This window comes from Cyprinodon tularosa, unplaced genomic scaffold, assembly GCF_016077235.1.
Source record: "Cyprinodon tularosa strain WSP-4 unplaced genomic scaffold, ASM1607723v1 ctg510, whole genome shotgun sequence".
Taxonomy (NCBI): Eukaryota; Metazoa; Chordata; class Actinopteri; order Cyprinodontiformes; family Cyprinodontidae; genus Cyprinodon; species Cyprinodon tularosa.
Window position 1 is genome coordinate 2,939 of NW_024039242.1, and position 118,396 is coordinate 121,334.

The window sequence follows — 118,396 nt, forward strand, 5'->3', positions numbered from 1 at the left end:
ACAAATTCAGGACATTTCTCTATACTATGGTATATATGCGCCAAGTTTGCGTGTATAACAGTTATTGTATTTGAGGATATGCATCTCTCTTTTGAGAAACCCTTCAGAATAAAAGATTAAACCATGAATCAATGCCAAAGATGAATGTTGTAATTTTTTAACAATTACCTCCCTATTAAAAGGAGTTTGAAAACTTCAGAAGAATAGCAGAAAAGCCAGGGGACAGAGAGGTTAATATATGGAAAGCTTTTTCTGCATGACTGGGCAATTTAGTCCAAGGGTCCACAGCTCGGTGGGAAGCTTCTGTCCAACGACATCTCTGAAGATGATCATAGGTATTGGACTAATGAGCTTTACAGGGGCATGGGTCTATGGAGATGAGGGGGGTCAGGTGTGACAAGCCTGGCTTTCTAGGCTTCCTTAGCAGAGCGGCCCCATAGGGGAAGAAAACACAATTGTTATCACTTTGTAGTCTGAAGATTTTAGCTGACAGTGTACCGTAAGTGTGACACATCATGGTCACTCTAATGACCTGCAGTCTACGTGTGCCTTAAGCAGATTCAGGCAGATTATGTCAGATGCAATTCAGACAGGCAGGGCTGGCTGGTTGTCATGGTCAGTGTGAACAAGACGGAGAGATTAACAATGGGCGCATGGCTGATACCCCCCAGTGGTGTTACCCCATCGAGGTCAAAGCCAAGATCCTAAAGTGTTAAATAAATGACCCCACACTTTGTAACAATTGGCTGGAATGTGCTCAACACTGGAAAACAGAAAAGAGAGATCACAAACACAGAAAAGGAAGACAAAAATGTCTGAAAATGAAAGAGCTTAGGTAATGGTTGCATGAATTCACAGTTGCCTTTGTTCTACCATAAATTGGGATCTATTCTAAGTTTTGCTGTATATAATTAACCTCTCCGAACCCACCCGATCGCCGGCAAATTGTTTTTAAAGCATTTACAACTAAAAACTCAGGATACATGAAAATGAAAACGGCAACATTTTTACCAATATATTCATCATTGGAAAGCTTAGATTCTCCACAATTCAACCACCAAGTTCATTTTATGGACACAGCGAGCACCAAAGCACAATTAACACAGATATAGCAGCATGTAAAAATGTAAACATGACTAAGCAGCCACAACAAAATACATTTGAAGGCGTCCAGAAGCCGTTTCAAAAATCCAGCCTTCAATTGTTTATACTCCATTCGTCCATAAGGGTCCAAAGATTAAAAGTAAATTTAAAAGTAATCTAAAATATTCATAGGAAAAAAATTCAATGATGAAGAAATTGCCTCATAACTTCCGTTTTTTGACATCAGAAAAGTTAGCTAATTAAGCTAATGCTTAGCATGTGTCAAAAGCTCGAAACCTTGGATCCAATATTAAAAACAGACAGAATTGGGAAGAGTTCAAAAAGTCTTTATTGAGCACTTAGCGTGCGGCTGCCCGCCAGCTGGAGCGGATAAACTAGAACCTCTGTGGGCACAGAAACTCAGGTCAGTGACAGAATAAAGGGCTGATTGCTACTAAAGCAATAGTCACTGACCTGGTTCAGAGTTCAGTCAGATACCAGAGGAAGGAGATGAATCCAGGAGGGCGACGTCCTCCGCTTGCGGTGGGTACCACCCATGGAGCCCTGGGTGATGAGTAAAAAAGAAGTCAGCCGACGCCGAGGAGCAACAGTGTCTAGACGGGAATATCCAAAGCCAAAGTCGTAGCCGAACCAAGTTCACGGACCCGAACATCAGTCAGTAGATGAGGTACAGAAGGCGAATCCAAGCCGAGGTCAGTAGCACAGTCCAAGTTCGATAAGCCAGCAGAATCCAGGAATCAGTCTAGAACAGAGCAGATAAAGAGAGCAGACAGGTGCAAAGCAAAACTCGGGATCCAAGGCGCAGAAACAGGTCGGAATCAGAATAAAGATCAGAACACTAGAGTTACTCACACAGAAACGCTTGAATAATCTGGTACTGGTAGCAGGAAAACACACAGCATATATAGGAGCTGGAAACAGGTGGATCAGATAAGCAGCAATGAAAAACCAGGCAGAGCTAAACAGGTGAGTGGAATGAGAAATCAAGCCAGCCACCAGTATCTTTGTATGACTCGATTTGAGTCAGGCACAGCTGATGAGGTCTCACAAGCTCTCCTTGCCTATCAGCCAATGACGCACCGAGTAGAGTGATATTATGCCTCATAGAGTCCTGCCGTTATTGGTTAAGACCAAGTGGGCTGTTTGGCTCTTTAGCCAATGAGATAAGGTTTCAAACAAGCCAAGACATGGATGGGTTGCATAAAGGCTGATTTATACTTCGAAACTAGGTCATCTGGGTAGGTGTCGCAGTGAACAAAAAGACGTCCCCGCCCCAACCGCAGACACTCTGCTGCACCTCTCCCAAGTTGTAGGTGACCGCAGACAGTACCGCAGATAGGAGGTCTGTGATTGGTCAAATCTACATCGCTTGGCGGCTTGTTTTGTTTTTTATGACCGCAATTGCGGAAAACAACTCGTGAAGTTGGACCAGATGAAAGAGCGAGGTGCGCGAGTACACTGGGACCCTTTTTCCACTTGTATCCCTGCTATATTTCACCCTCATGTGCCTCCGTGTCGGACAAACTTGCCCCCACTTCCTCAACGCCTCGGCCATATCTAGACTCACAGCTAGTTCATGATTGTCCTTCTTGCGTAGTGGTGTGGAATATAACGTAGCACAGACCATGCTTCAAAATTGAGCATAAATAAAAAATGTCTGCATCAAGCTCACTGCGAGACACTGCTGGGGGTAGTATAACCAGCCCTTAAAGCAGTGCCATGTTACCGGATTGCGTAAAAGTGAAGTACACTGCTGAGTGCGCACAGTTCGAAGCAGATTACTAACAACGCTGCAATATTTTTGAAATTTGGATGCTGATATTGTTGTATTACAATGCTTAAGGCTGGAAAAAAACATATGGGTCGGAAAAGGCAGTGGGGCTTATTTAAGCTTGAAATGCAGCAGTTTCACTATTTTTTATAGACTTTTGTCCTACTTCAGGTTTATAAATGTTACATTTTGTTATATACATTGATTCTGAAAAAAAGTGTAAAAATACTTGCTACATAAATGTTTTGTGGCCATCAAAATGCTTCCACGTTATTCTATGGGTCGAATAGCTGAGAAAAAGCATTTGGCACCATTTTGCACATTTGGAGAGGTCTGGAGATGCTGATGACGCCAAAAGTTCAAAGCCCCACAGCTCTGGAACTGTTGTAGCTAGAGTAGGGCTGGACGATATAAAAAAAAAATGCAAATTGATCGATATCGATAATTATTGAAAAGATTTGAAACCATATTTTATGTGTAGCTCTGCCTGGACATTTTATGATATTGCTAAATGATTTAATTTTAATAAAGAACACAAACACAGACTTCCAATTAAATCTTTATTTAACCAACTTTTTTAACCATAACAGAATTGTTTTAAAGAAAAATAACTCAAGAGACCTGAGTTATGTTATTAAATACTGACAAAGAATAAACTAAAGTGACCAGAAAAGTGACCAAAATAAATATAATAAATAAATAAATAGAATACCCTATTTGGGTGGGAATAGTACACCACCAGCTTGTGGTAATTAAAAGATTGTAGGACTAGGCTACCATGTAAACAAACTCCACTCAACAAGAACAAAAACCCAAACAAAAATTAACTCACTCTTTAGTCTAACATTTCTATGGGGTATTTTTTCTCACCCCCGTTCTTCTAGAGGTGCTGCTGGCACCTCGTTATGGTTCAGCTTAGTTTCCTGCTTTGACCTGAGTTATTACTTTGAAGTTGCTGGCCCCTCAGCATTTTTCTCTCAGTTGTTAGAACTACGTGGGAAACTGCCCAGAACTGAAAATATATATATATTTTCTCGAAGATTCCTCGGAGGACGACGCAGATGCGCGCCGGGGCCTACACATCTCGTACTCCTGCGGGTGTGAGCGGCTGAGATGATAAAAAAAAAGTTGGTTGTGTTATCAGACTTCGTTTTCACCGGTTCCCTACAAATTTTACAGATGACTGTGGTTTGTTTTTTGTCCGACTTGCCATAACCGAAATACTGCCAAACTAGTGAACTACAAAGACCCTTCTTTGGAACAATTTCCTCCACCTCTCCTTGCTGCGACATCTTCATATGCTCTGTGTTGTGATTTGAGAGGGCGGCGCTTTGTGATGGCATGCCTGGGTCCGCGATTGCGATTGGTTGGGAGGAAGTAGTGACTAGCCTAAACCTACATGATAGGCTACAATGAGAATGAAGGAAAACTGCGTTTCTTTATCGAACTTTTATTGACACTGTTTTTTTCTATTGCGCCACACGTCTATCGATCGATATATATTGTTATTGAATTATCGCCCAGCCCTAAGCTAGAGGTACGAAATGTTCTGCTTTTGTGTTTGACATGATGTAGAAAAATGTAATACAATTAGACCTGCCTTTTCTCAAGCATGTCTTTGTTATTGCTGTTCAAACATGACCTATCATGACCTATATTTTTAGGAAACTGTTAAACTGTTCAAGTTACCAGAACACAATAACAACAGAACCATTGGCGTAGGTTTGCATAGGGACCATAGGGACATGTCCCTACCAAAATTTTGGACTGGCCTACTTGTCCCTACCAACAATTATATTCAATTAAATTAACTTCAGTTCATTTATATAGCGCCAATTCACAACACAAGTCATCTCAAGGCCCTTTACAGTTCAACCAGATCATACAGTCAAATTGATTCAAAGTTTTCTATGTAAGGAAAACCAGTTGATTGCATTGACTCATTGACTCAAATAAAATCTCGCACACTAAGCATGCGATAGTGGAAAGGAAAAACTCCCTTTTAACAGGAAGAAACCTCCAGCAGAACCAGGCTCAGTGTGAGCGGCCATCTGCCGAGGCCGACTGGGGTTCAAGGAGACAGAACCAGAGATACAAAAAGCAGCTGTAAAAGGCGGCCCCGTCCAGGAAACACACAGCCAGGCAGACGAACACCCAGCCAGCTCCCATGTCAGAGGATGAAGAGAGCACATCCAGCCAGTCAGTCATGGTCAGAGAAACAGGACCACACTGGAAAACAGGCCGATCTCCAGCATCTATAAACAAGGGTGTTGATGGAAGCAGCACAGCTGATATTTCTCTCCAGGATGGCGTCACAGCCAAACAGGAACAGACGAGGCAAAGCTACTATGAGAAAAAGCAGAGAGAGCATAACATTAGAGATTGAACTAAGAGATTCTGCAGAGTAGGAGAATAGAGAGAGAATGAAGACGAATGATGAAATAGGGGTCCCTATGTCCTCCAGAAGTCTAAGCCTATAGCAGCATAACTACAGAGATAGCTCAGGATAACCTGAGCCACTCTAACTATAAGCTTTATCAAAAAGGACTAGTTTCTCAGCATCACCCCTTGACAGGATATTTCAATTGTTTTTTTTTTTTTTGCAATATTCCTCAGATGAAAGAAGAAAATTCTAGAAACCATTTTGATATGGGATTTAAATGACAGGTCCAGATCAAAAACAACACAAAGATTTTTTACTTTATCATCTGAAATCAGTTTAATCCCATCCAAATGAAGTGACTGGCTAATCAGCTTATTTTTCAAAGACTCTGGTCCAAAGAATATAACTTCTGTTTTGTCTGCATTCAGAAGGAGAAAGTTAAGAGTCATCCAGGTGTTTATGTCTTCAAGACATGCCGGTAATTCATGTAATGGGTTAGCTTCATCCGGATTTATAGATAGATATAGCTGAGTATCATCAGCATAACAGTGAAAATTAATCCCATGCTGTCTAATAATTCTACTATGTGAATACCATGTAATTTACAATACAGCATTGTTGCAGCAGTAGAGGACTTCTGTATGGAGAATACTGACATACAAATCTTTTTTTAATCTAAAATGCTAGATGTTTATATATATATTTTTTAATTTTGGTATAATTCCTGCTCTAGGTGGGTCACAGTGTGAGCAAAAGAAATCTTTTAGAGTCTCTATACTTCAGTTAACAATTAATAGATTACTAAATTTGTTGACATTATTTCAGTAATCGATTTATTTGATGAACTGTTTCAGCCCTAAATAAAATACCTGAAATGGGTTAAACAGAGTAACTACAGCCTAGATGTACAAGTTGTAGGGTGAAGTTGATGTTATAAATGCTCAGTGTCAGTTCCTCTTTTAGTTCCAGTGCGCATGTAAAAAAAAAAAATGTATTTGGTTTCCTCTTGAATCTATTATTTTGCTTTGTTTAATGATACAAAGAGAACATTTAAAAAATAAGAGTGGGTTTTACCTCTGTTTACCTCTGCACAATTCTATATCTTGAAAAGGATAAATCAACAGGATAAATCCACATATAACAGACATATTTAGACAATATTTGGTTAAATAGGCACAGTCCTAATTCCACGTTCATTATAGCCGGTGATGCTTCAAACATTGACAAACAGCATCTAGTGTGTGTAGTGCTTATAAAATTTGTATAATTGTTGCAAGAAATGCTGCTTTTCTCTGCAAATGAAATACACCCGATTTTCACGTCAAGCATTAAAAAAACAAGCATGCATATTTTTGCATAGGACCAATGACATCAGACCAATAGTGTCCCTACCAAAGTTGAAATAAAACCTACGCCCTTGAACAGAACTCTTATAAAAGTTTAAAATTTTTATTTAACGTTGTTGAAAACAAACAATGTTTAAACATTTAAACTTCTTTTTAGTTATTAACCAGGCCCTGGCAGAAGCACAGTATCCTGGGCAGGCAATATACAACCACCTGAACATAGGAACAGCATCGACTTCAAATAAAAACTGTCGGGCATGTATCCCTTTCCACTGCTTCCTCTGCAGAGGCTAAGGCAAGTCTGAGCAACTTAATATTGCTTTTTGCAAGATTTAAAGACAGTCAAATGTTCATCATTACAATGAAAAGGATGGTGGAAACCTTAATTGGTTATGAGCATGAAAACTTCCCAATGTTACTAATTTTTGTAACAGGAATGCTCTGGCTGCCATATAAATTCTTCCCCAATGAAAGAGAGGAGAGTGGCAGAACATTTGAACTTGGTAACAGCTAAGGCTACTTCAAACTGAACTGTCCATTATAGTCAAATGGTGGCTAAAGGCTAGCCAGGGTGAATAAATTTAGACTACAGCACAGTTCCCTTCCTCTGCTTATGCGTATTCTGTTGCCTAAATGGATAATGTCTCCATAATCACTGCAGCCACTGGTGGTGAGTGACCGATTATTTATCTGCAAACCAGCTCTCCAAAATACTTACGTTTTCCAAATAAGTATAAAGGGAAAAAAGCTCTACTTTAGGGAATTCGCCCTAAAACCTCGGTGAAACAAAGTGGCATGCATTCAACTGAACACTATGGATATTTACAGAACACTAATGACTGAAAAGAATTAGAAATTTAATGGTTTTAACTTCAGAACATGAGTAAGCGTATGATGCTGCTGCTCTCGAATCTTAAAAGGCCACAAAACAAGCTGAGCTACAATACTGTAATACATTTTACTTCATGTTTAATCCTGAAATTTATTTTATCGCATTGAAATTTTCACATTTTTTTGTTTTTACTTGCGCCTCTATTAGTCAGTTTCTGTTAGAAAATTCATTTTCTCTATGTCTGGCAACTGGGTCAGCCATAGACCAATCAAACACAGATTCATGAATCAGTCTTTCACAAAAGGTTAAATGCAAATTTATACTGCTTTTTTTTACTGAATAAGTGTGTAGACTTTTTAACAAGGGACAAAATATTTCTATGAAATAAGATTGCAAGAACTATAACCAATTTTTCACAGTTATGCTAAAAAGCTTCCAGACAGAAGGAAAAAAACAGGACATTGTGATTAAATTTCATCAGTAGCAGGAGTTTAACTAGTTTACATAAATTTTCTTTCACAGACTTCCACTTTTGGTCTCTGAGCAAGACCCTTAACCCCCGATTGCTCCCTGAGCACCCCACAATGGCACAATGGCAGCCTGTTACTCTCCAAGGGGAAGGGTTAAATGCAGAGGTACATTTCTCTAATTTGAGATCAATAGAGTTAAACTGTTTTTATTACTAATATCATTATTATTATTATTACTATTATTGTTTCTCTCCCTGATTTTTAGATTTTATGAAATCCAGGCAGTATCACACTGGATGGATACAGAACCAAACCTTGTTTGGCTTAACATAAAAAAAGACAGCTGTCCAGTCCATCGCAGGGCAACACAGGCAACAGACCCATATCTGTGTACACTCACACCTTTAAACTTTAGACAGCTATGTTTTAGGACAGCGGGGGAAGCCGGAGCACCCGGAGAGAACCCACGCATGCAAAGGGAGAATACGCAAACATCATGTAGAAAGACACTGAGCCGGAAATCGAACCCAGAACCTTCTCTCTACCAGGTGATATTGCTACAAACTTCTCCACCATGCAGCCCAATCTTTTGTCATTAAAGGAAAAGGGGGAAAAAAGTTTGTTGAGAGGCACACTCTGCCTCGCCATGATCATGCGGCCCTGTGAGGGCAGCTAGGTGGCATGTCCGGTGACTGAAGCAGTCCACTATCTCTTGGAAGTTGTATCTGAGTAAGTGAAAGAGGAACGTTTACAGCAAGCGACATGCCTTTTTTCTAATTCATAGTTGCTCTACCTTTTCTGAAAATCTGAGTTTTCTTTTTTCAGCAAAGAGATAGTCAGCTTCATCGTCCCTGTGGTCTTCGACTCCACGTTTCAAGTGTTGCTGCAACGTGTCCTTGCTCGTGATTTGATGGCCTGCTCCCGCAGTTCCCGGTGATGTTTCTCCACCAGCCTTTCAATTTCCCTGTCCTTTTCGATCAGTTCACTCCTCAAAATGAGGAGTGCTTTGTTTCCACGCGCCACTTCAAGCACGTTACGCTCGGTTAGGGTCATCAGGCATTCATGGAGCTTCTCTTCCCTGCAGGAAGCTTCTTCTAGTTTGTTTACATAGTGTTTCTTGAGGTCCTCCTTTTCTTGGTGATGTTTTTCCATCAAGTTTTCAATTTCCTTTTCCTTTTTGGCCAGTGCATCTTCCAGGAAGAGGTGTGATTTGCTGAGGTGCTCTTTTAGGGTTCTGAGGTGTTCTTCAAGCTTTCCCTCCCTGCGAGCAGCTTCTTCTAGTTTAGTAACGAAACTAGCAACGAAGTGCTCCAAGGCCTTGTCCTTTTTTCGCACTACCTTTAGGAAGATGTGCTCTAGGAACTCTTTTTCCTTTCGCAGGGTGCCAAGCTCATGGCCCTGTTCATCCTTGTTTGCAGTTAGAGTCGCAGTCTTGCCATCTTTTTCTGTTGGCATGCGTTCCATGCTATGTTGCTGCAACTTGTCCTTTGTCTGTCTCATGCTTGTGAGCTTGTCGGTCTGCTTTCGCAGTTCTTGTTTATTGGTTTGTTGGTCAGCAGGCTTTGGTTTGTTGGTCAGCAGGCTTTGGTTCCCTTTCACATTCATCCATATCTGAAGACAAGTCAGTTGATTCGTCATCAAAATCCGGCTTCACATCTGATTTGTCCTCTGATAGACTTTCTTCGGAAACCTCAATCACTGGTGACAGAGCTCGTTTCTCACCCTCTTTGTAATACATCTTATATCCTGACTCTAAAAAGTCTTGTTTATTGGTTTGTTGGTCAGCAGGCTTTGGTTCCCTTTCACATTCATCCATATCTGAAGACAAGTCAGTTGATTCGTCATCAAAATCCGCCTTCTCATCTGATTTGTCCTCTGATAGACTTTCTTCGGAAACCTCAATCACTGGTGACAAAGCTCGTTTCTCACCCTCTTTGTAATACATCTTATAACCTGACTCTAAAAAGTCTTGTTTATTGGTTTGTTGGTCAGCAGTCTCTGTGTTTTCCTCTAAATGGGTTTGTTTGTGTGGAAGGCCATCAAAGCAGTTACCAATTTCATTTTTATCTTTTCTAAAATAGGTTTTAAAATGGTCAAGTTTCTCTTTCACTTCACTGATATTTTTCATGACAGAAGCTAATTCTTTTTCTAACTTTGCTTGCTTATTTTTTTTTAAAATGGCAAACCTCATAGAGGTCTGAAGTTTAAAATTCTTAATCTTTTGTAGTAAACCTTCTTCAAAATTCTCCAACTCTGTGATCAACTCTTCAGCCTCTTTGTAACTAATAGCCACTTTAGTTTGATATGAAGGATCTATTTGTCAAATTTTTAATATGTTCTTCCATTTTTTTGATATTTGTCCTTAACTCTCTCTTCTGCTTTTTTGCAAGCTTGGACTGATTTTGCATTATTGTCGGATCTATTATCTGTTCTATCATACTGTTCAACTGATGCTGAAGTTCGTTGTTTTTCAAGGATAAGGCTTTTACTTTATCGGTATCTGCAGTTATTTTCTCCATGAAAACCTCCTGGGCATCTTTCTCCAGTTGAAGCTTCTTCATCCTTTTTTCATATTTTTTGCTTAACGCCATTTCATCCTTGTGACGATCTCGGCACTGGTGCTGGCTTAATCTCCAACTCCTCACACCTGCTCACTCCACCCTGCCTGCAATTATCTCTAATTGGTCCCACCTCTATATATAGCTCATTTGGATCTGTTCCCAGTGCCAGATCGTCTCAAACCATCTTTTGAGTACCTTCCAGCTTTTCTTCATTTTTGCCTGCCTACCTGTTACCTGACCTGTTTTTGCCTTTTTTCTCTCTGAGCCTGCCAGACCCCTTATCTGATCCTTACTGCCTGCCCTGAATCCAAACCAGTAAACGGACCCTCGAACGGACCTGGACCTCTCTTCTGGATTGCCCCTCTGTACCTTCGCTTGGACCCCGTCTCTGAATCCACAAACGAACTGTCTCTGGAGCTCATCGGTCTCAGCCCTCAGCTAACTATCCGCCGCTCTACGGCCACCGTTTCCACAAGCCCCTTCATCGAACGGACTCCTGCCCCGGACCCAAAGCGGTGCTAATCGCCCACCCTGCGACCCAGTAACAGGGGATTTCCTGACTGAGAGCCGCCTGTACGCCCCCTGCGCCTTCCATTATAAATAAAAACTGTTGCATTCTACTTACCGTTCTGAGCTGTTTCCTGGGTCCAAAATCCTGTACGTTACAATCCTTCATTCGTTTTTCCACATCAGGGTATGAGATTGTTTCAGAGAAAATCTTTTCAAGGTGTTCGTTCATTCCCCAGAGTTCTTCAATGTTTTTCTTATTCTTTTCACGCATTTGGTTTAGTTGAGAGAGATCAGCTTTCTTCCTCCAACAAAACATTTTGAGATTTTTCTTTAATTTAAAGCCAAAAAACCTCTGAGCAAAAAATACCAACCACTCTGATGAGAGGTCCCAGCAGGAATGACTCAGAGATCAAAAGTTCTTGATGACATCATCAGTGAGAATTCCAGACTTTAGGGGCATGGCCATAGATATCCATAATAAAGGCTAGATGTCTTACAGCGGAGTCTCAAACGTCATCACCGGCGGCCATCTTACCTCAGGCAGGCTTTCTGTTGTGCTCTGTGGTACCTAATGTAAGGTGAGTGATCAGCACGAACACAAATACTCTTATCTCACTGAATTCTTGACGGATTTACAAACAGTTTGGTTTCTTACAAACATTATGAACGTGGCTATAATTCTAGATGCTTGAACATGTCGAAATTGCAGATTTTCTTGTCGAAAAATGACCTAATCGTGCAGCATAGTTGTGCATGACGGCTACTTGCGCAAGTTATCAAGGCTGAGACTATTAGTCAATTATATAGGTTTTACTGACACCAATAACGATTGTATGACAATTAATCTTTGGTGTAAATTACAATCTTTGTGGATGTGGTTGTAGTTATTAGTTGGCTAATAACAATAATCTGAGTGTTGTTGTATTTTCATTATTAGCCTAACGTTAGCTGGCTAATAACAAGAAGCTGCAAAGTGAGACCTACCGTTAGTAAGTTAGCAGCTAACGTTACAGTTTAGCTAGCTGCTAACGTTAACCAGCAACTTTACATCAGTGGAAGAGGCAGAATTTAACATGATTTCCAATCGATTTGGTTTGTCAACACATCTTACATTATATTACAGGAATTTGCTGGGTTTATTAAAAGGAAGATGCCAGACTTTTGCTACGACATAATAGTATTACAAGATTGTTGTTGACTCAAAGCTTTTATAAGTTTGTATTAGTTTCATTTGGACAACTTAAAGATGGTGTTGTGCCAAACATTTTCAACTTTCCAGCTCATCTTCAAAGGGCATGTGTATCATTGAAATTTAATCACATATTGATATACCAATCTTATACACCGCGAATTGTTGTTGGTCACTTTTGTTTTTGTTTCTGCAGGTTATATAATGTGTAAGCAGGAGGAGAAGATCTTTCATCCCCGTTTGCTGACATTCCTGCACTAGTACATGACCACAGTTACCTTCCTGTCCGCTTTGATGGCCTTGTGGACAACGGTCTCTTGTACATTATACAGAAGCTCATTAAAACCTTCCTTTTCAAAGGGCATTAGCCAAGCTATGTTTTTTGGGTCATTTTTTAAATCTCTGTCTTCCATGTGTATACCATCACAGTAGTGTAGGTGGGGATTTCAACATATTACATCTATATATACTTGTGAAGGGGACTATTGTACCAATTTTAATAGCAAATAAATGTCACTTTTATAATGGTTTAAAAATAGGAACTTTTGTGTAATTACCCCTGATATGTAATCCGAATAGTCTACATGAAACTTCAAAGTGTTACCTTTAATTTGAAACCTGGATTATGCTTCTACACCAAGAGGTTGCCACACAATAAGCCTTTTCTGTCATTATTCCATATTTTATTATAACAATAATATTCATATTATAAAAGTATGTATGTAAATATAAATAAATTAGGACTGTGAAATAATTAATCACACCCAAATAAAAGTGTTTATTTATATATATATATATATATATATATATATATATATATATATATATATATATATATATATATATACATAATTTTATTTATATATATACATATTTATATGTATATATAAGCCTTTTTTGTCAGTATTTCATATTTTATTATAACAATAATATTCATATTATAAAAGTATGTATGTAAATATAAATAAATTAGGACTGTGAAATAATTAATCACACCCAAATAAAAGTGTTTATTTATATATATATATATACATATTAAAATATATATATAAATAAATATGTATATATACATATTAAAATATATATATAAATAAATATGTATATATACATATTTATATATATATACATAATTTTATTTATATATATATATATACATATTTATATATATATATATATATATATACACATATTTATATATATAGGTATCTATATCTATATAGATATCTATATAGATATCTATAGATATATCTATATATCATGTTGCCATTCAGTACACTGAGTTTTATTAACATATATTGATTTAACATAAATACCTTGTGCATGTGTATATTTATTGCACCTGTATGTTCTATTCAATGTTCTTTTCATATGAAATACCATGGTTATAATTATTCATAAGTGTGCAGTATCATAACTACATGTCTGACTTTTGTTTAACAAACCAAACAGTTAGACAATTGAGGAAGTTATGGTTATTTAAGTACATGCGCCTTTAAAACACAATATTACGAATGAGCGAGCTGCCTGTGGCAAGATGGCCGCCACGTGCGGACGTCGACCCCCATTGGCCAGCAGCGCGGACGAGACATCCAGCCTTTATTATGGATATCTATGGGCATGGCGGTCTAGTAGGGGCGTGGCCGCCTAATAGGGGAGTGGCGGTCTAGTAGGGGCGTGGCCGCCTTGTAGGGGCGTGGCGGTCTAGTAGGGGCGTGGCCGCCTAGTGGGGGCGTGGCCGCCTAGAAGGGGAGTGGCGGTCCAGTAGGGGCGCGGCCGCCTATTAAGGGAGTGGCGGTCTAGTAGGGGCGTGGGCGCCTAGTAGGCGAGTGGCGGCCTAGTGGTTAGGGCATAGGGGTTTGAATCCTGAGGTATATACAGAGTATATAAAAACAAAATCAAATAAAAAAATAAGTAAGTAGAACTCAAACAATTTGATGTAACCGATTGCCTTAATTAATTTAAGTTTAATAACTCAAGTGAATAAGTTGAATACAAAGATCCTATTAGTACATCTTATTAGTTTTTTCTTGTTATATTAACACAGTTGTTAATATTTTATTCCACTGTTTAATTTAGTAAACTGAACTTAAAACCAGTAAGTTTCCTAAACTTGGGTGTATTGTTTCCTAAAACCTATTTATAAAATAGTCATTCTACTTATCAGAACTAAGCCACACAAACTTAACTGGTCAAATTTGATTCATATGACTTCAAAGTAATCCAGCATATTCGTAATAAAAATATTCCATGAGAAAATCGCCCATAACGTCTGGTTCTTGACATCAGAAAAGTTAGCTAGTCATAGCTAACTTTCAGCATCTTGCTAATATTTACTTCATAATACTTATTTCCTTGGTTGTTAGCCCACAATGTTTGGTATGGTTCTTTACATCCTCTTCTTATCTACAAGACACAAGTGTCTGCATATTTTTATGATGCGATTTAAGCCAGATATAGTCTCTGAAAATCTCAAATGAAATAAGGTTTCAAACAAGCCTACATGTGCCTAGGGGATTTAAAGAGGTACAGTGTAAACAGGCATGGGTTAGAGAAAAACAGACAGCTGCGTCTGGAGCCATGTGCACAGCATGGAGCTGGTCCTATTTTTTTTGTTTTAAGTTTGGATGCTGATTTCGCTTGATTACAATGCCTAAGGGTGAAATAAATTTAAATACAGCTCAGGAAATGCACTGGGGCTTGTTTTAGTTTGAGAAGCAGAAGTTTCGCAATCCTTTATAGATTTTTATGTTATTATAGGTGTAAAAATTCTACGTTTTGTTATATACAGTGATTCTGAAAAAAAGTGGAAAAAATATACTTCATAAATGTTTTGTGGCCATCAAAATGCTTCAGTGTTCAAAGCCCCACAGCTCTAGAACATTTGTAGCTATATGTCTGAAATTTTCTGCATTTGTGGTTGACATGATGTAGAAAAAAATAAAAAATAATAAAATAATAAAATTAGACCTGCCTTTTCTCAAGCATGTCTTTATTATTGCTGTTCCAACAAGACCTAACATTTCAGAGAATAAAAAAACAACAACTTTGAGTCATGTCTGAACTGATGCCGCTTGGTTGTTCTACTTGTGTTCTGCTTGCCCAATGTTAATTTATATATTCAGAAACTAGAGGATGTTAGCTTTCAAATAATGTATTGCACATGTAATTTGGGCTTACAGTTCCTAAGTTATTTGCTTTTCCATTTGGGTATGCAAAATAGGTAAGACCCGGCGGCACCGGTGGTTGGTCCCGGGATTATCGGATGACCCAATAAGTGAACCTAAAATCCGGATGGGGGTAGGGGAGCGGCGACACCGCCGCACCAACAATTCTCATTCCTGCTTCGGGCCCGACCCCCCACCCAGCACCCGGACCAGACCACCCCCAGCAAAAGCCCCCCCGGGATCGGGGTCCACATGCCCTGCACAGGCCACCCAACCAGAGCCCCCCACTCCCCTAACTAATTGACCTGATGAACCTGCTCACCTGATCTGAAGTTAGGACTCTGGTGACCCACTTCATATGCTTCAGTTTCAGTATGTTAATTGATAAGATGACCACAGACGTCGGGGGGTACATTGTCATTTAACCACATGATGCTGTGTTTCTTGGGAACTGGGATGTGTGGAAAATTTGAAGCAGTAGGGAAACAATAGGAATGTTCAGAGAAACTGCAAAAAGCTTAAGAGCTCGATCTCAGTGTCTACAGGTTGTGTTTGCCATGATGTCTTTGCAAAGGTTGCTCCAACAGACAAGGGCGCCACCAGGGGGTGGCTATGCCCTGGCCCCCCCCACTGGCCCCCCACTGGCCAGTGTAAATTGTAGTAGCATCGGTTTAGCGTTTCACCCCATTATGCACCCAGCAAAGCAGCCCCTCTCTCTGTCTTTATCGCACACTGTAGTCCTCCTGCTCTCCCCTCCCCTACCCGATATTTGCTTGCACATGCGCAAATGAGCTACCGATACAGATGGTGCTTTAGACTCACAGTGCTCTTGTGCGCTCTGAGAACTACAGCTCAGCCCGTGCCCTCTTTAACGTTGAGAAAGCATATAAAACTGTTTGTGAAAGAAAAGGGGGATATGTGAACTGTAACATTATACTATTAAAGCAGCTTTTAGTATGTTTTTGACAGTTATGTAGCTAACTGGATGAGTTGGTGATTGTGTATGGTTTGTGTCAATTTTCAGACATGAAGAGGAAGTCCACAGACATCTGTTCTTATTTTAAGAAGAGAATTACAGCAGAAGCAGAGAAAGAGAGAAACAGAACCAGTGAGGAGGAGCAGGAGGATGAGGAGGAGAGAGAGGAGGAGCAGGAGAATGAGGAGAAGAGACATGAGGAGCAGGAGGATGATGAGAAGAGAGAGGAGGAGAGAGAAGGAGGATGGAGGAGAGAAACAGATCAAGCAGCATGATGAGGACACAGAGCCAGCATTAGTAAAGAACAGTGAAGAGGAACAGCATCAAACAGCAGCAGACCAGGGACAGTCAGCACCTTTGATGACAGAAGCATGGCAGAACTCAGTGAAAGCAGGTGTTCTACCTGTTCCTGGACCAGCAGTAATTTTTTGTTTTCAGAAAATGAATAAATGTACAACTTCTTTCAAACATAAATAAAAACACACTCAACTCAAAATGTTAACTGGTCTATGTCTGTGCACATTAGATCAGTAGTAACATTAATAATCACACAATAAGCCAAAAAATATGAGTAGGTGTTTACTTTACGATAGTTTTCCACAGGCAGATTTACCAAAACAGTTGAATAAAACCCTGAAATTATGTTTCTCTGTGCCACCCCAAGATTTTAAGAGGCCCCATCTGGCCACCCCTATGAAACATTTCTAGAGGCAACCCTGCTAACAGACTGCCACTCCGGGTCTCTGAGTAAGACCTTTAACCCCACGCTGCTCCCCAAGTGCCCCACGATGGCAGCCCAATGCTTCCCAAGGGGATGGGTTGAATGCAGAGATAAATTTCTCCAATGTGAGATCAATAAAGTTCCATTATTATTATTATTATTAAGTATATTTGTTTTCCATAATGAACAAACCAGCTACATTGCAACAGCAAAAACACATCAAGATGACTGCCAGGCATGGTAGTGGAGAAGTGATGATTTGGCCTTTTATTTTAAATACTGGATAACTGGATAAATACATGGCAGATGCTTACCCCTTCAGGGGTTTGCACTCTGCTAGTGGGGGAAGGGGAGGGAGGGGGAGTGGGAATGATCTGGGCCTGGATGTCTTTTATCGCTTGTGTGGTGAGTGGTTTGAGTGTTAATGTAGGGGAGGATCACATCTCCGGAGGGGGGGGCGGGGGTTGTGATGGGGGGAAGAGGATTTTAGAAGGGCTTCAGGTCTGGGGGAAGAGGATTTTAGAAGGGCTTCAACGCCCAGGTGGCTTCTGGCTCATTCCTGGCGGCCTCTCCGCGGGGCCCGGCCAGCCAGGGCCTTGCTGGGGCTCCTGTCTGGGGGTTGGGCGCCCCTGGGGCCTCAGATCCCTGGGGCCCAGGGCCGGATTCACTTCAGGGTGGCTGGCTGCCGGAGGAGCCCGCGGACTCATCCCCACGGCTCCCCGGGATGCCGGCATTGCGGTGGTTGGGGGACTTCCTCGGGGCTGTCTCTCCTCCTCCCTTGGTGGGAGTCCGATTTCCTGGGCTGGCTCCTCCTTGGTGCCTTCGCTCTTGGGGTCTCTTTGGGCGTCTGGGGCTTTGGGTCTCCCAGCGCTGGACTCAGTGCTCTGGGGGGGGCGCCTCTTCGGCTCTCCACAACCACTACTGAGCATTTTCTCTATGGATAAATTTATATGCACAAGTGCACTCTCGCGGACGGCTGCAGGTGCTTGGTTCCAGGTGCTCAGAGATTGACTTCCATACAGAAGGCCCATATTCATATCTTCATGTAACATATAGTACATGTCAGACTAAATAATTCTACTTTAGCGATAGTTTCAAGGTGTTGCTTTATTGTATATCTCGTATCATGTCTTTCGGTTGTGCTGTTCTTTTTACATCTCGTTGCAGGTGATGAAGCAGACTGAAAATGTTTTGTCATTGTCTCCTTTCTAGCTCCTCTTTCTTTCATCTTTCATCTTTCCTCTTTTTTTTCTTTTCTTCTTCTGTTTTTCCTCTTCTGTTCTATTTGCATTGCAGTGTCCATATAAACTGTAAAACTCTCTACATAATTATAATAAAGCCATTTATATGCATGAAACAAGTGGAGCATTATGGCAATTGCCATACTGCTACACTTGTGAAAGTAAAATCTTTTGGGCTCTTTTTGGCATCAAAACAATTATTCTTATTGCCACATCGCCACACAGGACACTGTTAAAAAAATACTGGATATGGGCACCTAGGAGTCATTTATTCAACCACGAACTGATCTGTATTAACAATTTGTGTAAAGGCTCAGAACAGAGGCAAGAGGCAAGATAGATAGTAGAATAGCTTAAAGTGTTTATTGAAACAAGCAGAATGGATCTGCAGTGGCAGCTGCAGCGGCTAGGGTGTGTGGGGCAGGAATGTGTATCGGAGAGAATCACAGGATATGATAATCTGTCGAAGGATGTTTATGAGCAAGTGAGTCACTAACCTGGTTTGAAAGTTCAGTCCGTGCCCAGCGGCCCAGCGGACGCTGCCAGATCCAGATGTGGAATCCTAGAAGGCTGCAGAGTTGACAGCAGATAAGATCCAAGCTGACGAAGGAAGGCAGGATAACCAACAGGGTGAAATCAAGAGGCAGATCCAGATTCATTCTACAGAATAATCCAATAGAGGTCCAAAGACAGGCCAGACAAACAGATCATACAGGGGCGGGCAGATAGGCTCAAAGTTCCAAATACAGAAATGGATCAGATTCAGGCAATCAGAACCCTATATAAATGCTACAGAACTCTCAGCACCTAAGACTCAAGATAAATCTGGCACAGGTCGCTGGAACCAAGGAGTTTCAATAGAAGCGGGAGCAGGTGGATCAGGTGAGCAGTGGATGAAAACTGGGCAGAGCTAGACAGATGAATGAAATGAGCAAATTAAGCCAGCCATTAGTGCCAAGATCGTGACAATTTGTTCTTAAATAGAATATGTGGCCATCTGTCAAACAGCTGAAAGTTCCTCCACATCAGATAATGGGACAGGGCAATCATCCTACTGTACAAACCTAATAATGCATTGCAATAGCCCCCATCCAGCCTGCTGCCTGACTGAAATAAGCTGTGCATTTAGAAAATACATTTGCTGTAGGTTGTTCTGCAAGTCATTAAGTACGTAGTACTTAGTTCTTCAAACACACATTTTCTATTTCAGTTCAGGAGAGTATAATATTTGATCATTTACCCTTGAGGTGAGATTTAAATCATAGTAGAACTCAAAAAATATCAACTTTATGATTGCAGTGTTGGTTTTCCGTTCTTGGGAAGCTAGATGATTGATTTTAGCCTTGTTTTTGCTTAATTTTCCAGGAGCTCATGTGAACCCTGCTGTCTCAATAGCCATGGTGATTTTGGGGAAACTTCCTTTGAAGAAATTCCCAGTGTATGTGGTGGCACAGTTCCTTGGAGCATTTGTTGGTTCCTGTGCAGTCTTTGGTTTATATTATGGTGAGTTTAATTTAGAATATGTAATAAAACAAAGAGCAAAGAAATATCACACATTATGTCTATTTTTTTTTATAATAAATGGTTTTGCATTACATTTGCTGAACTAAAATTCCCCCTCTTCAGATGCTTTGATGGACTACACTGGTGGAAAACTCGAAGTTACTGGTGAAAATGCAACAGCCAACATTTTTGCATCTTACCCTGCGAAACATCTCTCACTGCTAAATGGGTTTGTAGACCAGGTGAAATTCAAAACACATTTTTTCAAAAGTAACTTCTCGATATAAAGACACAAATAAGCTAAAATGTTTAAGTTATAATAAGCCATTTACCAGAAAGATGCACTTACACAAAAAACTGAAATAAATGACTACAAATACATTTTTTGGACTCCTTCTAAAAAACAAACAAAAAACCATTAGATTGAATAAAAATTTATATTTTTTGAATTATTTTCTAAAATGTATCCGTCTATCCATGGTGTATTGCAATGTTTACATTGGGAGGTGAAGGTCAGATGCATTTGCTGGCTCGTCAAGCACAGTACTACTGTGCGCTGATACTTTTGGCCATGTGTGAGGTCATTCATCTCAGTATCTCAGTACTAAAAGTAGAAATCTTAAACTGGACCTCGAGCTGCTTTGGTTCTAAGCTCCTGCTTATTGAACTTTTTTTCTAGAAAGAAGATTCTGAATTTCCTTTTCTCCTTAGAGCAGTTAAGACATTTGCAGCTGTCTCTGACTAAGGGATGACAGTGAGGGCCTGTTAAACATATTTTAGAAAAATTGCTACTCAGTTAAGGTTGGTCTATATCTACAGCCAAGGAAGGTAACTTAACATGTTAAACAGAAAAAACAGGATTGTCATTGTAATGAATCAATAAACATTACTCATGTTATAATGGTTACTCACCACACAAAAGGCAATGGTAAAAGTGGTAAAAAAAAAAAAAAAAAAACATCTCTTAAGCTCATGGTTGACCAGTTACACATGATTTTCAGTCTGTGATCCTTTTTGCAGTAAATATACATTTAAAAGCTTTTGCACATCTTTACCGGGTTGTTGACAAGGTACGGCTTCTCTCTCCAGTTTAGTTCTTAAACCTCTTTAGGTCATTGTTTTGCCAAACGCAACTGTTTTATACATGTAGGCAAAGTAGAATAAAGGCACAAATCAAAATAACATTAAATTTCCATTATGGCGAAAGCATGACATATATTCTTTCGTTACAACTTTTCATCATAATGATGCACCTATCTTAATCCAGTCTATGTTTTTTTTTCTTGCATCATTCAATCACAACTGTAAACAGCATCACACTTACCAAAATGGTCAACCACACATTTTTTGACCCTCTGAGCAACAATCTGAATCACTCTTATGGTATTTTCCTTAGCATAATGTTTTTTACACTATTTTAGAAGCTTTCTGAGAGGACTCTGAAAATCTTTGTAAACACAGACCCATATCATTTGCAGGTCAAAACTTTAGCAAAATATGCTTTTCTTGTCATTATGACTCATTATTAAACTGTCATAAAACAGGACAGATAGACCCAGTATTCCAGGTGAGACAGCCAATAGGAAAGTTCATAATGATTATTAAACGAAAACAGAAGCACGTTGCTGAAGAACTGCAACCGCAGCGACTGCAGGTGTGGGGCGCAACCCATCACTGATTCTGTAGAGAGAAACACAGGTAAGTGACCACGATCATCTGAACAGAAGATGATAATTAGAGTGAGTCTCTTACCTGGTTTAACAGTACAGTATAGTCCACTCAGAAACAGCAGATCCATGTTCCAGGAATCCATCAGAGTGCAAAGGCAGGTTCAAAGTCCTGTGTGTCGAGCTTCCAGCTCTGACAGAAACGCACATTGGAGGCAAAATCCAGCAGGAGTCTAACAGAGATTCAGGCGGGCAGACCAGACAGGGCCACTGGATGAAAGGGAACGGAATCAGGAAAACAGAATCACTAGGGAAATGCTGATACGCTCTCACCACTGGTTAGAGAAATAACTCGCCTGAGGACACTGGCTTCAGAATAAACTCCTGACAGGAAAAGGGACAATAACCCTGGAACTAACTAAAATTAACAAAACAGACTGACCGGAGAAACAGAAATCAAACAGGGAACAAACAATGATCCACCCTGATAGCTGGACCTGAGCCCAATATAAGGGAAACCTGCAGGTGGATGAGATTAGTGACAATTGGGAGCTGGAGAGGGTTGAGCATTTGAAAGGCATGAGTAATTATGTGAGCTATCAGTGCAGATCACTTTATGAACCCTTATTTTTACAGACATAGAACAAAAAAAGGTATTAGTGTTTTCAATCATGTTCTCGTGCTGCAACAGATGCTTCATTTTTAAAGAAAAAGGTTCCTTAAGATTAGACAGTCAAATCTTTATTTCTATTTTCATATTATTGGTGAATTTTTGTATTATTTAGCAAATTAATCTTGTATTTCTTTTTAGAATCTGCACTTGAGAAATATATTTTTATTACAGGGAATAATGGAAGTCAAGAAACTGTCATAAAAACCATTAAATAAAGCTTTGCTGGTATTTTTACAAACACTAAATCTTTTTTTTATTTGATATAAACTGTCTGCTGAACAGCTTTTAATTTTTTACATGGTTATGTTTAACACTCTAAGCACAGACCAGTACCAGCCAAAATTCCCACAAGTGGGCTGTTATTTACTCACCTGCCATTTGGGGGACTTCTGTTTCTGGTCATTTTGAAAAAAATAAAAAATAAAATAAATATTTCATTTTACTTTTAAACTGTGTTACCATAATATAACTGAAAATCTAGCTTTTGATTACTTTTTAAAGACATAGCCAAGAGGGGTCCTGGATCTCTCAGCATTGACTACATATAAAAGTGGGGACCTCGTCAAAAAAAAGAAAGAAATGCAGAATAATAAAACATAAAAATGCTAAGTAATATTAAAAATCATATGAAAATTGCATGTGTTTACATCTATCCATCAATCTTCTCCCGCTTATTCTGTCAGGGTCACGGTGGGACTGGTGTCTATCTCAGACAGTCTATGGGTGAAAGGTGGGGTAAATCCGAGATGTGACGCAGGGCATCAAAGAGACACACAAATGCTGTCTTCACTTTTGGTGGTTGAGTCTCCTGAAGAACCCGGCCTATCTGCACTGGGTTCTTCGAAGGCTTTGAAAATAAGGAAGCCGGAAGAGTTCAGCTCCAAAATAGAACAGGTCTAGCCTTCTCCAGCAGTCACGGCACTTCAATCAGCGTGAGCTCTCTGATCTAGCAACCGCGACAATTGACTCACAAAGCATGCAAAGAATGGATGCCGAACTTCTTACTGCTGTTCTGTGTGCTAATTACATTTTTAAAGAGTTTCAGTAGCAGTACCATCGTCGCAGATGTCAGATTTGGAGTCCCCTCACTGCACAGATATTGGAATCTAAGCTTAAAAGTCAACCAAACACATTTGCACAGGGACAGATAGAACCGTTTCATATATATATATATATATATATATATATATATATATATATATATATATATATATATATATATATATATATATATATATATATATATATATATATATATATATATATGTAACCAAAGTTAAGCTGTCTTATGCAGTGTGAAACAGGAATAGAGACCCCTTAATAGGCTTAGAGAAACACAGGGCGTAGGTCATCGCAGCAGAGGAGAGGACTCAAAAACATCCTGTCAAAAAGCACATTAAATAGCTAAAACAAGCTTAGAGGGTGGGTTGGCCACAAGGGCCACTGCCCTTGTCAAACACTTCAAAGATATCAATAGATCCAAATATCTTTTCTTTTACTAATGTTCCCTAAATTCTAAGAACATTTTTTTAACGATCCTTTGATTCTGCTTTGAAGGTCATAGCAACTGGTGCTCTGATTTTGTGCATCCTGGCCATCACTGACAGGAAAAACATCGGCGCCCCAAAAGGCATGGAACCACTCTGCATTGGCTTGATCATAATGGCCATCGGAGTTTCTATGGGTCTGAACTGCGGCTATCCCATAAACCCTGCACGAGACCTTGGCCCACGATTCTTCACCGCTGTGGCTGGGTGGGGCACTGATGTGTTCAGGTAAGTATATGTTTTATTTCATTGGAAACTTATAGAAAAATGCTCTTTTTCCTTCCCCATGAAGAGTAGCACTTCCAGCACCAATTCATATGAATTAATATTTTAAACACAATACATGTTTTAAAAATGACTTTGAGACTTGAGTTAACAAGAACAGCTTTCCCACATATAAATATGAAATATTTAAAAAGTTCAATGCCAAAATAGAACCACTGCATGTCTCCCACGCTTAAACCTCAAAGCTGCATGCAGCTACTATTATTTTCCTTTTAAGTTATCAAAATAATCATCTAAGCCTCAAAAATAGACCTCATGATTGTAATTCCATTTGCTGTACACACTGTGATCACATTTTGTACATAAACAGCTTAATTAAGTGATGTTTTCTATTTCAAAAGCTTTGTAACTAAAGATGCACCTACAGATTCCTCCATTAACAACACTCCCTCAGAAGCAGGTGTAAAGATAAGGTTTATGTAGCCTGACATAGTCCTACTCAATTCTAGTCAGAATATGAGTCTGATACTGCTGATACTGTGATTATGGGGCGTGTTTCGAACGAACCAGGAAAAAAAATGCCTCTGCACTCAATTGGATAGACCTACAACCAATAAGAGCAACGGAGTGCGTGACGGATGTTAAGCAACGCATAGTTGTTGTCAACAAAAATAAAAGCGTGCAGTTGCACGCCTAGAATAAGAAGATGAGCCTTGATCGCGTTTCTCTGTTCCTCTTTTAAAATTAATTTGCTGTCGATATCTTCTAGAACAGACCTTATAGCAGAATCTACACACCTCAACTCTCCAGTGGCAGCCATTGTTGTTGTCACCCAAGCGTGCTTTGGTGACGTGGTTGATTACGTTACTGTTGATCATCTGTCCATCATCTGATAAAGGCCGCCCTGACAATTTGATTGGCCCGCCAGATATTGTGCGAGCATACTCGCGCTACTATTAAGCAATGCCAGACCGAACTTCCCGACCTCAAACGTTGTGGGCGGGACTAAGTTCGGAATGGCACCCAGGCTAAGGTTTATGGGCACTAGGACATGAAAAAGAAAATTAATTAATTAATTGTCTATTAATTGTATAATAACTTTAAATTATTTGTATAAATTCAAACCAAGACCACTTTAAAAAAAAAACTGATTATTTTTGCTCTATGAGATGAACTCTTCAAACAGTTTTTTTAAAACATGTTCATTCCAACATTTCTGCAAACAGTGCTTGAACATCTACAATAATGGAATAACCTAAATTGATTCCCTAAGAACAATCAAACCCATAGAGTTGTCTTTTAAAAGATATGTTTTAATTCAGTGCTATTTAATGATAATTAATATTTCAAATCCCAGCAGTTATTAAATATTTTTCTCTATTTGCTGGAATATGCAGCCATTAATACACATTGTGTTTGTCATGTACTATGCCTATAAAAAAAACCAAATATATTCATCTTAAAATAAAGCCATATACAGAAAGCTTTTCTCCTGGTAGTATGTGCTTAGTCCTTTTTGAGAATGAAAAGAATTTTTGCACCAAGCCCCATCGTTGTAGACTGTTGCCATCTGCTGGCATTACATATGCATTCAACAACATGGCAGTTTCTCATCTCCTGCTTCAAGCAAACACAAACATTCACAATTTATTCTCAGCACTACTTGTCTTATCCCACTTGGCCTTGAAGATTTTTTCAGATTTTTGCTTAACTGACCTTAAACTTTTACGAAAAATTACCTAGAAATAAAAAAGTAAAAGCTGGTGATCTCTTTTTTAACTATAGTTTTACTAAACAGAGTCTTTCCAATTCAGAGCCAATATTGTATGATCAATAGAAGGCTGGGATACATTCCTCTGGTTGCTCTTGTCAGGTTGCCTGGTTTGATCGTTGGTAAATACATGCTGTTTGAGCCTTTGCCCTCATTGGCCGTCATCCTTGACCCCCCCGTACCAATCTTTTTAACCCCTGCCCTTGAAAGCGTCTGTGCATGTCACTGCTTAAATGCATTGAGAGTGGTTGTTATGGTTGTCAAACTGAGAACAAAACACTGCTTGGATAATAAAAGTGCCTTTGGCGAGTCCATACCAGTGCAGGCTGGAGGAAAAGGGATGATCAGTTAATAAGAGGATGTGTAAAAACAGTTGCTTTTTTGGTAAGATTCTATATAAATTGAAATCTAACTACTTAATTTAAAAGATATTTTTCCTGAATTGGTCCTTCAACTACCTTAAGATTAACAGATACAATATGTGAATCACTTCCTACCAAAACAATGTATGTTAATGTATAGTATTTTCAGGATGTGCTCATAAAATAGTTGTAACCTAGAGAGCGTCAATCCCCTGAGCTGATCATCTTAGATTTAAGACTATAATCCAGACGTCTCCCTTCTTCAGGTTCCTGACTACCCACAGAGGAGACAAAGTCTGCTCAGCCCAACTGTTTACATTTGTTCATCAATCCTTTTACCTCCATTAAAGGCTCAGGTGATGACACTGATCTGCCGTCCTCAGTAATCTCCGTCGGGCTCAAATAATACGTTTAAAGTGAATCAGAATGAGGACACATGACGGACAGACAGAGCTTCTAAGGGCTACACTGTTATCTGGGATAAGATAATGAGAAGGTGGGGTCAAAAATCTTAATTTATCTTGATACTATAAACCCTTATATTGAGGTATCTTAGACCCATTTCAGTTTAAATGGCATTAACTTCTATCTGAACAACACCTCCTTTGAGGAAGTTTATACTTGATTTTTGCTCAACATTTTTCCAGTGTACCATAGTTTATGCCCTAAAACACAGATACTTATAACCATCTCTCCTCCACAGAAGACTTTGAGGGAGAACTAGGAACACACCAAGCCATTTGCCTATAGTCACCCAAGCTTCATTCCTTCCCCTTTCCCCCCACATGGCAGACAAGATGTAAAATCTGTCAGTGACATTATGTAGCAAGCCAGCACCCGTCTCAATTTTTTTTTTAAATTTTCTCTTAGATATCTTTTTTGAAATCTCTATAGATGCATGTGTTATTAAATAAGAAGAGCAACAGGACCAAATAACATTTCAAACTTAGACCACTGGGGAGTTCTGTTTTCAGAAGATGGCACCCGTGGGCAACACTTTGGCACCCCTTTAAAGTCCCCTTAGCAACTTGAAGGAAAAAGTACCAACAAAAAAATAATATTATTATTTTGATTTAATTTCACAACTATTAAATACTGTAAAAATGGGTATTCTAAATAAAATACTAAAGTTATTCTGAAAATTAATTAAAAACAAGGGCAAAAGAAATGCCGTAAACTTAAATATCTGGTAAAGTTTTAGACATTTATTTTAATATATCCAAATTCAATAAGCACCTTAATAATATTCAAAGATTGTATCAAGGTAATTTGACATACTAACATAATGATATTTACTAAGCCCCTGGTTTGCTTTTTGGAGTGCATGGTGGAAGTGCCTATGCTTCTCAAATAAACATTTTGTTTTTTGTTACACATTTTATATGTTTGTAAAAGCTACATGCATAACTGATCGCTGGATTCCATGCATTTTTATAAAGCAAGTAGTTAAATCCCTTTAACTCAATGAGTTAGAGCAGGAGTCGGCAACCCGTGACTCTAGAGCCAATTGCAACTCTTTAGCGCCCCCCTTGAGGCTCCCTGGAGCTTTTTCATAAATGTATGAAAAATAGATTTTTTTGGTTTGTTTATTTTAATATGGTGTGTGGGAGCTCAAACAGACGGTAGTAAGGTTTCCCAATGCTGTAAACATTTGTATAAAAAATACATTTAAACAATATATGTAAACATTTATTTCAGCGGAAATGTGTGTCATAGATATCAGTGGTCAAAGCCTGCAACACGTGTCAGCGCAGCACAGTGCCAGGCAAAGAAATCCAATAATTTTATCCCAAAGGGATAAAAAGGAAGATACCTGATGAAAACAGGGGATTCAAAGAAGAATGGACCAAATTATTTGCTTTCCTTTACAATGCGGAAGGATTGCCACCATTTTTGCTTTGGCATGAACATTTTTCAAATAATAAAAATAGTCATTTAGAAAGGCATTTCCAGGGAAGGCTAAATTTGCAGCCGATCACAATGTTGTTTGTGAGAGAAAGAATGCGATTGCAGAACTTCTGGATAAATTAGAGGAGAGCAAAGATAGATTTAAGAAGTGGATTGTATGCTGATGAAGGTTCTCAGTCATCCAGGTCATAGTCATTCCGTAAAAATTCAAAAAATATCCACTGGACTTGGTTTTCAAGATTTGACCAGAGGACCAGAATGTCCATATTCTGGATAAAGAAAATAGATGGTTTGAGAGGGGCGTGAAGGAAGCCATCTATGTTAAGAGAGAAAAACCAACTTTAAACAGAGGTGGTGGACTCAGATTCCAGCTTCCAAAAACATACAATTCAATCATAGACATGATCCCTTCCAGATATCACCAAACCCCCCACCCCATCACAGAGGAACGAGGGACCTACCCGCTCCAGCCGGTGAACAATACCTCCTTAACGACCAACCCTTAACAATCATAGACAGGTTTCAGGTATTACAGGAGACAATCCCCCCCCCTTAATGGCAATCCCCCCTTTAACGACCGACCCCTAGAATCATAGACAGGTTCAGATATTACAGGCTAACGATGGAACTAACGACCCATTCATCGGTTACCATTGCATGTTTCCAAGCGATACAAGGCGTTGTCTATATAAGACTCAAACTCACTGCGGATCCAGACATTTGAATTGAGAAAGCTTCCTGGAGAGGTGGCGAAACGTCTTCAAATCTTGAAAACCAAGTCCAGTGGATATTTTTTGAATTTTTACGGAAAGAAGTGGATTGCATCTCCAAACTCCACTACTGCTGCTAGTTTTGTTTCAAGCAGGAAAAAAAACGTCAACAGCTCAGACAGGTAGCCCGTTGATGCAGGCGTGTGAACTTTCTTCCTTTTTTTCCCCAAATCCTAAAAACATAAATCACACCAAGGAACGCTGCATGGTGACGGATGCATGTGTGATTTCGGGGTTAGAGAGCTCTACTCTGATGGATGTCATTTCCTGCTTGGTTCCACATGACTCAATCAACTCCTCCCAACAGAAACACGTCCACCATAGAAAGATTCCTTTATCGTGTTTCTATCATTTTACCAATGCATCAAAATTTAACCCGCGCAATGGGAGCGTTCACTGCCCTTCCCTCTCCTCATGCTACTATGTGACATTTGCTCCAGGACTAACATTTAATCATGGATGCTTATTATATAATGACAGTGAGACCTGGAGGGGCATGGTTGGGAGGAATGGCCGCCCTGATCTGAACTCGAGTGGTGTTCTGTTGTTGGACTTCTGTGCTCGTCATGGATTGTCCATAACGAACACCATGTTCAAGCATAAGGGTGTCCATATGTGCACATGGCACCAGGACACCCTAGGCCGCAGTTCGATGATCGACTTTGTCATCGTTTCATCGGACTTGCGGCCGTATGTCTTGGACACTCGGGTGAAGAGAGGTGCTGAGCTTTCCACTGACCACTACCTGGTGGTGAGTTGGCTCCGGTGGTGGGGGAGGATGCCGGTCAGACCTGGCTGGCCCAAACGTGTTGTGAGGGTCTGCTGGGAACGTCTGGCCGAGTCCCCTGTTAGGCGGAGCTTTAACTCCCATCTCCGGCAGAACTTCGAACACATCCCGGGGGAGGTGGGGGACATTGAGTCCGAGTGGACCATGTTCCGTTCCTCCATTGTTGAGGCGGCTTATCTGAGCTGCGGCCGCAAGGTTGTCGGTGCCTATCGTGGCGGCAACCCTCGAACCCGTTGGTGGACACCTCCGGTGAGGGATGCTGTCAGGTTGAAGAAGAAGGCCTATTGGGCCTTTTTGGCCTGTGGGACTCCGGAATCAGCTGATGGGTACCGGCGGGCGAAGCGGCATGCGGCTCGGATGGTTGCTGAGGCAAAAACTCGGGTGTGGGAGGAGTTTGGAGAGGCCATGGAGAAAGACTTCCGCACGGCTCCGAAGCGATTCTGGTCCGCCATCCGGCGTCTCAGGAGGGGAAAGCGGTGCAGCACCAACACTGTTTATAGTGGGGATGGTGTGCTGCTGACCTCGACTCGGGACGTTGTGGGTCGGTGGGCGGAATACTTCGAAGACCTCCTCAATCCCACCAACATGTCTTCCATTGAGGAAGCTGGGCCTGGGGACTCTTGACTGGGCTCTCCAATCTCTGTGGGCGAGGTCGCCGTGGTGGTTAAAAAGCTCCTCGGTGGCAGGGCCCCGGGGGTGGATGAGATCCGCCCGGAGTTCCTCAAGGTCCTGGATGTTGTAGGGTTGTGTTGGCTGACGCGACTCTTCAACATTGCATGGACATCGGGGGCAGTCCCCCTGGATTGGCAGACTGGGGTGGTGGTCCCCCTATTCAAAAAGGGGGACCGGAGGGTGTGCTCCAATTACAGGGGAGTCACACTCTTAAGCCTCCCCGGCAAGGTCTATTCGGGGGTGCTGGAGCGGAGGGTCCGTCGGATAGTCGAACCTCGGATTCAGGAAGAGCAGTGTGGTTTCCGTCCTGGTCGTGGAACGCTGGACCAGCTCTATATCCTCAGGGTCCTGGAGGGTGCATGGGAGTTCGCCCAACCAGTCTACATGTGCTTTGTGGACTTGGAGAAGGCGTTCGACCGTGTCCCTCGGGGGGCCCTGTGGGGGGTTCTCCGGGAGTACGGGGTGCCGGGCCCTTTGATACGGGCTGTCAGGTCCCTGTATGACCGGTGTCAGAGTCTGGTCCGCATTGCCGGCAGTAAGTCGGGCTCGTTTCCGGTGAGAGTTGGACTCCGCCAGGGCTGCCCTTTGTCACCGATTCTGTTCATTACCTTCATGGACAGAATTTCTAGGCGCAGCCAAGGTGTTGAGGGGATCCGTTTTGGTGGCCTTAGGATTGCGTCTCTGCTTTTCGCAGATGATGTGGTCCTGTTGGCTTCATCAGGTCGTGATCTGCAGCTCTCGCTGGATCGGTTCGCAGCCGAGTGTGAAGCGGCCGGGATGGGGATCAGTGCCTCCAAATCCGAGGCCATAGTCTTGAGCCGGAAAAGGGTAGAGTGCCTTCTCCGGGTCAGGGGGGGTGTCCTGCCCCAAGTGGAGCAGTTTAAGTATCTTGGGATCTTGTTCACGAATGAGGGAAGAAGGGAGCGGGAGATCGGCAGGCGGATTGGTGCAGCGTCTGCCGTGAAGCGGGCGCTGTACCGGTCCGTCATGGTGAAGAGAGAGCTGAGTCAAAAAGCGAAGCTCTCGATTTACCGGTCGATCTACGTTCCTACCCTCATCTATGGTCATGAACTCTGGGTCATGACCGAAAGAACGAGATTGCGGATACAAGCGGCCGAAATGGGTTTCCTCCGTAGGGTGGCTGGGCTCTCCCTTAGAGATAGGGTGAGAAGCTCGGTCATCCGGGAGGGACTCGGAGTAGAGCCGCTGCTCCTCCACGTTGAGAGGAGCCAGTTGAGGTGGCTTGGGCATCTGTTTAGGATGCCTCCTGGACGCCTCCCTGGTGAGGTGTTCCGGGCACGTCCCACCGGGGGGAGGCCCCGGGGAAGACCCAGGACACGCTGGAGAGACTATGTTTCTCGGCTGGCCTGGGAACGCCTTGGGGTTCCTCCTGAAGAGCTGGAAGAAGTGGCTGGGGAGAGGGAAGTCTGGGCCTCCCTTCTTAAGCTGCTGCCCCCGCGACCCGACCCCGGATAAGCGGAGGAAGATGGATGGATGGATGGATGCTTATTATATATTTAGGCCCACATAGTCCTTTTCTATAGTAGGATAATACACATAGAGCCCATATTGCCATGCGAGGTTTATAGAAGACTTGTATATTTTTGCGGCTCCAGAGAGATTTGTTTTATGTTTTTTTTTTTTTTTGGTCCAATATGGCTCTTTGAGCAGTTTGGGTTGCTGACTCCTGAGTTAGAGGGTTGACCTCTCTTGGATTGCCAACAGTATTTGTCAGAGTAATAGCCTGCTTTATACTTTAAAAGTTTTTTGGTATAAGTTGCAAAATGGCAAAGAAACTTTTCACAGGGATAGAGTTTGCAAAATGTTTACCATTTGGAGTATTTTTAGCATAGCATAGATCAGTAAAGAAAGCATATGCTGGTTCATGTGTGGCTGTAATAATCTGTCCTATCATTGTTGTGTGCAGAGCCGGGGGCTGCTGGTGGTGGATCCCTGTAGTAGGACCCATGGTTGGTGGAGCTGTTGGTGCTGGGATTTACTTCCTCCTCATTGATTTGCACCAACCGGAGCCTCAGAAACAGGAAAACAACGTTCGGGACAAATATGAAAGCATTACTCTGACTTAAAGTAAAGAATCTAAGCAAAAATGCATTAAGATTCCAAAAAAAAAAAAAAATTTAAAACAATCCACTGGACTTTGTTTCCAAGTTTGAAGACGTTTCGCTTTCCATCCAAAAAAATTAATTAAGAAAATCTGAAAAGATATACCTTTTCAATAAAGCCATTTGAATGAATTCATATCCCAGTCAGTCCTGATTTTCAATGGATTCTTCAAGTTGCTGCAGTATTTTTGATGACAAACAATCAACACAGGATTCAGTATTAAAATGTGACCATTTATTATGGAAATTTGTTTCTGTGCATTTTTTATTTAATAACTTTCAAGGGTAGGAGAGACTTTACTTTTTTTACTTTGTATTTTTCATGCACATTAAAGGTACTTGTTTGTTGCTTTATTAGGTCTGAAATAGTTCTGCTTTTATTTTAAGTCTGCCGTAAATACAAATAGTAATAACTATTTTTCCAGATATTTTTGGGGGGGTTACTTCTTAAAACTAGGGTACATTTCTCATTTAGGAAAATGTTTGGTGTTCAGTCAAAACTGTTTCACAGTGTTAAGAACAATTACAGCTCAGGACATTTAAGCCTTCGCTGGATTAAAGGATAATTTTGGGCTATTTTTGTTTGTCTACATATGTACAGATGTAGCGGTTTAAAAGTTCCCCTTTAGGCCAAAAGACAGCCGAATGGCCTCTGATTTTTGCCAACTTCCCTCCAAATTCCAGCCGCTGGAGTGGCTCCCCTCTTTCTGCTGCAAGTGTCAATGTTTACTGTAATTGCAGCCATTTATTGAAATATAGGGTATTTCAGGGATACAATCTGGCTGCTAGGGGTATTGCCTGACTGACAGCATCATCACAGGGGATTTACCCTCACGGATCTGCTGGGTACCAGCGAAGAACCTGCCAAGGATGAGTCAAAGACCTATCATGGGGAATTTTTTAACCGCTACTACTGTAAAATCAAAAATTATAGCCTGGCCAACTGGACTGATACGACGTATACATGGTGTGTCAGTCTGGTAAAGGGCTTATAAAGCTTGATTAGAGTGGCTGGACTAACAGGGTTAGCCCCATCATGTTAGAACCATTCAGATAACTACAGATGTGATTCAAAACCTACAAGGGACACATTAGGTTTTTGTAATTTCATAGTCTGTAAAACATATCAAGCTGTCAAAGAATTTCTCCATTGAATGATTTTCTGCCAATTGAACCTAAATAATCTGAGCATATAAGGTCTGCTTTACTTTTTGTTGCATTTACTATGTTGCGGCCGCCAGCTTTTTGTTATGCTAGCAGACATGCGCTGCTGCCTTATGGGTAATTCTGCCACTGAGAGTCATGCATCGTAAAGTCCAACCTCCCTTGCTGTGATTGGTCCGGCCAAATCCAGAATGAATGACGCTTTGTGTAATTCAGTCTGGCTGGTCAGGCTACTAAAATGTAACAATAACAAAAGAAGCAATACTGCGTGGAAGAGCAAAAATGTGAAACAATTAATCCCAATAAATGTGTTTGTAAGTTTTGAATTTAGTCTTGGGCGAAAGCTAAAAAAAAAGAAGATGCTGTGACAAAAACTTTAAGTGAGCATTTGTCTATGTATGAATTCCTCATTTATGAGCTTTTACTGTAGGATACTGATTTTACAGCAGCCCCAGTGGTTGTTTTATTAAACTTTCAGCATTAATCGGCAGCATTTATTCCTAGAGTTTGTTTTTAAATTGTTTGTTAATTGATAATAAGTACACCAGTGTAAAGATGTTTTGATTGTAGGAATTAAAGTAATACGTTTTTTCCTGATCAATAAGCAAAGGGAAATCACAAAATATATTATTTGTCCCTTTTTTTGTAAGTTAAAGTACACAAATAGATATGGACTAGATTTCTTTTCTGTCTATTTCTGTGGATATTATGGATTTACCTGACTTAAACATTTATAATGTTGACATTATTTGCTAACTTTTTGCATGGCTTAAATTTTGTTTTAGAAAACTGAACTGGACTTAATACCAGGTTCACTTTATTGTCTAAAAAGCATGGATTATATAGTCTAGGAAAAACAGATGCCATTTGTTGTAAAACACAAGAATTTGAAATGTTAAACGTATGTATTGTAGATCTGTGCAAATAAAAGTTATCTTTCCACTTCCATATGCTTTTGTTGTCTTGTTAAATATAAGAATAGAATATGAAAAAAATGAAGTCAAAATACTTCAGTACTTCATGGGCTAACAATCTTCCAGGGTGTACCCACCTTTCGCTCTTAGATTGCTGGAAATAAGCCACCATGAAGACATGCAGAAGAAGAGGGATGGATATATGAAAGTCAAAATAGTCGGGGAAACTTTAGAGAAATAACGTTCACCTATTTTTTTAGACCCATTTAAAAAGCTGTAAAAACATAACTTCACTGTACACCTATTCCCAGCACAAGTTTCCTCAATGATTTCATACTTTTGAAGATTCATATACTATCTTATGGTGTTCAAAATTACATTTTCTGGTTTAAACCTTAAAAAGAAAAGTTCTATGAGTTTATTTGGGAGTGATAAGCCTTTATCTTTTGGCTCAGTGCATGCATTAATTCTAGAATAAATGTTTCATTACCATTTGTCGGTACAAGCAGATCTAGTAGAGAGGCCTGGAAGACAAAGGGCCTGATCTTCAACAGATTTGCATGTCAAATAACAGGTGCAAACTGGTTTGTATGTGCAGAGCAGATCTTTAAAGATGGTGCAAAGGGATTTGATTTCACAATTCATCAGGAAGCAAGCACAAGCCGTTCTTTTGCGTGGGCAGATCATATTCCAATTATCAAATTACACAAATTAATGGGTAGAGGATATGCAAATGGTTATTTGCAAATGCAACTGTGACCAAGTGTTAAGTGATTTTCTAAATTGGAAACCTATTTGCGGCTACAGTTTTTGTTTCTTTTTGGTGGACGCAAACTGGTTCGCATTTGCGCAGCATCTTTGTATATCACCCAAAATACGCCGACTTATTGCACATACAAAGAAAAAAGAAGATTGGTCCAATGCAGTTTAGCACCTTTTATTTAGAATATTTGACGATCAGAACCACCTTCAGAACAAGGAGCTCTGCTTTAAACCAGAGGGGGGCAGCAGTGATACCCTCAAGTAGACTAGTCTAACTAAAGATTTTAATTATAGGTGTAATTAACCCTGAACTGATCTCAACAATAGAAAAATTATTAAAATTCAAACACTAAAATAGTAAATACACAATTTATGCTATTTTTAGAACGAGTTGTGTGGTTTGGGCGAAAAGGGAAAATGTTTCTCTGAAAGAATTCCAGGAGTTTTTATTTAACTAAAGATAAAGAACAACTGCCTCACTCATCCTAAATGTTATTATACAGAACCATGAATTATTACTTTAAATCGAATATAGGTATACATGTGTGTACACATTTATTAGGAAGGGCTATAGAAAATCCTGATCTTCTGGGATTTATTTGGAAAACATGTATTTTTTCCCCTATGTCAAAGTCTAATTTCTTAGACTTAGAGACTTAGAAAACATTTATTGTCATTTTGTATACACAGAGTGTATACAAAACAACATTTTGTTTTGTAGATCTCTCATGCATTTCAATTTTCTTAAAGTGCAGCAGTGAACAAATGTAAACATTGTGAGAGAAAAGACATGGTGCAAAAAATGCAATGACATGGTCAGTTTCATGCTGGGTCTGTGACATGATTTAGAGTTTTGTCAACAATTTAGCTGTCTGATGGCAGTGGAGAAGAAGCTGTTTTGGAATCTGCTGGACCTGCATCCAATGTTTCGAAGCCTCTTCCCAGAGGGCAGCAGGAAGAACAGTCCATGGTGGGGGTGTGAGGGGTCATTGATGATGTTACGGGCTCGGGACACGCAGCGCTGGGATAAAATATCTTTAATAGAGGGAAGAGGAGCCCCGATGTTCTTCTCTGCTCTTCTCACCACTCTCCTCACCTTCTTCCAATCTGTGGCGCTACAACCTCCACACCACACGGGGAGACAGCTGGTCAGAATGCTTTCTATGGTGCTTCTGTAGAGGTTCGTGAGGATGGGTGAGGGCAGGTGGGATCTCCTCATCCTCTGCAGGAAGTACAAGCGCTTTTGTGCCCCAGTGTGATTAGTTTAGATCAGAGGTTCCCGAACTATTTGGGTATTTATTGGAATACAAATATTTCTTATAGATATGATCCATTGGTGTAGCATTAATAAAAACAGCATCAAAAGCTATTGTAATTGGTCTTGTGTATTTCTAAGTGATGCTCTTTGTCTTTAAACATATATACATGCCTTGTCGTTATTTTTGGTGTAGTTTCTACAGAGGATCTTAAAACATGATAGTTGTTAACCAGAAACCGCAAATAGGCTCAACACCACAATTTCTAGAGTCACTGGTGTAGATCATCCCTGAACTGATTTTGTGACCTTTTTTCAGCCAACCTTTGATGCAAATTGATCCCTGCCTGGCCAGCTCTCTGACATTTTTCTGACATTCCAGTCACTGACCTGTGTTTTCTACCTCTGCAGTGAATCCAGTTACCCGCCCCGATGCCGATCACCTGCCCTGCTGAGTTATTTGTTCTAAATAAAGCTTGTTGAAATGTGAATCCACAATATGTGAATATTGGGTCCAAGTTTCTGAGGTTGTTACAGTAGCTTTTATTATGCCTATAGGCGAAACACCTTAAGTCACATGTTCATGTTAGAATAAGGCCATATACAGCAAGTTTTTGTCCTGATGGTGTTTACTCAGTCCTTTTTTAAGTCTGAAAAAAAATTGTTGCAGTGATAATATGCCTTATTGGAAATCAGTCTGCGGATAATGGGACACATTTCACATCAGATACCTCAAGACAAGTGGAGAACGATATTGGAATCAGACATGGATTCGGAGCAGCCTACCATCCAGCCTCTTAAGGGCAAGTTGAAAAAGTGAATCGCACCAAGAACAATTAGCAAAATTTTGTGCTGACACAAAAATGACTTGGATGGACCATCCCCCTTAGTGATGCTTTTCATACAATCATCACCCACAGAGCGCATGGGATTGACCCCCTCATGAGCTTCTGACAGGAAAGAAAATGCCCTTTCCATTGACCTCCTCCATGCAGTCCAGGACTACCCCCACACTAGATAGGCACAGGGAGGAAGTAATGGACTATGATCAACAGTTGCAGTCTGCTGTCAGACTTTTGTCCAACAATGTAAAGGAAGCCTAGTCCAGAGAAACGGTGGGAGAGACCCCCGAACAGCTGGCCTCTGGAGACTGGATATACAGGTTTTCCAGAGGGCTTGCAAGGACCCCAGGTGGATAGGACATTTCAAAGTGTCCAACCTCACAGTATGAGTGTTATGGTGTTGGTTTTGTTCAAGTTTTGTATTTGAGTTCTTAAATATTTCCTGTTTGCCGTCTTGTGTCGGTCTTCTTTTCCCTAGCTCCCTTCTTGCCCCTGTTCACACCTGCTCCCAACCTGCTAATTAGCCTGGTCTTTGTTTCTTTCTCCCATATAATCTCCCATTCAGTCACTCTTTGACGGATTGTTGTAAATTCTTTGCCCCCTTGTAAGTATTCCTGGTTCCCTATTTTTGTGGATTCTAAGGATTTATGTTTTGGAATTTTTGCTTCTGTTACCCTTTTGTTATTAAACCTTTAAGTAACCACCTTAAGCTTTTGTGTCTGCATTTGGGTCCTGTCAAACCACCACCCCCACTTGAAAGTACAGGTTTGGTTGGACGAGGACCAAACTAAGGTGAGCAAGCCTTTGCATAAAACACATTGCAGGAAAAGTGAGCCGCCCTCGGAAAGGAACCTCAGAGAAATCAGAGAGCACCTGGGGTATATTAGGGAGAATGTGACAAATCAGGATGTTGACGCACTGTGAAGGGAGGGCAAACGGAGGGGCCCTGGTCAAGAACCTCATCACTGTGACATGGGGATCCAGGGTGAGTATAAAGCGGGAGACCTTCAGGTATGTTGATGCTGCTGTACATAGAATAAAACACGACAACCATACACCACAGATAATCTCTGGTCCATGTGTCAGGGAATATAGGGGTGTGGAGTTAAGTTACACACTCTGGGGAGTTCAGTAACTTTTCAGTTTGATCTCTGCAATGTCATAGATTGTGGGGTGAATCCTGGCGGGTGTATGATGTTTTCATGTGCCGTTTCAGATGGGGAGCTACATATGGGGGACAATGGTTCCCCTAGGTGGAGCTATGTGGGCTGGAACACTAGACCCGGGGGGTACACAGCGCCACAAACTGGCAAGTTAAAACAGATACAGGAGCAGAACATTGGGCTGCTATGTGCCAGGCTGAACACCTCGTCAGACCACAGCTTGATAAAGGTTAATCCCCATTTACTCACAGTGACTGGCCTTAAGGGAAAATATGCATTACTGTGGAAGTAACCCTCTTGATAATTGTCAGTAGCAAGGGGGTCTTAAATGGTCTATTCAGGCTTAACTTGTTGGACTTATCTCAGCTTGAATCACACTCAGGAATTGATGAGCCATTATCAAATATGTTTGAGTCACGGTTTGGAAACTCAGGAAACCTTTTCGTGAGTATATTCACTTGAACCATTATTGTAGCTGCTGTAATAGCAGTTTGTGTGTACTGTTGCGCAGTATTCGTGCTCTCATCCTCTGATGCATAGATAGAGCCACTGGCTCTCTTTATGGTAGCAAATTGGGTGCAACAGCCACCTACCAGATGCCACTGACACTATTCCATGATGTCAGAGGAGATTTTGAACGCTATGCTTTTAGGCTCGTTTTTTTTTTATCATGCACAATCACTTTTTGGGTTGTTTTTTTTTTAGACTTGTGATACACTAGGGTCCTTTCTGCAAGCGCACACAGACGACCCACCTGAGAGATCGCGTTCAGTACCTTGAGCTAGAGCAAGGTTTTTTTTTTTACCTGAACTAATGTGGTTTTTGCACATGTACTCCAGGGTTGGGTGATTTTTCTGGGGATGGGGGCGTTGCCCAATTATGGATGCTCCCTAATCACCTGGTGCTTCAAGGGATGCATCAGTTTTTTAATTTTAGGTTACCTGTAAAAACGGTAGCTTATCGGGGGGAATTGTTAGGTTTATTCTTTATTAGTCATGTGTATTACATGTTTTTATTTTCACAAATATGGGAATGATAATGAGTTTTTATGTAAACTACTTTTTTTAATAATAGGATTGAGGCCAGTGAGATATATTTAGGCATCGCCGTTGGCATAACACTGACTAGTTATCGTTTTTTAAATTACTAAATAGTTTCCCTTTATCTCACCTAACCAGAACTCATTCAAATAAAGCCTAGATTCAAAGGTAGTAACATATAAGGTTATGCAGAGATGACCACATTCTCAGTAAAGGTTGGAATCACTGAATAGGATGAGCTTGAAAAAGCTGAACCAACCCTTTTAGGTTTTCTTTGTATTTTTAGAAGCTTTGAGGAGAAAAAGACTTGCATCTGTGTGCCATGTTAGGATCTGCTTGACCACTGTGTGATCATTAACCCTGTCTGTGTACTGAACTGGCTCACAGCATTGACCTCAGTCAAGCTAATAAAGGAAATCAGACCAGGGAAAAGGTTTATAATTCCCTGCTTTAAACTTATGACAAGAAAGTTGGACAATAATTTAATGGCAAAGAACTGATCTAAATGTAATCGATCATTGAGACTGTTGTTATTGCTGGACCAGTACACTCAGCACAGCCTCAGGTTTAACACCCTCACTGGACTGAAACTGCATATTGAGAATAAACAGTTGCTTGTTAAGGATCAAGAATGAAAGATGACCAAAAAACGGTTAAGGTCGAAGTCCTGCTTGTTTTCGTGGCAATGCTGGATTTGTTGGAATTACAATATTGCTTCTTTGCCCGGTTACTCTCAACTGTGATAACTTTGAACCTGGACCAGGAACATAGAGTGCAACACTTTAGCTGTTCAAACATGTGATGCAATGTTGTGGGAAAATTCCACTCCGGCTCTCTTAAATTCAGTTCATTATCTATAAACCACTGATGAAATATTTCATCTTGATAGTGAGGCAGGTTCAGTTCATACTAAAGAGTGTTTTCTTCACTTTTAGGTAGGATTGGAGAGAGTCTATACAGGAGTCAAGGAGTCCTGAGTTTCAGTCATTTCCCCCCTTTGCCCATACCTTGACTCTTTCACAATGGGTTGAATGTACACTGTAAGGCCTCAGCCAATCAGCTCAGCAGTGAAACCACCTGATGTCTGAACTATGACTTGTGTCGTCTTCTTTCTGTCTGTTCAGTGCAGTACGATGATCTGATTTTGGATTTCTGGAAGGCTTTAAGGCATCTCTTAGAGAGTTTCTATACTATAGGGAGCTCTCATAGAAAGCCCTTCAGCTACAGGCTTCAAACTCTGATTCGAAGTCATGTCTGTACTCAAAATCCTGTGCTTATTGCTCATCACATGTTACCTCAGTGAGGGGATGAAAATTAGGGGAAGCAGAGCTAGTAAGTATTGATCTATCAATGTGGTGTATGTTTTTTTTTTTTTAATTGATAAGTTGAAAATCCAAGACAGAATATACTTATGATTTATGTTTGTACTGGAAGATGGTCTTATTTAATCCTGATTATGCATTTCATATTGTTTTGTGTTCTTAAAACTGTGAAATGTATGTACATTTTTAATTTTAACTTAACTATAAATGATAAATGCAGTTAATGATCCTGATTATCCTAAAACCAAATCGATTCAAAGAGGGGTATTTGAGAGTTATACTTTGACATCAACTTCCAGATTGTTAAAAGCAAAAGTTTTATTTAGGGTTTTTCTCAGATTTTACAATTTTGGGAATTCTGTAGCTTTGACAAAGACTTTTATTATCTGTATGGCCCATCTGACACATACTGCCTCATAGTTTAAACCGCCAATATGGTTAAAAATATGAATAATAAAGCCGAGCAGGATTGTACTATATATACAATTTTTCTCGGTAATCCTCACATGTGGTCCCTATGATTGGACTGTAAACACTGTGTTATTTATGTGATGTTCGTGGAGCTCCTGGCTTGACACCGATCCATCTGTGTCCTTACATATTCATGCCAAAATGTGGAAATCAAAGTAAACAATCTGTATACTACAAAGGTCTGAATTTCAATGTTTTTATGTGTGTTCTCTCTCTCTCTCTCTCTCTCACTGAGTATAAAAGTCTCTGCTTACAAGGTATTTTAGTTAACTTTAGATGTGACTCAAAAAGGCACTAAATTCTGTAACTCCTCTGTGAATAACAGAAGAGTTACAGCCAACAGTTTTCACTATGAGGGATTTTTACTCTTCTCTTATAAAAGACAGACTGCTGGTTTTACACTTAAAGCAGTTGTTAGGGGAAATATTTTGACTAGATTAACGTAATTAGAGCCGTCTCATTTTGCTGAGTCATCTACACTTGTCCACCAACAAATCTATCCAGCCATAGTCAAAACAAACTGTCTAAAGCAAGCAAACAACTTTGGAGTCTCATCTTATTGCTCCATGTTGGTTGGAGATCAGGGAAAAAATATTTACTGTTTCGTTTCAAATACTATTTAGTTCCAAAAAATTCATACAAACTGAACATTGCTTGTTTTTGTGAACATACTAATATTTGTGATAGGAATAAATCTCTTATACAATTTTCTATGTGTGTGGGTTTTTTTTTTTTTTCCTGAGTGGATTGATGGAGGTTTTATAATACAAGGGGTACATTAATTAAAGTTACATACTACCTTTTTCTATACCATTTTGTGGTGTGAAATGATGTCACAGCACAACGTTAAGTTTCTCCAAACAAAAATCAGCGTAAAAGTAAAGCTTATAACATAATTTCCCCAGGAAAGAAAATGTATTTTGTGGGATTTAAAAAGGAGAACATATTAGTCGTGCTGACTTTTTTTAATTGGTCGTTGGGTAATATGTATTTGATCTGAGTTGATGTTGAGCTTGTGATTAATTATGTATCTATAGTGTATCGTTTATTTTTAATAAACACATTTTGATTTGTAAGCTTATTATAAGAAACTCTGTTTAGTATTTAAAAAGGAATGAAAATGAGCAAACTCCTCCTTGAGCGTCTAAATGGATAAAACGTAAAGTGATACTTTTTTTATTATTCACCTCAAAGTAAAACCAACTTTTGAAAATCCTGAGTTCAGTATAATCAAGCAGAACAAACATAATGAACAGCACTTCTTTTGATTTCTGAGGTGTAACGGCTGCATTGGAGCGGGGCATCCTCGGGGTGAAAGAGCCATATGTCAGCAGCTCAGTTTTTAGGCTGTTTTTGGGAGATGAGGACACCTGCACGCTGGACCCTCTGCAGCTGCACACTCTCGCCTCCTGCGGCTTCAACAGCAGTAATCCCCTCATCATCATCACTCACGGGTGGTCGGTAAGGTCAACCCCTGCTTTCCGTGCACTTCACTGAACACAAAAACTCAAAACTTGACTGCAAAAGAGGAAAATTGTTCATAAGGGATTATGGACAATGATTATTAATATTTGCTCCTTTCAAAAGGACTCTGTTGTTTTACACACTGACAGTTTCTTCATTAGAAAGCAAAATTTATAATCACCCTTGTTTTTTTTTTTTTAAGGTTGATGGTATGATGGAGAGCTGGGTGCTCAGGATGGCCACCATTCTGAAGAGCAACCTTGTAGATGTTAATGTGGTGATCACCGACTGGCTGAGTCTGGCTCATCAACATTATCCCATAGCTGTGCAGGGGACCCGCACTGTGGGGAAAGACATAGCTCATCTGCTGGAATCTCTTCAGGTCACACTCCCTGAGCAATGTGCTTGAACCACATTTACAAACTAATATAATTATAATAAATAAGTGTAACATATTTTGAACAGAGAGAGTACCAGTACCCGGTCAGAAAGGCTCATCTGATCGGATACAGCCTTGGAGCTCACATATCAGGCTTTGCTGGAAGCTTTCTGCAAGGTTCAGATAAGATTGGGAGGATCACTGGTGAGTTTTATTTGTTACTATTTTTCTTCTAACAGATCAAGTCAGTTATTATAAAAGATTGAGAAAAAGAAATGCAAGAATAAAATAAAGTCATAGCATTGCAGAACAATTAAAAATTTTTTTAGGAACTCATCTTTGTTATGGAGAGAGCAAACATCTAGCAGAGGTCAGTAGAAGTTTTAGACGCAGCAATTTGGGATCATTATGGTGGGGATCACCACTAGCTCTAAAAAAGAATTTGTGTAAGAAAAAAAAAAAAAACATTTAAGTGATATGTTTCCAAATGCTGCTAAACTAAAGGAATTTTAATCTGCATTTGATCGTTTCCAGAGCTCAAAATATGAAATAAAAACAGTGACTTTGAAAGTTAGCTTTAATTTTTGTAATTGGTCAGAATCTCTGTTGAAAAAGAAAAACATTCTAATGAGCCACTTTTTTGGCTACAAAAAGGTAGGGCTGCAACTAACAATTATTTTGCAAATCGATCAACCTGTCAATTTTTTTCCCCGATGAATCGATTAATGATCTGATTGCAAAAGGTTCCTTAAAGAAGAATTTTCACGAAATTAAACTATTTGAAACTTAAACTTTTCCACTTGAGAGGTTCTGGGTAGAACACATTGACAGACAATTTTTGTTTTTAATCTTAGATGCAAAATTATTTAAATAATTGCAATAAATCCGATTAATTGTTTCAGCCCTCATTTGGTGCATGCTATGTTCAACAGGAACATGAAGGTTAAATATTTCAGCATTTAGGAGAGGAAGTCTGGAAAAGACTGATCTAATGATGATATTAGAGTTATGTCAGTAATGATTATAGAATAATACATTAACCACACCTAGTTGGGCCAAAGTGCTGTAAAATATACCGTAAGGAACAATAACACACAAAACATTTAAAAGTATTTCACATAGTCATAACAAGTCAACAAAATCAAATCTGCATCAGGTTTGTTTTCTAAGAGATAATTCAGATTTTAATTCATTCATATTTTGATACAGTCCCAGTGTGTCTGAGAAAAACCACTGCAAGTTGAAGAATTTTTACCTCAGATCTGAGCTCCTGTGTGTCCAGCAAAGATTTGACAAATAAAATCCTTTACAATGCAAATCAGTGTTAAAGAATGCGTTGATCCAAGGCATCAAAATGCACATGGATAACAGAAACCTGTATCTACAAGCAGCTAAGAAGATTCAAAGTTTATAATCATATTTTCAGAAATAAAATAGGGCTTTGATGTTTAAAAAAAAAGTCCTGACGGGCTGATTGACAAAATAAGGAAGAGGACAACTGTGAAACAGCTAAAAAATAATTATTTGTCTTAATACCAACCCTCTTTAAGAAAAAAACTTTCCTTTTTATGTATATTAATTATGAATTATTGTAAAATAAATCTGTTTTGGATAAACCTTTTTATTTTTAGAAGTTATAATATTTTTGCTTAAAGCCCTTTTTCTCTCTACATAGGCCTCGATCCGGCAGGGCCGCTATTTGAGGGCATGTCTCCCACAGACAGGCTTTCCCCTGATGATGCAGAATTTGTAGACGCCATCCACACCTTCACCCATGAACGTCTGGGTCTCAGTGTGGGCATCAAGCAAGCTGTGGCACATTATGACTTCTATCCCAACGGAGGAGACTTCCAGCCTGGATGCGACTTTCATAACGTTTATGAACACATCAGTGAATACGGGATTCATGGTACGACGAAACATTTAAAAAAAGACCACTTATGATGTACTTATTGTCTCAGATTCATGAAATGCAAAAGGTTAGATTGTCCACTGTTGTTTCACATTCCAAATGCTAAAGCCTTTATTCCTTTCAACACAATAGTGTTGCTGCAATAAAGAGAAAAACTGCATTTATTTACAGAGTCTTGCAAAAGTATTCACATCTTTCTGACTTTTCAACATGCATATGTTTAGAGCCTGATCTTCAAATATTTGAATAACAGGCCTAAAATTGTACATGGAATAATTTTGTTGTACATGCAAGAGGAATGTACAATAGAATTTTAAGACATGCAAACAGTGTTGGTTCCACTGTAGTAAAATAAGCAGATTGGATGTAATAATCCCAAGTATCAGAGTGGCCGTAAAAGACAGATGAGGTCATGGAGATGGAAGTAGCAGTGATCATTATCTAAAAAATAGAAAATGATGTTACTAAATATCTTTTGTGGCACATCTCACATAGGCAGCCTATCCCTGCCCAAAACAGGAGCAACAGTCAGTTATACAGCAGACAAGAATGAGGAAGCCCTGTAACAATTTAATAAAACATAACAAGGAATGGGGAGGGGGGGAATCACTGTTGCAAGAGTAATGGATGTGCACTTCCACCGTCCCAAATGTCTTTGAAAGCTCTTTTAATATTCTATTACTTATGAAGGTGCCACCATATTTAATTTCAGTCCTTTTTTTTATTTGCTTTATACATTATATAAGGATTGTCTGCATCACTGTTTAGATGTTTTGTTTAAATGTTTTTTTTACTTTATTAATATTATTCTGCTATTGTTATTTCTGGCGGTCCAAATATGATTACATGCACACAGAATCTCTCTTCATCCTTATTGTACCAATATAGTTCCTCCTTTGTGGCCATAATGTGTGCAGATTTTTTTTCGCGAATTTGCACCTAACATTTTGTAGTGCAAAAAATACATAAAAAACTCCAAGTGCAGTTATTTAAATTTTTGAAAGATGCTTTGGGCTTGTTAAATGTGTATATCGGCATATCATCGACCCATAAATCTGTGCAGTTTGGTCATCAGATTATGACCTACACATTGATGATGGTACACGTGCAATGAAGGGTTGCCACATGCTGTCTGCTGAATTGCAAAAGCAAATGACTTTGGGCCTTTTTTTGGAGATCTGCTGTGTACATACTAAAGTTGTTTTAAGAGGGGGCAACCCTCTGCAGATCAGGCCCTTAATTTGATAGATTAACACCAAGCAGTGCATATGCAGAGCAAGATACCACTGCATGATTTGCAGCTTGGACTGTAAGCTGTTAATAAAACAAAAATAAAGAATTTGACTTCCAATAATCAATCTATATCAACTTTTAAGAGACACAGTACTTTTCCGTGATCACTGTTCAAAAGAAACAACACTAAGATGTATTTTAATATTTTAGTATGTGGTTAAAAAAATCTAAAAAATAAAAATAAAAAAAAGCTGTGGAAGGATAACTTAAGCAATCAACTGTATTTTTTTAAATATCTGAATAAGTGGAAAGAACTTGATTCTATTTATCTTTACACATTTAAATAATGCCTTATCTTGATGTGGCACATTTTGTTTAGATTTTTTTAAATTAAAGTCCAAAAGCATATTCTAGAACCAACTTGAATGTATGTGTATTTGGAGCAATTCAGCCAACACAGAGTTCTTGTCAGTCTATATTTAACCATCTGATCCCTTAATTTGTTATTTTCAGTCCATTAAAGTTTAAAAGTGTTTAGCTGCTTTAAAGCTTTTCTGGTTTTCTGCTCTCTATGCTCTCTCATAACATATTAATCCCTTAATTGCTCTTTCCATATCAAAACATTTGTGGTTTGGAAGCCACATCTCGGGCAGCGGTTTATCTTCTCACTTGTTGACAGTTTAATTTTTATGCATTTAATTCCCTGTGGTCAAAGAGACTTGGTTCTGGAAACTGCAGTGCCCCTCAATTGAAAACACATCTGCGTAATTTGACAGGGATAGCCACTTTAAAGCTTGTGTCATCCTTAGCCGTTAACTGGTGACATATGCTACCTTCTGCAGGGTAGCAGAAGGTAAAATTTATCTTCCAAGGGAAGATAAATACTCAAACACAACCAATAAGTTGTTTCATGATCTGGATAGCAAAAAGTGATACATCTCATATTTCTGCTTCCACACAGGCTTTGGGCAGACGGTCAAATGTGCTCATGAGCGCTCTGTCCACCTGTTCATGGACTCTCTGCTGAATAAGGACAAGCAGAGCATGGCCTACAGGTGCAGCGACAACAGTGCTTTCGTCCGCGGGATCTGCTTGGACTGCAGGAAGAACCGCTGCAACACGTTGGGCTACAACATTAAGAAGATCCGCACTGTAAGAAGCAAGAAGCTTTACTTGAAAACAAGATCTCGGATGCCTTACAAACGTGCGTAAGAACCCCTTTATACAAGATGAAAATAAGATGCAATGGCAGACTGGGTCAAACTAATGAACTTTAATTCTACTTCTATAATCATTAACTTACTCTGACCAAAGAGACTGCTTGTTTATATTGTGCCTTAAAAGGGTTTTGATACATTTTGAGGATTTTCATATTTAATCATGTAACCACAAACTCCATCATCTAAATTGGATTTTCTATGACTGAACAAAAACAAAACAGTGCTTAATTGTTACACGGAGTGGAAAATGATGCATGGTTTTCTTTGTCTCTTTTAAATCTTTAAAATGTGAGGTTCATTTGCACTTAGCCCCTAATCTGATACCCTTAAACAAAAACAATTTAGTGCAACCACATTAATTCAAAGTTCATCCGTTTTATATTTAACCTCAGCATAAATACACCTGTTCTGATGATGGATCAGTACCAATTATTTTCTGCAATTACAGCAAATAGTCTTTCGGGGTTTCCCTCTCAGCTTTGCACATATTGCATTGAGACGGACATTTTTGCCCTTCAGGAATGATTCAATAGAGGGCATGTTAACACATCAATGTGTTGCTGCTGATTCTCAAAAACATTTAGGTCTGCTGTTGGACTGGGCCGTTGCAACACTTGTATATGGTTAAACTAAACTATTCCAGTACAGGCTACATATTTAGGGTTGCTCCCCTGCTAAAAAAATGAACATCCACCCGGGTGTAATGTGTTTGGAACGTCTGATAGGTTTTGCTCCTTTTTTAACTTGACCTATCATCTTATCAGCTCTGAGTATCTTCCTTGTACCATTATAGGAAAAGCACTTGCACAGCATGACTATGCCATTACCGTGCTTCATAGTAGGAATGCTATGTTCATATTGATGTTCAGTGACTAATTCTTCTGAAACACATTAACTCCATATTTGCAGTTGACTTGTTGACAGTTTCTCTTCTTTAGCTGCTTTACAGTAACCAAATGGCTTTTCTTTTTAAAGCCCTTCTTTTCTGCCATATCATTCTATGTGGGTGCCAATGTTTTACCATTATGGCATATTCTCTCCATTTTTAGAATATAAATTGTTTTCTGCAACACATTCAAAGTGTAGGGTTTAGATTTATAAACTAATTCTACTTAGAAATTTAGTCACAACTATCTCCGACCTGTCATGTGTTCCTTAGTCTTCATGATACAGGTCGTTTATTAATATTGTCCAATAAATCACTGCGGGATTCACAGAAATAAGGCACATTAGGCCTCCATTAATTAATTAGGTTACTTTTGTTGTATATTGGGGTATGGAAGTAAATTGTACTTGGAAACATGAACATACCATCTTTAAATGTGTTAAATTTTGGAAAAAGCAATTTTTTTTATCACCATCCAATAATACACTACTTTGTGTGGTCACCATATTAAATGTGAAAATGTTTAGGAATTCTGACTGCTTTGGGAAGTCGCTGTGCTTTAAAGAAAATTAACTTGGACTTAGACAAACTTTATTGTCATTTTGTTTGCACAGAGCATATACCAAACAAAATTCTATTGCATACAGCTTACAACAGTGAAACAATGAAATGAACATTACCATTCAGAAAGTGCAGCAGTGATCAGAATGTAAACAGTGCTGGACAGAAAAAAAAAAAACAGTTTAAAAATAATGGTGCCAAAGGCATTAATATGAAAAGGTTCAGTGCAGTGCAAAACAAATATGGTTCAAAATGGTCTGGAACACTTAGGTAACTGATTGCTGTGCTGTTGTACCATCAGAAATTAATACCAATTTGGTTTGTCTGCTTCTCTGCAGTCTATCATTACCAGTTCAGGATCCAATTTGTCAATCAGACAGAGAGAACCAAGCCGTCTCTCACCATCTCCATTCAAGGAACCAGAGATGAGAGTGGAGACCTGATCATCACAATGTGAGTACTATGGCAGCCCCTTTCTGCTTATATCAAATATATAATACAGTCCATAGGCTCTAAGCAGACTGCAGATAAAACAAGTTAACAAGCGAATAAACATGGCCACAAACCAGCTTCTACATAAAGAAAACCATAAATAAAAAGAAAGTGAATTATTCAAAGATGACCTGGGGGATATTTCATAAAACATGCTTATAGATTAAATACTTAAGTTGTCAAACTTCATCATTATACACCTTGTTTGCAGGAATGTGATCAGGAAAAAAAATGAAAAGGCGAAATGTTGCACTCACCAAAATGAACACATTTTCCCTCAGATTTTATTCTTTCAGTAGTAACACCAGCAGTGAGATACCCACCCTGCAACAGCTGAAAATGAAAACTAAGTAGAAAAACCTAATGCTCTGTAAGCTCTGATTAATTCCACTGTCTTTATTTTAACAGGCAACCAAAAGAGTTACCTGTGTCTAACATGTACTTAAATATATTTAATATTTAGACATTTAAGACATTATTAACTGACAAATTAATTCTCATAGTCTGCAAACCCCCTGGAATGTCCTTGCAAACCTCATTCCACTGTTAAAAAAAAAAAATAAATAACTGTAAAGATTACAAAAAAATAAAACTTTAGAACAGCTGTACTTCATTTTTTTAATTTTTGGATACAGGATTTCCTAATGCTATTTTTTAGCTGGTATGCATACACAATAAGATAAACAGCCCCATTAACTGAAAAAAAAAAATGCAGCCGCTTTTGACATTTTCTTAATCATATTTAGTAACTTTATCATAATTATTTTATGTCCTACCCTGCTAACATGTTAACAGAAAATCCAAGCGTTCATGGAGGGGGTTGTTATGGTTAGGCCTACTGTCAAATAAATCAATTAACCATGTGAATTACATTACATGAACACATCTTATTATTTAAGATGATCCGTGACGCTGAATGCATCTTTAGCAACGTGTCCTCTGTCTCGCTGCATGACTAACCCTAACCTGGTCCTCCCTGAATCCATTCTAAAACAGCTCATGTGTGGCTTTATTTCTTATGTTGGATTTCTGAATTCAGTTTTTGTGAAACAGGCCTCCAGTTTATGAGCTAAGACAGTTTTATGAAACATCACTCAGATTTGACTGATAGCAGAGCTGAGTTTATGTTGTGTGCATCAAAGAGCTTAAAAAAAAAACAGTCAGCAGATAATTTCAATATGCAGTCCTGCTTTAGCTATGGATCATCACAGCAAGCTTTTACTCCATGACCACAAAAGAATGATTATACTACACATTTGTCTTGTTATATTATTATTATTATTATTTGCTGGCAGAGATGAAGGGATTTATGGAAACACAACCTTCACCTTCCTTATCACGCTGGACAAAGACCTAGGGGAGCTGATGATGCTCAAGCTGAGGTGGGAGGCGTCTAATCTGTGGAAGAACATGTGGACTCGCATGAAAAACATCTTTCCTTGGGGCAACCAGGGGAGTAAACCTCAGCTGATGTTGGGAAAAATCAGCGTCAAAGCAGGAGAAACACAGGACAGGTACGGCACACTTCATTCTACTACAAGTTCAACACATATATCATTTTTCTGACATAAAACTCAAACGAGTTAAGACAGAAACAATATTTATTTAGGCGTAATTTTGACCTCTGTCATATTCATGTCAGCAGCAATTTATTTTAATTTTGTCATTTTTTTAGCATCAGAATGTACAGATGTGCTAATTTTACTAATTTTATATGTATTTAAAGGCAGTAAATTGACCCCATTGTGGGACAAAAACAGGGATTTTCTATTCTTTTAACACCAGAAATTGTATCTCCAAAAATGTTCAAATTATACTTTTATCTAAAATGTGATGGTTGCAAAAAAGAAATTCTCAGTTTAGCCCCTAAACTATTTTGATTAAATAAAATTGTCTACTTATTGTCTCCATGAAACTGGGCAAACCTCTCAAACATGAAATGTAAACTTTAGCACATATTGCTTCGGAGCCTATGTAAAACAGAAATTACACACCCTATGGGCACCAGTGGTTCCTCTCAACATTAAAGGTGTTCATCTTTACCGTCCAAAATAAGGCAGACAATTTTCTACTTAGTTGTCATGAAACTGCATTTATAATATCTGAAAATAAATATCTGGTGTTGCTGTACTACTCAGGACGCATGGCATGTATTTATAACCCTACTTAATGTAAGCTATTGGTAGTTTGTGTGATGGACCAACACTAATAGCTGCATAACTGGAAATAAAAATCAACCAGCTGTCATCAGAAGGCACCTATAGAAATAACTGTTATAAAGGCCTCAAAGAGCAGGGTAATGAACACACAGCATCATGAAAACCAATGAAGAGGTCAGAAGTTTTAAGTAGAACATCTCCACCTTTAAGCATCATACAGAATACTATCCATCCATCCATTTTCCATCACGCTTGTCCCGAGTGGGGTCACGTGGGGTGCTGGTGCCCATCTCCAGCTGTCTACAGGCGAGAGGCGGGGTACACCCTGGACAGGTCGCCAGTCCATCGCAGGGCAACATAGAGACAAACAACCATTCGGGCAAACATGCACCTTTATTTAGAGAAGCCAATTAACCTAACAGTCATGTTTTTGGACTGTAGGAGGAAGCCAGAGTACCTGGAGAGAACCCATGCATGTGGAGGGAGAACATGCAAACTCCATGCAGAACTCTGGAAATCAAACCCGAAACCTCCTACCTGAAAGGCAGCAAGACTACCGACTGTTCCACTGAGCAGCCCTCGTATAGAATTCTGTCAGTCAATCATTTAAATATGAAGGATTTGAAACAATTTAACTTACCAAGATATGTTTTATACAAAAAAGCTGATAGAAACAAGACATCACTGTTGCAAAGCCTCAATAAGTCCAGTTTGCCCCAAACCATAGAGAGCATTCACCCATGCAGAAAAAGTTATTTTTTTAGACACCCAAAACAGCATGTGTAGTTAAAAGCCAACATCCTGAAGAACCAATCCCCACGCTGAAACATGCAAAATGGCAGAATTGTCCTGTGGTGATGCTTTTACCATGACAGAGAGGCTGGTGAGAGGTGATGGGGAAATTAAATCAAGCTATAATCAAGCAGAAAGAAAACCTGTAACATGTTGCTAAACACTTGACAGAAAAACAAGACGTCAAACCTAACGAACAGCGACAGATAGAGAAGATTGAATGAATTAATTTAGCCATTCAGGTATTTGAATGGCTAAATTTATCCATCTGATGGAAGCAAAATTCTTTCACTCATTTTTGTCCTTTAAAACATTTTGAAAGAGATCCACTTTGAGAGTATAATTTTTTTTAAACTTTATGTTGTTCAATAACAAAGTCCTAATACAATGTGCATTACCGTCTTGCAAAAAGTGTAAATAAGGGGAGAAGGTATGATTGCATAACAATGTAGTTTGAAAATTATTTCCAATAGTTCAAAAAAGTATTTTAAGCCCATTTGCACCAAAACCCTCCCATAGAATTTAACATAACCTTTCCTTTGATTAGAATAGTTCAGTGCCTGATGTTTGGTGGTATTACTAATTAATTGCAATTCATGACAGTCAGCCATGAGGATAATCATTACTCAAATAAAAGGGAATAAAACATAACTTTCTAATACATGCATGGTGTTGTCAAATGTTATAATGATCTGATCTTTATACATTGGTTTTGCTGCATTTGCAGGAAGAGAGAAAAGCACCCTATCATTAAAGGGTTTTGTCGCCATCTAGTGGACAGTTCAATTTACACATCTGAAAATCTGAGCCTGCAGTTTAACCAAACTCTTTATTTTTGTTGTAGGACGTCATTTTGTGCCATGAATAATGATGGACAACAAATTGAAGTTTCTCAAGATAAAGTGTTTGTGCGCTGCAAGAAAGAAGATCCAACGCTCCGCAGAAGAAAGAACAATAGAAAGGTTGAAATGAATTAAAATGTTCAAGAGACTAATTGTGGTAATGCTCTCTATTGCAACCTTTTCATGGGGGTTTTATCCAAACTAAGAATTTGTAAAATACAAAAACTGTAAAAAACGAAAAGTATTGGAAAGAAATTACTATGTTTGTCGTAAAAGTTAAAAACAAACACCTGCAACTGTTCACAATAAAACTGTGATCATTGATGGGCTTAAATTATTAAAGTACATCTTTCAGCTTACAAAACCGAGGTGTTTCTTGTCAAATTTTCAGATTAAATCTTAATTTAAAACCACAAACTAAACTGCAAGTCCCTTTGATATCTACTTTAGAAGATACCAATATGTTAGTTGTTATTTTTGTCAAATTATTAATCAGCAATATAAGTATAATTACATCCAGGGCTGTTTCATAAAGGACTAACATGCTCTGAGTAGAAAGTATCTCCTCTGGCTGAACCTACTGAATCATGTCATAACCAGGGTTGTCAGATCCAGAGAAGGTGTAACTAACCCAGAGGTAAGCATGAGCATATAAGAAGTCCTAATCAATAGAATGCAGTAAAACCATTCGGTATTGGAGAGAAGAAGCCTTGAAGAGACAATTTCTCATCAAAAAGATTGGAAATCTTAATGATGGCATATGAAGAAAATCAACACATTAACACAAATAAAAGCTTCATATCAAGAGGTAAACCTTGTTGCATCAATTATTAGCAGACATGCTGTTGAAACGTAAATATTTTTTTCCTTTCCCTGAAGGTCCCTCTGTAATAGCTGCATGGTATTTATGACATATGTGGACGTGTAAAATCAAAGTTAGTCCAAATAGTATACCTGTTAGGGATTCTACCCTAAGTCACATGTTCAAATAGGCTATTGTATATGTAATAGTAGAGAATAAATCACCCATCTTGCTAATGCACTTTTCCTATAATATTAAAGAAAAAAGAATAACTAGTTGATAAGTGGTTGTTCCTTCAATTCCACCCAACATTAGACCAATCTCATCTTTTCCTTTAGGTCCTCATTATTTCTACTGGTCTACTTTTTCTCTCCATCCTTACAGTGGAATAAAAATTGTGTGTTATGGTTTAAATATACATCAAAACAGTCAAATCATGTGTAAAAAGATTTAAAAAACAAACCGCCTAGTCCCCTAGGGGCCCTAAAAACTGGCTTGACCCTGTCAGCTAGTCCAAACCCTGAGAATTCATGTGCAGAGGAAGAGAATTTGAAATCTAAAAATGTAATATCAGCTAAATCAGTGCCTTCACTTACATCTGGAATTCTGTAGCATTTTATGTATATATTGTGCATCTCTGAGATAAGGAACCCTAATCAAATGATAACATTCCTGAAAGCACAGCATGAGAGATTTTTTTGGTCAGATTTTATACAAAAAAGGTGAAGTTGACATAAAATAAAATGCAGCACACATAATCTGCCCTTGTGTCATATGAGTGACCGAGAAAAATTGACTGTGACAAATAGATTACAGACTTTTCCTGAGGTGGATTTCTGGACTCTTTACTCTTAACACTTCAAGACACTTTCCTAGTGCCAGGCCTCAGTTAACAATTAGGACAGACCCAGCATCAGTTCATTAAACCCTGCAACTACGTAGGGTTGGTTCACGGAGTATGTAGCACCGTAGCAACATAACACATGGTAACGACTACCTGAATTCTTTATATTGGATACCAAGGTTATGCAGATACTTACCCAATAACTAAGTCAGGGTTGTTGTTTTTTTTTTTTTAATCCCTGCTTTGTGAAAAAGACCCCAAATATCAGATCTATGCTCTTATGTTTTTCTTATATGCATTTCAGGAACCAGTTAGGGTCAGAAGTTACCATCCACAAAAATGTCAGCTTAGGGCCCTTCAATTACTATTTATTTTTAAAGGTATTTTTTTTTATTGTTGTGCAACTTGAGTTATTTGTAAGGATAAGAAATAAGTGGTGGAAAAAAAAATCTGATTTATTTACTTTTCTTTATTTCACAGCGTAAAAAATATACACACACCTTCAATAACACATCTTGTGTAGACAGCTCCTGGTATAATTCTGCATGGATATTTGAACATTCTTTCAAAAGTTGTAGAGTTTGCTAAAACTGTTAGCTTCCAAGACCTTGCCTGCTTTATTCATTCCCAAAACATTTTTCAATAGTTTGGTGTCACCTTTTTGTAAGAATAAGTAGTTTGGTCCAGGTTTTAAACAAGAAGCTGCAATTTAAATGTGAAGTTTAAGAATTTAGAGGTTGCTCTCCTCTTTTATCCACATTTCGCTATGCAACATTTATAGAAAGTTTAGCAGTCAGTGTATGATAAACTCTCACAGTAAACACAGAAATCAGGTTGAAAATGTTAACAGAGGTAAAAGCTTCACAAGTGATTTAATAGGTCTGCATATTATTACTGGAACACAGACACCCGCCCATCTGTGCTGATCTGTGAACACTTCTCTAATTTGAAGACCATGAATACAGTATATTGGCACAGTATATATTATCTCTATCACTGACAGACCAATAAAAAGTCCTTTTTTTCAGTTCTAATTTATTACAGTAAATTGATGTGGTTTGAGCAAAAAAGGCCAAAGCGGGCAAACAATAAACAAAAAGAACAAACAGAAACGTGGTATAAAAACACAAGAGGCATTAAAATCTATTATAGAGGTTCTGAGTTCTACTTTTTTAGCGTATGCATTCACCTCACAAATAAACATATATCCCAAAGCATAGACCCCCTGATGACCGCCTATATCATACTGCTTTGATTAGAACATAAAAAATTAAAATAAAATAAAAAAACCACACCCATAAATTTTATTAGAAAAAAAAAAAACACCCTCAGCACCAAAATCAAAATGGTTATTTGTCTACTTGAAAGCTTTTCTTCAGTAACTGTGCTGCTGTTTGGACTACTAGATAGCTCTGATGAGGCCAGCTTCATCACCGATGAGCTCTGATACTCTGCATAGATAGATTAGTGAGAAGCTGACACTTTGCATACAGAAAGACAAACTTTGGTTTGCAGCACCATACCTTATAGCAAAGGTTTTAATCCAGATCCCCACCTTAAATCAAGAACTTTTACCTGATACATTTGTATCTCTAATCGAAAATTCTGAATTTCAATGCCCTTATTAATGTCTTGAAAGGTGATAGTGACATTTGGACTTGGGTTTTAAAAGTCAAGAGAATCTGTAAATCTATAGGTTTCCTAATCAAAAAGCTAGTTCAAATTTTAGTCATGCTGCTTAACAAAGGCACTTTTAAAGCAGATGCCAAGATGGCGCAGAAAAGCACAATAAAACTTCTCAGTGGAAAACCCAGAGTAAATCAAAAAGACCATTAGCAGAAGACATAGTGATTGTTCTCTCATAAGATCATTAAGAGCAGCAGTAGAGCAAATAAAAACTAGACCCCTCCCTCAGTAAGACTCAGATCTTCCACGTATACAGTCACCTGCAATAAATTTCACTAAAATAAAAACCTCCACTTACATTCAAACCAACATAGTTCTTTCACAGGCTGTTGAGGCTGAGCGCTGAACCTACTGGTTTCAGATGGTTATATTTGGGCCTTTTCCTTAAAAGCTGTCCAGTTTGCTAGAGAATGAGTCAAGGCGTGGTACAATCTATCAAATAAAAATGAGGCTTTGGTTCTGTGCACAAAAGCAAAACCACCTCACAGATGTTTAAACTCTGCCTCTTTGGGTTAGAGGTGACTCCATAATTTCACAAGAATCAGTCAGAAGTCTTCTCATGCAACCTGTCTTGGACATCATACCAGTGTAAAATATAGAATTCACCCTGAAACATGCATGCATCCATTCTTACACTGGAGCCATATTCATATAGTAATCCTGAGAAAGTGAATTAGAACAGTAGACAACCTTGACCCTTAAGAAATTACTTTTCCTCTGAAATAAGTGGGAAACACTTACCTCATGCAATTAAGATGTTTGCCTAAAAAAAGTATCAAAGGTTGTTCTGAAAGTATTTGGTTTGAAAACAAATCATCCAACATTAATGTCAACAGAATAGTTTTAACTATAAGCTAGAACTGATGTACTGACATTAAGCTGCCGTCGTACTGATGGGGGGGATCTCAGAGAAGAGGTGCAGACTGGGGAAAAAAAAAAGCAAGGCCACACTCACAAAACCACATTTCTCTCATCCATTCTAATAAAATATCAGGAAATAAATTTTCAAAGACAAAAAAAAGAAAGATTAGAAAGGCCAAATGGAAAAACCAAACATGCAAACTTCCCCAGGTCTGTTGTTGAAAGATTTGTTTCTTATAAAAGCTTTGTGAACCATTATTAATATGGCTCTGGGGGTAGAGGTGGGGAAAGTCTGCCGCCCCAACAATAAAACATCTTCAGTTCAAAAGTCTTTTAAATTTACATTACACGGTAAAGGTAACTCTTTGGAGTAAAGTGCTCCTGTTGTAGGCACTAAGAACAAAGGCAAAGAGCAGAGCAGCATCTTAGTGCCTGCACTGTCTCATCGGGACCTGTTCTTGATTGTGATGCTGAGCGGGGCGCCGTTCTTGGCCACGAGGAGCTCTGTTTCTTCTCAGAGTGCCTGAAAGATATTTATATCTCAGTGTCAATATATATGGATTTAACAGCAAAATGTGAAACAGCAAACATGTAGCAGAAGTATTTTGGCAAAAAATTGACTCTTATAATCAGAAGCTTAATCTAAACATTAAAGTCGCAAACTTTTTTGGCACCCCTAGCAAAGTGCCTTAAATTATATTGTTGCAATTTGCTATATTGTTTGCTAAAAATGTACAGCAGGAGAAACGTCCTCCACTGAGAATTATTTTTAATGAGCCCACAATTAAAATGATTTTGTGGCTTCTCCAAATTAGTTTCTTGAAAGCTCAACTTTACAAAGGATTTGTTATTTTTTATTTTTTTTGGTTCTTATGGAATAAATGAGTTTTGAGTATTGACTGATATGATATCATCCCAACAGGATAACAGCATTAAGTGTGAGAACAAAAGATCCATTTCTTATTCAAAATAGTGTTTTTAATACTTATACAAGTAAATTGAGATAGATTATTCCAGCTGAGAGAATAAGTTTATGAAATTTCAAAGGTTTTTTTACTTGGTGTTCTGTTTTTTTCTTCATTAAAATTATTATAAAAAACACTTATTAAACATTGATATCTATTATTTATACCAATAATTTCCAAAGATACTACTTCTTTTGTACCTGGGAGTTCCTTTGCTTTAGGAAGTCTGGGATTGCTGCTTGGGGTGTGCACACTGCAGACCTTGATGAAGCCTGCCATGAGCATAATAAGAGCAATACCCATCAGCAGCACAGCCCACCAGTGAGCCTGAATATAAGGAAATAAATCACATGATAAAACAAACAGGCAAAGTTTGCCTTAGCAGAAAGTGTTTGTCTCATATACTACATAGGTCTGCTGCCGAACACTTACCATAATCCAGTCTGCAATGTTTTCATACAGCTCTGGGTTAAAAATAGCTTTCTTCAGTTTTGCTAAAGGTCCGTCTGCATCCACAAGTCGACACTTTGAGAAGACGTCACAATATCCCTTAAAGTCGTTGCAGGGTGAGCCGGGCTGCAACGTTTTCTCTTGTTTTCCAAAAAATTTCTCCCATTTCTCTGCGCCAGTGCTGCTGCAGGTGCTTGGATTAGCTGGATAAAATAAAGTCAGAGTAAGAATTTACTAAATTCATTTGACAGAAAAGAACAACAAATTCTAGGGAATTGGTTGAAATAATTTGAGCAGATACATGCGTTAAATTAGAATAGCAGGGCAAAGTTATATGACACAAAGAGTAAATTCTATATGCAGTCATTATGCATCAAATTATCTACTCTAAGGCTGCATCCGAACGCCCTGATCACTATATAGGGCACTATATAGGGATTTCGCCAGTTTAAATTAGTGTCTGAACGTCTAGCGGGTGCAAAAGTAGTGGACTCGAAATGTCCCACAATGCACCTTGAAAAGTAGGGACCATCCACAAGAGCTTCCCTCGCAAAGCATCATGGAATTTGTTGTGACAGCAGCGACAAATAAAGAAGGCGCATGCACCATGCAGAGAGGCGGAGTTACAGGACCAATAGGGAGCAAAAAGTAGTAATCATCTGTCTGAACAGTCAATTAACCGAGTTCACTATAAAGTTCACTATATAGTCACCGCCCTATAGAGTGATTGTGTCTAAACGTCCAACCAACTCTGAATCCCTCAGTTTTTATTCCCCTAAATTTAGATGATTGCAGATTACATGTCAGAAATTCGGAACATTAAGTTCTGTAGAATATAATAATACTAAATAAAAAAAAGGATTTTTGAGGTAGAATGTGTGACTTCTGAAAAATACGCTAATGAAAGGCACCACAGACACTATCAGCACATTACAGAAGCTGTGAAACAAAAAATAATTGAGGACATTTAGGGAAAATGAAAGGTGTAACATGCTCACTCACATTTTTCCATGCAACAAACATGGCAAAGCTCAGCTGCTTCATCCTTATCATCTTTGCTAACACAGGTGCACACTTCCAGACCATACTTCTCACATATGGAACCGGAGCAGATCTGTGAACACCAAGCAGTCAGTGGTTGGGAAAACCAATGAGGAAACTACTTAACCAAAGAACAAAGAAGCCCATATCAAAATATGTGTATCAGATATCAACATCCTCAGGAAACTTAGAATTCAGAGGTTAGTCTTCAACCTTTAACACTGAGACAAATTGGAAACGAAGGCTAAAGAATTTCTACTGATATTTTTTTTTTACATATGTTGAGTATTTGTTGCTTAAATTGCTTTACCATAGTCTTATTTTTGCAAATGAAGTAAAAAAAATATGAACAATGTAGCATTTAAATACAAAAAAAAGCCAAACATGAGAGGAACTGACAACAAATATTGAGGTCGTATTGAAGTCATGTCTCATTGTCATTCAGCCTTGAGCAGAGTGCCGCTCCCCTATCAGTGGTATTTATTCAACAGGAAACAATTAAATCTGCCTACCCCATTATGGCAAACTTGTGTGTCTGCATGGCAAGAGGTGAGGTTTTTCTTTGCTTCAGAGGCTGGACACAGTGCAGTGCGTCCATTGCAGAAGCCTTCCAAAGCACATTCAGATGCCGGTCTACACCTTTCATTAGTTCCCTTAAAAGCACATTCTTGTGTACAACATGGGCCTTGGCTGGGACTGTGGAAAAAAAAGTTACACATATGCAACTGTAAGTTAAACAAAATAAAGTTCTGACAGTTTTTGTAAGATACAAGACTTTGCAGTAAGAGAATCTGACCTGCAGACTTTTCCAGGTTTCAGTTTGCACTTTACTTCTGCTGCTTCATTGGCATTATAACAGCAGTCATCATTACAATGATCACTGTAGCCACAGTCACACTCTTCTCCGTCTTCTACAAGGCCATTACCACATATGGGCTGGCCAGACTCTGAGTGGAGATAAACAGCGTTCAAATTGAATCCCTATCCACAGCCAAATTCCATGTCCACTTTGTTATTGAGAAAAAAACATTTACCAACAAAGCAGGAATCCCTCTTCTTCATCAAAACAGCGCTGATATTGCGGATGCTGCAGATTGAGAATCTGTTATTGTTCGTTTTGTCCCCGGACGTAGCTCTGGCGTACATGATGTAGTTTCCCTTCTCCTTTTTGCCCTGCTCCTTAGACTCTCCAGGAGTGCACTCCATCCCAGAGTCATGCTGTGAAACAAGATGCATGTAAATTATCTTTGTGGAGTAGCAATACTTAAGCCAGAGCACTTCAGTGTACTTACAGGAGAACCAAAGTTGTGCCCAACTTCATGCGCAAAGGTGATGTGTGACACTTTGGGAGGGACATGTGCGCCATAGTTCTGCACAGTTATGATACCAGTGTTGAGAGACTTCCTTCTGCCGTCGGAATACAGCTTGTTTTTTTCACAGATGCCCCCAGAGCTTCCTGTTGTGTGGGAATAAGGAAAAAAAATGTATCTCAAAGTTGCAAGAACACTTTAATATTAGCAAATTCCAGAGAAATTAGCTTTTTTTAACATTAAAGCAGAAAAATGTGGAATACCGTCTGTGTTATTAAACATAACGAAAGAAAAATAAAAGCAGCATACAAGAAACAAGCAAACAAAACCACAGAAATCCCTCTAACAGATTTGAATCAATGCCTGAGGGAATTGATGCTCGCCCTTTAGTAAACGCATGGGGTCACGCTGCTTTGACAATGGTTTTCCCAAGACACAAAAAAAGTGATCAGTTTTCTTAAAAACATTTTTCCTGTCTAAATAAATCCACAGTGCACTCACTGGACACATTATTTTGACGCCTTTGATGCTATGAAGCAAAAGGAGGACAGTAAAAGGCACTCACCTCCATTGGAGAGCATGAACCTATCACTTCATGTGGAGGTTTATGGAAAGCGCACTGCTTCATTGGAGGAGCGAAATTAACTTTTTTATTTTTTTTTTGTTTCTTTTTATTGTGTTATAATCAAATCTATAATAGACTGAGTCGCCCGTAATCACACTAAAAACTGTCTGGCTCTGCTGTAAATTAAAAAAAAAGTATCTGGTTTGGATTAGTTCTTTCTTTTTGTCTCACGTTTAAGTAGATAAATCACTGCTGCAAGGTGGCACTGGGGAATAAATGCTGCAGCATGCTAGCCCTATTTATAAGGTGGGAGGTTGGACCCTCCCTGACATAGCAGTCACTGATGCCAGCTCAGGGCTGACAAGGTAACGCAGAAGGCATTTCCAATAGCGAGACATGAAACGAATGCTATGAAAAAGAAACTTGGAGGACTACAGGCATCCCATCCCGACATCTGTGGGGATGTTGGTATGGGGAGGTCAGTGAATGATGCAGTCAACCTGATTGGAGATGGTCCTTGAAACATATGAGAAAAGCCTGCTGTGATATGCCTTCTGCTACAACTTAACAAGAACAAACAGCCAACAGGAGCAGCTCTTCATCCTCTATATCACCACCATTCAATCTGTACTGTGCACATCCATCGTTTTTTTGGTTTGTCTCATTTATAGAACATGACAGGCCCAAACTGCATATACCGTAAATCCTCTAATATAGGCCTGGGCCTTTATTTCACTCAGCTACATCTTGGTCCAGGCCATTATTGGAAGGAGGTCAGAATTAGAGGCAGGCCCCTATTTCTATTTGAGCAAAACAGAATACCAGTGGAATGAATAAAAACGAGATTTTGTGTCTCTTTGAACCTATAAAATACTAGGTTCATTTATTGAAAAAGCACAGCTACTATAACGGTATACAGAACATTATAAGAGACCCAGCTGCTAATGGAATACAGGCCAATATTAGAGGATTTACGGTAACCATCAGGTTTGTAAAGAGGATCATCTGGAATCAAAACCTGTGGATCCCATTTATTTGGAATATACGTTGTTTAGACTTTTACATTTTGATCAGTGCTAATAAGAGCCATTTTAAAAAATAAGCCACCAATGAATGAATCTTGTAGAACTACGCACAATTTCACTCGTTATAAGCCGAGAGGAAATGGAGACAAACAATGCTGACAGGACATTAGCTGACAACTTGGCAGAACTTGGATATGTGATAGTTCTGGGGCCAATGCTGTAACTGTGCCAGAAACTGAACCTAATATCAGTGTGTGCTTAACTTAATAGAGAACGGATCTATATAATATATTTTCAATGAGAAAGATTGGTGCAATGAGAACGTAGTTTTGCTAACAAGCACCCCAGGCTCTGCTTCTTTAGGCTCCTACAAATACCACCATCACATATAACATAAACAGACTGGAAAAATATGAAATTAGTAATTGCACTACTGAAAGTAGACAGCTTTAACAGTCAAAAGAGAACTGTTTACTAATCTAACTTTAAGTAGGATGCTGCATTAAAAAGTTTGTGCACATTTCAGATAATGATTTTTGTCATCAATATTATAAAAAGAAAAATAAATAATTTACAACAATGCCGTTTGCAACCTTAATGTTAATTAGGCTTAATTAGTCAGATCAGAAAATGAGAACAGCGTAAAAAGTTTTCCCTGGAAAATCTGCTAGTAATTGGGTCAATGTTTGCACCTTTAAAAACTAAACAAACAAAAAAACTACATAAATGAAGAGGTTACATGTTGGCTGAAAGCTGAAGATAACAAGTTAAAAAAAGATTAATGATAAAATTCTAAATTTATAGCCAAACCTAAACTTCAATGGATTGGTGATAGATTCACATTGGTGAAATAAAGAGAAAGTCATTGACTGTTTTTTTTTTTAATCCAGTTGAGAGATATTTGCATTTGTACATTACAATGAAATATGTCCTGTACATTTAGACCATCACTTAGTAACAGTGAGCAACATTTGGCTGAGGGTCAGTCTCAGAAAATACTGATAATGGAGAATTCTCAGGACCCTACTGGGCTACCAATCCTTAAATTCACACCTGAAACTTCAAACTCACATTCAAGTTAGGGTGCCTGAACGTAGTTTAAGATGCAGATGTGTAATTATTACAAACATTCGGACAGGCTCATTGAACTATGTAAGTACAGAGAAAAGATTGTGTTTGCCTAGCCTGTTAGCAAACTATAATTATCTAAAATTTTGAGATACATTTTTACCTGTGATGAGATTTTTTTAACCAATACAACATGTAAAAAAAAAAGCAGGTAACATATAGTTAAGTTTATAAAATTGATGGAGAAAACAGCATCTGAGTGTGATACCAACCTGAAGGAGCTCCGACCCAAGCCAAGCCGAGCACACCATCATCAAAATCCCTGTCAGTAAACACGTATGCCAGGCAGTAGTCATCATGGTTCTGCTCAGAATTAAGCTCCAGAAACTTTTCCACACCAATGTTTGGGAAGCGAAAAGGATTACTTTTGTCAGTTGTATCTTCTGTGGTATTTATCTGGAAAGAAAAAAAACAAAAAAAAACAGAGGTCAGCATTTACAAACTAAAACTTAAAAGGGAGAGATTAATTAGATTCCAGGCGACTGGGTTACTTTTCCACAATACTATTTAATCAGTTTCATGTAAGCTCATTTCAAACCAATGATGCACAACAGCTTCACCAGTTAGGATCACTTTGTGAAATTCAACTCACCTTGACCCTTTTAACCATGAAGCTGATGTTCCGTATGCCCTGGAAGTCTGTGCCCTGGTAAATGCTGTCAATGGCTTTCACATGGCTGGAGATCTATAGAGAGTGTCCTTGATTAGATAAGTAGTAATGCATCCACAGTGGTCGATAAAAAGCTTTTACAACTCAATACCAGACTCTCCTTTGGATTGTCATCCCAAGTTTTAAAATCCTCTAACATGTACATGTTAGATGTTAAGTGGAATACTGGAGCTGAAAATGGGGAGGGACAATTTTGAACTAAAAAAGACCAGGCTGTTATTTGTCTTTAATGATTGGTTTGACAAACTAATCTTTTAAGACAATTTAATGTTCTATATGCTCCGAAAAAGAAAAAAATTCAACTACATTATATATTTTGTTAATGCACATATAACAAAATTTAGGTACTCCCAAATAAATCCACTTTCTTAAAGCTCAAGAACAGTTGCAATAGCCAGAAGCTATGTGAATTTTTGTATTCATAAACTCAATGTCTTCATGCTTCACTAATGAGCTCCACAAAATTTGAGTGCAATGGAACCTGAAAGTAGAAGTCTTTGAGTTCAACATCAGCTAGAAAAGCCTTTGGTGCACTTCCACTTCGGCAGGAAGTGACACCCGCTAACACAGATGTTACTCCTGTGCAATGTCATCATAATAAACTAAACATCACTTGGCTTTAAAACTAGGAGCGCTATGGAACATATGTATTTGGCTTTGATTGGCCTGAATGGACTGCATTATATAGCGAAAGTTTGCCTTGTAAATTGTCTAGAAATTACAATTGTTGAGAATCTTTACTATATAAATTATATAAACTGAATTTAATTCAAATACTTGCATGTGAAATAAATGATGCCTTTATAAACAAACATACAGTGCCTGTTAGGGGTGGAACGGTTCACAAAATCCATGGTTCGGTTCGGTTCACGGTTTCGTGGTCACGGTTTTCGGTTTGGTTCGGTATATGTTGATCGTTACCCCAAAATCCCATAAAAATTAATTAAATTAATAAAAAAAACTTTAAAAAAATTTATGAATTGTAATTATTTTTAATGATCCACAGAAACCCTGGATCATTTCCGCATGTTTTGCTGCTTTGAATTTAATCATCTGGTCACAGTACCACCACCTTCTGCTCTGGAGTGTACACGCTTCGCCTGTGAGAAAAAGGAGCTGCGCATGAACCGAACGCAACACGCGCAAATTGAACCGAGACAGTGGAACCGAACGGTTCGGACGGTTTTCATAAACCGTTCCATCCCTAGTGCCTGTGTGTAAGTACCTGGGCAATGACTGCTTCCCTCGTGCCATAGTATTTTAAGAAGGTGTGGTCAGTCTGGATGAATAGTTGGCAGGTATTTTTCTCCTTCCCTGCTGCCCGCTTTTTCCTCAAAATGACTGGACCATAAGAGCCGTCATCATCAGTTGCTCTGCTTACACCCTAAGGGACAAAAACAAACATAATTAGGTCAGCACTGATCTTTTTAGTCATTATTCAGCGGAATATGTTTGGTAAATAAAAAATAAATAAAAAACTCAGATTTATCAAAGCCCATTGTGAAGGCATACATTTTTCCTTGTATTCACTGTAAAAAACAACAACAAAAGGCTGGGAAAAGGACTGGATGTTTTAATCTCACCATCCTCAGCCATCTGTGTGCAACAGAAGGGTGTGGTTTGTTTGTGATGTTGGCACTTACATTGCTTGGCTCCTGAACTGCAGATGCCTGGTACTTCTTCATCCTTTCAAACACTGAGTGGTCAGCGCAGCCTCCCTCTGAGCCATACTTATGAGGATAATCTGGCAGATGGGAGTTAGGATAAAATAATCCCTTTGACAAGCTTAAGCAACATAATGGTTGGATTGTGAATGTCATATATATGAGAGTTGTGCAATGTAGACGCAGTAGCAGCTGTATTTAATAAAAAGCTTTAGTGTAAGTGAAATAATGCAATCCAAGTCTTCAAGCATCCTCATTCCCATGTTCGCCTATTTGGGATTTAAAGGTCCAGCAGGTGTCAGTATGGAGTGACACAGCATCAATTCACTCTGGCAATGTGTTGAAATGCTTCATGATGCCTCATCAACCCATCACTATTATTTATGCTGAGATGTTTACAAAAAATGCACAAAATCACCCTAATGCTTCCATTTAAAACCGAAAAGAAACAGTTACTCCCAGTGTTGTTGAAATTATTTAAATGTATCAACTATAAAAGAAAAAGATTGGATCCACACCTATTAAATGCAGCAGCTTTTCAAAACTACTTATCCAGAAGTTAAGTGTCTCGAAAAGACAATTGTTATCTACATAAAACTAACATTGTGCTATTCTATAGAACATTATAACTTCTTGCTCTTGTGTTCTATATAGACTATCACAACTATAAGAAGCTGATTTTCAGCAGCTGTAATGCAGTCAGCAATTAGACAAGTATGACTATTGTAGGTTTTTATTTATTTTTTTATTTTTCCACATAGCCATGCTCAACCCATTTCCAATAAGTGGCGACTAAAAGAACACCAGTAATATTCTCTAGCAGTTGACTAACAGATTCAAGCTCTGACTATGCATTTTTGGTCTCTTCTTGAAAAGCTGCCTTTGTTCTTTTGAAAGAGGTCTTATGCAACTACTAATGAAAGAGCCATAAGTTGTATAAGAACATAAAATAAACATGACTGCCAGAGATCAACCCAACATCTCAAAGGCAAGGAGTTTTGTCATTCATTACATTAAATGAACACATAAATAAATGAGTTCCTACACATGTTTTTAATATATAAATTTTTTCAATATCTTCAAGTTTACTTCTCATTTATTGGTCATCTTTGCTGACAAGCTAGAATAGAACAAAGCAACATTACTTAAGCCTCTGCTTAAGTAATGTTAATTATGCAAAAATTCTGAAATACAATTAATAAAATCTTTAGTGCTCTAAAACTCAAATCCAGGGGGGCCAATGTCCTTCAACTTTTAGGTGTGTCCTTTGCTCTACACATCTGCACCAAATGGCTCAACTTCCACACTAGCAGGTAATGGGGCTCTGCAGAGTTCTGCTAATGAAAGCATACCCAAGTAGGGTTAGTTCAGGTAGCGACACATCAAAACCTGCAGGACAGCCACCCTGGAGAACTGGAGCTTCAGTCCACTGTGCTAGAAATACAATTCCCTATATTCACATTGTATTAGAATATGACATAAGATCAATACAACAACAATATAAAGAGTAAGTCCATGCTCTTTGAAATTATGTATAAATCAAAGCAATACATTCTTGCTTGAGACACCCTTTGCATAAATTAACACATCTAAAAAGGTACCAATGTTCCTTTTGACATCACTCCATAGGTAAACCAATGTGTTTCAGGTCATACCAGCTTGTGAGTCTACCTTTGGCAGTGGGGGAGAGTGCCATGTATGCTCGTCAAAAGAAAGTATGAAGTGTTCCAGAGTTTCCTGTTAGATGGCTGTATTGAATGGATTTCAGAAAACACAGTGGACCAAAACCAGCAGATGACAAGGCACCACAAATCATCCCAGATGGTTAAACCACTAGGCTTCCTCTAACAGAGATTCTGAGACTCTCCCCTTATCCTTAGGACTCTGGGACAAATGAAATGCAAACTTTCCTTTAATCTATAAGGAGAACTGATATAAGAGCAACAGTCCAGGATCTTGTTGAGGTGTGACTTGGCATGAACAACGCATCATTTACAGCCCTTGCTTGGGATTTGGTTTGTCATATGTGACTCCATCCTCTGCCCTCCTCTGGTGAAGATCCCCAATATTCTTGAAAGAATTTTGCTTTACTCAAGGCTATGATTAACTCTGTTGATGGTGCACCTTTCTCTATGATAACTTTCTTTTTAGATTCTTGGATTTAGTGCTATAAAACAAACAGCTTTTTGGGGAACTACCTAGTATGTCTAATCCTCTTTCTGGATGCTGTCAATGATGGTCTTCTGGACATCTGTCCAATCAGCTGCCTATCCAAGGATTGTGTAGACTACAGCGCCGGACTGGGAGACCATTTAGAGGCTCAGGAAACCATCACAAGTGTTATGAATTCATTATTTGATTCAGGTAATTAAATATTGGATATCCTTGGTCTCACAAAAGTTTCCATTGTTTTACTATATCATAGTATTCTAATATTTTATGACACTAAATTTTAGATAGTTAACTGTAAGTCATTATCATCAAAATTACATGATATAAAGGCTGAAAATATTTACCTTTAAAAGTAATGGATATAATGCAATGTACAGATTTCACAAATAATAGTGACAAAAAGATTGATAATTTCCACAGTTTGATTGGCCTTTTTACAATATCACCTTACTCCATAACATTTTATCCTTTTAAGTGTACTTACGAATGTCATCTTCATGATAGATGACAGAGTGAAATGGTACATTCTTGTCCTTCAGATATCTCTCTGAGGGTTCGACATAAAATGTTCCTTGGTGGGTTTTAATGAAGCCCTCAAAGCGTCCATCGACCACAGAGCCATGAGTCAGAGTGCCCTCTTCACCTGCCAAACAAGAGAAAGGGAATTCCAAAAAAAAACATTACAAATCTCTCAGTGTTCAACCACTAAATACATGCTGCGATAAATAGATAATGTGAGTTATTAAAACATTTCAATCTAGTAAATAAATGCAAGAATCCCAATCAAGACCCAGCTGTTTCATAACTGGAGACAACCTATATCTTTAAAACACACATCTGGCTTCAGAGAGACAGTCTTATTAATTTTACTGATATTTGTGTCAGTTTTTAAAAAAATCATACTATTATTTTTATATGGTTCTAAGACAACCTTCCCAGATACAAATATAACATGGCAAAAACTTCCCAGTTCACCTTTTGTTTGTTAAGAGGCAATAAAGAGCCTTTTTCCTAATGTTTATTTGATGGAGACGTGGGGCAAAGAAGAATGAGGAAGGAAATTACAGCAAGTGGGGATAAAAAGAAAGCAGGATCTGCACTATTTAGTAATAGTGCATAGATACTGAAAAACCAGACAGATGAGTCAGACTAAAAAGATGAGCGAGCAGAAAAGTATTCACATCAATGCACTGCACAGCACATTTGGTTATGGTACAGCCTTTTTCCAAATTGTATTAAATTAATATCTCAAAGGTCTACAAACAAAACTTCTGAATGACAATTTGTGAAATGCCTATTTTATTTTCAGATTGTTTTAAATGTACTACTAAATATGACACAAAGAAAGTTAAAAGAAAAGAGAGATGAAGAAAAGAAGGATACCCAGGGGAAGGAAGAAAGAAAAGGGCAGAAGGAAAAGAGAATAAAACTAAAGACAGTTGTAGTGAGTAGAACACAATGGATAAATGAGCAGTGCAAGGAAGAAAAGACAAAAAAGAACAAAGAATAGAGTATATGATAGATAAACCAAAGAATATCTAGACTATGGGATAAGGACTAAATCTTAATATATTTTTTTCAACACTTGCACTGTTATTAGGTTACCTTATTTAAAAACCCTTAATGGGAAAAGCATCTCTTTTCAGGCAGTTACAATTAAAAAGGAAATTCCTTTGGATAAAGTCTCAGACATATTCTTGTGATCAGCTAAGTTTAGACTCAGCCGCTCATTAGCTGGACAATAGGCTTCCTCTCCACATTGCTTAAAGCAGGATTTCCCAAACAGTTCAGCAACTTAATTTGAAGGACAATGATAAGGATCTCAGGAATACTAACCAGGCTAAAGAGACCTCAACCACTGTCTGAACAAAAAGTGATCCCGTAGCCTTGATTGCAACAGTGCTGTCAATATCTGTGTCTAAGATAAAGAGACAGGCTCAGTAAGGAGTCGCATATCCACTTAGACCCAATTGGAACTATCACTTGTTGTCCTTAGCGTGATTTCTGAAAATATCATTTTCCAATTTGATCTGAAAATGCTTCTTTTTTTTAAATCTATTTTTAAAATACTTTTAGCATCTGGTCATAAAACCGTAAATAAGATTAAAGACAATCTTCCTCTGGGAACTTCAGATTTGAACAGTTACTAAAAAAGGTGTCGGTGTTTAATCCGCTTATTTTCTCATTTAATTATAATGTTCAGTCCACACAGTTTGTACTTTATACTTATTTGTTCATCAGTGTTCATAAATTGTTTCATTTTATTAATCATTTAGCCTTGCATTGCTATACTTAGTTCAGCAGTAAGTCAATTTATTAGTCCCATTATTTTTTTACCCATAACCCATATGTAAATGGCCAGTTTGTCTGGAAGAACATATCAAACATTAATAGGAAGGTTTGATTCCTGGATAAAGAAATGTTATTAATAAATCATGACCATCGTTAGATTTTGATCATAGGTAGAACTGATGGAGTTATTTACAAGGCAATTTGGAGAGGCTGTACATAGGAAACAATGTGAGGAAACAGATGGCCTTACCAAAGATTTCTCCACTGTATATATGTGACGTGTCGATGGGTTCCTCTTTTCCTGATATCTCAACAACAAGATCTGGAGAAAACAGCTTTGTATCCCTCTTCAGCCGTAAGTTGAAATGTCTAAACAAGGGAAGAAATAAACATTATAACATCAAAATTAATATCAATCACTATATAAAGTCTGTATTGTGAAACAAAACCCAAATTGCTTCAAACTGAAAGCCATTTGCTTTCAGTACCAACAACCACATGAGCTTTTCAAGCTTTTTTTTTCTGACTCTGAAGGCTGTTGCTTAAATATTCTTCCGTTTGGTAAACAAGAGATGTAAAAAAAAAAAAAAAAAGCCGCACTCAACGAGGCCTAAATGTGCCTCTAGCTTGACAGAAACATGTAGAGATGGATTTATAGTAATACACCCCTTAACAGATTTCCTTCATAATCACATTCTTGTTTGAATGTCAAGCTACATGACTCAACTCTGACTCACCACAGTCTCATATGATTGAGCCCCTGGGTGTTCAACCGTTTTACCTTCACTTACGTAGTTGCTAAAAATGGGGAAGATTCCTTATTTTTGTTTACATTTTTTCTAAACTACATTTCTCCTTTATTATTTTTTATTATTAGTTTCCAGAAGAAAAAATTTAAGCCATGCTTAGACGCCATTGTAGTGTCCGTATGCTCCTGCAAAAATACTAACCCTTCAGTGAGCTTTAGCGTAATTAGCAATTACCGGTGGTTCTGACAAGCAATGGTTCCCACAAATTAGAATATTAAGCATATTTATTTTCCAAAAACACAATATAAGTAAAAAAAAAAAGTAATAAATAAACAATTATGATAAAAAGAGACTAGATCACTGATGAATGAGCACCAGTACAGCATAAGATCAATTTAAGTCTGCCAACGTTTTCAAAGGAAACAATGTCAGAGTCGGACCAAGTACAGGATTTTCTCAGCAGATAAATGATTGATCTGGACAGATATTCAAATATTAATAATTATTCCAATTCACGTTCCCTCCACCTTACAGGCGGGTTTGGATTTCTTCTTTTACAAATTAAAAGGGGTTTATTCACATACTATGACTTTATGCCTGTAGCAAACAAAGGCTTTCTTATGGCACCCTTTTTTTATTTTCAAGTTTTATTTTCATGTTTTATACATTGTTTTGTTTTTGGTTCTGTTTGTAAAATTAGCCTTTTGAGTATTTACCTTAATAAGATCCCATGGCTGGGGTGACGGTATTGAGCGTGCATGCCACGAGTGAACAAGGAAGTTGTGGAGCAAAGCAACTCCCAGCGCCAATAAAGGAAGTCGAAAATCAAGAATGAAAAGGACCAAGATGTATTGGATGCCAGGAGAGACATGACAAATTTAGATGTCAGAAAACCATACGAACACAGGAATTCTGCAGACAAGTTGATGGACATGTGAGAGAGCACTGCCAGCAGATGGTGTGAAACGGTATATATGCATGCTGATTGCGCCGGGTGCAAAAAATAATTTTAGGCTCTAAAAAGACAAAGTAAATACTATCAAGAGAAATCCTGGTTGTATAATGGTTTATCTGAAGATTAATATATAGTTTTGCCATTTTCTTATTGGCATATTATGCAACTAGGTACATTAAATAATGTTGTAGCATTTCCTTTCTTTTTTCTTTTCAGAAAAAAACAAACAAAAAGCACACAAGGGCCAATTGGCATTTAGTACTGAAATTAATCAGTTTGAGTTGATTTTCACCACACCCAGAAAATTAAAGTAAAGAAGGAGGTTAGATTGAGAGAAACTGAACAAAGAGACAAAGGCTCAATGGTGTAGAAACAGGTGGAACAATCAATGAATGTAATATAATCTCCTGCATAATTTTAAAATGATTCGCCAATTACCACTCCATAAAAATCCTATGTTGATTTGTTGTCCTCATGGCCATGGCAATACAATTATGCTGTAATAACATCAATCATCAAGCAATTGCCCAAAAAGTGTGAACAAAGATTGGCTTTCACAACACATTTCTTTGGACTCTTACATGTGAGAAACCAAACAACAACAGCACAGTAGAGCCAGCAGCTCACCTGTACAGTTTCACTTCAACATCCAAGGACACACCTTTGATGACCAAAATGTTGAGAGAGGACAGAGCGGAGTGGTATATGCTGTTCAGTGCAGCGAGGAATGCTCTGATCTTTATATTGGCGAAACAAAACAACCTCTCCACAGACGCATGGCCCAACACAGAAGAGCGGCCGCCTCTGGACAAGACTCCGCAGTACACCTACACCTTGTGGACAAAGGACATTCTTTTGAGGACCAGAATGTCCATATTCTGGATAAAGAAAATAGGTGGTTTGAGAGGGGCGTGAAGGAAGCCATCTATGTTAAGAGAGAAAAACCAACTTTAAACAGAGGTGGTGGACTCAGATTCCAGCTTCCAAAAACATACAATTCAATCATAGACATGATCCCTTCCAGATATCACCAAACCCCCCCACCCCATCACAGAGGAACGAGGGACCCACCCGCCCCAGCCGGTGAACAATACCTCCTTAACGACCAACCCTTAACAATCATAGACAGGTTTCAGGTATCATAGGAGACAATCACCCCCCCCCCCCCCCCCCCCCCCCCCTTAATGGCAATCCCCCCTTTAACGACCGACCCCTAGAATCATAGACAGGTTCAGATATTACAGGCTAACGATGGAACTAACGACCCATTCATCGGTTACCATTGCATGTTTCCAAGCGATACAAGGCGTTGTCTATATAAGACTCAAACTCACTGCGGATCCAGACATTTGAATTGAGAAAGCTTCCTGGAGAGGTGGCGAAACGTCTTCAAATCTTGAAAACCAAGTCCAGTGGATATTTTTTGAATTTTTACGGGTTGACTATGACCTGGATGACTGAGAACCTTCATCAGCATAGAGGACAGATGGTTTGAGAGAGGGGTGAAGGAAGCCACCCTTGTTAATAAAGAAAAGCCATCACTGAGCAGAGGGGGAGGACTGTGGTTTTAGGCTCCAAACATCTACAACTCTGTCCTGTAACTCTTTTAGAGGAAGTTACACAAACACATTGCTCATGTTTCAAATGGCAAAACACGAAACCCAAAACAACAGAGTCCAGCGATCCACAAGAATGACAGGTTGGTTAATGATTTGCATCTGACTTGGAATGTGCTTCAGAGGTTGGGCCTCCAGGTGCTTAAAGACATCAGTGCTCCAACTACAGATTGCTCTAGTGCGACCCGACAGAACTGACGAAGACTCCGAATAGGTGGGGAAACGTCTTCAGAAAAACTTAGCGAAAGTCTGGATCCCTTAGATTTAAGCGAGTTTTATGGTTGCCATGACAGGGATGACAGAATTTGCATGAGCATCTTGTCATATGCACCAACTTTGCAATTACAACTGATTGTGACAACAAAAGCAGCTGCTGCGAAATAACAGACATAACTTAAATGTTGAAGATGTTTTCACAGTAAAATACATGTCAACCAAAAACAACAAAAACAAGGTCAACATAGCCAGAAAACTAGAGTAACATTACTGTCAATCCTAAAAAGGAGGTCAGTTGCAACATTATATGCGGTTAACAAATTTTAGTTAACAAATTGAGTAGTTTGTACAGTATTTAAAAACTGAACGTAGGTATACTGGGCATAATTGTAATGGAGGTGGTTCATTCCAGCTTTACAGGCTGAACTGGTGTAATTGTGTGAAATAAGTATGATTACCAGAGGCATCCATAAAGAACAAGCAAGAAAACACAAAACACTGGATTTTATCAAGATCCAGGGCTGGGCAAATTAAGATTTCATTTTTGGAAAATATACATTTATTTTACCAATCCACTCTTTGGGTTTCCATAGCTCAGAGTGACATTAGTTCATTACTTTTTGTTCTTACATTGGTACTCAAAACTGACAATTTGCTGAATGTTTGCTACCACTACACCAAGAAATCAAAGAGTGATGCTGCTTGCTTTATGTAACCTTTTCATGGTGAGATTACTACCAATAATTATGTTTTCATAAACAGGTTAAATTGTGTTAAAATAACAATAGATGTTGAAACAACTTTTAATAAGGGATTAATTTTAACAATCTTCTCACCTGAAATTGTTGAGCAATATTTGCTAATTAATATTGTCTACAGTTGCTTCCTGTGTAGGAAATTAAATTGGCTTTTTTTCCTTTTATTTATGGATAAATTAAATTATAGATTGATTAGTACTTAAAACTCTTTTTTTTTTTAGAACATTGGAATGTTTTGCTGTATCTTAACTAGATCAAGAGACTTTAAATCAACTAAAGAACCAAAATAACTCAATGTAGTCCTGTCACTTGAACACAACAGGTATTTAGGCAAATTAAAGGAGAATTCCGGTTTTTTACACTTTTAGCCCATTTTCTGTAGTGTCCAGGATGAAATCGAATGATCGACACCAAAAGTTTGACAATTGCTCCTGTCTCTGCTTTTTGGCTCATTTAGAATCCACCCCTGGCTGCTTCATAATGGCTGCCATAGTGCATGTCTGATAATGTCCTTAAAACAACCTTAAACGTTCTTTTTTTTAAATATCCTACTCACCGGGTCGTCAGCGCTGTTCAATGACGTTCCAAAAAAAGTTTCGTGAAGAAAAAACGTTCCTGTAGTGTTTTATTTAGCATTTTGTAAATCCCATTGAGTTCTGTTGGAATAGTCAATATTCCCCTGCCACCGGAAACGGAAATGGGGCCTGTTTACACAGTTGTAGTCTTTTCGCTTCACTCTGTGTACTCCGACGTCGAGAATCAAGAATCCACCTTTCGTATTCTATTTTCAGAGTTTTTTAAAGTGTTTAACAGAGACGTTAGCACCTCGACGTCGGAGTACACAGAGTGAAGCGAAAAGACTACAACTGTGTAAACAGGCCCCATTTCCGTTTCCGGTGGCAGGGGAATATTGACTATTCCAACAGAACTCAATGGGATTTACAAAATGCTAAATAAAACACTACAGGAACGTTTTTTCTTCACGAAACTTTTTTTGGAACGTCATTGAACAGCGCTGACGACACGGTGAGTAGCATATTTTAAAAAAAGAACGTTTAAGGTTGTTTTAAGGACATTATCGGACATGCACTATGGCAGCCATTCTGAAGCAGCCAGGGGTGGATTCTAAATGAGCCAAAAAGCAGAGACAGGAGCAATTGTCAAACTTTTGGTGTCGATCATTCGATTTCATCCTGGACACTACAGAAAATGGGCTTAAAGTGTAAAAAAACCGGAATTCTCCTTTAATAATGCCTGTAGCAGTTATCGGGAGGGAACTTCCTCTCATTTCCCTGGATGATTTTTGTATCTCCTGTGGAATCCTAAGTGAAATGGAAGTATTTCATATGCTTTTCTCCTGCTGTCCAACGTTTGAGTCATTATTGATCTTAACTCACAGCACTGTTTATAAAAATGTGACTTTCTACTAAAGTTCAGTTAGTTAAATGTTTTATTATTATAAAGAAACTAAAAGAAAAGTTATTTTGCAACTAGCTATGCCAGTTATGTCGATTGATTTTCCCCCCAGACTAGGTTCTTCAACTGAAACATGAGCAAATTAAACTCCATAATATATATTTTTATATAATACACTTTTAGCCAATTTTAGTGGAAGCAATTAATACTGTATAACTTGGTTGAATAAATTAAAAACTGTTTTTTTTTTTTTTTGCCGGAAAGAAAAAAAAATATAAGAGACTAGATTTTTAAGACATATCGTCCAGCACGTCTGGTTATTTAACCCTTTTTATTTATTTATTTTTTCTTCCCATAATTACTCCGGATTTGGCAAGGATTGTGATTTTTTTTCCTATTTACCAAACTCCTACTTCCAATGTAAACTGACTGGAACAAAAAAAAGATAAATGGGTCAGCTGACAAAACTATTGTGCAATAAACACAAGGACATAATACGCATTATCATAAAGTGAGAGCTCAAGAGTAACTCTTTTCTCTTTGGTGTTTAATACTCAAAAGGATGTTTGTGTCGGTTGATTTTATATTTCATTTCTTTGCTTTTGTGCAGCACTTTGCTACTACTGGCTTTTTAAAATGCTATATAAATCAAGTTTTAAGTGACCTCAGTCGAAATAGGATGATTCAAATTCAAGCAACAGATTAGGAGGTTTTAATAGAGGAAGGAGGTGTGTTTGCAATGAACTCACCTTCCATGAGCTTGGAAATCCAAGTGCACCATCTTGTCTTGAGGAAGAAGCGCCCTTTTGGCTCTCTGATGACTGCTGTGAAGAGCTTCTGTGTCGTATGATAAACCTTCATAATGGCGAATATATTTGTTCAACGGGTTTTCAAACTGACCTGAAAGACAGTTCAATAAAACATTAATTCTCAATTTAATCTAGAGATTTGCTGAGACTGCAACATTTTTTTTATTTTATTTTGAAACATCTCAGAAAATTTTGTTTAAACATTTCAAATAGATCTACAGTTAAAATGATTAAATGAAGAGGCCTTTGGAGGCATGCTCAACAAGGCGTCACTCCCAAGGCAAGATTAAAAGGCTTATTCATTTTACTGCCTCAAACCCACAGAGTTAATCCATCCATCTCTCATTCCAATCGCTTTCTTTGTTCTTTTTACAAAAACACAAAGTCCTCAGTTTAACAGAAGGGGAGCAGAGCACGGCACATGATGCACATCAGGTGATTGGGGGGTCTGTTTCCAGAGAACAGCGTGCCACTGTGCGAGTCAAGTGAATGAAGCTGTTCCCGGCAGTAAGCTACATTCCAAGGAAACGCCGAATGTAATCTAAATACATTTCTGCTGGAATTGTAGCTGAAGTTTGAAAAAGAATGACATTACATTTGAGAATTTATCATCATGCAGAGAGCTATGATTTCTTTACATCAGTTCACCTTGGTGAAAATGATAAGAGTATACACCATAGATGGTGTAATAAGTAGATGATAGACAATATTGGCCATATTACTAATAGAAGACATTTACTGAAAACAATGAAAAGAAAGAAGCAAAGAAACAACACAGAATCTATAAATGCCCCGAAAGGTTTTGTGCAGATATATTGTCTTCCTTTGAATCTTTTGAACCAGACTGTCCAATACTTGTAAAGACTATAGCACATAAAAACTTTAAATTTAAGAAAATTTGAGTTTTGCTGCATGTTGGGGTGTTTATAGAAAAGCAGGGGGAATTAATCAAAGGGGGAAACAATTCTGATTTCCTTATTTTGTATTAGGCAACTGAAATGAATCATTTCACCGATTGGTTAGTGCATCACTCCCTGTTGTAAAAAAATATGTTTACCACAAAACTGAGTTAGTGACATTTATCAAAGCAGGAAAACTAAGAGGAAATATGGAATTTTTAAGATTGTCTAAGTGTGTTTATCTGAAATGTCTGAGGTTACATGGATTGAGTAGTGAGTGTGAAGGGCCAGTTAAAAACTATACACGTAATCGTTTCAAATAAGAAATAATTTAAAAACTGGGATGGGAGGATGGGAGTCAAGAATCCCAATACAGACAGGGAGAGGCTGTAGCAGGCAAGTAGCAACATGTTCATGAATACACAGAGAAAAAGCCACATGCCTCTATCACACATCTACTTAAGTTAGAATAATGTAAACAAATTAAGCCGACCAAATACCAGGATCATCAGAATTGATTTTAAGTGGAGGCTGTAATTTTTTTTAACTAGCTGGAATGATAATTTGCTGTAAAAATAAATATCATCACTCTGAATTGCAAGATCTGAAAAGGGTGTGATAACATTTCCACAGTGGAACGGTGACTTATGATTGGCCTTTTTAAATTGAATGTCTGCTGTAGCTCAAGGAAACCTTTAAAATACAAAGAGCTTTTGTTCTTTATTGCTGTTGGTTAATGGGAAAAGTGATAGCTTATCAAGCATGATAAATACATTTCGTTTTATTTCAACTGTGAGGCTTTTGAAGAAGGGAAAAAGAAACTTCTGTTGACTACTGAACCAAATCCAAAATATCTCTGTCGGGCTTCCTTTTTTAAGCTGTTAAATTGCAGACCTGCATAGCTCAAAATTATGCATTTTATTTACACTTGTTTTATGCGTTTTTATTTTACTTAGCATTTAGCCATCTAAAATTGTACACCTATATTCAAAAAATTATAATTAATTTTTGTCTTTACTGTATGTTTTCAGGTTATACAACAAAATAAAAAAAATGCTTTGATTTGACAAGAAAATGGATACACTGAATTAAACAATTTTTGTAGCAAGTCATTAAAAATAAATACATAACTGAACAAAACTATGTAGAAACTATATAGGATATCATATCGTATTTATTAATAATAGAAAAACTAAAGTAAGCCAATTAAGAATTCCTTTGGACCAGAATTAAGGGCCGATGTAAAAGATTGTGGACCTCCAGGACGTATCGATTAGTTATATTCTAAAAAATTATCATGTATCATAACAAAGAAAAAGCATCAGATTTACATTGACACACAAAGATACCATAAGCTATTTGAAAGAGACCAAGTAGTAATCAGATAGAAAAATTAACAACTTTGTGTTTCTGATGTGAAGCAACAAAGCCTTGCTCTTATTTTGTTTTTTTACACACTGATTAACAGAAAGAAATAAGGAAAACAGATTTTTATTTATTTCGGTTTCACTGTAAAAGCTGCAGCATTTGCAAGGATTGCTGAGCTATCTGTTTCCAGTGCCTTTGTGAAGTGCAGTTCTACACAGAAAGGAAATCGCTGACGGCAAGCGAGGAAGTGGTAACAGCATGGATCTTACTCATATGCAGGGGAGCTGACTGCAGTTTGACAACAAACACGAATCACATTACAAGCAACAGTAACATTGTAATAAGGTCTGCACTTAACAAGATGTAATTGACAATAACAAAAAGTTTTATGACAAATAACCTAAAAAGACATAAATTCAGATTTCAAGGCCCCTCACCTGTACATGATTTTTATTGTCTGGCTCTGCATTGAGTATTTAAAAGAGAAAAAAATAATAAAAACAACAACAACACACCAAAGAGCTTTTTTTAGAATGGCTTATTCGAGGTGTAAAGACAGAATCGACGTGTGATGATAAAAAAGTGGAGGGCATTATGCAAAACAATTGTAGCATGATAGAAGAAGCGACCACACTTTCCTGTGTCGTTGCGCTCGCATTCCTTTGAGATCAACCATGTTTTAAGTTTTTCATCCCTGTACGTTATAAACCATTAATGTTTCACATTTATTTATCTTTTTCTATGCAACCTAAAAGGTTCCTGCCACAGATACAATGTCTTTAAACACTTTTAACTCCTTCTTAGCACATGTACATGACCTGCATGTTTAAGAAAATCCTTTGGGTTCTTTTTTTTTTCCTGTTTTCGATGAAAACTTAAGTTAGAGAATTAAGAGGGAACATGCCGATGAAGATTCTCAGTCATCCAGCTCATATTCATTCAAAAAATTAAAAACAATCCACTGGACTTTTAAAGTTTGCTTGCCATTCATTTTAAAATTAAAAAGCTTCCTGGATGGGAAGCAAAACATCTTGAAACCCGGAAAAAAAAGTCCAGTGGATTGCTTTTTTAAACTTTTTTGGAATAAGAGGGAACATGTTTTCAGGTGCCACATACACCATGTGAGGGATGTAAAGAAAAAAAAATTTAAGCAACCATTTTTATTCAAATAAGGACGAGTTTTTTTAAACTTTTATTATCTGGAAAGGTGTCAGAAATCAAACATTCAGCATTCTTAGTTTTGATGAGTGTCAAAGAACTGAAGTGAAGCAAAGTTCTTTTTGTAAAAGTATAAAAGACTAGAACCAATACAGTACAGTTAGATTAAATTACCAAATTTTGAAGATTTACTGAGTAACTAATAAAATACTTGAATAAGCCAAACAAGAATATTGCAAAGGATCTCAATAAGTTATATTTAACTTACATTCTTGTTTAACGATTTCAAAGGTTTGAAGAAAGCATGTAATTTTAATTTCTATTTAGTCTTTGCATTGGGTTTAGAATGGGGAGTGGCGGCCTAGTGGTTAGGGCACAGAGCTTGGAATCCTGAGGTTCTGAGATCGAGCCCCGCTCCCTCAGACAGGGCCTCTGAGCGAAGACCCGTAACCCCACACTGCTCCCCAATGGGGAGTAAACGATGGGTCAAATGCAGAGGTACATTTCTCCAGTGTGGGATCAATAAAGTTTATTTATTATAATTATTACTTACGGTAGTTTAAGAATGTTAAAAAAAGTTTAACTCTTAGACTTAGACAGACTATGCCATTTTGTACACAATTTTGTTCACTACAGCTCTCAAGATATTTCCTTTTTTAAACTCCAGGTACGAGGGTTACGGCAAAAGGGATAAGATATCATAACTACAACTTTTTCATCAAAATGATAATTATTTCAAAAATGAAACATCCAAAGAATATCCAGATTAGTAGGGCAGAATAAGTTCACAGCAAATGTAAAAATTCTTACAGGCAATAATGTATGCACTCTTGCTATGTAAATTTGTTACATCACACAGTGGAAGGAATTGTGCTGTAATTAATGTTCATTGACTGTTCAAACTTCTATAAGTAGTTTTTCAAAAAATGTTTGCATAAAATATAAGGGGTTTTTAAATAATTGTAATTTTCTACCAATCTGATGGTTAATTGATCTAAATAATCAAATAAATTCAAGAAATGTGTGTTGCTGTGCTCATGTGATTATTTATTAAATAACTGAGGAGCTAAAAAGGTCTTTTAGAATTGAATAGAAAATCCCTTTATTTTTCCACAATGAGGAAATTCTGGTGTTTACAGCAGCAAAATGATTAGAGAAAAATGGTCAGATAAATGTGGACCTTAGAAAAATGTATAAGAATAACATAACAGTGAAGAGTTAAAAGATAAAACAATAAAATACTGTACTGTAAAGTATTTTAACAATATAAAACCGTGCACCTTGAGAATAAATAACCAATATACAGCTACGGACATTTTTACAGTAATTGAAAAGGTGGTTTATTTTGTCAATATGATTTTCGATTAAATGTGATTTATTAATCACAGACCTTGACATTAACTTGATTTAAAAAATGTAAGGGCGCCTCACCACTAACTACTTACTTCTGGTAAGAATGCAAATCTATCATAAAAGGATCTGCAGGCAGAAATAGGAGGTCGAAGTCACCAAAGATGGAATCCATGTGTTGCCATATGTACCTCCATGATAAGAGCTGAAAATGGCTTCTTCTGGACGTTTCTCAGTAGCCTGACGTAGTCCGACTCAATTCTAGTCAGAATATGAGTCTGATACTGCTCCATAGAGCTGTGATTATGGGGCGTGTTTTGAACGGACCAGGAAAAAAAATGCCTCTGCACTCAATTGGATAGACCTACAACCAATAAGAGCAACGGAGTGCGGGACGTATGTTAAGCGAGGCATAGTTGTTGTCCACAAAAATCAAAGCGTGCAGTTTCACGCCTAGAATAAGAAGATGAGACTTGATTGCGTTTCTCTGTTCCTCTTTTAAAATTAATTTGCTGTCGATATCTTCTAGAACAGACCTAATAGCAGAATCTACTTACCTAAACTGTCCAGCGGCAGCCATTATTGTTGTCACCCAAGCGCGCATTGGTCACGTGGTTGATTACGTTACTGTTGGTCATCTGTCCATCATCGTATAAAGCCCGCCCTGACAATTTGATTGGATCGCCTGACAGTGGGCGATAATACTCGCGCTACTATGGAGCAGAGCCAGACCGAACTTCCCGACCTCAAACTTTGTGGGCGGGACTAAGCTCGGAATGGCACCCAGGCTAGTTTCTCAGATCCAAGCAAAAGAAAAAATAAAAGCAAAAGAGGGTGAACCAGACATGGGCAATGTGGAGTCAACAAGTCATCTCCATGTCATGTATTTAATCTACCCAGCCAATTAACCAGGTGAGTCCAATCTGCACAGGTTAATTCACGGTGAAGATTGGACTCACCTGCTTCAGTGGCTGGGTAGAGCAAATACATGACATGGAGATGACTTGTTGACTCCACATTGCCCATGTCTGGGGTGAACATTTGTCGAACTTCTGAGTGTTGGTACCGACTTAAAGAAAAAAAAAGAGCCTCCACATTCTCACAGAGGTACCGCCTTCTTTCTAGAGAGTTCTGTTTTATCAAGGTTAGCATCAGCCAATCTGGCAAATGGCATGCAACAGAAGCAAGTGACCACAAATGTGCCACTTAGTGGTTATCAGAGGTTAAACTTTTAGATATTTCAAAATATATATATTTATATAAATGCTATGTTCAAAATACCTTCAGAAAGTCACAAAAAAATCTATTTTTACCTATAAACACAACAGAAGAAAACAACTGCACCCTTTCTAGCATCTCTATGACCAATATTCCAAATGACCTTATTCTGGACACTGGATATGCAAGCCAGTTTTACTGAAAATCCCATGAACTTCTCTTCAATCCCAGTTTCAAATATCAATATCAAATGGGTTTTCTAATAAAAATTAATACATTTAAGAGATGCATTTGGGTGAATGTAATAAAATGTATGTGTCCCTTAGAAAAAGTTCAGTATACATCCTTATTCAGCACATCAAAGAATGTTCTTTTTTTAAGTGGAATAAATAACTTAAATTGGAAGTAAACATATAGAAATTGATGCTGTAATCTCTAATATTTTTCATAAACCATGCAACTAGCTATTATCCTGGAATTATAACAAGTTCAATGTTGGTGTATAGCCCCAGTGTGCACATCTATTGTTGTACACAGTGGTCCTCAGTGTGTGTGGGGGGGGGGGGCTGCCCATACATTAGTGGGAGTGTTGATGAGAACCCCATTGATTCATGGACTGAAAAAATCTCCATTTGGATTTTAAAAAAAACTTAACTCTTTGCTGTAAATACCGGGTATTGTGTTTGGAGGGAACCAGGTACTTCTCAATCCCAATGTGGTTTTAGAAGCACTTCATAAAAGCCCTGAGGTGGCCATAACAGATGTCCAGACCTGGATCTGAATTACATTTTTGGATAGCTCATTAGATGACTGTGCACAGCCCCTCCAACCCAACCTAATAGAGCTTGAGATGCACTGCAAAGCAGAATGGGTAAAAACTGCCTAAAGGTAGGTGTGCCAACTTTTTGGCATCATACTGAAAAAGACTTAAGGCTGTAATTGCTGCCAAAGGGGGATCAACTAAGTATTAAACAAAGCCTGTGAATACTTAGTTTTAAGCCCTATTGATCATTTTCAGTTTCAAAAGTCTCAAAAGAGAAGAAAAATCACACTGTCATAGTAGTGTAATGTGTCTAAAGGTAAGGAATTATAATATCAGCATTCATTATACATGTCAAGAGAAAAATTTATACTTTTCTAGTTTTCCTAGTAGTGGAGATATAACAGTAATTTAAGTTTTTTTTTTAACTAATGTCATTGAACGTACTTACACTGCTAATCAGAAGGGTTCACTAACCTATCCCCAACTGGTAGAGCTGAGAGGTTAGTTTAGGTGTTATTTAACATGCATTGACCTATATTAGTCACATTATTTTACCAAAAAGCGAAGGTAAATAGCAGCAATCTGAAAACCTCCATTTTAACCGAAAGATGGGTGGCATTAGCGCAAAGACTTGTGAGCTTTGCCCTATGCAATAAATACTATGTCTCCTTTAAAGTAACTGCAGTGACACAAGCGTCATTATTTTCACTTATGAACTGTCAACATTTTGGCACCTTTCTATTAAGGTGTGGGTCATATATATTGGTTAAAACTGATAGTGACGCTTTGAACTGTCAGCTATAACTCTTATCAATATTAGCCACCTAGCTAGCAAGTTAGAAAACACGGAGAACAACCGTTTGATCCGTTTACAACTATTATTTAAACTGTTTTCCCCAGAGTAAGTGAATGACAAACTTACCTCTAATATACGGAAGGCAGCAAGACATGAGAAATAACTTCAGTAACGTCATCTCAGAATACCGTTTGGCACTAGTTCATTAAAATAAAAATATACGGCGAAAACAATGAGTGCCTCTCGTTTCGGTTCGTCGTTTCTCACGAAGCGCTTGTCTCTTCGCCCACTTCCTGGTTAGATGACTCCCATAACAAACGCCCTCCCTTCCGGTGTTGTCTGCCAAGTCAGGGCGTAAACACCATAATAAAGGCTAGATTTCTCGTCCGCGCTGCTGGCCAATGGGGGTCGACGTCCGCACGTGGCGGCCATCTTGCCACAGGCAGCTCGCTCATTCGTAACATTGTGTTTTAAAGGCGCATGTACTTAAATAACCATAACTTCCTGAATTGTCTAATTGTTTGGTTTGTTAAACAAAAGTCAGACATGTAGTTATGATACTGCACACTTATGAATAATTATAACCATGGTATTTCATATGAAAAGAACATTGAATAGAACATACAGGTGCAATAAATATACACATGCACAAGGTATTTATGTTAAATCAATATATGCTAATAAAACTCAGTGTACTGAATGGCAACATGATATATAGATATATCTATAGATATCTATATAGATATAGATACCTATATATATAAATATGTGTATATATATATATATATATATATATAAATATGTATATATATAAATAAAATTATGTATATATATATATAAATATGTATATATACATATTTATATATATATTTTAATATGTGTATATATATATATATATAAATAAACACTTTTATTTGGGTGTGATTAATTATTTCACAGTCCTAATTTATTTATATTTACATACATACTTTTATAATATGAATATTATTGTTATAATAAAATATGGAATAATGACAGAAAAGGCTTATTGTGTGGCAACCTCTTGGTGTAGCAGCATAATCCAGGTTTCAAATTAAAGGTAACACTTTGAAGTTTCATGTAGACTATTCGGATTATATATCAGGGGTAATTACACAAAAGTTCCTATTTTTAAACCATTATAAAAGTGACATTTATTTGCTATTAAAATTGGTACAATAGTCCCCTTCACAAGTATATATAGATGTAGCATGTTGAAATCCCCACCTACACTACTGTGATGGTATACACATGGAAGACAGAGATTTAAAAAATGACCCAAAAAACATAGCTTGGCTAATGCCCTTTGAAAAGGAAGGTTTTATTGAGCTTCTGTGTAATGTACAAGAGACCGTTGTCCACAAGGCCATCAAAGCGGACAGGAAGGTAGCTGTGGTCATGTACTAGTGCAGGAATGTCAGCAAACGGGGATGGAAGATCTTCTCCTCCTGCTTACACATTATATAACCTGCAGAAACAAAAACAAAAGTGACCAACAACAATTCACGGTGTATAAGATTGGTATATCAATATGTGATTAAATTTCAATGATACACATGCCCTTTGAAGATGAGCTGGAAAGTTGAAAATGTTTGGCACAACACCATCTTTAAGTTGTCCAAATGAAACTAATACAAACTTATAAAAGCTTTGAGTCAACAACAATCTTGTAATACTATTATGTCATAGCAAAAGTCTGGCATCTTCCTTTTAATAAACCCAGCAAATTCCTGTAACATAATGTAAGATGTGTTGACAGACCAAATCGATTGGAAATCATGTTAAATTCTGCCTCTTCCACTGATGTAAAGTTGCTGGTTAACGTTAGCAGCTAGCTAAACTGTAACGTTAGCTGCTAACTTACTAACGTTAGGTCTCACTTTGCAGCTTCTTGTTATTAGCCAGCTAACGTTAGGCTAATAATGAAAATACAACAACACTCAGATTATTGTTATTAGCCAACTAATAACTACAACCACATCCACAAATATTGTAATTTACACCAAAGATTAATTGTCATACAATCGTTATTGGTGTCAGTAAAACCTATATAATTGACTAATAATCTCAGCCTTGATAACTTGCGCAAGTAGCCGTGATGCACAACTATGCTGCATGATTAAGTCATTTTTCGACAAGAAAATCTGCAATTTCGACATGTTCAAGCATCAAGAATAATAGCCACGTTCATAATGTTTGTAAGAAACCAAACTGTTTGTAAATCCGTCAAGAATTCAGTGAGATAAGAGTATTTGTGTTTGTGCTGATCACTCACCTTACATTAGGTACCACAGAGCACAACAGAAAGCCTGCCTGAGGTAAGATGGCCGCCGGTGATGACGTTTGAGACTCCGCCGTAAGACATCTAGCTATGGTAAACACACCCATTCAATTAGAAAACACAGCAACGAATCACCGTTAGAGACTATTAGATTAGGATATACAAAAAAAGTGTGGTTGAAACCACAACATATGAAAGCTGAGACCGGTGCTATTGTTTGGGTCCAGTTTTATAACTACGTAGTTAAAAAAAGAAGACTTCCGGATTCACCGACGGGTTACTTTTGATTGGTTGATACATGGGTCGTAATCGTGTAGTGCCAGAGATCTTCAACAGAGGGTCCGCGACCCCTAGGGGGTCCAAGGAGGTACTGCATGGGGGTCGCGAAAGTTTTGGTCGATCAGACCTTTTTTTATATTCCCCCCTGCAATTTTTTCCACTAATTGACTTTTTTATATTACACATCACCATGAATTCAACACACTGTAGTAAACAGATAAATGGAGGCAGAAGATGACTTTCAGTCATCAATACACACATACAGCGACACACAGGAGCTCTTTCAAGCTGGGCACCGTTTCATTCACAACACCTGTCCCATCAACCAGGAATCAGAATCAGAAATACTTTAATAATCCCAGGCTGAAATCACTTTCATTACATTACTCCATATGTAAAAGAGTGACTATGGTCTGATAAAACACAATTTCATATAATATATATAATTAAGGGGTCCCTGCTCCATCTCGCCATCAGTTTTGGGGTCCTTGGCCTGGTAATTGTTAAAGACCCTTGTTGTAGGTGTTTTAGGAGGGGGGCAAAATGACCTCTTGATAGCCCATTTATATTAAATTTCCGTGAATATCTACAAAATCCTAAAATAATATTTATCAGGTTTGAGATCAGAAATAAATGGCTCCTATAGATTTTAAGGAAATCCATCCATCCATTATTTGACACGCTTGTCCCAATTGGGGTCGCGAGGGGTGCTGGTGCCTATATCCAGCAGTCAATGGGCAGAAGGTGGGGATTTTAAGGAAATCATTCAATTCAATTCAGTTTATTTATATAGTGCCAATTCACAACACATGTCATCTCAAGGCACTTTACAGTTCAACCAGATCATACAGTCAAATTGATGGAAAGTTTTCTATCTAAGGAAAACCAGTTGATTGCTACGACTCATTGACTCGAATGCAATCCTTCACACTAAGCATGCTTGTAGCGACAGTGGAGAGGAAATACTCCCTTTTAACAGGAAGAAACCTCCAGCAGAACCAGGCTCAGTGTGAGCGGCCATCTGCCGAGGCCGACTGGGGTTCAAGGAGACAGAAGCAGAGATACAAAAAGCAGCTGTAAAAGGCGGCCCCGTCCAGGAAAAACACAGCCAGGCAGATGAGCTCCAAAACAACTCCCATGTCAGAGAATGAAGAGAGCACATCAAGCCAGTCACAGTCAGAGAAACAGGACTACACTGGAAACACAGGCCAATCTCCAACATCTATAAACAAAGGTCTGAATGGCAGCAGCACAGCTGATATTTCTCTCCAGGGTGGTGTCACCGCCAAACAAGAACAGACCAGATGAAGCTACTATGAGAAAAGGCAGAGAGAGCAGAACGTTAGAGATTAAACTAACAGATTCTGCAGAGTGGAAGAATAGAGATAGAATATAGTAAAATGATGAAAAAGTGGTCCCTATGTAATGTATATTTAATCCTATAACACCACAAGATTGCTTCCTGATTTAACTCATTCTATAGCTGTTTGACAAATACTTAACTTTTAATCTGTCACTTCACTTTCCAATACATATTGAGAAATTTGAAATCTATTCTGTGTTTCTACACTTGACCAACCTGGCGATCACTCTTTGAATGATTGAACAACAATATGCCTCTATTAAACAACAGTGGGAAAATACTTTTCTCCTTAAAAGACCCTTTACACTAGAAGTTTATGTATTTAAATGTTAATCATCTATTTTGCTTCGGTGCCGTGGCAGGTGCCACTGCCATGTTTTGCACCTGTCCCTGCTGAACAACTCTCCCTTTAACAGAGTCTTTGCTGGCCGCTTGTGGTTGTAAGTGCAAACTGTAAGTCTTTTTTTTGGTATCGTCATATTATTTCAAGTTGCCTTAGATACTAATGTCATATCCTTGAAGGCTAATTGGCTTCTTAAATTTGATGCCAAAAACTGTGATTTGGGGTTCAAGTTCAGGAAATGCACTTTGATTACTTAATTGGGTTAAGAGTATGGGTTTGGGTACTCAAATAAATAGATGTCAAAGTGATGCTCCAGTATGGATGTGCGTGAGCACATTTATTTAGAGTTCACACAAGTAAATGGCAACCAATACCAATTTAGTAATCACTCAGGCACCAATATCAGTTATACCACCATGGATTCTACCAGAAGCAATAGTAGATATGTCACTAATGGAAAAGAAACCATATAAATCGTACAAAGTAGATATCAATTTAGTACAGTTACATTGAGACAATTATTATGAATATATTCAATTTATACAGATGCATCAAAAATAACAAGGAAAAAAGGAAAAGCTTTTGTAATACCAGAATTCAATATAAAAATAGGAAAACAAATTTCAAATGGATTATCAGTATACAAAGAGGAAATGTTGGCAATATTATTAGATTTACAATGGGTAGAAGACATAAAACCATTAAAAACAGTAATTTGTTCAGATTCAAGCTGTTCATTATTTAGTTTAGAATATAATCAGTCAGATGGTATTTCATACATTAATCAGAATAAAAAATATGGGTTTGATTGTTGTATTTGTGTGGGTTCCAGCACATATTGGAGTAGAAGGAAACAAGAAGACAGATAAAATGGCAAAGAGGGCAATTCAAAATCCTATTAGTTTTACAGTTAAAAAAAAGTAAATCGGAGGAAAAGAGTATTATTAAAGAAAAAATGGCAAAAAGGTGGGATAAAAAAAAAAAAGAATGTGTTTTTATAAAAATCAGAGGATAGTAGGAAAAAGAAGAAACGGAAGACCAAATAGAAAGGAGGAGAGAGTGATAACGAGGTTAAGATGTGGCCATACAGGACTTAATTAAACACTTTCAAAATTCAAAAGCACACTACTGGCAAATGTGATTACTGTGGAAAATATGAAACAATAGAACATGTTATACTGGAATGTCATAAATATGAAAGCGAGAGAAGATATATGAGGAGAGAGTTTGAATGTATTAAGGAATAGATTAATTTAGTAGATATTTCGAGGAGGAATTTGGGGAGTAAACATATACAAATAATTTTTTGATTTTAAAAGAAATTATTTCATAGAATTTGATTATAGAGACGTGAATGTGTGTATGATATAGACGAGTAGAATACAAAGTTATGTATAAGTATGCAGGTTTTTCTTTCGTTTTTTTCCTTAGAAATTATATATATGTTTATTAAGTAGATAGTCCATCACGAACCACACTCCATACCAGTAAGTAGCGGTAATGCTACTACATCGTTGTTGCCAACCGCCAATAAACCCAACTAGAAGAAGAAGAAGAAGAAGAAACGGCAACTAAACTAACCGATGTGGAGAATACGAGCGAACGCGAACGCATCATTCAGCCGTCGGTTTTGTTCTCTGGTGACGTCACTTGCAGAGTTGTCATGGCGTCGTCGAGGCTGAAGCTATCGTTGCAGTTTAGCTAAAAAAAAAATCTGTCGACAGGCTTTTAACCGAAATGGAGCAAAATGCAAACCTGCATCGAGACGCTGAGGTGACGTCTATATGTGCCACGATTGCAGCCGAAATGGCCGACGTTACGGCTGGGGGCGAAGTGAAAGGATCCCTCGATAAATTGAAGAATAGTGAAGCTCCCTTCAGCACTTTGGATACCGTTGGTTGTGGGATCAGCGCTACAAATGCTAGTTTACCGAGCGGCGTTGTTCAGAGCTCAGAGAAGTCTGAACCTGTCAGATCTGACCAAGAGGATCGGATGGAGAGGGGCGATGCGAGCCAACCGTTGCTGCGGAGCGAGGATCATATCAGTAACGGGATGGGGCATGACTTGGAGCAGACGGCAGCAGACAGCCAGGGAGGTGCCTCAAAGTTAGTAAACAACAAAGATGACTGCCCTTCCTCACCTTCAGCTAAAGAGAGCACACATGTAAAGGCTGATGGAGTCTGTGGAGACAGTGAGCAGACAGAACTTGCCAAACCAACTGCTCTGTGTCCGGACGTTAAATCTGGACAGTCCGGCGATCACACCTTGTGGGAAGGACCGCCGAGTGGGAGTGACCCAGACCCCAGCCTCGGCGGAGAGTCCAGGAGCATAGATTCACTGGAGTCTTTCTCCAATCTAAACTCCTGTCCCAGCTCCGAGGGGCTGGAGGACAAGGGACTGGCCTTGGCCTTGCAGAGCGACTACGCCTCCGATGGGACAAAGACCTCCTTCGCTAAAGACCGCACCGCCGGACAGTCTATATACCACATAAAGTGGATCAAATGGAGGGAGGAAAACACACCGATCATCACTCAAAACGAGAATGGCCCCTGTCCATTACTGGCCATCATGAATGTTCTTCTACTTGCATGGAAGGTAAAATGCTCAGATTTGCTCCTCAACAGGTCTTCAGGACCAGATTACATTTTATCAAACTCCAATACATAGTCTTGCCCAGCAAAATCTACCTTTTAGGTATTTTTTTAACATTTAATTAAGAAAATAGGAAGGAAATGGTGTGCATTCTTTCTCTTTCAGGTAAAAATACCTCCCATGATGGAAATTATAACTGCTGAGCAACTGATGGAGTATCTTGGTAAGTGTTTGCAGCTATTACCAGAGATCGAATTAAATCTGCATCATTGCTCCGAAGGAGAAAATATCTCCCTTGAATCATTTATGTAGAGATGCACCAAAGAGTCAGCCAATTTTCCTCCCATCAGTTCTGATCCAAACAACTGTAATCAGCATGACAATTAAATTAGTCCTCTGTCCCTTTTTTAAGTTTATTGAAATTAAGATCTTCCACTTTTTTTGGTTTTAATCTTTATTTTGGCTTTGATCATTATCAGAGAACGGTATATACATTGATTCATAAGAACTTGCAGCCCTTACCTAGGAACTTGCAGCTCTTTCTTTCCTTTAATGTTATTTCAATCTTAAAATAAGATAACGTAAATGGTAACGTGAACCCTAATCTAAAATCTTTATTGGCTCAGGAACATGCTTGGTGCATCTCCACTTTAATGCCATTTACCTTCATCGAAGACATAGTAATGGGTCTTCTCTGTTTCCCCTATGGAGAAAAATAAGATAAATTAAAAGAATGAAAACATTTATTGCCCTGTACTTTTTTGGCACAACTGTAAGTTTGCATGATCCCATACTAATAATACTGTCTGATGATATTTCTGCCAGTGAGCTTTAGCATCCTGTGTGCATTCTTGTTTTTCATGCCGTCTTTTGAAGTCTGTCAGCAGCTTCCTGTATCCAACATTTATCTTTCAAATTCTAAAGAATAACTTTTTTTTTTTGTCTTAAGGGAATTTGAAAGTGTGGACAAGTCAATAGTCCAGAGTTTATCAGGTCTCATGAAGATATATATATTTTTTTCTGTTGCAAGAGAAATGGGAGCCTTTTCTCCTCCCTGGTTATTAGTTTATAACTCCAAAACTACTTAAAACTCTAAAGAGCTGCATTTCTATTTCTTCCTGCTCTGCCAGTGATGTACACAACCTACAATATGCTTTAACAAATAAATATTCTTCTATACTTTAGCAACAGGTTTTTCACTGACTTGTTTATGTCCTTAAGCTAACATGACTCATCTCTATGAATCTCCCTCGAGAAAGCTGCCGTGACTGCGAAGAGCTATCTGCAGGTTTGCTCCTCTCCCCCAAATGTGTTCATTTGTTTTTGTAATTGGGCAGAAAAGTACATCTTGTACTTGCATTTATTTAATCTGTACAGAAGTGCTGGGAAGCTTTCAGAAGCTTCTGGATTACTTTTAACCACAGAATGGCCCCTCCTCTATAATCACAGGGACTAAGGAGTGAGGGTGATTATGGCCCCCCAGTAAAATCTTTATATTAGTTGACGGTTTGATGTAAGAGGAGTCTGTGGGTCAAATGAAGCATGTTGTGAAATTGAAGTCCCCGTGACCTTAAGAAGGTTAGAGTTCAATAGCTTCAGTGATGCAACAACTTTTCTTATTTTTTGGCCCCTGAGTGCGAATCAAAGGAGAACCATTCTTTCCATGCATAAGCGTTTTTTTTGGTTTATGCCGGTTTGATGACAAGTTTGATGGTATTTTTTCTGAGTAATTCTCTGGAAAAGCATGAGTTGACTGCAGCAAGATTTGCCAGCTCTTTAATAGGTTGCTGTTTTCTGTTATATATTATGAAGCATTCTCACTCTAGATGTTTGGGAGTTGGCTTCAATAAAACATTCAAAGCTACGATAGGGATGTGTTTGCATGGATGTTTGTGCAGCACTTATATTGACGTATTGTAAAAGAATGCTAAAACCATACCTGCACAATGATAATGAGAGTTATCTTCAGGAAATGAGCAATATAGAATATGAAAATGCAGCCTGCCAATATCCCAGAGACCATACATTTGAGAAACTTAAACTAATTTAAAAGCCAACATGACAGAGCTTAGAGGATAGAGCTTAATAGTGAATAGGGGTGCATCTAGCTTCATAATATCCGGGGAAAACAGCTGTCCAGTGTATGATATGCAGGAGACCTGTCCACAGCGACAGACAGATTCTGCTGCTACATCAGTTGCTTTTTGATAATTGGTTGAATCAGCATTGACTTTTTCTCTGCAGGCGACTACATCCTGGAAACCAAGCCTAAGGAGATATCTGAGGTTCAGCGGTTGAACTATGAGCAGGTAAGATCTGCCTTATTACCACAGTGGGTGCAAAGATACATTAGGCAGATTTTCCTGGCCTAATGCTGACTTCTGGGTTTATTTGGCACGATTGGCAGTCCGATTTCTTTCTAAGAAATTGAACGCATTAAATGAAAAACACACTTGAATTTTACTATTTTATGGTAGTTGTTACGTATTTGATTAAAAAATGAAATAATCCAGTTTTATGCTTCCAAGAATACGATCCCCGTAACTTCATCTGGTTTTTAGTGAAGTGAATCAAAGTACATTAAGTTGTTTGATTTGTTAATAGAGTAAAAAACAGTGAAAGATCTCAGTTTTTGTGTATTTTGTAAAAGGAGTAAAAAAAAAAAACATACGTTTCTAAGGTGATTTTGGTTCATCTCCATCTGTTGGAGATTTTCCAACTCCATTTTCATGATTTCATGAATATCAATTCCCTGTGAGTACAGTGTAGCTGCATATTCCTATCAATGCAGGCTACACATTAGCATGGAACGAGTCTGGGTTAGCAGCCATTGATGGAAATAAGCAAAGATCTGATTAAAAACTGCAGCTTAGCATTCTTCCTGCTCCTCTGTAGGTTACATAAGAAAACCCCTGCAAGTCTATGGGAACAGCGGGGGTTAGTAGTGTCAGATTGTGTTGTTTCACATTGTGGTGAAAGCTTGGATACGCATGGCTGGGTTTAGCTACCAGCTATTACTGTGTGTCTGTGTGTGCAAGCATTTGTTACCTTGTGAGGACAGTAAAAGGCCAATTTCCCAAGCGTATGCTACTTTGTGGGGACTTACAGTACCTGTAAGTGCAGGGCTATTGTGTGAATTGAGGTTAGGGTTGGGTATGTATTGATTCTGGGTTAGGCCATAGAAATGAATAGGAAATGAATGGAAGTCAATGCAAATTTCCTTTAAGGATGAGGGGAAATAACGTGTGTGTTTGTGGCTTACCATGAAAGGCACTTGGAGATGGAGCTCCAGCTTCTCATGGCCTGCCTAAGGTGTAGGAGGGGCCGCGCCTCTTCTCCCTCCGGCGTGGCAGCATAGGAGCACATCTGTGAATGATTTCAAGCCCGTCAGTTACAGACGACTAAAAGTAATGTACAGTTTCCTCAAGGAAGCTGAGGGCTTTCTAAATTTAAGTAGGACTGAAACACAATCTCTTAAATAAATCAGCGGTGCCCCGCGGCATGCAGAGTTATAGTAAGGGAGGGGGCAGAGTTGGGGCTGCCGTGTTATTATGGTTGTCTAATGACTGGTCAGGGAGCTGTTTTACATGTGGCGTTGTCATGTCCGTCCACCATCTGTCAGTGGCACGGCGGGTTCACACACAGCGTTAGGACTCTGCTGCAGGAAGACCTCGGGGAATAACGGACATCTATGTAAAACAAATGGGATTATCCTCAATATCTGTGGGAATTTGGGGAATATTTGGTCTTTTTAAAGAGCTCTAAAGATACAGGTCTTTACTTTTCACTGAAAAGACAGATATTTTAACCAAAGCAATTCCATTTATAACCACAGCTTGAAAAGAATAAACATCATCTGTGATGGGATTGCATTTGGATTAAAATAGCTTTTGCCTGGCTGCCTTTAGATTTTTTTTTTTTCATATTTACCAAGAAGAGCTGAGGATATGTGTGTATGGAGTTTAGCTTCACTTTTCTCACTTGGCCCAGCTCAATAAGATGATTCATCCATGATGACTGTTCGACCGCTGGAAGAATCAGACGAACTTGTTTAGGAAATAGCAGAGGGATTCCCCCCCCTCCGGTGTTTTATTATTCCCTGTAATGGGAATTTTGACTTAGAAATGTAAAGAAACCCTGCTTTTGTTCTAGTAAATACACAGTATCCCATCATTTCGCTCAAAATGAGCTCACAGATGCTCTTCTTATTCTCAGACACTGGCACAATGAGAAGGAAATTACTGTTTTTTTTAAGATAGAATCAGAAAAACAGAGAGTACGGTTTTAAAGGAAGAACAGCTCAGTGTGAGGATGTGTGTGTTTTCATTTCAGCTACCACAATAGCCCAACTATAGATTTGAACTGTGTGTTTATGTAGGACTTAATAGAACTGATCAGATTTATTCAGTGAAATTCAAATCAGATTTAAGGATTTGATTGATGTACTAAAACAAAAAAAAGAAGAACTTCGAGAGCTTTTTCTTGTTTGTTTTTTCTTTTCAGCTACAAATGAATTCACTTTACATGACGCCCAGTTACCTTTATACATAAACTTTAATGGTATTTTTTTTTTTATATATAATATATAAGAAATATACATATAATTTGTTTGGAGACCATAGTTTTGAAAGACTCCGATCATCCTTTTTTGCTTTAGCATGCATACAGGTGATCTGTTGCATCAATGTTTTAAAGCCTTAAAAAAATCTAAATAAAGAGTTTTGTTAATTGCCCTAAGGTTTACTCTAAGAAATATAAATTGATGAAAATCTAAGTATTTTATTTTCATAAAATCTAAAACCTTGTTGTTTTGAAAGATAAATGTCATTCAGGCAGGAAATTATGATCGATTATGGGTGAAATTATATCAGCGGTTATCTCTTCATCATAGCATGTGTGATGTTTTGGGATATATACAGTATTAGGTAGCAATGCCTCAAAGTTTGATTAGGGCTAAATTATGATGGCTAGATAAGGTGAGAGCATTCCCAAAACTGCTGCTTTTCTGAGGGGTTCCCAGTTTCAGCAGTCAGTGTTGATCAAAAAATGGGAAGGAAATGATGAACTAGCTACAGGGTTACGGCCAAGGCTTATTCTGATAAAGCTAATTGGTGCATGACGTAAACACTGGTTGAGACTAGGGCTGCAGCTATCTTTTTTCTCAGAATCTGCCGTAAATGATTTTTACTCTTTCTCTAAAGAGACACTTTTAGAAGATTAACACATCCAAATAAATGAACGCTTGGAATAAAAAGAAACTTCTTGCACATTTTAAATTAATGCACAATGTAATTGCCAAAATATGATAACAATATTTATTATTATTATTTATAAATTCCTCTGTAGCGTTTGTCTTGCACCGAATCTGGAGAAGCCTATGAGTGAAGACAGTCAAAGTCTGTTGTTTACCAATATTCTGAGGAGGATGCTCACTGTCCATAATGTTAGTCTTTTTATGCAGAATTCTTCTTTGCAAAATCATCTCCTGAGGTTCTAGAGAAGTTCCTGAAACAGAACGGACACTCTCTATAAGCATGTTGAACTTCTTTAAGTCATTCATTCTGATATTGTTACCCCAGTACATGATGACAGAAGAGATCACACTCCTCACAACTGACTTGTTAAAGAAAGATATGCAGCATCTTTCTGCAAACACTGAAGAACCTAAGCTTCCTTAAGAAGTACAGTCTGCTTTCTTCCTTCTTGTAGGCAGCACAGTTGCGTCACCAGTTGAGTTTGTTGTCCAGGTGAACTCCAGGGTATTTATACTCCTCCCCCACCTCCACTTCTTCTCCCATGATGTTAACTGGATTCAACTTGTGCAGGGTTTTTTTTTCTGAAATCTGTTTATATATTATCTCCTTTGTTTTGTGCGCATTCAGAATATTGTTTCCACACCATACTACATAGTGTTTCAAAAGCTTCCTTTACTGAGCTTCATCTTCACCTCTAACACACCCAACGACTACAGAGCCATTTGAGTATTTCTACAGATGACTGGACTCTGTCTTGAATCGGATGTCGGAGGTGTACAGAGTAAATAAGAATGGTCAGAGTTTTGTTCGAAGAGGTGCTTTAAAAAAACAACATAGCTGCTCTGCACAGACTTTCTGGACCTGGCAACCTATTGTGATTCAGATTCTCCTGTTGCCTCTTCACCTGACTTCTAAAGACAGGTGGAAGGAGGGGGGGAGCAGCACTATATTCTGATTTGGTGTTGAATAACCACATAGAAGCAGGAGGGTTAAGGCTAAGGTAAAAGATGGTGGAAGCCTTGGGTCAAAGGAAGGAGGGATGTCTGTTTGACTATGGGAAGGGGAAAGATACTGAACCTACTGAAAAATGCATTCAGTCTATTTGTTCTGTCCAGACGTCCATCTGTCTGATCCTCCTACTGCTTGAAGCCTGTGAATTTCTTCATCCATGACCATACATTTCTGATGCTGTTCTGCTGGAGCTTGTTTTGCAGGTCTTCCTATATGCCTCCTTGCGTTTGTTTCTGTATAGTCCTTAATAATTCCCTGTCTCTCTTCATGAAGGGTCTTTTCTGTTACTTTAGCAGTTCCTTTACTGATGATCTTTTGTTTAGGATTGGGGATGCATACCACTAATCTTGAGGGGATGGTGTTATCTACACAAATGTTTATTTTAGGGCTGAAAAATTTGATTGGATTAATCGTGGTTAATTGATTATTGAAATAATCCTAAACTATTTTAGTAATTGATTACTCGTTAAGTGGAGTATAGAAACTTAACCATGCCTTTAGCTGACAGTGTGACCCACTTAAAGTAGTAAGTATACCAAAATTGTAAAACAAAAAAAATATCTAGAAATATTTTGCATTTAAGATAAATAAAACTTTTTTTCTTTTTTTCTGTCAATATTTTTTCTCCAGAGTTCCTCAAATGTTAGTTTTACCTGGTTTAATTCTGTAAAAAATCTTAAGGAACTTTTTGCTATCCAATTATTAGCTGATTAATAAAAAAATTATCAACAAATTAATATATTGAAGAAATAATCCTAGTTTATTTAGTCAGTCACACTCAGTCATTATATTAATGTCATCTCCTTTCGTAGCTCAGTGAAACCAAGTCTGTAGCTTCAAAGAAACCTTGCAGTGCTTCTTTATTTTCCAGTGACCATCTTCTTACTCCTACACTTAATGCAGGTTTCCTCTCAGATAGAGGCTTATACTCTGAGCAGAAATACACAAGCTTGTGACCCGATTTACCAAGAGCGGGTCTTGCCTAAGAGATGCATGAATCCCTGACATGACACAACAACATACAAACTGTTGCATTGTTGGAAGTGTAGCAGACAATGAGGCAATCACCTTTTACTGGAACAAATGCATTTAGCTGTTGTGTCTGTAGCTTAGCTACAACAGAACTGATGACACCACAGACAGTGTGTAACTGCAGAAGGTGGAATATAAACAATTACCAAAATAAAAATGGTAAACTCTCCGGGAAAATAATATGGACAAAAAGCAACTGCCATCAAATCGATATCTGGATTTAAGGGACAAATCTTCATAGTAACAGGTCCTGGATGGCGCCATCTATTGTTCATTTAGCAAATAGCATGTTTTAGAGTCCACGTTACATTACTCTAGATAACATTTCAATATGAATCAGAAAACAGTGCATTCCAACTCATTTAGGGTTTGGAGTGCAGCCCCTGAGAGCTGTGGTGTTTTTCTGCAGGAAATTGCTCCCTGACACGAAGCAAAAATGGTGAGAATTGTTAGAGGAGCAGAACAAGTTGGTCATGTTTGCTTGACTGCCAAACTCCCAATGCTTCAGTCTGATCAAATATCTGGGGAATGCACTGGAGAAACAAGTCAGATCTATGGAGGCCCCACCTCATAACGTCCATGATTTAAAGGATCTGGTGTTAAAAAGTTGGAGCCAGTTATTACGACAGACACTCAAGAATCTAATCAAGTTCGGGTCTTTGACAAGACAAGGCTTATCTTGTAGAAAAAGGGGAGACTGAGGCATGTGGTCATAATATTGTGCTTGATCAGTGTATGATGTGAGTTTTTTTTTTTTTTTCCAACAATGAATTGTTTTAAGAACTGATGCGCAGTTTACGAATTACTGGTTTAGGCAGCGAAGTCTTGGTTGGAAAAGCAGCTACTGTGGAGACTGCCTCAGAACATCTCATTCTATCTACATCAAGTTCTATTCTTCAATTATTCTTTGGGATAAAAATCAAGGAAGAGGCATATGAGCAGGGCGGCTTTGACATTTAAACTATATGCTCTAAAAAACACAAAGAAACTCCAGAGTTCGTAGAACAACAGCATAGCATCGTGCTGATTGCCAGTTATTTGCAGCTAATCTCTGGGACCCTGCACCCCAAAGTGACGAGATGTGGTCTATTTCACAGCCACACTAATCCCACCGTTAATGCTGAGCATGAGCATCTTAATCCGCACTCTCAGATTACGCAGCTGTAGCTTATAGATCTCCTACCAAAACTGCAAAATAGTAATACACTCGGGCTTTATACTACTAATGTATATAAGGGTTGTATCTCATGATGGAAGATTTAAAGATTAAATTTCAAATAAGAGTTTCAGACCACCCAGGATCTGTGAAAAGTAGGCTAAGTATGGAACGCTAGAGAATGAGGCTGGGATGGAGCTATTTTCTGTTCGAGAAATATAACATTTAAATTAATTAAATTTAAAATTTTAATTAATTAAATAAACAGTTTTAAACTAATTTAGCTTAAAGGAATAGTACACCCAAAACATGATTAGCCTTCATTTTCTACTCACCCCCATGCTGAACAACACTTTGGAGTACTTTTTTGATATCTCAAATGCATCTGGAGATCTGGGAGGCTTCTTGCTGTCTGCTGACATTCAAATAATGGAGGTGCCCAGCGCCCGAGGCAGAAAGGTCGATAAAAGTCCACAAAAAACATTTCAATATTCCTCCATACTGCTCGTCCAATGTATTCCAAGTGTCCTGAGTGGGTAGCATCCAGAATTTACTCGAAACGAAGTCATTTAGAATGTTTTTAGAGCATAAGCAGTAGTGTATAGGATTTCCTGAAAGCGCGCACATGCGCGATCACGACGCTACGGAAGCCGGCAGACCAAACCAGCGCATTCAGCTCGGCAAAGAACTCATGCTCTTCCTCAACACTGAAGTCCTCAGACATTTTTCTTTCGTTGTTTCTTTCTTTGCACAGGTAAACGGCACATTTCTTCTTCTACGCTTGCATTATTGGAAGAGCAGACGCTGAATGCGCACTTTCATCTGGTTTGGTCTGCCGGCTTCCGTAGCGTCGTGAGCGCGCATGTGCGCGCTTTCAGGAAATCCTATACACTACTGTTTATGCTCTAAAAACATTCTAAATGACTTTGTTTCGAGTAAATTCTGGATGCTACCCACTCAGGACACTTGGAATACATTGGACGAGCAGTATGGAGGAATATTGACACGTTTTTTGTGGACTTTTATGGACCTTTCTGTCTCGGTCACCATAGACCTCCATTATTTGAATGTCAGCAGACAGCAAGAAGCCTCCCAGATCTCCAGATGCATTTGAGATATCAAAAAAGTACTCCAGAGTGTTGTTCAGCATGGGGGTGAGTAGAAAATGAAGGCTAATCATGTTTTGGGTGTACTATTCCTTTAAGTGAAATAAGCTTCAGCTGAACTTTTTAGAGCCTTTTTGTACTAATTTATGATGGTTTTGTAATAAGCTTAGACAAATTCTTGTAAATATCATAATTATCCTTTATTCTCATAAAATACTGATTAGTGAATTATTTGTCTCTTCTAGCTGAAAGTGAAGGCAGACGTTTATACTTTAGGTTCAGTTTATTCCCCTTCAGTGTTCCTTTTTTAAAGGGGAATTAAATGGGAATAACTGGAAGTGGCATATATGGGCTTGGCTGCAACCTTGACCTCTTGACCTTGGAGTTGAACAGCAGCAGGACTTTTAAACCAGCTGGGGAAACTATACTCTGGGCATGAAACCATATGTTGGTTTCATTGGGCTCTCGAGGACGATAATTCTATGTTCACAGATACATTTTACTAAATAATGTTCATTAAGGTTTGGCTTTTGAACTAAAACTGATACGATGAATTTAAATGTAAAGTATTTGAATTCAGCCACTTATTAGAAATGTATGTAATCTCCATCAAAATTGGGAGTTTTAAGCAAGAAATAAAGAACGAAATTATGAAATGTAAGACGGAAACATTGAATGGCATAATCCTTTTGTTTCAGAGAAAAAAAGATAACTTATAAAATTCTGACAAGGTCAAGATTGTTATTGCCACAAGAAAAACAAACTCTCCTTGTTTGCGTCTGTGTAATTAACAAACCTGATCCCAAGAAATATTTTCAGATTTCTTTTAAGTCAATTTAAACAGTACAGTTTATGTAAAATAGCTGTTGTGCATTGTCAATTTCTGAAATGTATGGTGCATTTAACCATATTGCTGCTTCACCTTCTTTTATTTCAACCTGCTTCAACTTTCTAATCATCCCCCTTTTTCTATTCATATGTGTTTTAATTTGACCTTTTGAATTGAGGGATAGTATATGTCTTCAAGAATGTTATGTCATCATGCAATAATGATATAACGTTCTTAAGGACATATACATAAGAAATTGAAGCATTTATAGTGCTTAGATTACTTGGGCCTTGTATCCTAATTTACTACTATATTGTTATGGATGCTGGCTTTTAACCTCTTTGGTCAGAATAGTGTGTTTTTTTTTTTTTTTACCCGTTACCTATGCAGGGTAGCAGGTTGAATACCGTTGGAGGCTCTGTGTAGAGTTTGCATGTTCTCCTTGTCTGTTTGTTGCTAATTGTGCAGGTTCTATGAAGGTAAAGGGAGTCACTCTAAATTGCCCTTAAGTGTGAGTGTGTGGATGGAAGGGTGTTTGTTCTCTGTGTGTCTGTGTGGCCCTATGGTGGACTGGCCCCTTGTCATGCATAGGTAAGTGGATGGATGAATGTTCAATTTGTCCAGGTGGTATATACAGAGTAAGTGTGGAAGATGAAAACACAATGAAATGTTTAAAAAATACCAATACACATGCCTTGTTATTCTTCCATCCTATCCATTGCATCGTTTATCCAAATTGGGCTGTGCATGCAACAGCCCGTTACGTCGGCTCTGTGTTCTCCTCTCCTACTTTCTCTATTTATATATTTTTTTATCTTGGGGAATACCGCAATCCTGCTATTTAAAAAAAGCTGTTATATGTGGACACACTGTATATACTGTTTATATCCCATGCACAGAGTAAATTTCTATGTGAGATTAATAAATTCAATCAATCAATATCCAGTTTTGGACTTTAAGAGATTCCACGTCCTTTTTTTTGTTTTTTGCAGAACATGAGTGATGCCATGGCTGTGCTTCACAAGCTGCAGACAGGTCTGGACGTAAATGTGAAGTTCATAGGTGTGCGAGTCTTTGAATACACCCCAGAATGCATTGTGTTTGACCTTCTCGACATCCCTCTTTACCACGGCTGGCTTGTCGACCCCCAGGTAAGGCTGATCTTGTGTTTTCTCTTTGACATACATTATATTCCATTCAGACACGTCTGGGTTTTCCTTGAAATCTAGAGAACTGTAAATGAATTGCTGTTGTGATGCAGACAGTATGGCCCAACCACAAAAAGAGGCAAGTCTTACCCAGATTAGGGAGACAGGGACACCCTTATGGGGCTGGGCCTGGAGGGGAACCCATTAGTGGGCGTTTGATGATGAGGATTTGGCTCTTGGGGCTTGGCCATCTCAGCCCAAAGTAGGGCCCCTTGATATGTTGGCTCCACCAGGGCTGCCTGTCATACCAAACCACTTTAGTGATGTTTTTGGATGGGTGTAATTGTGCAGGGATAGGGCCCCTGATGTGGTGACCTTAGGATCTTATCTTTGATTTCCACAAACTATGTGTTGGTGTTGGTTTCTACAGACTATGACCTCCCCATGCAAGGAAGTGGTTGGGATGAGAGTTAGCTCCTCTAAGTCAGAGGAATTTGGTTTTGACTGGAAACGGTTGTACTGCTTCCTCCTGCTTGGTTATCACTCTCTCTTTCAAGCAGAGGAATTTAAGTGTCTTGTGGTCATGTGCACTAATGATAGCAGGATAGAACGGGAGAACGGTTTAAGGCCACATCTGCAATGGTGGCAATATTCAGTTTTGTTGTGTAGAAGAACGGCCTGAGCCAAAAAGCAAATTAGATTATCTTTACTGGTCCATCTTTGCTCTGACCCTCAACAATGCTCATTAGTTATGGATCATTATTGAAAGAACAAGATCCCGGATACAAGCAGCCAAAGTGAGTTTCCTCAGGAAAATGGGTCGAACTCTGCCTTAGAGATGGAGTGAGGAGCTTAAATAATCATTAGAAATTTCACTATGGACTATCATTATGGGGGACAGTAAAAATGTCTTACAATGAGTCATAATCTTAAAAACCTTCTGACTTTTCTCTATTTCCAAACAGGGTCTACTTCAGTCTACAAGTTAAGGACTTTACATACTTTACAAGAGCAGATTATTTTATATTTTTAACCTGAGGGGGCAATGATAACAGCAAAGGTCCAGACTTTTCATACTTGAGTAGAACTGATGAGCAGGTCCTCATTAGGTCCCTGCTATCTCACATTTTGTATATAGCAGTTGTCTGCCTCAAATCTCAATTACAAAGCTCTGTCCATATGTTACATCAAGAATAAGATGCAAAAACCCAAAAATCAGGAGGTAGGAAAATGACGACATAATCTTGTTCTTGCAGTTCTGGAAGACAGAGAGCAAATGTTTCCATTCTAGCAAGTATATTTAGGTCTTTGGAGACTTGCAGTTCAATGTTCTGGATTATTCTTCCCCAACAGGCTCCGCTTTATGCTATCCGTCTCCAATTATCCAACCAACAGCTAATGAACATTGATATGACATATGCTAAAGCGCATGAAATAATAGGATTCTGTCATTTTAACTCTTGGATTTCAAGAAAATGTCTTTTTGTTTCTTTTCGATTGTTAAACTAATGAGCAGAGAAACATGCAAACAGGATGTTATTAAAACCTTTCTTTTTCGGTAGGTTCTTTCTCACAGCTTTTATCTTCTCTTGCAGATGCAGGACATTGTCAAAGCCGTAGGCAACTGCAGCTACAACCAGCTGGTGGAGAAGATAATATCCTGCAAACAGTCAGAAAACAGCGAGCTGGCAGGGGAAGGTGAGATCTAGCTTCCTGAACACTTACTAGCCTCCTGTCTCTTTTACTGTGCTGACCTGAGGGCAGACAGTCATATTTCTGCATTTGATTAAGACATCTTTTACTTTGGATAGAAGAACAGAATAGGAATTTCTTTAAATGACATAGTTCTTCATGTCACAGATTTCAGAAAGGTTCAACCAAATATTTACACGCCGAGCTGCCTGAATAGCTCCCAGCAAGACTGAAAGCCAACATTTTAAAGCTGAGTCAACAATGTACTGACACAGAAAACCTTGTCTTTGCTGTTGTTCTTCTACATTGGTAGTGCAAATCTTGCTTAAGGACTCATATACTATTAATGGTACCCATCAACTAATGTAAATCACCTTAAATTGGGTTCTAAGATGAGTGAGGCAGTGTTTTGTTCTTAATGTGAGCCCCACACATGAAAATGGTTTAATTTTGTTGCATATGTTGCGTTTTCCATCTCATGCATTTCTGTACATAGGTTCTGGCTTGGCTAAAAAAATGTTTAAGTATGTAAAAAAGTATCCATCCATGCATATATTCATCTGCTTGCTCAACCGTCCGTCCTTTACTTTAAAGAGGCATAGTCAGGTCATATGAGAAGAGATTATATACATCAAGCGTCAGTCTGATAGTGTTTTCTTTTTGAGCCGAAGTAGAATTCCTGCACCGGGAAAGATGAGCAGATATAAACGGATATGGCACCATCAGCAGTACTGCAGAACTATCAGAAAGCCAAATGGTGGCAATTGAAACATCTACCTAATAGAGCCTGACCGAGCCCAGCCGTCCTGCAATGCCTCACAATAAAGCAACAGCTCAGAGTGGACAAAGCCCAGCCAGTAATCATTAAATAAGCTGATCTACAGCAACTCTAAGTTCTGGGGAATCCTGCCTCCTATCAAAACGTCCAGGAAAAATAAAATCCCTGTTCCTACAAAAAATTAAATGAATAAAAACTCATAGGCTGAAACATTTTCATTGGTATGAAATCATATTAAACACAATAAAATGCTAAAAACAAAGCGGAGGACACAAGAATAACAAATAATACTCCAACAGGAGGCGGTAATGTTGCGGAAAAACCTTGTATGCAACCAGAGTGAGTTACTGGTATATAAACAAAAAGATGTCATTTAACATAACTATGCCTCTTTAAGACATATGTGACTTACAGTATTAAAACAGAGGGAAAGAGACAAGTAACTGATTGGTATTTAAGTCTGTAAGTTTCCCATATAAAAAGGAATGTTTGTGTATTAACCAACCATCTATTCTTGTCCTCTCATAGGCATTGTGGCGGAGCAGTTCCTGAGCAGCACAGCCACTCAGCTCACTTACCATGGCTTATGTGAGCTCACCTCCACTGTGCAAGAAGGAGAGCTCTGTGTCTTTTTCAGGAATAACCACTTTAGCACCATGATCAAATACAAGGTGAACAACTACTGTATAGCCTTTGGTAACAGGTTCTTTTTTAGTGGCAACAATTGGGACCTCTATGGCCTCTACAGTCCTTTTCCAGATGTTTCAGATCCACACATATTTTAATATCAGGCCAAATTAACCAAAGTAGAGACTTAGACTTAGACAAACTTTATTGTCATTTTTTATACACAGAGTGTAACCAAAATGTAATTTGAATGCATACAGTTTTTCAACAGTGAATGAGCAACTTAGCAGTGAAATTATCATTTTCATTTATAATGTGCAGCAGTGATCAGAATGTAAACAGTGTAGGCAAATAGGAAAACCAGTTTAGACATGGTGCTAAAGGCATTGAAATGGAGAGGTGCAGTGCCAAAAAAAAATATGGTGCAAAACGCAGCAAAAACATTGAGTTGAGTTCTATTTAAAGGGATTATGAAAAAATATATATTCCTGTGATGAGATCGACAGCAGCACACTCTAAAGCATTTTCTTTTTCTTCACTTCTTATCTTCTTATCCAGTGTTTCTAATTACATAACTATAAATCCTAAAAGCAATGTGTGCAGCTGGCATCCAGATAAGGACCAATATTTTTCCAGAGGTGCACATGTCCCAGCTAGCTTGACACATATCTGCAGATGGAGCAGATCTTTCCTGTTAAAGGAGGGAAGTGGGTCTGCAGTTGTTTCCAAGGCAAAACAAAGCAGGGTGCATATTACGATAACAGCTGCACAAAGACTTGTGTTCTAGCAAACACTTCTTCAAAACTTTGTTACTGTAGAGTCATGTTAAAACTACATGACTGTGTTATGAATCATTTCTAATCACTGTGGTTCACATTGCTTCCTAGGGTCAACTTTACCTTCTGGTTACTGACCAGGGTTTCCTGACAGAGGAGAAGGTTGTCTGGGAGAGTCTGCACAACGTTGACGGAGATGGAAACTTCTGTGATTCAGAGTTCAGGTTGCGGCCTCCATCTGATCCAGAGACAGTGTACCGTGGACAGCAGGATCAGATAGACCAGGTCTGGACTGTTTTTCAAAGATTCACTAAAAAACTGAATACTTAATGAGGAGCAAACCAACAGACAAAAATAAACAAAGAATGGGCATCGGAGGACCATTAAATAAACATCACTGTTATTTAGAAACTGAAGTCATAATAAAACATTAATTTTGGGTTTTTTTTGTTTGCTCTATAGGACTATTTGATGGCACTCTCCCTGCAGCAGGAACAGCAAAGCCAAGACCTGCAGTGGGAGCAACTGCCTGAAGGCATCAGTGACCTGGAGCTGGCCAAAAAGCTTCAGGAGGAGGAGGACAGACGGGCGTCCCAGTACTATCAGGAGCAGGAGCAGGAGGAAGCGGCAGCTGCACAGGCACAAGCACAGGTGGGGAGGGAGGTAGAGAGATCTTAGAGTCACTGGGATTTATTATTAGATCTGATGGGTTCTTTAACTTGGTTTCATGTTTTCATCAATTTTATTTGATTAGAAATGAGGAATTGTCAACAAGAGATAGGCGAGAAAAAATAATAAATACAGTTCTAAGTAATCATTAAAAATATACTGGGGAGTAAGAAAATATTAATGCTTTTACGTTAAGCAATTGTCTCCTGATATTCCTCTCTGTAGGACGGTAGAAGGTATTTCTATTCTTCATTTTTTCAAGCAGTTAAGATTGATCATTACGTGCTTTTCATCGCTATCCTGCTTCTTTATAGAAAGTTTCTTAAGCTGAAAGTCAAATCCTGATGACCAGATGTTGCACGAGATTTTCTGATAGAGAGCAAAAGTCATGATTTCATCATTTATAGCAAGTCTTCCAGACCTGAAGCAGCAAAGCAGTCCCAGACCACTATGCTAACACCACCATGTTACACTGTTGGTTTATTTTTAGTTTTTACACCAAATGTAACAAAACATAAACCTTGTTTACAAAAATTCCCTTTTTGTCTCGTTGGTCCACTGAATATTTTTGGTCATGGAACTAATGAGTGGATTAGACGATGTAAGAAAACAGTCTTTGGTCTGTTTAATGAAACTCTTTTTGTTCAGCCTCTTTTATATTGTTGAATCGGGAACAGTTAATTAACATGATACAATGTAATGTTAATGTTTTTAATGATTTTCACTAAGTGACAACTTTGTTTGAATAGTTTTTTTTTCTTTAATCAACAAAATCATGATTTAAAAACAGCATTCTTAATGTGACAAAATGGCAAAGGCGGAGGAAAAACTAAAGCAAAGCGTAGATATAAAGGGATAACTTTACCATGTTGCCTTTGGCTCCTTCTTAGTGAACAAGGTGATGTTCTTTTTTTATTTTAAATTTCTAAACTGCTTATAGAAATGATGGACAACATCTCGCCATGAGTAAAGAGCATATATTCCATTTTGTTTATTATCAGTCTGCTAACTTAAAAAAAAACAAGCGTTCCTGATGCTGAAGTGTTTAAAAGGACTTTCACCAATGAGATAATGTCTGAGCTGTAGCGGGTTCTAAGGCTCTGTGTGTTTCCATCTATTTTTCAGCTATTTAATGTCGAAAAGAAATGCTTCTTGCATTAGAACCCTTCTGCTTCGTATTCCTAGTTTGGATCTCTAAAGTTGCATTTTTGTGTCTGTGCAGGAGCAGGTGGACGGAAGCGAGGTGGACAGAGGAGGAGCTGCAGCCAGTGCAGCAGCAGCAGCTGGTGCCGCGGCCGCAGCGAACAGCGGGGCCACACCCAGCCCAGGGAAACAGTCTTCAGGTGGGGAGCGCAAAGCCAAGAAGGAGCTGAAAGAAAAGGACAAGTGTGTTATTTTGTAACACACAGAGTATCTCAGTGTGTGTGTGTGTGTGTGTGTGAGTGTTGTTTGCATTTTCTTATCTGTGTGAAAGAGACAGCACTGGTCTCCCTGCAAACTGGACTCACAGGGTGCGGCAAACGTAAGGACGGATGGACCTTACTACCAGAAGACTGGCTGTTCCCCAAAACCACTGGTGCCTGTTATCCTCAATCCTCAGTGGAGAAGGACCGTTGGAGGAAGGGACGCTACAACAACAGTGACTGGTCTTTCATAGAGATGGCCAAACTTTCTTACAAGCCGTTCACTTCACTCAAACACCTGCTGGTTTCATTCTACCTGGAGCGGTGCGTTTTATAGACAGCAACCAAGTTTTTCATTTCGTTTTTTCACTCATGCAGCTTATAAGCTTTGTTGTTTTGTTTTGTTTTTGTCGGCAGCAATAGTTAGAAAACATAGTTTGAAAGATTCACTTTTGAATTTAATCAGCTGTTGATGCCAAGATACCAGTCTGATTTATTTATCAGTTATACAGGTAGCTTTTGGGAGCATTTTTTTGTTTTTGTAAGCCAATAAGGGATTTTAACCCGTTGGATAGCAGCTGTTACACCACTGCAGAAACACTACAAACTGAGGGTTAATAATGCCAGATAGCTGCCAGACACTGTAGCTGTCTAATAAGACTTTATGACCACAGTTCGCTCTGCTCGGATTTGCCTTACCGGAGTTTGGCATCATTGTATTCTGCTGTCTGAATGTGAATGCGTGATTTTTTAAGTGCAGTACATTAAGTAATACAATAGTGTGTGGTGTGCGTTCACTGAACACCGTTATTGGGACAAGTTTAAGTTTGGAAATCCACTTTTTGTTTTGTCTTTTGGCAGCGTATTTTGTTGGTTTTGTTATGTATTCAGCACGACTATCTTTGGCAGATAAGATTACAATTTTTAGGGCGAGTGCAGAAGGCCTTAAATTTTTCACTTGAGAACATCAGCTTTCTGATGAGTTGCTGGACTTTTCCTGAGAAAAGAGAAAAATACATGAATCCTTCAATGCTACAGCTGAATGATCCTACGGTTGTTCTGGCCTCAACAGTCAGTCAGCACTAGGAAGCATCAAACAATCTCGATCAATTATCCAAAAATAATTTAATTTCAGTAATTTCATCTAAACTTAAACTCATTATCTAGTTATTTAAGAGTGACCTGTGTTTTCCTTTTTTTTTTTTATTTCGATCATTTTAGCTTATTTCCAATAAAATCAGTCAGTTTGTCAGAACATTAAAATATTGCACAAGAATGATACAAAAGGGTTTATGATGCAACCCACTAAGAAGTACATCAATATGCAGTAGATCCACATAATATGTTTCCTTTTCTAAGAGTACAGCATCAGTCCATCACGGCTCTCATTCTTCCTCTTGATTCTGAGACCTTCAGTTTCTCAGGAAATGCAAAATTTACTTGATCTCTGAGGTCCAGGGTCATCAACAAAGATGACCTCTAACCCCTGAGAAACATTGCTGTCCCTTCTGTTGCAATAGGAGCGGATGGTATCATCTTTTGGTTCAGGAATACGACAGTTGTAGCTCGTGCCACAGTGACGTACTCTTGAATGGGCTTTGCTTCATGGGTCTCTTAGGCTGTGATTATCACTGTTGCTTTTGTACATTTTTTGTCTTAGATTTTCCTTCCATTGAAATATATAGTCAGCATTTGGTTGCACAGGTCAAAATATAACACTCTGGAAATTGAAATTATTTGGATTGGCAATAGGCAAAATTTCTAGAGGATCAATTTAAAGTTTTTCAGTAGCTGGAAGGCATGAGTCCTCAAATTTAACAACTTTTTTGGGTATATCTCTCTTTTTGATGACCTTTCTATAAAGTAGGCTGCAGCTGCAGGTTCTTAGGGAGTAGAGCTTTAGGTTTACTGGCAGATGCTTGTTGGTTCCATGTATTCTGCTGCTCTGCATCCAGGTTAGACAAGGAAAAAATAGAATGGAGTTCTTTTTCAAAATGATAATAGTTTACTTGCAATTCTTGGATATTTGTTAACTAAACCTGCATTTTATTCCTGATCTGCGATTGGATAAGACAAATAGCTGAGGTTTAAGGTCAGACTGCACTGCTGAGAGCCGACTTGGTGTCAAACTAAGGCCGTGCAGCGTCATTCATCTGGCTTTGTGTTAAATCTCTTACTCTTAGCATAACTTTGCTCTCTAATGTTTTTAGGGACTGGATGTGTATGATATTTTTGGAGTTTAAGGCCTTAATGTTGAAATTCACTAATGTAGTGCTTGGAGGTTCAACATTAAAACTCTTTGCAGTCCCTTTCCCACCTGTGTGCGTTTCTCTGCAAGACTGAGCATGAGAACGGGTTGAGCCGGTTGTTTGTGCCATGATTGTGTCATGGGACTGCCTCCCGAGACATTCTTCTATCTATACATTCCAGCTGGATGCCTTGACTCAATCACTCCATCATAGACTCAAGACTTCACCACAGAGGGTCTTTGCTACGTTTGTGAAACCATCTCCCTTATTCTCTCGACTGAATACAGATCGACTGTTAGAGCAGGAGGAAAACATGGTGGCGAGCCCCTTGCAGGAGCTCTGAGACAATCCATACATATTTTTTAACAACAGAACTACTCTCAGGCCCTCTTTACAAAGGGACATATCCTGGTGTCTTTTTCTAGCTTGTATGCTTTTTAAACGGCACAGTTCCTCGGCCTGCAGCTGCTTCCTCAGTCACAGCTTTCTAGTACTTGTATATGTATAAACACAAGACTTTCTTGACACTTTGAAGAATTTAATACTTAACCATTAAGTTGTGTTCCACACACTACAACCAGTGAACTGGCTGCCTAAATAAAGACCCCCACCCCCGCCGGACAGGGTTTAATAGCATCAGTGTGTGCACTTTTCTTTTGATTTCATTTTTTATATATATCTATATATAGATATATCTATATATAGATAGATATGTGCTTAATTGTAATTTTTTATTTCTTGTGTTTCTTGGTCAATCAACTGAACACATTATTAAACATTCCAGTAGAGGTTTAGAATGATGAAACATGACTAAGGGAAGTTTGGTTGTTTTTTTTTATGTTGGTTTTTGCAAAACTTGTGAAGTGACACGCCACCTCTTATTACGAACATACTTCAGTGCTTTAGCTAGATATTTATTCATGGTCACCATTACCTGGTTCAGATATTTCAAGTGTTTGCTTCACCCTGGGGTCTTATGATGAAATAATCAGTGGGATACTCTATGTTCTGTGTCTCATAGTGGGTTCTTGTATGCTTTGTAAAAGTGATGGTCGGGTAAATGCTGTAAATCTAGTCTTTTGAAAAAGGTGATCGTGGAACGTGTATATATATTTTTTTGCAATTGGTTTTGCACTGTTACATTGATATGCACTAACAGATAAAAAAGGAACATACCTCATTTTCTTCTGAACATTAATTGTGCAGGAGTGCTTTTTTTTGTGGGGTACCTTAACGAAACAAAAAAAATGATGAAAAAGATGGCCAAATTATTTCTAATGGTTGGAGTATCTCTTAAGCCTGCTAAATTATAGTTGTAAGGAATAATAGTAAGTTTGAAAAGGGCTGCTTTGGCTAAAGTGAAGAAGAGGTCGTCAATAAGGTAGCACCAGTTCAATTCAACTTGCTGCAATTTAATATACTACTCAGGTTAGTGGTACATCTGTCTTATGGCTACCAATATACATGATTATGAAACAACGCACAGCTTAAAGATGATTTTTTTTTTCCATCACAAGGAAGGTTTGGAGAGGAAGACAGATGTTGGTTGAGGACAAAAATCCTAAAGGTTGATTTTGTTTGGAGAAATACAAACTAAAGGGCAGGTATCACCATTTTTGTGATGAAATATGTCAGCACAAGGCAGCTAAAAGTTGAGTGGTGTTACGTTTAAGTTAAACTCTGGCATTAGGGCATAGAACTTACTAAAACAATGTCTTTAACTCAAAATTTAATTAATAAAGACGACTTTTATCCATTGAGTAACAAGAGTCACAAAAGACATCATCAACAAATGACCAAATGTGATAAAGCCTGTAATTGGTAAAGCTAAATATTCCTCCTGCATTCAGATGTAGTAATTGTTCCACCTAGTCTCAGTAGCATTGTTACTCTGATGGCATACATCAGCAGGTTATTACCAGTACTGCATCTCCAGAAAAGCCTTTTTCTCCACATACTGGTTCTGTTGTATTCATAAGGGGTTAGTTAGAATAATATAGCTGTCAAAATGTTACTCTGAGGACGCAGACTGTCTCAACTTTGTCTGCTTTAAGTCCTCCCATCACATGTTGTTTGATCCACTTCAGGGTGGTGAACAAACGTTTCCGATGGGAAGAAGTCATAATGCTAATCTACGGACAGGCTGCAGCCACATTCAAACACTCTCCTTCATTTGGTGCAACTGAAGCTAACTATTGTGGCATCTGGAGCTGCTGGTCATTAACTGAAGTTTTTCTATTGGCAGAAGTCTCAAAATGTTGAACTAATAAACTTTAAGCTCACAAACAGCTATGGTCTCGTCAATGGCTGTTCACTCCCTGCCCATGACATCCATTATAGCCATAGAACCTTTTATGGCTCTATATTGTAATGGTGATACTTGCCCTTTAAAAAATGTTGGTAGGTGTACTTCTAATTTAAGTAGTAATGTTTCAAGCCTGGTCCATAATTACACTCTACATCGCGTTCTCATAGATTTGCTTTATAACGAGTGAGTGTTACTGTAGCGGACGAAGCTGTTCATTTTGCATGAGACACATCCAGAGTGTTGCAACAATCTAATGGAGATTTCTACTTTGATGCAATACCAGACTCCCAGTTTTAAATTTGTGAAGCATGGGGTGAATAAAATGTTAGGCACAGGGACATTTTTATTATTTATCACCCTATCAGTATCAGTTCTGCTGCACGGTGTTTTATGTTTAAGCATCACATAAGCAAAAGGACTTTGTTTGAGAATATGAAAGGTTACTCATTAGTGTCAAATTCATTATCATTATTTACTTAAAATGACCAAATAATGTATGTAGCCTTTCACATAAGTCACATATTGTATATGGTGATGTATGTGTGTGTGTGTGTATAAATATATATATATATATATATATATATATATAAAATATGAATATATATATATATATAAAATATGAATATATATATATAACAAAATGCCTTATAGACAAGGGAAATTCAACCTGATTAGAAGTTACCTGGATAATAAAAACTAAGATCAGTACTTGCTTGTTGTCATTGTTGTGCATTTCTTTCCTTTGAAAACACAGAGCATAATCTAGCATCCTGTTCCACTGGGTAAAAAAAAGTCTTTATACATAGATCATAATACTAGTTCTTAACATGACAATTATTTGAGCTGCTTACTGATCTGAATGTGTGTGAAACGTTTCCATGAACAGACTTTTCATCAGGGGATGGTGTTAAGGTCAGACTTCAACAATGTCTGATATTGTCAGGAATGGGCTCCAACCGTTACATGTTTCTGAACCAGTGTAAATTTTACACTAAATCCACTGAAGAAGTTAAGGTGTTTTAGCAATTTCCTAAGAGCAGGAAACACTTTAATTAAATTAAATTTGTGTGTTTTTCAGCCTGTAACGTAAAACAAGCAATTTAAATATAATTGCACACACAATGACATATTTTAAGCTTTTTTTTTATTTTTATAAATCTTTTGATAAAATAACATTTACAAAGAAAACTGGAATATTACTTTTTTGAAGATCAATTTTTTGCAAGGTTTTCTCTCCAAGTTTCATTTATTCATTTATTAGAAGGATAGCAAGAATAGGCCTTGGTCCATGCATTCAGAGCGAAGGTTACGGACTCAAAAGCATCCATGAAGAGGGTAAGCTGCATCAGCTGTCTGTTTACAATACACCTGTTATACTGGAAAGTTGATTTAAAAGGAAAATGTGTGATAGAGATGACTGGGAAGTGAAACCCATTTAATGTTTTGTGAATGGTTTTGTTGCAACCCTACAAGTACCTTTCGAAGAAATGGACCAGAACTGTACCATTTATTGTATGGAAAATCTCCTGCACCAGAGACATCAGAAGAAATTTACTGAGGCTAAGAAGTGGAAGGAAATGTGCTTTGGTTTAAAGAATTTTCCTTAAAGGTATTGTGGAGGATTTTTGCAAATTGCAAACTGTCCTCTCCACTAAAAAAAATAAATAAAAATAAATGCACATGCATGAACCTGTACCTGCTCCCAAGAGGGATCGATTATTAAACGTGTGAGCGCATGCACGAGCCCATTTCTCCTCGTGCACGCTCTGTTTAAAAGCTGCTGTTTTCATCACTCATGTTCGTTTACTTTCCAAAAGATTTGCAATTTTTCCACTATATCAGACTCACCACCAGTAAGTGAAAATGGGGATAAGCACTTAGGACGGCCTTACGTAAACATATCACCAGAATGATTGACAGTAAGGACCACTTATTTTGATGATCCACCCGGAAAAAGGACATCCTCCACTATACCTTTAACTGTTAACTATAATCACTGAAATCTAGTTTAAAATTTTTGAGTATATCACTGTGTTTAATAAATGTTACTTTTCAAACTGAATTATTAAAATGTATGGATATCTTCTACGGACATGCCCCAGCAGATTGAAGACATCGTAGTACCTTACCTTATAAGGGTTTCTGACAGTTAATTGATTGAAAACCTTTTCTGGTTAATGTAGTAATGATCTTGAACCGTCTCTGGTGATGGGATTGAAGAAAACATGAGGTGAGTTTTACTTTTTTGCTCAAACATCATATAAAAATGGAATTTATAGAAAATGTATTTTCTTGTTTGTGAAGTCTCAACTTTATTTGTACAAAAACTCCCCAGTGATATTGAAGTCAAACCATAAAGCTACATGTGCAAAACCAAGGGCGAGATATGAGAAAGTAGCCATACTATGCTGTTAATCCAATGTATTTAAACTCCTTGGCACATTGAGGTTTTGAACTTTCTATTCAGAGCATTTTAACTACATTGTTCTACAGAGACGTATGATGGTAGAAAACAAGAACAGACCCCAACAGTTTCAAACAAAGTAAGAAAGCTCAGGGATAAAAACCTATAAAGGTAAAAGCCACATGACACTTATTCTAGTGGCTTAAAACAAAATATGGAAAATAATGCATTGCTTGTTGGGTAGGCACGCCTTTAACAAAAAAAGTAGTCTGAGTCATGAAACCTGCATTAGAATTAGCTGCTAGGCTTCTGAAATAATGTGCACTGTACTGATGAGACCAAAGTAGAAATTCATAGCTAATTTAAGTGTCATGTTTTGAAAACCAAACAGCATAAGGTTTTATTTTCTAGGCAGATTTACTTTTATGCTTTAAAGCGCAGGGGTCAAACCCAAGAGCTGTTGGTCGTATCCCGCCCTTAATGACAAAAAAAGGCTCATCTTTAAGTAGAGGCATGTTCTTTTAAAGAGGCCAAATCTGCTACATAAATGGGAGCAGTTATAATACCAGAGCACTGTGCTTTTTTGTTAGTACTATAACAAAATTAAGTTATACGTTCACAGCTGGAATAAAAACTGCTTTCATCCACCATCTACAGGTGCTGGTCATAAAATTAGAATATCATGAAAAAGTTGATTGATTTCAGTAATTCCATTTAAAAAGTGAAACTTGTATATTATATTCATACATTACATACAAACTCATATATTTCAGATGTTTATTTTGTTTAATTTTGATGATTACAAATGACAAATGAAAATCTCAAATTCATCATATCAGAAAATTAGAATATTACTGAAGACCAATAAAAACAAAGGATTTATAGAAATGTTGGCCAACTGAAAAGTATGAACAGGAAAAGTATGAGCATGTACAGCACTCAGTATTTAGTTGGGCCTCCTTTGGCCTGTATTACTGCAGCAATGCGGCGTGGCATGGAGTCGATCAGTCTGTGGCACTGCTCAGGTGTTATGATAGCCCAGGTTGCTCTAATAGTGGCTTTTAGCTCTTCTGAATTGTTGGGTCTGGTGTATTGCATCTTCTTCTTCACAATACCCCATAGATTTTCTATGGGGTTAAGGTCAGGAGAGTTTGCTGGCCAATTAAGAACAGGGATACCATGGTCCTTCAACCAGGTACTGGTAGCTTTGGCACTGTGTGCAGGTGCCAAGTCCTGTTGGAAAATGAAATCTGCATCTCCAAAAAGTTGGTGAGCTGCAGGAAGCATGAAGTGCTCTAAAACTTCCTGGTATGTGGCTGCGTTGACCCTGGACCTCAGAAAACACAATGGACCAACACCAGCAGATGACATGGCACCCCAAACCCTCACTGACTGTGGAAACTTTACACTGGACTTCAAGCAACGTGGATGAAGTGCCTCTCTTCTTTTCCTCCAGACTCTGGGACCTTGATTTCCAAAGGAAATGCAAAATTTACTTTCATCAGAGAACATGACTTTGGACCACTCACCAGCAGTCCAGTCCTGTTTCTCTTTAGCCCAGGCAAGACGCTTCTGACGCTGTCTGTGGTTCAAGAGTGGCTTGACACAAGGAATGCGACAGCAGAAACCCATGTCTTTCATACGTCTGTGTGTGGTGGTTCTTGAAGCACTCACTCCAGCTGCAGTCCACTCTTTGTGAATCTCCCCCACATTTTTGAATGGGTTTTGTTTCACAATCCTCTCCAGGGTGCGGTTATCTCTCTTGCTTGTACACTTTTTTCGACCACATCTTTTCCTTCCCTTCGCCTCTCTATTAATGTGCTTGGACACTGAGCTCTGTGAACAGCCAGCCTCTTTAGCGATGACCTTTTGTGTCTTGCCCTCCTTGTGCAAGGTGTCGATGGTCGTCTTTTGGACAACTGTCAAGTCAGCAGTCTTCCCCATGATTGTGTAGCCTATAGAACTAGACTGAAAGACCATTTAAAGGCTTTTGCAGGTGGTTTGAGTTAATTAGCTGATTAGAGTGTGGCACCAGGGGCCATCAATTTTGAACCTTTTCACAATATTCTAATTTTCTGATATGATGAATTTGAGATTTTCATTTGTTGTCATTTGTAATCATCAAAATTAAACAAAATAAACATCTGAAATATATGAGTTTGTATGTAATGTATGAATATAATATACAAGTTTCACTTTTTAAATGGAATTACTGAAATCAATCAACTTTTTCATGATATTCTAATTTTATGACCAGCACCTGTGTAATATCCTTGCAAGGATTTAAAGGAGCTGGTGCATATATCCAGTGGTTATTTGGTGACACACGTTACCAGTTCATCAGAGGGTAACACAAAACAGCCAAACATAAATGGACTCTTG

At 38.3% G+C, this 118,396-nt stretch overlaps 4 protein-coding genes across 4 annotated transcripts; 3 read left to right on the plus strand and 1 right to left on the minus strand.

Annotated features, from left to right (window-relative positions):
* The first annotated feature begins 19,610 nt into the window (after positions 1–19,610).
* aqp9b (aquaporin 9b) lies at positions 19,611–34,388 on the plus strand. The gene is made up of 4 exons (XM_038303490.1): positions 19,611–19,771; positions 19,895–20,013; positions 23,669–23,886; positions 32,081–34,388. Exons 1-4 carry the CDS (start codon positions 19,666–19,668, stop codon positions 32,238–32,240), a joined length of 603 nt encoding a protein of 200 aa, XP_038159418.1. The 5' UTR covers positions 19,611–19,665; the 3' UTR covers positions 32,241–34,388.
* Positions 34,389–40,501: 6,113 nt separating this feature from the next.
* Positions 40,502–53,508, plus strand: lipca (lipase, hepatic a). The gene is made up of 9 exons (XM_038303467.1): positions 40,502–40,748; positions 42,486–42,670; positions 42,876–43,055; positions 43,139–43,256; positions 44,728–44,961; positions 47,159–47,401; positions 49,203–49,317; positions 50,652–50,870; positions 53,152–53,508. The coding sequence occupies exons 1-9, from the start codon at positions 40,667–40,669 to the stop codon at positions 53,282–53,284; spliced, it is 1,509 nt and encodes a 502-aa protein (XP_038159395.1). The 5' UTR covers positions 40,502–40,666; the 3' UTR covers positions 53,285–53,508.
* Positions 53,509–56,516: 3,008 nt separating this feature from the next.
* adam10a (ADAM metallopeptidase domain 10a) lies at positions 56,517–85,029 on the minus strand. The gene is made up of 16 exons (XM_038303484.1): positions 84,822–85,029; positions 77,084–77,234; positions 70,875–70,993; positions 68,817–68,975; positions 66,140–66,240; positions 65,722–65,880; positions 64,419–64,511; positions 64,039–64,222; positions 61,091–61,254; positions 60,833–61,016; positions 60,595–60,745; positions 60,311–60,494; positions 59,760–59,871; positions 58,740–58,960; positions 58,508–58,634; positions 56,517–57,865 (listed from the first exon to the last, which is right to left on the minus strand). Exons 1-16 carry the CDS (start codon positions 84,871–84,873, stop codon positions 57,768–57,770), a joined length of 2,259 nt encoding a protein of 752 aa, XP_038159412.1. The 5' UTR covers positions 84,874–85,029; the 3' UTR covers positions 56,517–57,767.
* Positions 85,030–90,716: 5,687 nt separating this feature from the next.
* mindy2 (MINDY lysine 48 deubiquitinase 2) lies at positions 90,717–112,541 on the plus strand. The gene is made up of 9 exons (XM_038303483.1): positions 90,717–91,574; positions 91,737–91,794; positions 93,816–93,880; positions 102,953–103,111; positions 104,704–104,806; positions 106,107–106,249; positions 107,093–107,266; positions 107,444–107,632; positions 108,873–112,541. Exons 1-9 carry the CDS (start codon positions 90,717–90,719, stop codon positions 109,050–109,052), a joined length of 1,929 nt encoding a protein of 642 aa, XP_038159411.1. The 3' UTR covers positions 109,053–112,541.
* Positions 112,542–118,396: the final 5,855 nt, after the last annotated feature.

Bases quoted from the DNA above. Each gene is read 5' to 3' on its own strand.
- aqp9b (XM_038303490.1), top strand. From the start codon at position 19,666: ATGGTGATTTTGGGGAAACTTCCTTTGAAGAAATTCCCAGTGTATGTG. The intron at 19,772-19,894 runs GTGAGTTTAATT...CCCCCTCTTCAG, and splicing joins AGTCTTTGGTTTATATTATG to ATGCTTTGATGGACTACACT. The intron at 23,887-32,080 runs GTAAGTATATGT...TGTTGTGTGCAG, and splicing joins TGGGGCACTGATGTGTTCAG to AGCCGGGGGCTGCTGGTGGT.
- lipca (XM_038303467.1), top strand. From the start codon at position 40,667: ATGTCTGTACTCAAAATCCTGTGCTTATTGCTCATCACATGTTACCTC. The intron at 40,749-42,485 runs GTAAGTATTGAT...TTGATTTCTGAG, and splicing joins AATTAGGGGAAGCAGAGCTA to GTGTAACGGCTGCATTGGAG. The intron at 43,257-44,727 runs GTGAGTTTTATT...CTCTCTACATAG, and splicing joins TAAGATTGGGAGGATCACTG to GCCTCGATCCGGCAGGGCCG.
- adam10a (XM_038303484.1), bottom strand. From the start codon at position 84,873: ATGACGTTACTGAAGTTATTTCTCATGTCTTGCTGCCTTCCGTATATT. The intron at 68,976-70,874 runs GTAAGGCCATCT...CTTGTTTGGCAG, and splicing joins ATACAGTGGAGAAATCTTTG to GTGAAGAGGGCACTCTGACT. The intron at 66,241-68,816 runs GTAAGTACACTT...CCCATCTGCCAG, and splicing joins CTATCATGAAGATGACATTC to ATTATCCTCATAAGTATGGC.
- mindy2 (XM_038303483.1), top strand. From the start codon at position 90,717: ATGGAGCAAAATGCAAACCTGCATCGAGACGCTGAGGTGACGTCTATA. The intron at 93,881-102,952 runs GTAAGATCTGCC...TGTTTTTTGCAG, and splicing joins AGCGGTTGAACTATGAGCAG to AACATGAGTGATGCCATGGC. The intron at 107,267-107,443 runs GTCTGGACTGTT...TTTGCTCTATAG, and splicing joins AGCAGGATCAGATAGACCAG to GACTATTTGATGGCACTCTC.